The 120,688-nt window shown below is 33.6% G+C and overlaps 12 protein-coding genes and 1 long non-coding RNA gene across 15 annotated transcripts; 8 read left to right on the forward strand and 5 right to left on the reverse strand.

Annotated features, from left to right (window-relative positions):
* Positions 1–1,842: 1,842 nt before the first annotated feature.
* Positions 1,843–2,579, reverse strand: LOC100253112 (ethylene-responsive transcription factor 2). Its single transcript, XM_002271458.2, has one exon. The coding sequence runs from the start codon at positions 2,536–2,538 to the stop codon at positions 1,921–1,923; it is 618 nt and encodes a 205-aa protein (XP_002271494.1). The 5' UTR covers positions 2,539–2,579; the 3' UTR covers positions 1,843–1,920.
* Positions 2,580–6,515: 3,936 nt separating this feature from the next.
* LOC100247982 (ethylene-responsive transcription factor 2) lies at positions 6,516–7,264 on the reverse strand. Its single transcript, XM_002271485.3, has one exon. The coding sequence runs from the start codon at positions 7,223–7,225 to the stop codon at positions 6,602–6,604; it is 624 nt and encodes a 207-aa protein (XP_002271521.1). The 5' UTR covers positions 7,226–7,264; the 3' UTR covers positions 6,516–6,601.
* A 4,925-nt stretch (positions 7,265–12,189) lies between these two features.
* LOC100242681 (probable inactive receptor kinase At1g48480) lies at positions 12,190–13,400 on the forward strand. The gene is made up of 3 exons (XM_010663160.1): positions 12,190–12,777; positions 12,844–12,978; positions 13,293–13,400. Exons 1-3 carry the CDS (start codon positions 12,190–12,192, stop codon positions 13,398–13,400), a joined length of 831 nt encoding a protein of 276 aa, XP_010661462.1.
* A 5,548-nt stretch (positions 13,401–18,948) lies between these two features.
* LOC100259767 (ethylene-responsive transcription factor 2) lies at positions 18,949–19,898 on the reverse strand. The gene has a single exon (XM_002271578.4). It carries the CDS (start codon positions 19,793–19,795, stop codon positions 19,151–19,153), a length of 645 nt encoding a protein of 214 aa, XP_002271614.1. The 5' UTR covers positions 19,796–19,898; the 3' UTR covers positions 18,949–19,150.
* Positions 19,899–23,813: 3,915 nt separating this feature from the next.
* On the forward strand, positions 23,814–26,867 carry LOC100256529 (uncharacterized). The gene is made up of 4 exons (XM_002273874.5): positions 23,814–24,075; positions 24,540–24,662; positions 24,806–25,096; positions 26,198–26,867. The coding sequence occupies exons 2-4, from the start codon at positions 24,555–24,557 to the stop codon at positions 26,765–26,767; spliced, it is 969 nt and encodes a 322-aa protein (XP_002273910.2). The 5' UTR covers positions 23,814–24,075; positions 24,540–24,554; the 3' UTR covers positions 26,768–26,867.
* A 12,065-nt stretch (positions 26,868–38,932) lies between these two features.
* Positions 38,933–56,976, forward strand: LOC100251385 (ranBP2-type zinc finger protein At1g67325). Of its 2 annotated transcripts, none has more exons than XM_002273937.5 (7): positions 38,933–39,083; positions 39,343–39,388; positions 47,872–47,984; positions 53,356–53,548; positions 55,640–55,753; positions 56,426–56,538; positions 56,623–56,976. In XM_002273937.5, the coding sequence occupies exons 1-7, from the start codon at positions 39,069–39,071 to the stop codon at positions 56,755–56,757; spliced, it is 729 nt and encodes a 242-aa protein (XP_002273973.1). In that variant the 5' UTR covers positions 38,933–39,068; the 3' UTR covers positions 56,758–56,976. The 2 variants fall into 2 exon arrangements, with proteins under 2 accessions (XP_002273973.1, XP_059599131.1); XM_059743148.1 differs by having other exon boundaries at positions 38,952–39,083; positions 47,887–47,984.
* A 2,024-nt stretch (positions 56,977–59,000) lies between these two features.
* On the forward strand, positions 59,001–68,236 carry LOC100246249 (plasma membrane ATPase 1). Its single transcript, XM_003633847.4, has 22 exons — positions 59,001–59,313; positions 59,643–59,738; positions 59,881–60,000; positions 60,141–60,239; positions 61,610–61,747; positions 61,899–62,033; positions 62,708–62,887; positions 63,065–63,271; positions 63,404–63,523; positions 63,849–63,968; positions 64,247–64,369; positions 64,470–64,574; positions 64,661–64,805; positions 65,583–65,747; positions 65,827–66,065; positions 66,165–66,197; positions 66,281–66,362; positions 66,464–66,624; positions 66,836–67,048; positions 67,295–67,477; positions 67,603–67,784; positions 67,991–68,236. Exons 2-22 carry the CDS (start codon positions 59,682–59,684, stop codon positions 68,088–68,090), a joined length of 2,907 nt encoding a protein of 968 aa, XP_003633895.1. The 5' UTR covers positions 59,001–59,313; positions 59,643–59,681; the 3' UTR covers positions 68,091–68,236.
* Positions 68,237–95,507: 27,271 nt separating this feature from the next.
* LOC104881834 (protein FAR1-RELATED SEQUENCE 5-like) lies at positions 95,508–96,366 on the forward strand. Its single transcript, XM_010663159.1, has 2 exons — positions 95,508–95,537; positions 95,623–96,366. The coding sequence occupies exons 1-2, from the start codon at positions 95,508–95,510 to the stop codon at positions 96,364–96,366; spliced, it is 774 nt and encodes a 257-aa protein (XP_010661461.1).
* Positions 96,367–96,427: 61 nt separating this feature from the next.
* Positions 96,428–98,261, forward strand: LOC104881833 (protein FAR1-RELATED SEQUENCE 5-like). Its single transcript, XM_010663158.1, has 3 exons — positions 96,428–97,840; positions 98,123–98,191; positions 98,256–98,261. Exons 1-3 carry the CDS (start codon positions 96,428–96,430, stop codon positions 98,259–98,261), a joined length of 1,488 nt encoding a protein of 495 aa, XP_010661460.1.
* Positions 98,262–101,443: 3,182 nt separating this feature from the next.
* Positions 101,444–103,580, reverse strand: LOC109124012 (serine/threonine-protein phosphatase 7 long form homolog). The gene is made up of 6 exons (XM_059743166.1): positions 103,442–103,580; positions 103,293–103,350; positions 103,096–103,215; positions 102,393–102,998; positions 102,149–102,294; positions 101,444–102,055 (listed from the first exon to the last, which is right to left on the reverse strand). The coding sequence occupies exons 2-6, from the start codon at positions 103,332–103,334 to the stop codon at positions 102,040–102,042; spliced, it is 930 nt and encodes a 309-aa protein (XP_059599149.1). The 5' UTR covers positions 103,335–103,350; positions 103,442–103,580; the 3' UTR covers positions 101,444–102,039.
* Positions 103,581–105,064: 1,484 nt separating this feature from the next.
* LOC100256428 (pentatricopeptide repeat-containing protein At2g44880) lies at positions 105,065–107,475 on the forward strand. 2 transcript variants are annotated; one of them, XM_010663091.3, is made up of 2 exons: positions 105,065–105,545; positions 105,633–107,475. In XM_010663091.3, the coding sequence occupies exons 1-2, from the start codon at positions 105,248–105,250 to the stop codon at positions 107,087–107,089; spliced, it is 1,755 nt and encodes a 584-aa protein (XP_010661393.1). In that variant the 5' UTR covers positions 105,065–105,247; the 3' UTR covers positions 107,090–107,475. The 2 variants fall into 2 exon arrangements, with proteins under 2 accessions (XP_010661393.1, XP_019081012.1); XM_019225467.2 differs by having other exon boundaries at positions 105,066–107,475.
* Positions 107,476–112,024: 4,549 nt separating this feature from the next.
* Positions 112,025–113,538, reverse strand: LOC104881809 (uncharacterized). Its single transcript, XR_787738.3, has 2 exons — positions 113,430–113,538; positions 112,025–113,252 (listed from the first exon to the last, which is right to left on the reverse strand). It is a non-coding gene; the product is annotated as an uncharacterized LOC104881809 (long non-coding RNA).
* LOC100251276 (uncharacterized) lies at positions 112,551–114,024 on the forward strand. Its single transcript, XM_010663086.3, has 4 exons — positions 112,551–112,637; positions 112,735–112,843; positions 113,175–113,235; positions 113,329–114,024. Exons 1-4 carry the CDS (start codon positions 112,565–112,567, stop codon positions 113,671–113,673), a joined length of 588 nt encoding a protein of 195 aa, XP_010661388.1. The 5' UTR covers positions 112,551–112,564; the 3' UTR covers positions 113,674–114,024.
* The last annotated feature ends 6,664 nt before the right edge of the window (positions 114,025–120,688 follow it).

The following is a 120,688-nucleotide window of genomic DNA, read 5'->3' on the forward strand; positions in this document are numbered from 1 at the left end:
TTTTGATATTGTATTTATAAATGATTCTATAGGGGTTTGTTTATTAAGTATTATTATTCCTGAATCTTGATTATCAGATGTTTCAGCAAAATCTTGTTTATATTATATTATATTTTTTATTTGTTCATTTTCTTATTTTAATTAATCTATTTGCTTTTTTATTTTTTGTATTTCTTCTTTCAAGTCTTCAATAGTTATAGGTTTTTGAATATTTTTGAATCTATTAAAAATTTCATCCATTGAGTTTTATGTAGGTTTAATTGATTAGAGAAAATATTTGACTCAAACTTTTCTTCAAAAAGAGGAATTTCTGAAACAAAGTTTGACATAGTTTTTAGTTGATTTTCTATTTGATTCAATTTTCCATCTAACTTTGAATTATTAAATTTTATATGATGACTATATGATGATGCAGATGATGATGCAAGTGAATCTTTTTATCTCATATGAAGAACTTTCTAAATTAAATGTAGAACAATTTGATGCAGATGCAGAACTAGTATTAGACCTAAGAGATCGAAGAATTAGTTCTATTTAATTTCCTTATAATATTACTCATTGTTACAAAAAATAATCACAAACTATTATATGAATATTATATAATTAACTTATTTTCTATGAAATTATTGTATATTTATATATAATGCAAAAGTTTTTAAAATATTTTTAATTTTTTAATTATTAATTATAATACTCTAAAAAATTTATTAAAAACATTTTAAATTTTTTTTCTTAATTTTACGAACAAGTAAATTTTTTTGTACTTGGGTACTAAATTTTCATTTGTTATAATATTTAATTATTAGTGAAGATGTTTTAAAATAGTTATAAAAAAATGTTAAATTTAGAAAATAGTTGCACAATAAATAAAAAATTAGAAATTGAAAATAGTATAAAAGTAAAAATAATATGACAAAGATTCACAAAAATACCTTCATCATATTATTTTTGTGTTTATACTATTTTTAATTTTAATCTTTTTATCATATAACTATTTTCTTAATTTACTATTTCTTTCATAATCATTTCAAAAATGATCACTATAATTACATAAAAAAATTAATATTAAAATATAACATATTTTACATATAATTTGTTATAAAAAATTATATTTTCTTTTATATATATATATATATATATATATATATATATATATATATATATAACAACATATTTTAAAAATTTTAATCCAAACAAAAATTAATAAAAATCTAAAATAGATTTAAATATAAAATAAAAACCATGGTTTTAAGGCTTTCTAATCATAAATTTTTTTCTCCTATTCAATGTGATATCTTCCTTTATCTGAAGTTGGATCACAATCACCCCTCATTCGAGCATCACAGGTCGATATGTTACTTCAAATTTAATTTATTTATTTTAATTCTATATAAAATTAATTAATTTAAAAAGTTATAATTTTCTAATTAAGTGTTTGTTTGAATATATTTTTTATTTTTATTTTTTAAAATTAAAAATATTTGTAACTTGCATTTAAAATATAGTAACTCTTACTTAAGATTTATGGATTTATCTTATGTTCTTAAAATTATTTTTGGAAAATTTTAAATTTAAGATAGTAAGATTTTATTAATATTTCAATTTTTAAATAATTTTTTAAAATTCATTATCTTTTAAAGATGAACATTTAAAGGTTGTTATATTTTATCAATTGGACTGCAATTTAAATATGAAAAACAATTTCAAAATTCAATTTAACGTCTCTCTAAAAATGACAACTTTTTTACTGTAGATATGAACACGAACGTTAACATCAAACAAACATAATTAAATCTTGATATTAAAAAATTCTTAAAAAAAGAAAACTCACAACACCTTCGTTTTATTTTATATTTAATTTTACAGAAAAAAAAAAAAAAAAAAAAGGAAGCGTGACTCCGTTAGCTGATCTTCTTCGTACTACGAGTTCACCCATAGTTGATGCAATTGGAACACATCTTCTACATTTTCTGTAGCCGCCTCCATTTCAGCCGTCGATTCCACGTCGCCCTTTGTACGCTTGAGGGCTGCTGCCGCCGCGGCCGACAATGACGGCTGCGGAGAGCGGCGCTTGGTGGTGATTCTCACCGGCTCTGGATCGCCAGACCCAATCCGCAGAGGAAAATTGAGGATCGCGCGAGAGCCGCGTATCCGGAAGGCGGCTCGGTCGTAAGCCAGCGCAGCGTCCTCCGCAGTCTCGTAGGTCCCCAGCCACACTCTGGCGCCGTTCTTCGCCGGATCCCTTATCTCCGCCGCGTATTTCCCCCACGGCCTACGCCGTACTCCTCTGTACCTCCTCAACTTCTCCGGCCCCGCGGCCTCCTGGGGCTCTGCCTTCGCCTCCCCTACGACTCCACTGGCGGCAGCAGCATCCAATACCGGCTGATTCTCCCTGTTTTCAGTGAAGGTGGGAGTAGTGGCGGAATACGCCGGAGCATTGGCAGAGAATGGGTGAGGAAGGACGGAATCCTCAAGAAGATAACTGCGAACGGATTCAAGAAAAGCGACATCAGAGTCGAAAGTGGTGTGGCCGTACATTTTCTTCTTCCTAACAAATTAATCACAGGAGAGCTTGGAAAAATTTGAATGGGAGTGAAAGTCGATGGGATGGAAGGAGGGCTTTCATGGTTTATATAGGAGAAAGAGAGAAAGAGAGAGAATCTACTGGTTCATGCATTCTTCTCTAACTTCTACGTACCTTCACTCCCGTCATATCATCGCACACGTATGCAAACGTCACTAACTTTATCGCACGTGTCTTCAACATTTTTTTTGGTCGTTTTTCTTAGAAAGGCTGACGGCTCCCTTCGCCAACATGGTACTACTCGTTCAACGCTTGGTACTTCCTTTTAACATATTTTTAATTCTAGGTTTGAAAACGACAACCTCATTTTTTTCATTATGGTAATGGCGGTCAACTATCAACATTGATCAATCTGCAACGTTGAATTGGTCAATGATCACCATATATCATATTCCTCAAAAATTAATTTATGCATCTCCATTAGAGAGTACTACTTCTCTTTTTTATTTTTGTTTTTAATTTCATTTTTGATTCCTTTAGTAGTTGTTTTAAATGTCTTGAAGAGAGAAGTGATTTAATATCATATAGCTATTATTTTAAATAAAAATAAATGAATATGTAATTATTAGCATTTTAAAATATTTAGGAAAATTAAGTTTATAGTAGTGGATGACTATCAATTATCATGTATTATATGGTTGCAGAAAATATCTGATATATATATATATATATATATATAAAATATTATATAAAATATTTTTTAAATTTATGTATGATTATAATTGGATTTCTTATCAAATAAGAAAAGTCAATCGAAATATATCTATAAATATTCAAGGTTGACGAATGAAAAAAAATTTATGAGAAATGCTTCAAAGTAGTATACATGGTGGGCTATATATAATGGATAGAAATTTGACACATGATGAGGAGGGTGTAGGTGTAGGTGTAGGTGTGAGGAATTATGTTGAAACCTTGTATATCTTAAACCTTGTTAGCTTTTATGTATGATTTGTTTTAGTTTTTATGTTTTAGCCTTCACATTGACCAAATCCTTTATGAAGTTCATAAAAAAAAAGTCGGCATGTAAGGAATCTTGACCGGTTCAATAACTTTTTAGGAAACACTTAGAGATTGTTTAGTAACTATTTTTAAGAATAATTTTTTATTCTCTAGAAAAAAAGAAAAAAAAAACTACAACTTTTAACAACGAAAAATTGTTTTATGTTCTTAAAAATAGAAAATATGGTATTTTTAGATAACACATTTTAGTTGTTTTATGTTATTTTTACTTAATTTTTTAGAGTTGTTTTAAAAAATAATTATACAAATATGTAAAATAATTAAAAATAAAATACTATATATAAAAATTGATTTTAAAATATTAAAAATATTTTAGATTTCCAAAAATAATTTTGTACTACAAAATATTAAAGAATTATTTTCAAAAACTATTCTTAAAAATTGTTTTTTAAAACTATTTTTTAAGACAGTTAACAAACAAACCCTTATGTTTTATTTTTTTTATTTAATTATTTTTTATTTTACTTTTATTGTATACACGTCAAAACAAGAAAGTTGGGACTAAAATTGCACACTACATATTTGAAAACATTTTAAACAATTCTAAAAAAAAAAAATAGTTTTTTGTGCACCAATATTTAAAGTAGTTATCAATTGTTTTTCATAAAAAAAAATTTGTTTGAGAATTCAAATATGAAAAATAATTTTTTTAACTTATTTTCCATGAAATTATTATATGCTTGTATATAATATATAAGTATTTAAAATATTTTCAATTATTACTCAAGACACTATAAATAACAATTAAAAAACATATTGAATTTAATACAAAAAAAAAAAAAAACTTATTTTCTTAAAAAAAGTTAAAATTATTATTATTTTTAAATCCATCTAATAAATTTATTAAATTAAAAAACTATTTTCTGTTTACCAAACAAATATTACTTTTGGATGGTTGTTCCAATCAAGCTTAAAGAGAGTGATTTCATGAACTTTATTATACAAAATAAAATAAATTTTTTAATATATAAAATAATTTTTTTTTATATTTAATCATTTATATTAATTTTCTCTTGATCTTAATTTTTGAATTTAGGCAAAAATTTGTCGTTAATAATTTATATTATTTTTGTCTTAATTTTATTAAAAATTAAAATTTATGTATATTAAAATTGTGAACGAATCAACACAACCCTTAAAAAAAAGGGTACTATTCTTTTACGAAAAAAGTAACACTAGATGTATTAAAAGCACTACTAAAGAAGAGTATTATATCCTCCCATTATGATGATACTCTTAACACACTTCTGTATTACTTTTTTTATAAAAGAGTTGATGCCTTCTTTTCCAAGGTTGTATGGATGTGTGTGCAATTTTAATATACACAAATTTTAATGTTTAATAAAATTTTAAAAAAATTAATATAAATTATTAAATACACTTTTTTTTTATTATAAAAAAACATATTTTGTTTTATATATTCAAATGTTTAATAAAGAAAAATGTTATAACCACAACTAAGTTTTTATTTCTTTAATTAAAAATATTAAACATTTTAACTAAGAAAAAAGTTAAAATTAAGTTAGATCCATCAACAAAAAGCCAAAATCATAATATTGACTCTCATTTTCATAAATATATATATATATATATATATATATATATATATATATATATATATATATATATATATATAATAATGTAATAACATTTATAAAACAAATGAATATTTTTTAATAGGAATATAAAAAATCTTATATTTTAAATCTTTAAATTTGTTTATTACATATATTTTTTATATTAAATTTGTTTTTATTAATTATTTATTATATATTATCATTTTATGTTTAAAATGTTTATAAATAATTAAAATAAATGCATATGAAAAGATGAAATTATGAAAAAAAAAATTGAAATTTAAAAAAAAATCGACGAAGCCAACACATTAAAAAAAGCAAAAAGATGGCCCAAAAAAAGGAAAAAGGGAAAATTATTAATTATGTGGGATGGTCGGTTAACACATGTTAATTTTTTTTCTTTTTCAAAAAAAGGATAACCATGGTGGTTGGTGGTAGAAAGAGAGGAGGCTCGGAGGGTAATCTTGGCATATTTATGATTTTTAGTATTAAAAAACATGTTTTAAGAATTATTTTATACAAAATGCATGCACTTTAAAAATGGTAATAATAAAAATTTACAAAAATTTAATATTTTTTAAATAGTGCATGTTTATAACATTCTTTGTATAGATTTTAAATTAAATAGTCAAAGTCAAAAGATTCCCCTCCAATCAATATGTGAATAATCATATATTCCTTATTTTAACGCAATTACTTTTCTCTTTATTAAGGTTTAATTAAAAGTTAATTATTCCATTAGAAATATTAAATTTATTTTTTATTTAGAATAAATGAGAAAATTGGGAAATAGTTTATGAGAGTTTTAAAACTACCAAAAAATTACCATTATTAAAAAAAAAAAAAAAAGTTTTTTTTTTTAATTATCTCTCTGAGCGAAAATTCTCTCATTGAAAAATGAGAGAGAGATATTTTGGTTTCTCTCTCTTTGAAAACTAAGAAAACATATTTCTTTCTCTTTTTGGATAACAAAAGAGTAAAGATATAATTCTTCTAAAAAAACAAAAATGTTATCTTTTGAAATTATTCATAGTTTTCTTCGTGAAATAAAGGTTAAGATTTTTATGAGAAACGAATGATTTTTATATTTGTAATTTCGTTCATAACTTGAGATGATAAATTTGAGTAATGAGACAACTAATGGACATTTCAGAAGGTAATCGAAGATCTTATTATTCATTAGGAATAAATTCACATATATCCCGTCTCACTCAAAATAAAAGAATATTTGATAAAATTTGAAATGGAAATGGAAATAGACATAAAAGTGTATTTGATCAAATGGTAAAAAGAAAGAAAGTGAAATTAACTCACATTACATTTATTTTATTTTATTTTAAATTTTACCCATCACGAGTTAAAATAAATAAATATTTGAAAGTATGAGTCGGTTAGTTGCTTGATCATCTTCTTCATACTATGAGTTCACCCATAGTTGATGCAGTTGGAACACATCTACTACATTTTCTGTGGACGCATCCACTTCAGCCGTCCAATCCACGTCGCACTTTCTACGCTTGAGGGCTGCTGCTGCCGCCGCCGCCGCCGACAATGACGGCTGCAGAGAGCGGCGCCTGGGGGTGATTCTCACAGGCTCTGGCTCACCAGACCCAACCCGCAGAGGAAAATTGAGGAGCGCGCGAGAGCCGCGTATCCTGAAGGCGGCTCGGTCGTAAGCCAGCGCGGCGTCCTCCGCAGTCTCGTACGTCCCCAGCCACACTCTGGCGCCGTTCTTCGCCGGATCCCTTATCTCCGCCGCGTACTTCCCCCACGGCCTACGCCGCACTCCTCTGTACCTCCTCCACTCCTCCGGCGCCGCGGCCTCCTGGGGCTCTGCCTTCGCCTCCCCTACGACTCCACTGGCGGCAGCAGCGTCCAATACCGGCGGATTCTCCCAGTTTTCAGTGAAGGTGGGAGTAGTGGTGGAATACGCCGGAGCATTGGCAGAGAATGGGTAAGGAAGGTCGGAATCCTCGAGAAGATAACGGCGAACGGATTCAAGAAGAGCGAAATCAGAGTCGAAAGTGGTGTAGCCGTGCATTTTCTTCTTCCTAACAAATTAATTACAGGAGAGCTTGGATAATTTGAATGGGAGTGAAAGTTGATGGGATGGGAGGAGGGCTTTCATAGTTTATATATAGGAGAGACTCAGAGAGAGAGAGAGAATCTACTGGTTCATGTATTCTTCGCTTTTCTCCATTTTTTATTCTAAAAATTTTCTTGTGAGTTCTACGTACCTTCACTCCACTCAAATCATCACAATATCCAATGCACGTGTGAATAAATTTAGCACGTGTCTGTAATTTTAATTTTTAATTTTTAATTTTTAATTTTTAATTTTCATATAATTTTATATATTATCAATAGACATGGGCATGAGATAATGTCCTCGTACCCTGTGAGCTCCATATTTGAACACGTGATTTTTTTTTTTCCAAATTCTAGGTTTGAAAAGGACAAACTTATTTTAATATCCTAATGGGGGCAACGGTCAACTGTCAACATTGATCAATCTCCAACATTAGATTACTTCATGATCATCATAGATTATATTCCTCACAAATTAATTTATGCATCTACATCCAACTTAAATATTTAGGAAAATTAAATGCATAGTAGGTGGATGGATATCAATGATCATGTATTTATAGATGGTGGTAGAAAATATTTGGTAATTATTGGATGGCAAAAGAACATGAAATCTCAATTACGTAATTGAAATGAAATTAACATAAAAGAAACAAAACCTATATGGTTTCACATTGACAGACTCTATCTATGAACTTCATAAGAGATTAGCTCCTTAGGAATCTTTACCCATTTAATAATGTTTCGAGGAAACTATTTTTATTGAAAAAATTAGGTCTCAAAGAATGGGATTAAACTAGAATTGATCAAGTCTAAAATAAAAGAAATTTGAATTAGGACATTTATTAGATTTTTGTAAAGTGTGACGAACTGTCGTTAAAGTAGATCCGTTCTTTTTTAGTATTAAATTTAGTATAGTAGAGAATTGACATTCTACCTTTAAAATTTAATAGTTAAAAACCTTGCTTTAGGTGCACGCCTTCAATAAAGAATAATATAACTCGAACTTTAGAAATTCCTCTAGATGACATAAGGGTGCTTTTTGGGTATCAAACTCGGTATAATAAGGGACCAATGTTTTAGTTCTAGAATTTAATAATCAAAAATCTTGTTTTAGGTGTACACCTTCAACAAAGAATAATACAACTTAAACTTAAGAAATTCCTAGGGTAATTGGATGCAATAAAGGGTTACATTCAAAAGCCATAAAATTTTAAATTTCAAAAATATAAATGGGCTAATGAAACTAATGAATTTCATATGTTATAGAATGAAGGACGCATATTAAGATCCTCTCGAGTAACCGTTTTTAAAAGTAGTTTTCTATTTTTTAGAATAAAAAAAACTGAAAAAAAACTTTTGGTAATAAAAAACTGTTTTATGTTTTTTTTTATATATTATTATCAAAAAATAGAAAATAGGGTGTTTTCAAAAAATATCTTTTAATTATTTTCAGTTTTTTTTTAAAACTATTTTAAAGAATAATTATACAAACATATATAATAATTAAAAATAAAAATATGAACATAAAAATTATTTTTAAAATATATTTAAAAACATGTTTAAAATAATTTTAGGTTCCATTTTGTTCTACAAAACAATAGAAAACTATTTTCAAAAATAATTAGCAAACAAGACATAAGGGTTTTTTGCTTGACCTCCCACTAAAATTATACTTGGACCTTTAGGTATATGAGACTCCAACTCATCTCACCACAAATACACAGGGTAAGAAAGTGAGAGACAGCATATATACCCACTGAGAGGTGTTATCCCTTTCCAATGTGGGATTGCCACCTTACCTTTTTTTTTTTTTTTTCATTTTAAAACACATTTCACACACACTCTTCTCTTATTTTATTTTTATTTTTATTTATTTTTAAACATTTTTTCCTTATGCACTAAGGCAATCAAATAAAGAGCAAATTCCATAAAACATATTTGAAAAGAAAATCTTAATCAGTTTTCAAAAAACATTTTTTATGAATAATTATTAAAAAACAATTATCAATTGTTTTCATTAACAAAATTTTACTTAAAAATTCAAATATAAAAAATAGGTTTTTAATTTTTTTTTCTATCAAGTTGTTATATACTCATGTGCAATACAATTTTTTTTAAAATATTTTCAATATTTTAATTGTTACTTAAAACAATCTATAAAAAAATAATTAAAAAATCTAAAAAACAACCTATTTTTTAAAAAATAAAAGTTCAAAAAGAGGTTTTTTTAAAAAAAAAAATCAAAAGTCTACTTTGAGGTTTTTAGAAAATTATTTTCTATTTTGAAGAATAAATGCACTTTTGAATTGTTTTTTCATTTAAGCTCGGGTAGAGCAATGGAATTTGGAAAAGCCTTATATAAGTAAAAAAAAACGAAAATTTCAAGATATATCGTTTATATTTCGTGTGTGGAATCTGTCGGTGGGATGAACACGACACGAAACATGGAGCAGAAAAATCGAACGAGTGACTTTTCCAAACAAATGGGAAAAAAATCGCCAAAGAAAAATCAAATGAGTGAACGGGCGGCTTTTCCCAAAAAAATGGGCAAAAAATCGAACGATGAACGAGCGACTTTTCCAGAAAAAGGCAAATTCTCGGATAAATCGGAGATATATCGGTAAATTCCGATATTTCGGCGAAAATTCTGTCGAAACTTGCGTGACAAAGCCCATAAATTGGAGGTAAATCGGCAAAAGATAAAAAAAATCGACGACTTATCGGGGGAGAGATTTGACTTTAATCTAACGGCTTGTATTTGGACCGAGTGATCCAATGGCTAGACTTGCACCTATGTTTTTGTAAGTATAATCTAACAGTAAAAAAAACGATCAAGGGTCAAAATTCAATCTGGCGCTTGATCCCAAATCCACCACCTGGGATTGCATCCGTATTTTTGGAAAGGACTTTCTTATCCTCTTAATTATTTTTTTGGAAAAAGTGTGATTTGATTCACTGATATAAAAATATATAGAAAAAAGAATTTTAAATATTTAAATTAGTATTATCTTTCTCTATTTAAAAATAATTTAAAATACATACATTTTTTTAACAAGTCCAATTATTCCTAAAAATATCATTTTACTTGTCATATGATTCAAATAAATTGACAATTAGACTCCTTCATATAGATGTTTCATTTCTTTAAGATATTTTAATTTATTATTATTATTATTATTATTATTATTATTATTATTATTATTATATTTTATTATTTATGATTTTTTTTTTCTCTAGAAACATTATAAAGTAAGAATTTGAAGAAAAAAAAAGAGTTTATTCTAAAAATAAATTCATATCCTTGATAATAAATAAATCAATAATAAATTTGTGTTTGAAAAAATAAAGACTATGCTTAAATGAGAAAAACACCCAAGAGGGGGTGAATTGGGTGAATTGCTTTTAAGAGAGTTGGTAGCGCCTGAAGTCCTACAAGTGGTATCAGAGTGGAGGTCACAAGTTCAAACCCAAGGGTGTCGCTATGGGGAGATTATTGACAAATCGGAGGGTTGGTCGCGTCCATCAACTGGGTGAATGCGCTATAAGGTTAGGGTATATTAATAATTGTTTTAATATAATAATGAATAAAATTTGTTGGAAGAGTTTTTCAGATATCAAATGTTTTATAATATGATTGTACTTTGATATATAGTATAAAAATAAATAAATAAATAAATAAATATTTTATATTAAATAAATTAATCATAATTAAAATAATTATATAGTACTAAATTTATTATTTATTATTTATTATTTAATAAACAACCTTATAACTTTTTGAATTGGTAATTATGATTAAATAGGATTTGTTTGACAATATTTATTCTTAAAATTTTAGGAAATAAAAAAATATATATATTAATCCTATTTAAATAGGATTTTTTTGCACAATATTTTCTAAACTTTTAAGAAACTAAAATAAGAATCATACGAGGTGTTTATTTCTAAAGGGAAAAAAAGAATCTCAAATAATAACATAATGATAATAATAATAAAATATCTAAAAGGAATGAGAACATTTATATAAATGAGTCTAATTGTCATTTGATTTGAATGACATGACAAGTAATAAGGTATTTTTGGGAATAATTTAATGACATGTCATAGACCCCCTTGGGAGCAGGGTTTTTTTTTTTTTTATTTCTTACCACCCCGAGTTTGAGTTGTATGGGCGGCGGGGACAAAACTGGCAGCCAAAGAAGGTTGCTAATGAAGGAGCCGTTCTTGGGCAGCCAAAGAGAAAAAAAAAAAAAAAAACAGCCGCTTGAAAATGGGGGCAATTGAACAGAAGGTGGTGGGTGACAGAGGTGACGGGGAGATATTTTCATTGGCTTAGGGAGTAAGCTAGAGGTGAGAACTTGGAGAAAAAGCTAGTAGAACAGGGGGGGAAGAGATTTTTCTTTTGGGTTTTTGGAAAGGAATGAGGGTTTTGGATACGAAGGAATTCGAATCAAGGAGACACCCCAGGTACGTTCTCAAATGATGTATTTCCTCATTTTTGGATGATTTTTGGCTTGGTGTCTATGTTGTTTTTTTGGGTCATTCATGCATTTACGCTACTGGCTCTTACTCTGTTTCCTTGATTTGTTTTGAAAAACTGGTGAGGTTCTCTTTATCATATCCATTATGAGGCGTCTAGGATTGTTGTTTGCACTTTTGCTTTGGATTTGCTTGAGAATTTTTCCACCAGTATGAGCCTAGGAATCGATCCTGAGATGTGGATTCATTGGGATTCTATTTTCCATGTTTTTCATCTTCCTCCATTCTCTGCTTTACCTTCACTGTTTGCTTTTGCTCAAAGAGACACTCTAGTTTTCTAGTGAGTTTTTCACAAATGTTTTACATGGATTGAGATTTTTGGGAGGCCAAAAAGTGGGTAAGCTCTGTGCCAGAGGAGGTTCTCAAGGGATGCCAATGAAAAGAGTAGAGGACTTGAGAAGAGAAAGAGATAACAATGAGAGGAAAAGGTCTAGGGTCTCACAGAAAGAGAGAACAAGGGAGCTTTTTGGCATGTCGATTGCATTTCTTTTCGTTCAAGAAACTGTTGAGGGGGTGGTTGCGGCAGTGAAAAGGCTCAAAGATGTGTCTATATCCGAAAAGGAATTTAGGGAGAAGGTCGAAACTGCAGGACCAATAGATCATGAGAATTTGGTCCCACTCAGGGCTAATTACTATAGCAAGGATGAGAAGCTTATTATATATGGTTATATGCCAATTGGAAGCCTGTCTGCACTTCCACATGGGAATAGAGGGGTTAGTATGACTCTACCAATTTGGGAAGCTAGGTCTGGCATTGCCCTTGGAGCCACCCGAGGGATTGCTTATATCCACTCATGGGGTTCCGCAAGTCCCCATGGAGACATTAAGTCATCAAATATCCTTCTCACTAAATCCTGTGAAGGCCAAGTTTCTGACTTTGGCCTTGCTCATCTAGTTGGGCCCATTGCCATTCCTAACCGTGTTGTTGGCTACTGTGCACTAGAGGCGACAGATGCTCGTAAAGTCTCTAAAAAAAAAGTCGATGCCTACAACTTTGGTGTATGGCTTTTAGAACTGCTTACATGAAAGGCTCCCACACATGCCCTCTTAAATGAGGAAGGAGTGGACTTTCCAAGATGGGTCCAGTCTGTGGTTCAAGAAGAGTGGACAGCCGAGGTGTTTGACCTTGAGCTCCTTAGGTACCAGAACGTTGAGAAGGAGATGGTTCAACTCTTACAGCTCCTTGATTGTGCTGCTCACCTCTTCATACCTATTTTCTAATACCCGTCATCCCTCATGTTCACCACTCCTCATACCCACCACCACCAAACCCTTATTTCTCTCACAAACTCATGCACCATCATGCCTACTACCCGTATCCAATACCCATCCCACCACTTCCTTTCATCAATACCATAACCCGTTACCTTCCCGTCCTTCATACCCCTCCATACTCATCTTTATTTTTTTCATACCCACCAAACCTGTGCACTGTCCCCAGCACTACATTCTCTCTCATGGCATTTCCAACGTTAAAGAAGAACCACAGGTCCACACTTGCGCTGCAACAGTTCTACGCAAGCGACCCCTTCGCCATCGCCTTTGACGACTCCTTCCTTGTTCGCGCTCGTGATGATGTCATCTAAATCGTGGACTCCTCCAATACTTCGACCAAATGAAGCGAAGGGTCAGTCAGACCAAAACCTACGCGATATCGGGACTCTTCTAACACAACGCCTCCTGCAACGGTTTCCACCTAGCTGAATTCTGTGACGACTCGATGGTGCCAACCTGGTTCATGATATTGAGTGATTCGGAGACAGCTAAGAGGATTCTGGGCAGCTTGGTTTCTACCGACCGGCGGATGAAGGAGTCGGCATGTGAGTTTTTGTTCCATAGAGCAATGGGTTTTGCTCCATTCAGGGCATACTGGAGAAGTCTAAGGAGGATTTCAGCCACTCATTTGTTTAGTCCGAGGGGAATCAGTGTTTTTGGGGAGTTTCGGAGGATTATTGGGTTGAAAATGTTGGATGAGATTAGGGCTTCAATAGAGGAGGAAGGTGAGGTGAATGTGAAGAAAGTGTTGCATTTCGAGTCTTCGAACAATGTGATGATGAGTGTGTTTGGTGGACGCTACAGAACGGTTCGCAAATATATGGCTTTAATGTCTTTGGTAGCCTGAAAAGCCAAGTCCTATACCGAGTTTACAACCTGATAAGCAAATGCATTCCCTTGTAGTTATGCCATTGTCCTTAGCCGCACAGAATTTCCTTCCAAATGTTGTCCTATGTGTAGGGACCCCTCCTCCGATGACACGTGGCGCGCACCTCTACCCGGATCGACCCTGGCCGCCCCCCCAAGAGGACGCGTGGCGCCCACCTCTATCCAGGTCCCCTAGAGAGGAGCACACGGCACCCACAAGCATAATGCCCGGATGATAACATATCCTATCCGGATATATTGTCCGGATCATTGACCGAAGTAAGCGAGCCTTACTGAGTCATCCCCGACAGCCTGACACAGCCCATTGTCCGGATCATTGACCGAAGTAAGCAAGCCTTACTGAGTCATCCTCGACAGCTTGACACAGCCCACGTTCCGCCGCTTGCAGAGCGAAAGGACAGGAGCGATGGCAAGTCGCCACCACGATCTCTGACAGTCGTCTGTAGGGTGATGATGACCCTGTCACCACCTAGAGCCATCATGACGAGTCAAAAAGTCTTTCCACCATTAAAGAGGGAGGCCGAGCTTCTGACACTATATAAAAGGACCTTCACACAAGAAGGAAGGTAAGCTTGCTATCCTTGAAAAAGGCCGACAGATTAATCTCTGGAGTCATGGCTAACAAAACTATCGGAGGGTGTGTCCGGACATCCTGTCCGGATATCTTTTGCAAGGTCGACTGAGCCAGAACTCGATATTGGTTGAAGGCGCGCGTCCACTTGGTAGCTACGTGGATCCCTGGGACGCGAGGCATCAACACTATGTACCTGGAGCCCTACTCCGTTCATCATGCCCCTATTCCTTCTTATTCCTTGGAGCAACCTGGACCCGAGTTCCTATGTGGTTGGTGATAGGAATGCTTGTTTATGGATTCCATGGGCGAAGACGCAACTCACTACAGGATGTGATTTATGTACTAGCAATCGACGAGGATGAAACCTATGAAAGCTTTTCAAACTGCTCAAAAGGCTCGGGTGCGGTGATACCGACATTGTGTATCAACAATTCGGAATTTGCCTCATGTTCTGGGTGGTATTCTCAACTCGAATGCCACGTATATGATCATATGTGGCATGAAGGCACAACATCTTCATGTACAACAACGAAATTCAACAGTGTTGAGGACGACTAAGATTTTAAAGGTCCGTTCTAAGGTGAAATGCACCCATTATCCAGGTTTGCCAAATCATCCTAAACATCCTACTGCTAAGCGATAGATGACTGGTTTTGGTGGGCTTTTAGTTTTGAGGTTGATGGAGACTTAACTACCACCATCAAGTTTGTTGATGCATTGAAAATCCCTTGCTTTATGCCACCTCACACATCCTTGGGACCTACTCTTGCATGTCATGCATGGCCACCCTTGGTAGGCCATCTTTAGGACACATGTGACTCATCTTCTAAAGCTTCATGCATGCCTTTTAGAAAGAAGAAACCAATTTTCAAAAAAAGAAAAAATCTTGTTTCCAAATGGTTTTAATTCTTTAATTTTTCTCTCTTGATTTTAAATAAATCCAGTTTTGATAAATCAATTCCTACCACTTTCCATTGGGCATGCATTCTTTATTTTATTTATTTCTTTATTATTATTATTATTATTATCAAATAATTCTTTAAAATTCCGATTTCCAAATTTAATTCTCAATTTTTGAAATTCCAATTTTCCAATTTCTGGATTTAATTTCCAATTTCCAAAATTCCAATTTTCACATTTATTTATTTATTATCATTATTATCATTATTATTATTATTATCATCATCAAATAATTCTTCAAAATTCCGATTTCCAAATTTAATTCTCAATTTCTGAAATTCCAATTTTCCAATTTTCGAATTTAATTTCCAATTTTCAAAACTCCAATTTTCACATTTATTTATTTAATCATCATTATTTTCGTTATTATTTTATTTATTTTAAAAAATTCCATCTGCAAACGAATCTTCAAAATTTCGATTTCCAAATTTAATTTCCAATTTCCAAAATTCCAATTTTCGCATTTATTTATTTAATCATCATTATTTTTGTTATTATTATTTTATTTATTTATTTTAAAAAAAATTCCATCTTCAAATAACTTCCAAGATTCCAATTTCCATAATTTATTTTTCATAGCTCAAATTCTCAAATAATTTGCATAATTCTAATTTCTTTCAAATTTAATCGTCAAAATTCCAATTCTTAAATCTAATTTTTAAAACTCCAATTATCAAATAATTTGCTAATTTCTTTCAAAATTAATCCCCAAAATTCCAATTCTTAAATTTAATTCACAAGACTCAAATTTTCAAATAATTTTCGAGATTCAAATTTTTAAATAAATTTTAAAAATTCGGTTTTCTCTCGAATAATTTTAATTCCACTCTGGTTTTTAAATAATCTTATATTTTTCTTGATTTTACATAAGCAAGAATGATTTCTTCATAATTCTAAAACAATGGAATTTGTGAGATTGATTCATGCAAGATAAATTGGGTTTTGGTGGGACCCAACATATGTAATTTCCTCACTGATTGATTGATTGCTATGCTTGATTGGTTTGTCTCACTCTATGACATGCATGCGATTATTCTGTATTTGTGCATTAATCTTGTCTCTTATGATAACGCTCAACTTGTGATTAAGGTACGTCTCGAACCCAATTGTGTTTATTGATTTATTTATTATCATGCATGTCTCGCTTTCACACATTTGATCACTGTTCGATATCCATGTTTAATTAATCAATTGTCATACTCGTTTCATCTTATTAGTAGAGATTCGTTTTTAAGAACTTAGAGGGGTGTTACGGTCTTTACCGTACCTTTCCGATAAGTAACCTGACCCCCAAACTCAGATTTGGTTTTTCACAGACCACGCTTTTCCACGTCAGGAGTCACACTTAGGGTTTTTCTTTCTTATTTTGTTTTCCCTTTAAAAATAAAACAAAAATAAGTAGCAACTCCAAGTCATTTTTCTTAATAAATAAATAGTTTTCAAATAAAAAGTGAGTTCGTCATCGAGTGGGAGCGCATGAGTAAAAATGTAGGGTCCACATATGTATTTCAAATTATTTTTAAATAGATAAATATAATACTAATTTAAAATTTTTGAGATTTTTTTCCATATATTTTCATATTAGTGAATCAAATATTTTTTTTTATAATTTATCTTTTTTTTTAACTTTATATTACCCTTTTATTTTATATTATCCTTTTATTTTTAATTATTTTTCATATTTATCTCATTAATTCTATTTAAAAATTTTACTATTGCTTCACTTTTAAATTTTTTATATTTATTCTTTTAATTTTATTTAATTTTGAATGTTTTTATTTTAAAATATTAAAATATAAAGTTATTCGAAAATTGCTAAAATAAAAAAATAATGAAGTTTCAATATTTTATAAATTAAAATTAATTTGATAAGATAAATTATTAATATAATTTTTAATAATTTTAATTATTTAAATACATTAATGTCAATAGCAAAAGTTGTCATCACAAATTTATAATAAAATTTTAGAAATTAAATCTCAAATAAAATATTTTATATAAATCTTTAAAATGATTTAATTTTTTATTTAAAATATAATAAAACATGTTTTAATAGAAATAGTTTTAAATCTTTAGAATAAATGAATGTGAATATATTATTGAAATTTGAGATAATTTTTTCTAAATTTTTTTGATAAATTCTATTAGATTTTTAATATACATTTTTTTGGATAAAATTTAAATTTTTGAAATTAACAATCCAACTTAAAATTAAATTAGAACTTTAAAAATTGTTAATCACGACTCTTGATCTAATTATGAAATAGAATCCAATACAATGAATAATTTATTATAAATATATATTTATTATTATGTTGAAAAAAGAATGGATGGTAATAAAATCATATTTTAGAAAAATATTATCCATATCTTCCATCAATGAAATAGATTTTTATTTTTATATTAATATTCTTTTAGGCTTATTAATATCATTAATTTTGATATGCATATATTAATTTATTTAATAAAATAATTAGAGTATTTATATTTTTTTTGTCTATATATTTTTTAAATTTTGATTAATTTTGTCTCATTGATATTCTATGTCAAAATATGAATCCATATTTTCTAAGATATCTCGATATATCTATAAAATTGAGTTATTGGTATATCTATAAAAACTTATATTTTCATTTTTAATTAATACAATGTTGCAAAGTTTACTATTTTTATTACTTTAAAAAAATTAAAAAGCATAAATAAGTTTTTAAAATTACAATTCAAAAAACAACCTCAATGCTTAATCAAAGGGGGACAGATGGAGCCCAAAAGTGACTCCAGATCTATCACTTGCTTTCCATGTGTCACTTTTCCACAAATGTAAAACATAAAAAAAAAAAAAAAACAAAAAAAAATCCCATCATTTCAAGGTTCATGCAACAATTTTTTTTTTGAAGCTTGGGAAGGAGCAACTCCATAACTCTCGATTCGATACTATGTTTTGGATCGTGTTTTGTACATCTTATTTGGAAATCAATTAACATAATTTAAGAGTGGATTAAAGCTTTTATGACATTGGACTATCATTATTTAAATGACATTACAGTGGATTTGAAGTGACATTTTATTGAATTTGAAAGCGACATTATTACACGTGAAGAGTATTGCTTTTCAATTACTTTTTATATGATATGTGAAAGTAATAATATAAAATATAGAGAATATTTTTATTATATTCTCAAGAATGAGATGAGAAAACTTATTTTTATATTTTAATTTTTAAATAAAATTTTATTTTAAAAAACAATTTAAAATATTTTTAAATATGATTCTAAAAATTTATTTCAAATTATTTAATCCTTTTATAAAATAATAAAATAAATAAATGAATGCATTTTTATTTCTTTAAAAATTTAACTATTATTTTTCCTTTTCGTACATTCAATTTGAGTAACCGTAAATGCATTCATCAATATATAATTATTTCTAAAAACAAATTTAAGAGAATATAAAAAAGAAATTGAATTTAAAGATTTCTCTCTTTGGTACACATGAACTTTTACCATCAAACAAACATCATCATAAATCTTGATATTAATACACAAAAAAAAAAAAAAAAATGTCAATTTTTTTTTTTTAATTTAGATCTCAGGGGTTAAATGGTAATTAGAGAGATGAGCCGGTTAGCTGATCTTCATTTTATGATTTCACCCATCGTTGATTGGCTTGGAACATTTCTACTACGCTTGCTTCAGCCGCCTCCACTTTAGCCGTCGAATCCACTCCCTTTCCACGCTTCAGAGAGGGTGCCGCCACCGCCTCCGATAATGACCGCTGCGAAGAGCGGCGCTTGGCGGTGATTCTCACGGGCTCCGGCTCCCCAGACCCAATCCGAAGAGGAAAATTCAGGAGCGCGCGAGAGCCGCGCATCCTGTAAGCGGCTTGGTCGTAAGCCAGAGCGGCGTCCTCCGCCGTCTCATACGTCCCCAGCCACACTCTTGAGCCGTTCTTCGCCGGATCCCTGATCTCCGCCGCGTACTTCCCCCACGGCCTCCGCCTCACTCCCCTGTACCGCCTCCCCTCCTCCTCCTTCGCCACACCCCCTCTCGGCGCCTCCTCCTCAACCTCCGCCTTTACCTCCACAACTCCACTGGCGGCCGCAGAATCCACCACCGGAGAATTCCCCCAAATTTGAGAAGAAAATAATCCAGTGAAGGAAGGAGCAGAGCAATACCCAGGAACATTGCCGGAGATCGGCGCCAGGAGTTCGGAATCTTCGAGAAGATGGTTGCTAATGGATTCAAGAAAAGCCAGATCGGACTCCAACGTGGTGTATTCGTACATTTTCTAGTTTGTAATAGAAGGCGCCGGAAATTGGCTAGCTCTGATGAGATTGGCTTGGAGGATGTCTTTAATGGCTGGCTTATATAGGAGAGGGAGGATCAACCCGTTCATGCACTCCAGGTGACACACTAACTTTTGATTTTTTTAATTTCATTTAAAAAATATTTTTGGTACGTTCCAGGTACCTTACCTGCAATATGTTCAACCGCCAGTTGAAATCAATTCAGCACGTGCGTTTAATAGACAAAGGCTGACGGCTGTCTTGTCCTTTCCGCTTCTTAATTTATGTAAAATTAATATTATTTATAACAAAATAATTTTTCAAATTTTGCTTCATAAAAAAATAAAAGAAAATCTTTATAAAGCTTTTTATAAAGATATTGTTTTTTTAAATATATATATTTTTTCATGAATTTTTTAATACTGGGTTTGAAAAGAATAATCTGTTGGATTGGATTCGCCGATATGGCATTGAATATATTATACATGGTTGGCGGCTAGGGTCAAATGTCGGCGTTGGTCAACATGCAATTTTAAATGAATTAAGTTGATAAACCATGGATTCTCCGGTAATTAATTTATTCACAGCCGTAGATTATCCACATCCATTGGGATTATTTTTCCCTTTTTTTTTCCCTTTTTTTTCATTTCATTTCATTTATGTTCTCTTATTATCAATATTTTTAAAATCAAAATATAAATAAATAAATAAATAATAAAATTAAAAAATGAAATTGAATTTTGGATACTATATATATATGTATGAAAAAAAAATCCAATAAATAAAGACATAAATTTCATTTTGATTTTGAATTGGGTGGTTGACAAGTGGGGAGAGAAATGATGAAAGCAGTGGGTTTGTAGGGGCTCCATGCAGCATTGCAAATGGGATTTGATTTTGCCATGTAAAGGTGCTTTGTCTCCACGGTAGTCCCATTGGACAAAGTCTCCTACATTGTCTATGGTCTTCTCACATGTAGGGGTTATATCTATGTTTAGGGATGGTAACGGGATGAAGTTATATATGTGTTTTTCTCACATGTAGGGGTTATATCCATGTTTAGAGATGATAATAGGATGAAGTTATATATGCGTTTAGAGATGATAATGAGAATGGTTTTTGGAGATACAGAACAATCTTATTTTTTATTGATTTTGAATTTTAAACACGTTATTATATTTATGTCTAGCGGTGACAATAAGATCAGCTTTTCGGGATCACGCTCTTATATTTAATATAATAAATTTGATATGAAAAATGAATAAGTTAAAAGCAGGTTTGAAATGTTTATTTGGATATTACCATAGGCTATGTTTGGTTCCCATAAAATTTGAAGGAAAATGCAAGGGAAAGAAAATATAAAGAAAAAGTAGAAGGAAAGAAAAAGTGAAGGAAAATAAAAAAATAGATTAAAAGTTAATAAATTATTTTTTTTGTTACTTCAAACTCATTTTATTTATTTTAATTTATCAATATAAAGATTAAATAATTTAAAAATATATAAGTTTTTAATTAATTTTAATCATATTTGATTTTCTTTGATGTTTTTCATAGGAGAACCAAACATAAAAAAATCATTTTCCTTTGCATTTTTTTTCTTTCCTTAGTATTTTCCGGGAACCAAACATAACCTATATCTTTACCCTTTTTATTACAATTATATATATAAGCAAAATTAAGAATAATTTATTTTCTTTCTTTTTTTAACACATATAAAATAAAAAATAATAAAAATATCCATATTCTAAGAAATAATACATTAAAATTTTAAAAATATAAAATTTTAAAAGACTATTTCAATATCATCATGAAATATGTCATGACATCCATGAGAAGTTTCTAAATTTAGAAGGGATGACAAACATGTAGTAGAAGAGCCGTGTACGAGAATGAATGTGAATACATTATTAAATTTATACCCAGTTTTCAAAGAAAAATGAAAAGTATTAAATCATAAAAATAAAATTCAATGAGTTTGATCGAGGCTTTGACCCAGTAAGATTAGAAACCAACCCTTATTAAACAGTCATCCCCTCGAGAAATAAAATTCTATTTAATGTTAATCATGTGGGTTTGTGTAGTTATAAGAAGAATCCAATGGGATAAATATAATATTGGGAAAGTTGGAAGCTTCTACGTGTTGATGACAACAAAAGTAATTGAAATTTTCATTAAGTGGGTGGTTGTTGGAACAAAAGTATATATATACAATAAGGTGGTGGGCATCATGCTTTTTGATTAATTATTCCCTTTATTCATTAATGTGGATGTGTTTCACACCCATTTATGCTTTGTTTGGCTCTAAAGAATTTGATAAATGATAGATGGTAAAAAAAAAAAAAGAAAAAAAGAAAAAAGATAGGATATGTTTTGTAACTGTTTTCTGATGATCGTTTTTTGTTTTTTTAAAACAAAAAATTAAGAAAAAGACGTTTGACAATTAAAAATTGTTTTATGTGTTTTTAAGCAGAAAACGTGATGTTTTTAAAGAATATATTTTAGTTGTTTTTTATTATTTTTATTTATTTTATAAGGGTGATTTTAAAAAATAATTATATAAATATGTAAAATGATTAAAAATAAAAATTAAATATAAAAATTAATTTTAAAATATATTTAAAAATATTAAAACTAGGTTAAAAGCATTTGAGGTTTTAAACAAATTTTTATTTTACAAAATATTAAAGAATAGTTTTAAAAAACCGCTTTTTACAATTGTTTTTAAAAATAATTATCAAATAGGCCCTTAAAGTCGTATATTACTTTAAATTTATTTTATTTATTTTTTCACTTCTATATAGTATAAAAATAATTAAATTTTTAACTAATTTTAATTACATTTATTTTCTCCTTTTTCTCTTTAAATATTTTTCTTAACATTTTGTTTTCCTTTGCTATACTTACTTTCTTGAACCAAATATAGCTTCTTTTTTTCTCTTAAAACTAATATTAACTTATTTCCCTCATTTTCTTTCTTTTTTTGAATGATAACAATGCATTTTTTTTTAATTATAAAGATTTATTTAAAATATTTTATTATCTTGTAATGTTTTACGTGGGATTATCATTTTTTTTTTTTTTGAAATATGTATCATACAATTCATATTTAATGATTTAGTGCAAATCCAGGGTTGAGCCTGAAAAGGCCCCAAGAAATTGAACATGGTCTTCATCTAAAGAATAAATTTTTTTACTTTATATATTGTTAGTGTAGATTTTCTATTTTTATTTCAAAAAAGAGACAATAACAATAAATCATATATAAAATAGTGAAATTCCCATAAATTTATCTTTAAAAAATTAAGATATTAATTTTTTTTTTTTTTTTACTATCCCAATACTTAAAACATAAATAAATTCATGTTTTTTTTTTAATTAATAAGAGTTCCTACATTTTATATAAAAATTATTATTATTATTTTTACTTCAAAAATAAAAAATAAAAAATAGTAGGAGGTTTGTAGCCTTCAACACAAAATTAAAATTGAATATGGAGGAACATTACATGAAGATATAGGGTGGTGAGTGGTGTTTTGGATGGTTGGAAATTTCGTTATGACATTAAGAAGTGGTGGTAGTTGAAAAAGGACACAATGGTTGTCACCATCATGGCCATTTGACAATAATATTAGGAGTTGCCTTGCGGAGTACACAAAACATTGAATGTGGCTTAAGGCTTATCAAGGACAATCCACTTTCCATTAAAATAAATTATATTTAATTCAAAAGATAAGAATACCAACCCATCTTTGTAAAAGTGATAATCACATGTTTTTTTTTTTTTTTAAATTACCTTCACGTTTATTATTATTGTTTATGTAATTGTACATGCTTTGTGAAAAGTTTCCTATATTAGTCCGACATTAACAATTTGAACATATATGGGCTCATTTAGTATAACAGCCCAGGGTTTGCAGAGCCTGGCTTAAAAGGCCCAGCCCAGTCAATTCTGAAATGAGATGGGTAGGATTCTGTTAGGCCTTGAATTTAGGCCCCAGCCCATTAAGTTCTGAAAATGTCTCTCCTATGTGTGAAGTGCTAACAAATTTTGACGTTTGTTTCTCGAGAAAACTCACTTACGCAAGAGAAAATAGTTTTTTACTCTGATTTTTTTTTTTTGTTTTTTTTGAAATATTGACTTCTTTCCCATGAAGGAAACGTGAAAAATGAACTCAGCTGAGCCGAATATTTGTATTAGTTTCAATTTTGTGTTGTTTGATATTTACTTGCCCAATGTTTCTCGGGAACCAAACAGGGCATAACCGTTGATGATAATAAGGTGCGCATGAGCTGTTTGTAGAAATGTTAGGCTGAAGTTTGTACTTGGTTATGTGCAGCGAAGCTGAGGTTTTGTTTGGGTGGAAGAATTGGGTTTGGTCTGGTGTTCTAGTTCTGTGGAATTTGAAATGTTGCTTGATGTTATAATTCTGTTGTGGATTGGAGAAATGGATTCAATTTACCATATTCCAGTTCTGTGGAGTTTGAAACTTTTAGTTTGGAATTCTCTCTCTTCTTTTTTTGTTGGTGAATTAATTTGGACGTCTATGGTGTTTTTAATTCAATTCCGAACCGATTGTTATGCTACGGCTGCATTTGGTTCTGGGAAATTGGATTAATTTGGAATGCCAAATTTGTGGATTTTTTTTTAATTTCACTTTGGATTATTTTGTGGGATTATTAAAAATTGTAATAGCTTGATTTGGAAATTTGGCTAAGTTGTGCATTCTCAATCTCTGCTAACAGTTGATTAGTTGATTCATGGATCGTTGGAGTGGTGTTTTGAAGGTTCCACTGCACCCAAGCAGCAGGGTCCTCTACAGAGTTGCAGCATCTCTCTGCCTCTCACCCACTTCCAAAACCCTAATTGTAAATTCACTTTACATAACTTCATGCTCTATGCAATTCAGCTCTGCTTGAACCCCTGATTCTTTTGCAGTTTTCCCTCATCCCATGGTAGCTACAATGATAGTGATTATCATTTTTTAAATATCTATGTATGTATGATGCAGGTGCCTTCTGCAAATGCCATCTTCTTCAATGGAGATCGTGTCCAAGGAACTGGGAATTCAGTGATTGAGAGGTTGTCAAATATAGAGCAGATTGCTGAAATTCTGGTTTCCAAATTTGGTGGTTCTGTCAATGCTTGGGTTGTAGAGGCTTCCACTTTTAATGGCCCTTTTGCTGTTTATAAGGATTTTATCCCATCTGTGAATCAATGGGGAGATCCAAAATCATACAGTCCAAGTGGATTCCCGGCATCCACATCTACTGTTTCACTCTTGTCAAATTGCCTTGAAGAGGTGTGTTCTTCTCCTTGGATCAATGCATTTGAGTTATAAAAGCAATCTTAAACCCCCTTGTGCATGTCCAAATGAATGAATTTTTGAGCCACTTGGGCTTGACTGCTTCAATGTAAACCAAAATCAGGAAGATAGATATGTTCATGCCACTGCACCGGGCACTTTATGATTACATTTTTAAGTAATATTTTCAAATTTGCATAATATGAGATAAATAATGCTGGTACATCCAGGCCGTTTCTTGAAAAGCGGCTTACTGAATTGTTATTGTGAGGATCTATTTTTCCAAGAGTTTTATTTGATACTTGTAGAAAATGTTGCATGAGTATTTCTACGGGAGTTAGAAGTTGATTCACAATGGAAACTACTGCTTACCTTGCTTATAAAATAAATCTGAAGTTCATGAAGAAAAAGAGATGTATTTACACTAAACAATCAGAATAGTATATTCAAATATATTTGGAGGGCTTTAGCATCTAAACAGATTGTAATTTGCAAGTAAAAAACTATTCGTAGTAGAGGCTAAGATCATGAAGCAAGTTAGTTGGCCATCCATTTATCTGAATTCAACTAGAGCAAAAGCAAAGGATAAATTTAATTGTGATGCATAAGAATTCATGAAGTGCCGGTATCCAACAAGGATGCTTCATTCTTCATTTACAGGTCCTGCCATAGTGCTTCAAGTTCTTTGTGGGGCATCTGTCTATGTTGCTATATCTCATTGTAGTATAGGCAACTGCATCATATTTTAGCCTTTTAGATGTGTGTTTGTTATCGAGTTCGTTTCTGAATCAAATCCCATGCAAAATTTTCCTTTTTCTTATTTCATTCAAACTTTTGTGTGTATTTCCTTTCATCCCGATCCTCATTCCTCAATTCTACTCCATGCAACTTGAATGTGAAATATTCTGAAGTAGCACAAACTGTTTGCTACTTGTTACAATCAATTTGAGACTGAAGATTCTTGCCAAATTTGGTTATTGTAATTGCACTCCTAGCCGCTTTGTGAAGTATGTTTCCAACCATTTCTTGAAACTGCTAACTATTTGTGGTGTTGCGTAACTTCCTGAATTCTATGTATGTTGCTACTTGCTATGTCAGGCAAAGAAAGCTATTTCAGGAAGGCAGAAAGAACCATGCCCACTCGGGCTATCTGCATCTTGTTCCTATCAACCCAAAACATTCATCCTCGGATTCAGCAAGGGTGGTACTGTACTTAATCAGCTAGTTACTGAGCTTGGCTTCTCCAAAGTTGCATCTATTAGGAGTTCACCCCACATAAAAGAATCTGATGTCCAGGAAGAGTATCAAATACTACCCACTTCAATAGAAAGCCTCTTAAACAGCATAGCTGAGATCCATTATGTGGATGTTGGCTTGAACTCTGCTGGAGCATATATCACTGATCAAGATGTCATCTACAGAATATCAAAACGGGTTGCAGAAGGCGGTGGAGGAATTCGTTTTGTTGTCCATGGAACTCCCAGGCAATGGCGTGACAAGAGGCGAGTTTGGATTCGAAATGAAAAGGATAAATTGGTTCATCTGCTTGAATCAGAAGCTGAGCACAGTGAAGGGAAATTACGGGTATGTGAGAGATTTTATTTTGCTGATAGGCCTTCTAATCTACAAATGCATTTTGAAATAATAGAAAATCTTGATGTGAGTTGAATGCTGCAACTTTGCCTTTATAAAAATGTGTCATTTAGCTGTCTAAAACCCTTGTACATTGGATTCATGGGGATATAAATATTTCTTTTGATTTTGTTGATTTTGTTGACAAGAAGAGTTAGGTTAATTAGAGTGGGGTTATGTTGAGTTAGACCGTATTTGACAACTATTTTTTGAAATAATTTTAGAGTCTATAGGGCGAAGTTTTTAAAAACTGTTTTCTATTTTTAAAAATTCATAACATTGTTTGGTTATTGTTCTCTAGTTCTAGTTTTTAAAAACAAAGTAAAATAGAGAACACCTTTTAAAGAACAAATAGAACACCTTTTAGAGAACAAGTAAAAGTTGTTTTAAGTGGTTTTTAAAAATAATAAAAAGAAGTATACACTATATTATTTATCTTCTACATAGAATTATTATTTTTAATTTTTTTTTGTTAGAGAAATTAACTCCAAATTAAACAAGACTTAATACGTTGGATTTGTTAACAAGTCTATTAATTTTTAAAAATAATTAAAAACTTAAATAATAAACTCATTAATACTAGAAATTTATGAATATAATAAAATATCCTTTTTCTAATATATAATAAAATAGTATATTTTCTACGAAGAATATAATTTATGATTTTATTATAATATTAATATTTATGTTTTACTAAAAACTACACATTTTGTTAATTTATACGTAATTAAAAAATTATTTTCATTTTTAATAAGACTTCAATTAAATTTAATTATTTAATATTATATAAATTGAATTTAAAATATTTTTACAAAATCAAAACAATTAAAAAAACAATTTATTCGAACACGCCTTTTTATTTTTTATTTTTAAAATTCTTTTATAAAATAACTTACCAAATATCCTTAATTTTATAAAACATTTAAAAACTTTTTTGATTCTTAACTTAAAAAAAAAAAAAGCATGAGAAATCATAATCAAACAAAAAATTAAAAATTAAAGTACTTATTTGATATGTATTAAAAATGAATATTAAAATTATTTTTATCTTATAGAAATTTTTGTTTACAATAAAAAAATTGTTTCATAATTAAAAAAAAAATTATCTTTTGAATCATATATAATTGTAAATTTAATTTTTACTTTTTTTAATAACACTTAATTTGAATTTGATTTTATATTATTATAAATTAATTTTATAAAATTTTTATAAAATAAAAGTTATACATTGAATTTAAAAACAATATAAATTCTTTTATTCAAACAAGTTTCTTGTTTTTTGTTTTAATAAATTATTCTTTAAAGCATCTTGCCAAACACTTTAGTTTAAAAAAAAATTCTAAAAAACTATTCTTTATTCTCTATTTTAAAAACAAATTTTAAAAAACACCACCAAACGTTCCTTAGTTTTTTAACTAAAAAAACACGTTTAATAAAAGACCGAGTATGGTTTTTTAAGAATTTGTTATGAAAATAGATTGTTTTTAGAACAAATTTTAAGTATTTTTAGTCATTTTTATTTTTTATGTATATATATAGAATGTTAATAAGTAATAATTGACAATATAGAAAATACTTGAATACTTTTATATTGTATATAAGGATGAGAATAAGTCGAAAATTCTTCAACAAAATTTTATTCTAAAAACAATTCAGAATTTATTTTCAGAATTGTTCCCCAAAACCATTTCTTAAGAAGTGTCTTAAAAAACATTATTAAAGATGTGTATATATATATATATATATATATATATAAAACAACCTCATCTCTTATGAAGATGTGTGGACTTCGCATTTTGCTTCATGAGTTCCCACTTGATGGCACGATTTGCTTTTTATTTATTGAAAAATATGATTTTTAAAAAAGACTTGAAGTTACTACTTATTTTTGTTTTGTTTTTTTTAAAAGGAAAAATAAAATAAGAAAGAAAAACCTTAAGTGTGACTCTTAAAGGAAAAACAGGTCGATGAAAAATCAAAATCTGGTCCGAGGGTCAGGTTACTTATTGGAAATGTACAGTAAAAGATCGTAGCACTTCTCTAAATTCCTAAAAACGGGTCTCTACTAAATAAAGTAAGGTAAATGTGACACTTGACAAAAAAATCAATGAATACCAAGGAATAATTATACATTGGAAGTTAATCATGCATGAAGAATAAATAAACAAAGTAGGAGCAAGAACGTACCTTAGCAGTAAATAATAATGTGTTATCATGGAAACAAGGTTAATTCAAGTATAAAATTATCACATGCATATCAAAGAGTAAGATAAAGATCAAACAATATTCATTAAGCATAATAATTGACAATCAAAAGGAGAAAACTCATATGTAAGGTCCTCACCAAAACCCAATTGATTTTGCATGAATTAATCTCATAAATTCCATTGTTTTGGAATTATGAAAATTCATTCATATTTATTAAAAAAATCGAGAAAAACGAAAAATTATTTTAAAATCAAAGAAAATTTGTGAAAGTGTTTACTTGAAGGGAAATGTAGCAAGTTTATTAAAAATTTATTAAAAATTGGATTTTTGGTGACTCTAAACCCTAAGAAAGGAAGAAGAAAAGAAAATACTTAAAATTATTTGAAAATTGAAAATTGGAGTTTTGAAAAGTATTTGAAAATTGAAGTTTTGAAAAGTATTTGAAAATTGGAGTTTTGAAAATTAAATTTGAAAATTGAAGTTTTGAAAATTATTTGAAAATTGAAGTTTTGAAGATTAAATTTAATTGGAAAAAGAAACTGGAGTTTTGAAAATTGGAGTTTTGAAAAGTATTTGAAAATTGGAATTTTGAAAAGTATTTGAAATTTGAAGTTTTGAAAATTAAATTTGAAAATTATTTGAAAATTGGAGTTTTGAAAATTATTTGAAAATTGAAGTTTTGAAGATTAAATTTGGAAAAAAAAAACTTGAATTTTGAAAATTATTTGAATATTGGAGTTTTGAAGATTAAATTTAGAAAAAAAAACCTGGAGTTTTGAAAATTATTTGGAAATTGGAGTTTTAAAAATTAAATTTTAAAAATTGAAAATTTGAAAATTATTTGAAAATTAAAGTTTTGAAAACTAAACTTGAAAATTAGAGTTTTGAAAATTATTTGAAAATTGGAGTTTTGAATATTAAATTTTGAATATTAGAATTTTGAAAATTAGAATTTTGAATATTAGAATTTTGAAAATTATTTGAAAATTAAACTTGAAATTTGGAGTTTTGAAGATAAAATTTGGAAAAAACTGGAGTTTTGAAAATTATTTAGAAATTAAAAATTTGAAAATTATTTGAAAATTAAACTTGAAAATTGGAGTTTTGAAAATTAAATTTTGACATGTGAGGATGAAAGATCAAAGTGGATAACACGTGGCCTTTAGGTGGTGCATTGGAGGGTGGCCATGCAGGAGTGGGGCCCGAGGTGCAATTGGGACTGAAGCCAGGTGGTGTTTGAGGGCTCATATTGGGTGGAAAAAAAAATGGAGCTTGTTGAATGAGTTGACTGTGCATTTCTTCCAAGCTGATAGTTGCCACATACGAGAATGAAGTTATGCAACTTCATTTTCATGCACATAGGCTGGTGCAGTGGCAATTAAGAAGTGGTCTTAGATTAGTCTTGACCTAAGGACCAACAAGAATGGGTTATCCAAGCAATAGCCCCACACTACATTCTTATGTCTTTCAAATTTTCCAATCTAATCTCAAGTCTCTCAATTTCTGAGCATGGGAGTAGAATCCTTGCTAGTGTTGATAAGAAAGAAACCATCTGAGGTGACAGGACTGTAGGGTCATGGCATTGTGGGCATTGAGAGCTATTTTCAGTAGAACATGGAGGCAAGTTGCAACCCCCTTCCCACTCCATGAGGACTGTCACCATGATCCAACTTCATTCCCATAACATAGCCAGTTTTGATTCGAGCAAAACATGCTTCTTTCCGACAAGTTTTCCTTCCATCCTTATAAGTTCTTTCAATGCTATTAACCTACCTTATTATTCTCCATGAACAGAATTTCAAATAAGGTAAATGACCACCCGAGATTGTAAAGTGAAAATGTTAGGTATGATGGTTGCTGGAACAGAACACAAGTGTCATTGATCTACAAGCTTCTACACCTTCAGCTTTCAACTCGCTGTCATCACCAGAATTGAGATATTCCATTGATAGTCGGAGCTACACCACTTCATGAACAAGATTCAGGTGTAGCTTATTCCCCGTCCAAACCAATAATGATATTTGTCACGTGTAAGAGCCAATAAGGAGGACAATGCACTACATGCAAATTGTAGTAGAGCTGCCCGAGACCCATTCCATAACTAATACTAAATCTAGAATCTTCCAATGGTAGATATGGCTGTTGAACAAATGAGCTACTCTTGGGTAGCTTTGATAGTGAAGTACGTTTTGCATGGGATACAATTGAAAGACATGGTAATTCATCGGGTAGTGAATGAATGAGCCATTCTGACCAAGCAGGTTGAAGTTGAAGTTTCTGCTCTTTTTCTTAGGCATAAGAAAGTGGCCAAGCAAGCTGTCTAAAAGTGGGGCCCAGGGCTTAAGGGCAGGTGGTGGAGTAATTGGGGAATGGGTCCCAGCATATAGACCCATTTCTAGAGCTTTTGTTCACTATAAGGAAGGTTCCTTTCTATATTGCTCACTTTCTTATTGTTTGAGATATTTTTGAAATTTTGCCCACGAGCCATGAACCTTAACAACCACATATGACAAATAATCCAACCTAGCACGCTTTGGTTTTGCATCATCCACTTTAAATCCTGATGGCTTGATTAGGTGTTGACCCACAACTATTGTTGTACATGCTTTTGCAATGACTCCTCAATCAAATTCTTGAACTCATATTCATTCTCCTAGCACTAGCAAATGGAAGGTTTATACTCACAAACAACCATGAACCTTCACTAATCCTACAACTAACTTCTCCACCAAAATTAATAACTCGCATCAACCAAAATGGCAATCCCAAATTCTCACAATCTCACTCCTCTAGTCCCAAAAACTTGACCATTGATGATATCATCCCACTATCAACAAGAAACAGGGCAATAAACATAGAAAAACAAAAACATAAAAAACATAGTATAAACTTAGCTCTATTTTATGGATTGACAAATACAAAGAGCTAGGAGCAGGTGGAATCCATAGGAAACAAGAGCATGAATTTTATATATCAAGTTCAAGGAAGGAGCAATGCATCAGATATTTATGAGAGAAATCAAAGATACCAAAATAAAACCAAAACAGAGCATGCATGTAGAGAGTTAGATCCAACAAAGCAAACGAGTGAGCCTTAATGCCCACACCAATCAACAAATCAATGCTTAGAAAAGTAGTTGAAAATGAGACTGAAATAGTATGAAAATGAGAGACAAGAAACTCACAATAGTCATACCTGGAATGTTCCCCTCAAGCAAAGAGTTGCATGGCTTCCAACTCTACTTTCTTTTTCACGAATCTGTCCTATCTCTTATCTTCTGCCTCCCGTTATATCATCCAACTCACCCTTCTGTTCTTGCTTCCCGTCTAAGCCTCCACCAGCTCTACTGCCCCCTGTTCAAAGACGTCTCCATCCTAACCACCACCATGTTGAGGTAGCAATGTCTTTTGTTATGTGCCTTTTACAGCTTGCTCCCCTACAGAGGTCGTCCCCCACTCCTAAATTAAAAAAAAAAAAAATCTAGCTCACTCTCAGGTGGCCAGCAAGTGGTGATGGGCAAAGCAAAAAATAAAATCCCATAAAATGCAGTAAATAAAAGTAATTAAAAACACAAATGTCCTTTGGTACAAAAGAAGGGTCTACAAGATGTAAAGAAGGTTATTTGAATTAAGCCTAAACCCTTTTTTAAAAGAATGTTTGGAAATCCTTTTATATTATTATTATTTTTAAAATAATAATGTTTATTTTTTACATTTGAATATTGGAATAAGATATTAGAAATTTTTAAAAAGTGGAAAAAATATTTTTAAACAATGATTTTTCTTATTTTTTATTTTTACATTTAATATAAGAAGAAACAGTAATGGAAATGAATATTAAGAAAATGAGGGAAAAATTGTTAAAAAACAAAAATTTTCCCTTTGGGAAAATTTAACATAAGTGCATTCCCGAATGATTTAATTTATTTATCTTTAGTATTTTATTTTTATGGAGAATCAAACGAGAGAAATATTTTATAAGTATTTTCAATTTTTTTAAAAAAAATATCCATTTATTTTCTTTCTCTCAAATTTCCTTGGAGTTGACTTTGATACTTTGAAAACTTGACTAAAATCTAGAATATGATTATTTATTTATTTTGTTGAAAGGTAAAGTTGGAGTCAAAGTTATAGTTTTTAAAAGATGATATTGGTATCTTAATATTTTTGTTAAATATGAAATAATTTCTTTGATAAAATAAAAATTATTTCTAATAAAAATTATAATATTTTTTTATTTATAAATTATATTTATTTTAATATAATTAAAATTTTAAAAAAATTGAGTGAAGCGAGAATGAGAAATTCTTATATTGTTGTTGTTTCGCCTTACTTAAATTTTTTTTTGAATGGGGATAAGAATATATTTAAATAATTAGAATGAAATCGGGATGAGTGTAACTTATCACGAACTCACCCCAGTATCATTCCTAATAACATCGACTATTCATGTCATTGAGTTATACTAATATGATTTGAACTTGATGAGTACACATAAGACAACTTATCATACAGAAAAAAAATTATAATGGGGTGACACTAGCGTGTGTGTATAATTTTCAAAAAATATTTTAAAAAAATAAATATAAAAATGATACTTTTTATCACTAGTTCTATTTTAAATTGAACTTGTTATATGAAAATGTAAGTTTATTTTTTTTGTACTTGTCTTTTTCACTTTTTGCACTCTTAAAAATTTATATTGTGAACTCATCTTTTCACTTTTTTTTTAATTTTTATTTTTTTACATTGAACTTGTTTTTTCATAAAACAAGTTTTACTTGAAATTAAAAAATATGGTAGTTTTAAAATTATTTTTTATCCTACAATTTAAAAAATAAAAATAAATTATCCTACTCTTAGAGCAAGCCCCTATAGACTTGCATTCTAGAAGTTACCATAGCATTGGAAGCCATGCATCCCATTGCACATTTTTTTTACATGTCGTCCCCTCAACCATCAAAGCAATGATGGAGTTAAAATTTTTTGTTATGGGGCAAGTAGTAAAATTATGGATCATAATATACAATTCATTATAATTCAATAAATTAAGTAAAATATAGTTACAAAAAACACACACACACAAAATATAAAAAATATCATATTTATGAAAAATAAAAACAAAGGAAATTCTCAAAACAATTTAAAAGTAAAAAAAAAAAAATCACTAGAAAATTTTCAATCATCCTGAATTTTTTATTTCAATAAATTTAGTAATTTTATTAATATATTGTATATTTTTTCAAACAAATAAATGTAAATCAGAAAATGATAACTTTAATTTAAGAATTATACATGATATGTTAATAAAAGTATGAGATCATCACGGGAATATATGCGGCTTCATGGTTAGGGTTTTAATGTAGTCAAAATAAAATATAAGTTGTAGAGGTTAGGCTTAGGATAGTAGTTGCCCAAGGAAAAAATAAAGATAGAATAAAATATATTAAAGAGATTTTATAAAAGATTTCATTTATTTGTTTTTATCTTTATCTAAAATTTATACAATAATTATATATATATATATATATATATATATATATATATATATATATATATATATAATAATAATAATAATAATAATAATAATAATATTTAACTAGAGTAACTATAGTCATTTTTGTTTTAAATTAATGTGGGGCAACATGTCATGGTCTCTTCGATCTTTTAGCATTGGAGACATATCATTGACAACTATGGCAAGAGAGGAAGCCTTCTTCATGTGACACAAATTGACAACTTTATATGTTGTATTGTACTTGAACTATTTAGACCCAATTACTACTTGGAGATTGTTATACATGGCATATATTATTATATATTGTCCCTTTCTCCATATTTCTTTTTATTTTTCATATTTAATTTTATTGTTATTAATTTTCATTTCTTTTCTTGTTTTTCTTTTTTCAACTTCTATTTAGCCATTTTATGTACATGAAGTGCAAAAATTAGTGTAAAGGTTGCAATTGATTTTTCCGTAGGTTCATTTTAGAAGAGTGTCGCATATTGCATTAGCTCTTCTCCCTTTGGAGACATGTGACGTTATGATCTATTTTTTCCCCATTATATGCAAGTCAATGGACGTGTTTCATGAGGATGGTAGATTATATAAAAATTACACTTTGCTATATAAAATTTAAAATTAGTTTCGTTAATTAGCTATCATCTTTATTAAACATCGAATAATCAAAATTATTATACAAAATGTTGAGTTGTATAGGAGTCGATTCTCAATCAACATCCATAACATTACAACATATAATAGGAAATACCATGCCATGTTGATAAGCATATGATTGTTCTCTTCTTGTATCTATAAAACTATCGTCATGCATGAATATTGTCATATCCTTGTATAGTGAAGAAGCGATGGCATGGATTAAAGCATGTAGTTTGCACAAACCATCCACAAAAACATTTACCTCGCTTGTTGTCTCCATTCATTCTTTAACATTACATAATATTTCTTATGATCACTATACCACAAGTTTTCATAACTTTATGGATTAGGCAAAAGCTAAAGTCAATTTAATCTTTTGTGGTCCAAGCCCACACAACCCTTTGTCATATGTTATTGTTTGTTCAAGGGTTCTCCTAAGTATGTTTTGATAATAACAAAATATGGTTAAATGGACTAAAGCATTTAATCAAGTAAAGTTTTAAATTTTGTTGAGAAAATCAAAAGAAAACTCATAGTTTACCTAAAAAGGGTTGAAATAACACAAAGACATGAATCTTAGAAAACTTATAAAGTCTAAGAAATTGTGTAAGTTGAATCCTTTGGGTGTATTTAGGATTAAATCTATTTTCATGAATTCATTCATACTTAGTTTATTTATTTATTTATTTATTATTATTATTATTATTATTATTATTTTAAATGACCTTAAATGTTTACAATTAAATGAATATGACTTATACATCAAAACCATAAGCTAAATTCTTTCAAAATTCATTTACAAAAGTTTATAAATGAGTTTCTTAAGTGTTCAGAAGCTTTAAATTGAAAAAATGGGTTTTTTTGGTTGCTTTTATCCCAATTGGTCATGGTTCTCCCTGAATTGGTTCCACTAAATAGGTGCTCCCGATTGAGGATCAGTCAAGGCTCCATTTTTTTTTTCTTTTAAAACCTTGGTATTGTTAGTAAATAGTCAACCTTTCCCTATGGAGTACCGATTGAGTTCTAGTTGAGGGTCAATCGAAGCTCAAAAAAGACCAATAGTCACCTGCAATACATTTAATGCTCAACGATAACTCAACCAATCAAACCAAAATTTGATCGATTGAATAGAATAGGGTGCCTAAGGTTAGGTTTCTGTAAATTGAGAGCTCATATGCATTTATTGACAAGAGAACATCTGCATTAACTTACCTACTCATTTCTCACATTCAAAGCTATCTCAAACTCAAGTGTATTTACTTTTTTACTTGCAAATTTGTTTAGTACACCCAATTGAATTCATCCTAGTTTTCATTTGTATTAAGCCATATTTGTGCTAGGATGCAAATTGTTAAAGACCTATAATTGTTAAAAGGTTGAGCATTTTCAAGCTTCAAGTTAGTATTGAGCTAAAATGGAATTGTAGTGCCCATTAGAACTATTGAATCCAACCATACAAGTTTGAAGATTTGGTTTGAAGTCTTAGTGGAACCTTCACTTAGAAAGGAGATTGAGAAGAGTGGATATGGGCGGATTTGTTGAACTACTATAAAAAGAGTTTGCATCCTTCTTCCCTCTTCTATTTACTTATATTGTTTCAATGGTTGCTTAATTTGAATTATTTTTGAAAAAGTTCTAATAACCCAATTCACCTCCTGCCCCCCTGCCCCCCCGCCCTAGGGTGTTTTTCTTAATTAATTTAATCTTGTTTCACCGTTATCAATACATACTTATAATGGGGTTTAACTAATATTTGCTTCAATAAAATATATTGTCAATTTAGTAATATAAATTGTTAGCACTCTCTTCACCCATTTGCAACCCATTATTGTTTAATATAAAAATACTAGATAAATGTATTGTCATTTAAATCCAGTATATCATATTATCAATTCAACATTGTAAATCATGACTTAAAATTTAAACATTATAGAATACTATTAGTTTGAGGGGCATTCATAGAAATCCTTTTTCTTGATAGGGGGTACTATAGTGAGGATAATTTTTTTTGGGATTCCTTATAAGTTATAATTGATTCTACCATTAAAGCTGCAAAGATTTCATAGTCAAAGTTGCAAAGGTTTCAAAATTAAGGGTGAAGTTAAAGCTAATGAAACTTATTAGATTCCAAAGAGGACCGATCTAACTCCACTTCTCTAGGACACTTAGGTGGTGTTTGTTTTTTTGGCTTTTTACTGAAAACCATTTAGTTTTAGAATTTAGGTTGTTTGTTTTTTTACTTTTTCATGACTTATTATAAACTTTTTACTAAATAGAAAAAGCCAAAATATGTGGCTTTTTCTAAATAGAAAAAATAACACAATAGTTTTTTTTACTTTTTAATACTTAATAGAAATAAAATACTACAAAAACAAACAACCTAATATTTAATACTATTAAGTATTAAAGTTCTATTTAGAATTAAGTAAAAAAACAAACACCACCTTACCCTCTTTGGATGTACATACGAAGGTTCCAAACTTAAAGTAGATTTTGAAAAGCACTAACTCCACTTCCAAAGGACACATATCCTCCTGGGATATACATGCATGTATGTATATGCAATTTTAGTTACTTTATCATTGTCCTTGATTGGTATTATAGTCTTAGAAAAGTTTTCGAATATACACAATACAATGCAAATTGTAGTATCACTTTCATAATATAAATGTGTTGGTATTGTTTGAACTTGTTTGTAGCCTATTCTAATATATTATAACAATGTTACTAAATATATTGTCACTTTAACACTATTAATGTGGCATATTACAATGCATGATTTTTTTTTTATGAAAATATGACAAATTGTATTGTAATTCATATGATAAATAATAAATTATAATGTGTACATGATAATAGACTAATAGACAAATAAATTATAATTGTATTTGAAAAAAGAATAACACAATTCATAATAACATATATTCAACACTCCTTGATGTTCACTATAATATAGTACAACATGTAAGAAAAGTAGAACTAGTTGAAGTCAAACAAACATTTATTATTGTTAAGAATTACATTTATTTACAATATTCAAATTAATGTTTGGAAACTATTTTAATAAAATAAATATGTTGTCATTGTTGTTTCATTCATTACTTAATTTTCACTATACTATTACCATGTCTAACACATGACTTGATAATATAGTGTTGATAGGATAATGTATCGTTGATAGTCATACTTTCCAACATCATTTGCTACATAATGAGCGGCTGTCCTTTGTAGGGAATCTAGAAGAGACACACCCCAATACTACATGTAGATGAGCTAGTAGCAATTTTATCATTGCTTTCTTGAGTCGGTTTTGATACAAGGATAACAATCACATGTTCTTAAATCAAAGTTCAGTTAAGAGCCAATTAGAACTAAGTTTAACCTAGGCTTTGTGGTGTAGAATTTGGTCTTTGCTTTAAGAAAGAGAGGAATGACACTTGCTTTTTGCTTTGATTTTCTTCCATGAGCTCGTGAAAATAATTTGAGCTTATGAATAATGCTTAAACTTATTGAAGATTGTACAAAACTTTGGCTTCTTTACTTGTGTTCTTCCCCCATCTTGAAACAAAAATAGAAGAGAGCACTTTAAATGATACCTTTTATAAAATTTCAAAAAAAATTTAAATATTATCCCCAAGATTTGACCTCACATGGACTTCTAGGATAATTACTTGACCTAAAAAAAATCCAGAATCCAGCTCTGTTTTACTATCTTTTACCAATTCAAAATTTTGAACAAATTTTTATTAAAGATTTAATTTATTTAAGGATGTGAGTCAGGGCCCAATTCCAGGCCCATTTATTGATGGGCTTTGTTAGAGAGGAGCCCAAGTCAATTACTTTAGAAACATTTCCTTAGTGTAGTTTCTCTTCCCTTCAACCCTTGGACCAGAGTCAAGAAAAACCCTCTGTTTCTCCCCCTGAACCCTAACTCTCTCTCTCTCTCTCTCTCTCTCTCTCAACCCTCTTAATGTCGTCTGCCAAGGTTGGTAATCTCTTTCTCGTTTTGTCACTATATATAAAAAGAATTTGGAAATCCATTTCTTGAGAGTTGTAGGTGTTTATTGGGTTTTTATATATGCAATTTGATGTGTATTTTCAGCACAAACTTCTGTAAATGCTTTTGTTCTACATGTTTTTCGTGTTCTGATTACTTCTTGATCGTCATATTTGTATTTATTTATTTTTTACTATTTATGATGATTTAATTGTGTTGAAATTGCGTCGATTTTATTCCTAAATAGGTCAAGAATAATGGGTCGTTCGGATCAAAAAGATCGAGAAACGATGGTATGTTCATTTTCATGGTTTCAATTTCTGGCAGTATGATGACTTTTTTTTTTTTTTTTTTTAAATAATTTTTTTATTATTATTTAGTATTGTTGATACGATAAGGGGGAGTTTGGTTGCTGGGAAAAATGAGGGACATGAAAAGAGAATGAACATTTTGGGTCCTGTGTTCTCTCTCTTTGTTGGCTTGTTTGTTCTTTTTTTTTGCGTTTTTGCTGGAATATGTGGCTCAGCTAAGCCAAATTGTTGTATTGGGGTTGATTGAGTAGGTGTCTCTGATTTCTCTGATTTAAAATAACGAATACTTTAAGTTTCAAAATTTGATTTCTATTCTTTTCACGCTTTTTCTTAGCAACTGATGCCTTCAACTTAATGTCATCCTCCCTAGCCTTTTAACCGTGATAGAATTTCGTAGACGTTTCTTAGTTTCTAGTCCCAGGGTTCCTTTTGGATCTTGGTAAGTTTGAGGAAAGTACCAGGACAAGAAAAGAGAGGGGAGAAATGGAAGGAAAATAAAAGATAGGTTGGAACTCAATTAATTTTTCTTACATGTTTCTCCTAATTTATTTCTCTCTTTTCCTCTTTTATAAAAAGGATGAAGAATTTCAAAATATATAAAATTTTAAATAATTTTCATTATATTTAATTTCCTTTGTACTTTCCACGATAAACTAAATAAGAGAATTTGGATTCCTTCCTGCTATTTTTTCCTTTCCTTACTACACATGATCCAAACTAATGAAAATATTAATAGGCATTACTTCATATTTTATCTTTCATATTAGTTAACAGTCACACTAGACATCCATACTTTGCTGATTGAACTTGTTGGCTTGACATATTTATACTAGATGAATTGCATATCATTTGTTAATGGATATATTCTTCAATTGGATAAATGGAACTCTTTGAACATTGCATTTCACATTGTTCTTACTATCGCTTTTACCTTATGATAACATAATTCTTGAAAATAATTAAACAAATATTACCTTACAAAAATGGAATGGGTTTTATCCACACAAATTTCTATCTCTTGCATGGAATTCTATCATACTAACATTGGAGTGCAATTTTTAGAGTTTCTGAAGTAGAATTTGCTACTAATTTAGATGTTCATGTTCCAAGGTGAAAGGACCTAGGAACAAAGTGAACCAAGGAACAAAGTGGAGAGCCTATACTAACATTGGAGTGCAATTTTTAGAGTTTCTGAAGTGGAATTTGCTACTAATTTAGATGTTCATGTTCCAAGGTGAAAGGACCTAGGAACAAAGTGGACCAAGGAACAAAGAGCATGCTTTAAAAGAGCACCAAAGAGTGGGGGGTGCCCTCTGTATACAGGCAGTGTGCACAAAATATTACAGGCTTTACAACATAAAAGCCAAAAGACATACAAGAATAGCCTACAAAAAGCCAAGCTATCCATGAGGAAGAGCATCTAAGAAATCCATTATTGGAAGGCTCTCCATTGCCAATGAAGCATGAGACCACTCCAATTGTGATTTAATGAAGAACTTCTTCAACCTTTAATATGAGAACTCTTCTTCATTGAAATTCCTTATGTTACGCTCTTTCCACATACATAAAAACAAAGGGGTGCCATATGCCAAACAATTCTTCCCTTATTATCCAACCTTGTAAACTTTCACTTGAGGAGGAGATTTCTCATTGAAGTTGGAAACAGTCATTTTAGTCCAAAGACTGCAAAGAGAAATGTCCATAGCACTTTTGTCTCGTCACAATGAATCAAGATATGATTAATTGATTCTTCATTGTCTTTACAAAGGCTACATTTGTTGACTATTGTCCACCCATTCTTCATTAAAATATCCACAGTTAAGATCTTCCTCCAAACAACTTTTTGTGCAAAAAAAAAAAAAAAAAAAAAAAAAAAAAAAAAAGCATGTTTTTAAGAGAGCTCGTGATTCCCAAATCTTTTTGGGTGGGAATACTATATTACTCTCAGAACATGAGGAGTTGCAATACAACTTGTCACTAAAATTGCCCTCGTCTCTCTAAAGTAAACTGCTCTCTCCTTTTTGCACTTTCATAAGGTAAATAAGATCTAACAATTGGATCACCTCCTCCAACTCCCCATCTTGGAAGGGCTTTCTAAATTGAACTAACCAATGGCCTCCACCTCCTATCCCCTCCCATAAATCTGCGACTATAGCATTCTTGGAAGAAGCTATTCTAATAGGGAGAACATCTTTTAGCCAAATCTCCCCTATCCATTTGTCCCACCAAAGCTTTTTGGGTCCACCTTTTTTATTTGGATAGCTAAGCTAAGACTGAAATCTTCTCATCCTTTTTAAATGTCTTTCCATAAGTTCATACCAAAGGACTCCCTCACCCCTTGGGTAATCTACCCCCCTCGAATTCCCTGAATTTTTCATGGATAATCTTACTTCACAAACTCTTTGACTCAAAAGCAAACCTCTACAACCATTTGCCTAGTAAGGCTTGATTTAGGACCTCCAACTTCGTATTTCTTATGCTTGCACGCATTGGACTAACTCACTTGGTGAATCTTTCTTCTTTGAATTTTATCTAATCTGATCCTCAGTTTTCTAGGAATCGTAAAGAGGGACATAAAATAGATAGTGGGGCTTGATACAATATTCTTTATAAGGACTAGTTTTGCTTCTTTAGGTAGATACTGTTTTTCCCAAGATGCCAATTTCCTTTTGAATCTCTTTTCAATTGCATTCCATACAACACAAGATTTATGAGACGCCCTAAAAAGTAAACCAAGATAAGAAGTAGGGAACTTTCCTACCTTGCAGCTAAAAATAGAAGCCACTCTATCCACTTCCTCCACCTCCACTGCAATAATTTCACTTTTTTTGCATGTTTATTTTTCAGACCTGACACAATCTCAAAGCAAGTTACAATCATTTTCAGTATCTCAATTGATCTGAATTAACATCACATAAGAGAAGTGTTCGCAAACAATAAGTGCAAGACTACGAACAATGCAATCCTTCAAATAAAATTTCTCGAATAGATGCATCACTTCCCCTCTTATTATAGGCCAAAAAAACTTTAAGAAACCATCCGGCCTTAGTGCTTTATCTCCCCCCAACTCTGAAAGTGCTAATAGCACATCCTCCTTCGAAAAAGGGCCCTCTAAACTTTCTCCATCCTTTCTCTATTCCATGTTTCTATGCATTTGAAAAGCTTCACTACTATAAAGTAAGAGAAAATGACATCCTTGAGCTCCTCCTTGTTTCCAACTGGATACCATTGATTTTAAGACTATTGATGAAGTTGCTATTCCACTTTGCATTAGCCACGAGATGAAAAAATCTTTCCTTTAGCTAAAGAGCCCTTGATTTTTGCCTCTAAGAGGCTTCTTTTAAGATGGGTAAGTGACTAATACACATCTTTGGCTAACTTTTGGTTTCTTCTGTCCTCGTTTGAGAGAGGTCTTACTCTTTTTGTCCTATTCCCAATAGCTTATCATCTTCAAAGCAACCTTCTTAACTAAAACATTACCGAACACCTCCTTATTCCACCTTTAACCATATATTTTTGAGTGTAAATGGGACTTTGCCCTTCCTCTCTCCTCCACATTCTAGAAAAAGTAGAAGAGTGGTTAGACACTGACCTTGGCAATAGATGCAATACAATGCTTGAGAAATGCACCTCTCAGTCTCTAAAAAAAAGAAAGTAGCTTGATCGTGCTTTGAGGGAGCCTCCTTACTCTCCACACCAAGTGAAATTGCCACCACCTAGAGGTAGGTTTGCTAATTGAAACTCTTCAATAAAACTAGAGAACTCCCTCATAGTTGTTGACATTTGCCTGCAATTCCTTTTTTCAATTGGGAAATGTACCACATTAAAATCCCCACATAGACACCAAGCCTCATCCAAAAGCCCTTTGATTGGGGCTAGCTCCTCCCACATCTCCCTTCTCTCCTTTCCCTTTACTAGGCCATAAATCTTAGTGAACAACCAAAGGAATCCATCTTCACAGTTTCTAAAACGACAAGAAATAGAATAGAACCCCGCTTCCATATTCAGACAATCTAGGGCTCTTGTATCCCATGATAACAAAACCCCTTCTATTGTTCCCTTAACATCCATAGAAACGCAACCTAAATTCTTTCCCACACTCAAACTTCTCACAATCTCAATAAACATCTCCTTGATTTTTGTTTCCTGAAAATCAACCAAATCTAAGTTCTTTTTTCTGACCAAGGACTTGACCACCTTCCTTTTGTTTGGGTCATGCACTTCTTACATTCTAGGAAAAAATCCTTAGCTTCATTTGAAGACTAATGTTAAGGGCCAACCTTTCCCTCCATTATCTTCTTCTTTGCTCACATTGCCCTCATAATTAATAGAGCTAAATAATTTCTTCAGATTTTTATCTTTTTTGAAGCTGGACTCCCACCCACTTGCTTGCCTTAAGTGGACTAGAGGAACACTTCCTATTCTCAATATATATAAGAATTCTTATGTCTTCTTTAGACCCTTTCACCAATGCCCCCATATACTTACAAAACTAGATGTGTTCTTTATTCATCCACAAGGAATGCTTTATAACTAACTCTCTTGCATCACTAACCAATACCAACGACCTTGCATCTCTCGCCTCTCCAACTTGAGAGGCTAACAATGGAGGGTTGCTTGAGCTTTGCTCCCTTGGGAGCATTTTATTAAGCCTTCCTTTCAAAGGGGGGATTTAATGTGTTCTAGAAATACAATGGACTATCCATCCTTGAAATCATGAGTAAAGGGTCCCTCTCTCCTTCATGCACCATAGGATTTTCATTCTCGATCTCCCTCTTCTTACTAGCAAATCCCTTAGCCTCCTTTATCCAAGAATCGGAAATGGAGTCCCCCAACCCAAAATAAGACAGAGAAGAAGCCCTAGAACAACTTGCTTCAGCCCCCTCCTATGAACAGGAGAATTAGAGAATGAGTTTGTACTTGTTTTACCCCACTTTGATACCCTTTTAGGCTTCTCCATAGCCGAAGGAGCATACCTTTCCAACATTTCCTCATGGGGCTCCTCCAAACCACTCCTTTCACAGTCAAATCACTTCGGGAAAAAGCCCTAGCAAATAAGGATTGCAACTTTTTCTTGCTTTTCCCTTCACAAAAGCAAGAGGGATTAGATCATGCAAATGAGCTTCCTTAATTTGCTTTAATTGATTGATCTTGGGCCTTTTGGGCTTAAGACTTTTCTAGGCCCACAACCCACTTTTCTTTGAAATATGGAGACAACTCTCTCTTCTTTAAAACCAGCCCAATATGATTTAGGCCTCTCATTAGAGCTAGTCTATCTAAATTTAGAATATTCCCTTCTAACTCATCCTTGACCTTGTTTTCATCTGTCACAAATGATTCATTGTCTACTACCCCAAATCTACCCTTAGATTCCCCAAAATTTGGCCTAATAGATATTCACAGCTTGAAAATTTTCCTTTGATAGCCCCCCATGAAGCCTATTAGCAGCCCTAACAAAGTTAGGGGTGCAACTTGGGCATGTTATTTGGACCCAATTTGACCTTTGGATGTGACAATCATTTTTAATATTTAGGTTGGGTTTAAGTTAAGTTTTTTAATCCAAACTCAATTTGGGGTGGGTTTGAACCAAAGTTCAAATCACTCGAGCCTAACTTGAACTCAATTTAATATTTTTATATTTATATTATCCTTTATAATGATATTTATTTTATTTATTTTCTTTTTACATTTTTTAAGGAAAAATATCAAATTATAATTATTTTTTTCATTTTTCTAGAAAGATATATAAATTTATTTTTACTTTTTTATTTTTATCTTGAAATTTTGTCCCATTTACATAATAACTTTTAGAAAATTTTGTAGAAAAAAGGTTTTTAAAAAACATTGTAGATAGATTTTGAATCATACAAACCATCTAATTTGATTAACTCAAGCCTAATCCGATCAACCTGATCTTGATCTAAGTTTAGAAAAATAAGGTTGAATTGATTGTTTCTTAATTTGGATTAGATTGCGGTAAGCCATCAACCTAACCCAACCTACCGAAGTTGCAGCCCTAAACCAAGCCCTTAGAAGATGAGATGAGGCTGCCTTTTTGCTTATTTTTTGCACCATTTCTTCATGGAAGCATGATGGGTCCAATCACTCAGCACAGTCTTGTGCGACTGTCAACACCACGCATCCAAATCCCCCCTTCCTCTATCACCCTCATCTATGCATTCCAAGGCACGTGAATTTGCCATCATTTCTTCTTCTTGCATGGGGCTTCCTTTGTTTTCCTACAAGTCTTCTACTGGGGTTCTAACTACAGCAGCAACTTCTTGAGCCAAATAGTATACCGAATTTTCCCTCTATACCAGCATGACATGTTCACTAAGAAGTAATGGCAACAGGGGATCTCTTTCTAAACATGTCCACTAAGTTCATGTCTAAAGTAAGGGCTTGATGGAAACCCTTGGTTTAAGCTTATTATGGTTGGAAGTTCACTTGTTTGTTTTTTTATCTTTCCTATACTAACTAGTTAAACCCAAAACCTGATGTTTTCTTGATCCTGCGAGCATATCCAATTATTCCCATTTTTCTTTCTAAAATCTACTACTCTCTCTCTGATAAATGATAGCCTTCTCTCATGCCTCTTCTTGTGCTGTAAATACTGTAAATGCTGTGTAATTTTTTTATTACTCTGTAAACCTTCCCACCAATTGCTTAATTATGAAAAATAGCTTCCATGGTGGATCCTGCCATGAAAACATAGTTTTGTTACCCTTGTTCATGTCTTAGTATTTGCTCAAGTACTCTTTTAGAAAGTTTATCGGTATGATTCTTAGGTTTGACTCCACAACAGTTTGTGTAGCTCTATATATCACCACCTTTATTTGGTTTAGGTGTCCAAAAGCTTTCCCTCGATTTTACTTTATAATTTTACTTGTTCATTAGGTCTAAGAAAGCTAGGAACATGGCCCTATTAGTTCTTGTGAGCATATCCCTTGGTGAATTTAGATTCAACTGGAACTATGTCTCAGAGAAATTTATAATATTTGGTTGCCAACTGAAGCAACATTTGTTGATTTTTATGGAGTGTTCTGACGGATATCAACTTGTAGGATGTGGATATTTGATGTCCTTTGTTGAGTTTATGGTCTGCTTCTTATTCATGGATCTTATTATATCATTTGTTATTAAATTATACATGCCTTTCTTTGCTTATAAAATAAATAAATAAAATAAAATAGAACTATATTATCTGTGTTGCTTTGCTTGGAAATTACTTTAGTAACGGTATCATATTTGGGGAAAAGATGTTTGACCATCCAAGTCATATATTTTGTTGGTGGAAACCTTAATTAAGTTTATTTTATTTCTTTGTTGATAACATACATTTGATAAGTGATATAATGCGACTGGCATTTGACATAAATTGTGAATGGAGATACACTATTCTATGGTTTTTTCCCTTCTAGGTTTTTTTGCTAGGTTTTTTCCCTCCTTTGTTGCCTTGGGTTTGGCTTTCTTTGTATACTGCCTGTGTACATAGGGAGCGCCCCCTGTTTTGGCATGTTTTAATTTATTTATTTTTTCTCTTTGTCTATCAAAAAAAAAAAAAATTAAATTGTGAATGGAGATACACTAATCTATGGTAAAGTGTTCTGATTTATTTGTTTATTTTTATTTTTTGTATTTAAGAATTACATTAGTTTCAAAAAGGAAAGGAAAATTTAGTGAGGACTAACACGCATAATAGTGAATAAAAAAATTACAGAAAAATAGAATGACAAAAGCAAACTGGTGTGATTCAATATTTTCGGCAGTTGCAGCATTTTGGAAATGGTGCATGAAGTGTTGATTTGGCTTAATTGTCTAAAACTGTGGGTGGGTTTTTGAAAATAATATTCACTTGATTCTTCTCATCTATTTGACTCTGGTGGGTTACCTAGCATACTATTTTTGTGCTCAGTTTATAGGATGGCTCTTATACTTGCATGAAGTGTTAATTTGGCTCAATTATCTAAAATTATGGACGGGTTTTTGAGAACAATCTTCATGTGATTCTTCTCATCTGTTTGGCTCTGGTGGATACTAGCAGAACATTTTTGTGCTCACTTTATAGCTTAGTTGTTACACTTGCCATTTTATGCTTAATGGACATTGCATACCTGATATGTCAGAATCAAATTGCTGCTTGTTCCTGGGCCTAACCATGATATTTTTTGGTTGTGGCCGCGAATTCAGTTGTGATAATTTCCTTTTATATCATTTTTTTTTCCTAGTGGTTTATCTATTGTGAAATGGTTTTATCCTCTTTTGGCCGTTTTGACGGCAGGTGCATAGGTATTGTATACCTTGAGCCACTTCTTTGGTGTCTTTTTAATAGATCTTTAACTTTACCTATCAAAAAAAAAAAAAAAAAAAAACAAAAAATCTATTGTAAAATGGTTTTCTTCTGTTCATGCACTGTAGTCTGCATTTTTTTTTTTTTTTTTTGAGGAGATTTTTATTCATGCCAGCTTCACGGAATGAAGGAGATTGGACCTGTCCTAAATGTGGGAACATGAATTTTGGGTTTAGAACTGTCTGCAATCGTGGAAAATGTGGTGCTCCTCGACCTCCAGCTACTCCGGTATGTTTGTGGATGCTTTTTCTCCATTTTTTAAATTTAATTTCTTTTGTAATAATTATCTGTTTTGGTTAGGGGTTTGGTAGTGCATACACGAATGGTTAAAGAATAGCTGTACATGTCATGAATTTGAATTAAGACAATGTTTTGGATGTGAGTAGTCCTGGGCCTAGCTTGTTAAATGTATAGATTGTAGGTAAAAAAGGAAAAAAATGATCCCTAAACTTGTATGTTGTGTTAGTGAGAGTTCTTCTTCTCCATTTTTTTTTTTTTGGTGTTAACCTAAACAGATTTCAGAATTTGAGGTCTTATTGGGTATAAAGGAGCTGAATGTGTGGGTGGATTTGGGGATTTGTTAAAAGGTTGGAGCACATGGATAGGGTAGTTAAATGGAATGCCTGTGTTCTTTTGAAAGTTCATGGTTGTAATAATTTCTGCCTGCAGTACTGCACTAAGTTCCAGATTCAAAGAGAATGTACAGTAGAGGATCTTAGGTTGGGAAAATGGTCAAATGAAACAAGGAAAATTCTTATCAAACTGATGAAATAGAATGCATGTAAGATCATTGTTGAATAGGAACATCTCAAGAAAAAGAGAACCTAAAAGGTTCTCTGGAATTTGGATACATCCCTATTTTCAGTTTCTTTACTCTTTCTCCTCTTCCATCTTAGAAAACATGCTTACATGCAAAGATAAATTTACATCATGATTTTACCCAAATACAGAGAGCAAGAGAGAGAGAGTTGAGTCCTGCTTGATGGTTTAACCTTGTGAAAGGGATAAGCATCAAACTCAAGATTTCTCTCTCTCTCTGTTTACACATCTAATCCCAACCCACAAGACGATCTTTCTTCCCTTCCCCAATGCCTGACCACAAAAATTCTTTCTGCAATCTAGTAATCCTATTAGCCTATTTGTCTGGAGGCTTAAAGATAGAGAAAAAAATATGGGGTAATGTGACACACGCACACAAAATAATATCCAATTAAGACAGGTCAATTAAAAAAACCTTAAAATTCTGAAGGGGCAGGCAAATAGAAAAGTAGGCCTTAACTCACATTAATGCCTAGTGGGGCTCTTATCTAGATTTATCTTTCATCTTGAAATATGCCTAAACACTGACAAAATGGTCTTACGACTTAGTTATTCACTTGAACAGGCTCTTGAGAAGAAAATGCTGTCATCAACAAACTGTAGATGAGTCACCCTTGTTCTCCTTTTATCCACTAAGAATCCCTTAAGGATACCAAAGTGATATGTGCTCAACATTGATTTACTTAACACATTTGTCACAATGATAAAGAGAAATGGAGAAAGCAGATCACCTTGTCTTAAACCCCTTGTAGCCTTAACCCATCTTTTAGCACAACTGTTTATTAGTACTGCCTAGCTTACAGATGATAAACAGCCATGGATCCAAGATCTCCATCTCTGTCTAAAGCATTTTCTTTCTATAGTATGGTCTAGAAACTCCTAATCCACCTAATTATAAGCTTTTTCAAAATTCATCTTAAAGACAACCTCCTCTCCTTCGACGCCTTTTCTCATCAACAACTTCATTAGCTACTAATACTGCATCCAAAATTTGCCTACTGTCAAATGGCGGTTCAAAGGAACGCAACGGTTGAGGAAATGTGGGATCAAAATTCGGGTAACGGAAACTGGAATCTAAATTTTTTGAGGGACTTCAATGATTGGGAGTTGGGGTTGGTTGGGGATTTTCTTCAGATTTTGAGGGGCCACAAACCCTCTGGGGTAGAAGACTCAGTCCTGTGGAGTAAAGGAGGAAGGGCGCATTTCAGGGTAAAGGAAGCGTATAATTTGCTGGTGAGATCTGAGGATACAGGCTTTCCTTCTAGAAGCATTTGGGTGACAAGGGTGCCAACTAAAGTTTGTTTTTTTGCATGGGAGGTGACGTGGGGGAGGGTGTTGACTTTGGATAGACTTCAAAGAAGAGGGTTACAACTTCCAAATCGCTGCTTTCTATGTGGTTGTGAGGAAGAAAGTGTAAATCATATACTCATACACTGTACAGTGGTTAGAGTTTTATGGGATATAGTGTTTGGTTTAGTAGATGTGAAATGGGTTTTCCCAAAATCTGTAAAGGATGTTTTAGTTAGTTGGAGGGGTTCGTTTGTGGGAAAGAAAAGGAAAAAGATTTGGGAAGCCATTCCGTTGTGTATTTTTTGGACGGTGTGGAAGGAAAGGAATAGGATAACTTTTAGGGAGGGGGTGTTGAACGTTCAGAAGTTAAAGAGTATTTTTGTTTGTAATTTGTGGAGTTGGGTCAAACTGTATGTAGGTGAGGAGGCGTTCTCCCTTATAGGGTTTCTTGAGTGGATGGCTTCCACTTAATAGGAGATGTTTTTGTTTTGTTGTTTTTGAGGCTTAGTTGCCTTATATACCCCCTGTATACTTTGTGGCGTCTTGCCTTTTGAATGAATTTCCTTTACTTATCAAAAAAAAAAAAAAAAAAAAAAAAATTTGCCTACTGTCAACAAATGCTGCCTGTGAAGAATGGATGGTTTCATGCGACACCCCACGTAATTGCTATGACAATACTTTAGCTATGATCTTGTAAAGGCTAGTCACCAAACCAATAGGTCTGAATTGGTTTGACTTTTGTTAGGCACTAGAGCGATAAAAGTGACATTAGTAGTCTTATTTATGAATCCATTCTTGTGAAATTCAGCAAATCCTCATTTTTCTTGTGTCCTAGCACACGTATCAAAAAAAAAAATTGTGTCTTAGCACTCATGATACAAGGTAAAGTGAATTCATTTAGGCCTGAGGCCTTTTTTTCCTTATCCATGAGAATAACTGCTTCTTGTATTTCCTTTTCTGAAAAAGGATGCTAGCACTCTCCTTTCAGATGGGGACCACTCTAAACCATCTATTCTTCACAAGTCCTCATCTGATCTTGCTATAAAGTTTGCTAAATAATCTCAAGATCTCCTTTCTCCATTCTTGTCCACCAGAGATTTAGTGAACTACTTCTTCCTCCCATTAGCTATTATGTGGAAGAACTTGAAACTGCAGTCCCCCTCCTTAGCCCATTTTACTCTAAATATTTGCCTCCAATGAACCTCTTCCCTTAACAACAATTCTTCCAACTCCATTTTCTTGGGAGCTCTTAAGGATGCTAATTCATTAGTTAGAGGTCCTTCACTCTTAAGAGAATCTATCATGGCAATATCCCTCATTATTGAATCCTTCCTTTCTCTTATATTACAAAAGTAGCCTTATTTCATATTACAAATTTTGCTCTAATGCCTTGCACTTTTTTGCATGAACTTATGATCTTCCCACCTTGAAATGTGTAGCTCTCTCCACCATAAATTTATACTCTCATTGGACTTCGGATGCCTCACCCACATATTTTCAAACCTAGAAGGAGTTGGTCCTCACCTAAATGGATTAGTGTCTAGTACAATGGTGTAGTGACCTAATAGAGGATGAGGTACGGCTTCTTGAATATTATGAGGGAAAATAACATCCCAATCCGAGGAGAATAAGAATCTATCTAACCTCTTGCAAACAAGGGAATCTTGCAAATTTGACTAAGAGATGCATTCCTAAGAGAGGGATCAACTAGTTCACACTCCCTTATTATGTTATCAAATTCTCTCATACTTGTAGAAATCCTACTGCCTCCTGACTTTTTTGTGGCCTTCCTAATGATGACATAATTCCTCCCAAAACTCCTTAAGCATAGGATCATTTAGACCATAAACTAAAGACAGCCAAAAAATCACCCCTTAACTATTTGACAATAATTTAACCGAAAGAGAGAAGCTCCTTATCATTACCTCAATGCATGATAATGTCCTAGCATCTCAAATTATCGAAATACTGTTGAAAGCCCTATAGACAAGAGCTCCACCTACTCTCTTTTCTCTAGCCATCCAAATGCTATGCACCAAATTCCTATCACACTTCCTTTTTGTCTCTTGTAACATGACAATATCGAGTTGTTCTTGGCATAGTAGATCTTTTATCACCCATTTTTTTTGGACCCAAACCCCACATGTTCTAACTAATAATCTTGCTTTAACTCTCTACAAAGCATTAGGTTCTGGCCCTTTAGTCTCTTTTCAATGAATATTATTTGGAAAACTTGCATGCAGCCTCAAGTGAGTTTTTTTGGGTTGGAAGCAACATGGGGAAAAACTCTTACTTTGGACCAACTCCAAAAAAGAGGATGACCTTTAGCGAATAGATGCTATCGTTGTCAAATGCATGAAGAATTGATAGATCGCATCCTCCTCCATTGTGCCAAGACAAGGACTTTAAATGTGTGATTACCTAGCAATCTTGGTTTGTAATTGCCAAGAATTCATTTTTTCTTTTTCTGGTGTTGTTGATTTATTTTGTGGCTGTTGAACCCAAATTAGAAGTTGCTTAAGTTTTGTTTCTTCAAGAATCATTTGCCATTCCATATTTGTAAGTCATGAAATTTTCAATTATAGACTAAAAATTCATGGTATTGTCCTTTTTCTTTCTTTTATTTTGTAAGGAAAAAATCATACATATTAACAACATGCCTAAGCCAAGGGTGCACCAAGGTGCATAGGATGTATACAATAAGCACCAATAGGTGAACAAAAAGAAGAGAGCAAAACAAAAAACAAGCTTCCTCTCCTTACTTGGAGCTAAGTCAATCAATAAAACCTATCATGGTTAATGGATCAAATTTGTGCACTCTGACCCATTACAAAAAAGTACTCATGAAAATGGATTTAATTGCTTGGTTCTACTGTTCAATATTTTTGAAAGAACTCCTATTTCTTTACTATCATAGAGTCCAAAATAGGCACAAGGGGGTGGCCCTTCAAATCTTTTTTCTGTTTCTTTCCCACAAAAGATCTATGCCAACTGAGAAGGGTTCCTCTTACTGTACTGTGCAGCACCCAAATCACTCCAAATAGAGAAAAAATCAGAACATGGGAAAAAATATGCTGTGAATTTGAAATTCAGTAGTTAGAGATGGATTAACAAATCAGAATCATAAACCAAAAGGTTATACTGGAATTTCATGTAACCCCAAAACTTGGAGCACATTAATATATAGCAGTTCATCTAAGAAGAGCTCATACTCAAATGCACCATTGTTTTGGTGTATCTATTTAGCATAATGGCTGCATGAAAAGGTCTAAATCAGTAGAAGTGGTTATTTTTATTGGGCACAAGACTTCCTTCTGACCAAACTCTCCTGGTCTAGTTACAGTAGATTTGGTGCCAGAAATGGAAAAAAGAAAGAAAAAAATAGCACCCAATATCAGTTTGAAAATTCTCTGTCATCTTTCTTGTTATTTTGATCAATAGCTCATGTTGAATACAATTATTTATGTTTTTTGTAATTTTAATTTTGCAGTCTGCTCCTATTACTAGCCCTTATAATCACCCTCCTCCCTTTTATTTCGGAGGTGTTGGGGCTCCTCCTCCCATGCCTCTTGGAGGTCCCAGCAGATATGGCCCCCCAATACCAGTTCCTGGAATGCATTATGACTATTCACCTGGGAATGTTCATGGACCATATGGCCTTCTCACCACATTTCCCCCTGGAGGTACTCCATCTCTTTCTGTGTATGATCCTAAATTTTCTTTTTTCTTAGGGAAGAGTTGCAATTGTTAAAGTAGAGCAATGCTCTACAAGGAAGCAAAAGTTTAATGTTACCATGGAAGCATAAAGAAACTGTTGGAAATTAAAACAAATCTATTAAAAGCAAAGGCAAGTTCAAATGGGAACTAATGCATGCATTTGATGTTAATATACCAGTTCATATGGTGATATGGTCTGGTTTGCTTGCATGTTTAAAGGAAGCTTGTATTTGTGTGTATCATAACCACAGACTTGACAAATGTAAAGATTAGTTTGTTAGCATAAAAAATATAAAATTAATTGTTGTTGTTGTTGGTTTTCTTTTTCTTTTCCTTATTTTTATTTTTTTATATATAATAATTATTATTTTTTATTGCAATTACATGAAGGAAATTTAATATAATGCTCAAAGTCACTAAATTGTAAGCAAAAAGATAAAAAGAGTTCTTTGAAAGCAAAAAGATAAGAAGAATTCTTTCAAGACAATCAGATATGAGTGCTCAAAGCATATCAAATTAATGAAGTATAAAAGTGGAGATTAGAAAGAAATTTCTGGAGTTTACTTTTGGTGTTTCAAGAACATCAAATTATTGTAATAGAAGAGGGAGATTGGAGACAAAGCTTGGCTCCTTTGAATATTCAATTTTGATTATTCTTAAAGGTTGATTTAGTTTTCACTAGGGTGCTTATATAAAGGTTATGCAAAGACTTAGAAACATACAGATATGCTAAAAACTATTCCTAGTATAGTTATACATTGGGATTCGGGTTCTATTCATAAACTCACTAAGACTTCTGAAAGAATAGAATGGTAATATTAATAGATAAATGCAATAGCAGTATTCTTAACATCATTTTTTGTGTGTCACTTCAATTTCTTGGTGGAGAAAATTTGACCTTTAGTAGTTATTGAGGAAAGAGAAACAATTTAAGACAACCTACAGGAAACTTTGTAATTGAAACAATCTCTACCCATCCCCTGGCCCAGAAATTAGCACTACCATGTCTCCTCTCAGATAGTGTCCATCATCTTATACTCAAACTTCAAAAGAGTTTTTGGGTTTGAGATGATAGTCAACAGAAGTACATTAGTAGGGTTCAATATTGATCTCATATGATGGGAAGGGTGGCATCAGTTTTTTCTTTCTTCATTTTTTTTTTTTTTGTTTGTTTCCTAAGAGGTAGGATCACTTTGATTCAAGTATGTCTAGCTTACATCCCAACTTATTACCTTTCCATCTTCAAAATCCTGGTGGGAGCAACACATAGAATTGAGAATCTGAAGATACTATTTATAGTCATGGACCATGGCTTCTGAGGGGACCCTGAGCCATAAGTGAGATACCATTCTAGAAAGTTAAGATTCTAACTTTGTGTCAGGATCTACGGGGCAAGGAGCAGTCTTCAGTAGACAGTTTCTAAGGGGTGTAGGCCTCCCAAAAGGCAACAAAGGTGGATGCAATTTTATCCTAATCATCTGACTTTATAAAGAAAGATTACCATTTTAGGCTATAAGAGGTTGAGGGCAAGATCTTGAATCGACCATTGGTCTTACGATATATCTCAGTATAATTTTTGTTTATAAATTCTCCCTGTGATGAGTAATGCCTGGAAAGCTATGTATGATACCATGCAATTCATGTGACCATACAATATCTGAGTGATTAGATCTTTTATCCTAGTTGGAGGACTTCTAGCATTCCCCCCTGCTTAGCACCAGAGTATTTTATTCAAGAGAAAAAGGAGACCTGGCTCAGTAATCTCTCTGTAGTTTTCAAAAAAGTTTTTCCATTCTGTAGAAAGTGAGAAGTAAATAGAATATATGAATTGCCCCCTTCTCAATTGTTTTGTAGAATTAAAATAATTTGTTACATCCAAAGACAGATTACCTAAAAATGAGGGATGGAAGGGCCCTTAATATGAGGGGGCATATACATGATTCATGTATGTCAGTGGTATCATGGACAGGATTTGATGTTCAAAGCATGTTTTTGCCCATTTGTGTGTGTAGGACTATGCAATGTGCCTAAATGGTTTGATTGTTTTGTTGAAGCAGGCATGGGTTATGGTTCAGGTCCTGCTATCAGTGGATATGGATTTGGCTTTCAGGGACCCCCATGGGCTGGAGGAGGCATGCCAGATGGCACTGCCTCTCGAAAACGTCGTGGAGGTGATTGGATTTTCTCAGCTCAATTTTATTTAAATATGATCTGTTATTATGCGTATGCAATTCAATTTAAATACCAGTGCTTGGTAGGAGTTAGGATGGAGCATTTCGCTATTGATTACTGGTTTTGAATGTTATCCATCATTTTCATTATGGGGGTTATTTTTATGTTTAGTTTGTGCTAGTGCTTCTAGTTTTGCAAATGATGATTATTATTGAGAAATCCTTCAGTAATATGAAGTCAAATGCATTTATAATGGATATTGCTGTTAAGATAACATCTCTTATATCATTTATTTTTTCCTCCCGTTTGTAAATTACTTTTTTTTTTAAATTTATTTTATTTTTTTATACTTGTTCAAATTGGTATTTGTTTCGATAGCCGCCAAGGCTGCCATCTTTGATGATGCAATATTCCTTGCTAGAGTTAACTAAAATCTGGCAAATAACATGCTTAATAGTATAGTACATTTAGTGATATAAGTATTTGAGTTGCCTTTCTTTTAGTTTTCCTATTTTCATTCTTAATAGAGAATCCCACAATTCCCCACTGAAAATTCATTGTTACATTGAGCACTATCTGAAGGAGGATGTAATGTCATCCAAGTATTCCACATTCATCACTAGCGTTATAGGCTAATGGTCTCAATCAGGTGGCTGTTTATGTATTTGCAGGGCCAGATGGTTTATCTGAAGGGGATTGGGTTTGCCCCAAATGCGACAATGTTAACTTTGCTTTTAGAACCACTTGCAACATGAAGAAATGTGGAGCCGCTAGGCCTTCTTCTGTAAGTCCTTCCTCATCCATTATAATTTTGTCTTGCAAGCATTGCTGCAATGGTCTGATGTTCGCCTTGAATACTTTCTCGTAGGGACCAAGCCGGTCAGATTCTGGTGCCCCAGAAGGTAGCTGGACTTGTAGCAAATGTGAAAACCTCAACTACCCTTTCCGAACAGTTTGCAACCGCAAGGGTTGTGGAAATGAGAAACCAGCTTCTGATGAGTAAAAAACTTGGTCATTGTTGTATGAATGATTTCACCATAAATCCACTATTCTACCATGTAATAATGGAAGTTTTTGGATCATTCTATATTATTACTTAAAATACTAACAACCCTAAAGCCACCACCAATACCCAACACTTCCCCACACAAAAGTTGAGGACTTCTCAAATATAAATGGGTGTTTCTGGGGCTTTTGTATTCTCCCCCCCTCTTTTATGCTATTCATGAGTGCACAAGCTCAAAATGTAGCTTTTAAATGGCTTAAAACTGAGGACTTAAATCTTTTTCTTTTTAATCATCACACATTCCTTGTTTTCCTAGAGGGAGAAATTCTATACTGGAAAACGTAATGCTTTTAGGAGAATTGAATTGCCTCCTTGGCATGAAGCTGATTGTCTTTGTTCTTCATTTTCCCATTTCTTTATCAGTATTATTTTTTGTCATTGTCTGATATCAAGTAGAGTCAACTTCGAATTTAGAAGCTCTGGGTCTTATTAATGTCTAACACAATAATTGAACAGTAGCAGAAGAAGTAGAGACTAAAGCGTCTAAAAGAAGAATATCCAAAGAGAAACATCCAGCAAGGTTGCTCCATGGTGCCTTCCAAGATGGCCTTCTCCCTCAATAAGGAAAGGCGCCCAGAAGCTGCCATCCATCATTTGCCACCTCCACTTTGTCTTAATCGACAACTTGAAGGGCTTAAGTTCTTGCGTAACAATGCAAAGAGAATTAGTCAAAATGAACATCAAGGGAGTGTATGTAATCCCCATCTCTCCGGTCCGGCAGCAAGTTTTATAGTAGCGGGGGCTAATGACTTCAAAATAGATAATATTTGTTCAGTTGTGATGGATACAATTGGAGTTAATTCTTGTTGAAAGCATGGAACTTTAAAAATCTACCTATGAATTCTATGGAGGGTTTGAGTAAAAATAAAAAATAAAAAATAAAAATTCAGAAGGTACCTGTGCTGTGAGTTCATGAGTTCATACTCCTCCTGGCCCTAATATTTCCCATATGGACCTTAACATTGAAAATAACATAGAGAAGAGAAGACACCCCAACACTTAGACATTGAACTACATTGTGTTGTTGTACACTTAGTTGATATATGGTTTTGCCATTAATCTCTCTCTCTCTCTCTCTCTCTCTCCCTCTCTCTCTCTCTCTATATATATAGCTTTATTGGTGGTAACGCCCTAGGTTAACAAGGCTATATAGTTTTATGCAGATGGTGGCACGTTTTCCCTCCTAAGATTTAGTAATGGAACATTGGATTTCTAGTAAAACTAAGAAAATGTTGGAATCTCTTGGTATAGCTGTTGTTAGCTACCCTAATTTGGGATTTTGCATTGGAGTTTGAATGGATCGAAAACAGCAAGCTCCTCTTGTATTTTGTGATTGTATTTCACACTAGGAGAATATAGTCTAAATGGAATAAGGATGATCCACTAAAGTTCTATGTGCACCCCACATTGAATTTCTCTATGAGGCCTTAACCAACCAAATATGTATTTGCAATTTAACCGTACTTCTCTTGTGCATGTGATGGTTTGGATGTACAACTAAACCCTATCTCAGATACAGTCATTTTAGAAAACATTTATAATATAAAAAACGATATTAAAAAAAAAATTGATAAAATTTTAAAAATACTTCTAAAAAGTTGAAACTTCATGTAAAAATCACTTATATGTAATGGTTTTTTTTTTTTTTTTTAAATATGTGGTTTAAAAAATTTTAATATTAAGTTTCTTCATTCCATTCATATATTTTAGATATTTGTTTGGATGATCTTGTTAATTAACTTGGGAATTGAACCAAATTGGTTGGTTTTAATCAAATTAAAACCCATCAGATCCAATTTATTTATTAACTAAAATCAATCTTTAAAATAAAAAAATCCCGCCTAAGTTGACTCCTTGATTTTGTAGAATTAATAATTAATTTTTTCTTTCCATATCTTTCAATTATCAAAGATTAAGAGTTGAGGTATGGATGTCATTGTAGACAAAATTACGAAATGGCCTCCTCAATGACCCAAAACTTTAGGGACCCAAAAGGGGCATTTTGGTCATTGAAAGCACAGAAATAGTAAGACTCCGTTTGCCGTACCGAGGAATCGTGGTATCCAAAGGAAATCCAAATGGCGGCAAAACTAACTAACATTTGAAAGTCGTCGTTTAATGGGGCCTCGGTCTCTGGAGTTACAGGCTTTACAGCAATGGACAATGCTGGCCGGCGGAGCTGCAAATGCCACCCATTGTCTTCTTCCTTACAGACCTTTCACCTCCTTCAATAGTTACTCTTAGCCACCTGTACCCACTTGTACGTCTCTTCACCATTGGATTTCTTTCTTCTTCGTTATTCTCTCTCTATATATACATCTGCCTTGTTCTTTGTCCAGTTCATGTTGATGTTGATGTTGATTGGCTGTTTTTCTATTTAATGTCATTCTCCTGACACCCACCAAAGCGCCTTGATTTTGGAGTGTGGTGAAGGTCTGTAATGGTGTTTTGAGGGCATCTTTTCGGCTGAGGGATCGAGGGTTTTCCAATTTCGTAAGCTCCAAATCTGTGATTTTTTCTTCAGGGTTTGTGACTCGGTCATTGATTCCATGATTTTTTAATCTAATTACTATGTTCACTGCTCTGATATTCTTCCGTCTTTTCAAATTTTTTGTTTACACTATGTTCTTTGATCCACAATTAAGTAATGGCATAGTGTTTTCATTTTGATTTTTCTTGAACAAAAAGAGTGGGATAGTAGGCAGAGTTTCTTCCTTTTTCTGAATTAAGATTTACAAGAACTTGATCGTTTGAAAAGTTGTGAGATTAAGGAAGAATGATTTGATAAGAAGTGCTTAAACTAAGCTGATTTTCTGCCACAGTTTTTCTGGGTGGAGAGTGAAATCTAAAGGAAATTCAAGATGGATGAGAAGTCGATTGCCCTCGACGAGGCTATAAACAAGGAAGCTGTTGATCTGGTATGAACTTAGACCCATCATGCTTCTTGTTGATAGATTCAATTCTTCAAAACTAAGGGACAAAAACATTATTTTTTTCCTTCTTTTTTTCCTTTTTGAGATTCAATGGCTGTTTGGTAAAAGTGGAAGTTGATTGATACAGGAGAATATACCCCTTGAAGAAGTTTTTGAACATCTTAAATGTACTAGAGAGGGTCTCAGCCATGAAGCGTTTCAACAACGGTTGGATCTGTTTGGGTACAATAAACTTGAAGAAATAAAGGTCAGTGGGAAGGAAAAAAGAAGAATTAAAAGAAACCTTCAGACCATACATTTTCTCAAGATTCTTATGTTTTCCCTGCTATTTTGTACTTTTTTTTCCCCTTGGTTTGATTCATTGTTCTGCATTTCTTTCACGTACAGGAAAACAAAATACTGAAGTTTTTGGGATTTATGTGGAATCCTCTGTCATGGGTCATGGAAGCAGCAGCTGTAATGGCTATTGCTCTTGCACATGGAGGAGTAAGTCTCTGAATCATCTATTTGGTTCTGAAATGTTAAGGTTATGTTTGGTTCCCGGAAAATGCTAAGGAAAGAAAAAAAATGCAAAGAAAAATGATTTTTTTATGTTTGGTTATCCTATGAAAAATATAAAAGAAAATCAAATATAATTAAAACTAATTAAAAACTTATGTATTTTTAAATTATTTAATCTTTATATTGATGAGTTAAAATAAATAAAATGAGTTTGAAGTAACAAAAAAAATAATTTATCAACTTTTAATCTATTTTTTTATTTTCCTTTACTTTTTCTTTCCTTTTACTTTTTCTTTGTATTTTCTTTCCCTCGCATTTTCCCTCAAATTTTCCGGGAACCAAACATAGCCTAAGGAAAATAATTTTCTCCTGTTTCAATTATCTATGGAAAATAAGAAAGAAAATGAAATATAATTAAACTTAACTAAAAAAATGTATATATTTTTAAATTATTTAATCTTTATATAGAAAACAGAAGATATGAAATGAGTTTGAAGGAGCATATAATAATAACCCATTGACTTCAAATTTAGTTTTTATTTTTCTTGATATTTTCTTTTCTTCTTCTTTTTCTCTCTATTTTCTTTCTCTCAAATTTCTCAGGAACCAAACATAGCCTAATCTTTTGATTCTGTGCTTATAATAGTCCTGGTTGAAGTTGAGCTGAAACCCATGATTTTGGGGTTAAAACATTGAGAGTGTAAAAAAAAAAAAGGAAAAAAAATAACTTTTGGATCTTAAGGTTTTGAAATCTTACCTAGAGTTGAATGTTCTGAAGACTGGAATTTGATGACCACTATGGCCCAAATGTTACTTAGTCTTCCACCACAATGGCTCAAAACACAGTCTTGCACCAAAGGTAGTGTGGGCTAACTCCGGAAGTAGCCCATTGTTAATTAAATTATATGATTTGATGCATCCTTGTGCACTCTAGCATAACCTATTGTGTCCAAAAGTAATTTCCACTTGTGCGAATATAAATTGAGTTCGTGTGATGATCACTAGAATTCATAGAAAAAATATTGGATCGAAAATAATTGACTCATTGCTCTATTAAGAGAGTCAATTACATTCCAGTACCTATGATATTAATAAAAGTTAATTAATTAATCATGAATGATTTATTACTCAGGTTCAAGACTTGCTATTCATTACTTGCATAGAAAGATAAATAATCATATTATCAATGAATAATATAAAATCATTGTTCTATCAAGACTCTCCTTTTAAGGACTCAATCCTAGTAGAGAGTTGAAAGTAGTTGAAATTTGAGATTTTTCCACATGGATGAATTTTCCCTTTTGAATGCTTATTGAGATTAGGAGATAAATACTGATGAAAAATAATTTTTGCAGGGCAAGCCTACAGATTATCATGATTTTGTTGGGATCATCATCTTACTTATTGTCAATTCTACAATCAGTTTCGTAGAGGAAAACAATGCAGGAAATGCAGCAGCTGCTCTTATGGCTCGGTTGGCCCCAAAAGCAAAGGTTTTACTTTGGAGGAAACTCCTTCAATGCAACTTCACCTACTTCATTAGATTAGTTTCTAACATTTGATTTCAAATTCTCCTGCCTGCCCAAGAATACATTATATCTGGTGGCCCACTTTTCTTCAACTTTCTACAACTGTACTTACTAGGTCTTACGTGATGGGAAATGGAGTGAGGAAGATGCAGCAGTGTTGGTTCCTGGAGACATAATCAGTATCAAACTTGGGGACATCATTCCTGCAGATGCACGTCTTCTTGAAGGAGATCCCCTAAAGATTGATCAGGTATTTATTCCTTATACTTACAAGTAATCAACTTGTCATTGCATAAATTCTGTTGGGTGAGGACCAAAACTTGAAAATCATAAAGCAATTATAGGCACAATAGAGGATATGCAATTGAGCCAAATCATCTGTACAGTTCAGAACGGGTTGTTTCAAATGGTATTAAAGCTGATTCCACACTCTGGTGTGGGATTTTGTTTTGAACCGCAAGGGGTTTGTGTTTGTTTGGTCCTCCAATCCTGTGGGACATGATTGCATAGGGGGATTACAAGGCACGACTGTATGGAGAATGATTGTGATATCCCAGATCAGATAGGGGTATGGGCTCCTCTTAACTATGTAGACGAATTTTAAAGCCATAAGGACCCATTGGGGTTAGAGTGGATAATATCTACAAAGTTAGGAGTGGATCGTTACCCCTCAGCTATGACCTTTTGAACTAAAAGAGATAGCGTTGAGTCCAGTTTTGAACCTTATAAATGATTGTTTCAAATCATTGTTTACCATTAGTGATAGAGAATTAAATTATGGATGAATCCCAATGATTTAACGGCTAAAAATTGAATTGTTACATGAAAACCAGGATGGTCTGTTCACTGTGTAATGTCGGTATGATTATCAAGTATGTTAAAATTTTCTAGTCTGGATTTAACATGCTCCATTGTCTTTTGCAGTCTGCCCTAACTGGAGAATCGCTTCCTGTAACCAAGAATCCTGGTGATGGAGTCTACTCAGGTTCAACATGTAAGCAAGGTGAAATTGAAGCAGTAGTTATTGCAACTGGAGTTCATACTTTCTTTGGGAAGGCAGCCCACCTTGTGGAAACCACTACACATGTTGGCCATTTTCAAAAGGTTTATATCAGGAGTTCTTTTTAGTCCTAATTTCAAGCTCAAACAGATGAGAGTCTGAAACGCTCTTACAGGCTTTCTCAACTTCATTAATATAAACAATATTGAGTAGAGAAGTCATTGTTGTGTCTATATCTTGATAAGAATTAACTGTTAGATTGATTAATTTAATGGTATCAGGTTTTAACAGCAATCGGAAACTTCTGCATTTGCTCAATTGCTTTTGGGATGGCTATTGAAATCGTAGTGATATATGGGCTTCAGGAGAGGGAATATCGTGTTGGTATCGATAACCTGCTTGTTCTACTGATTGGTGGGATCCCAATTGCAATGCCAACTGTTCTTTCTGTTACAATGGCTATAGGTTCTCATCGGTTATCTCAGCAGGTTTGTGAATCCCAAACACATGAACAAAATATTTAGAAATATTTTTTAAATAGTCATCATCAAGGGATTACAAGTTCATAATGGTGATTTCTTACATCTTTTGTGAATAATTAACATCCATATCCTCTGCAGGGTGCTATAACGAAGCGAATGACTGCCATTGAGGAAATGGCTGGAATGGATGTGCTATGCAGTGACAAAACAGGCACCTTGACACTTAACAAACTCACTGTGGACAAGAATATGATCGAGGTTATACTTTTTTCATAGCTTTTAACCTGCAGTCAGTATAGAATCAAAACATAGCTACATCGGTTGAGTTGGCAGTGTTGTATCCAGTTTGCATTGTAAAATAGTATACACACTTCCTAAATCCACTGCAGTTGAATTTGGAAAAGAAAAATGAATGAACAAAAGAAAGAAAAAGAAAAACCTTACCATAGCTAAATGTGGGTGATGAATAGAAGACAGTGACAACTAGAAGAAATGCTAGTTGGAAAGACCTTGTTTGGATCAATTTATGAGTTATTTGTAAGTTACCTATCAAGATAAATTGATATCATCCATGGAATTTCAGGTTTTTGCCAAAGGGGTTGACAAGGATATGGTTGTACTCATGGCTGCAAGGGCATCAAGATTAGAAAACCAAGATGCCATTGATGCCGCAATTGTTTCAATGTTAGCAGACCCTAAAGAGGTAATGGATTTAAGTGTTATATATTTAGAACCAACATAGCTTCTGCTTTACTTCCCCTGTGATCAACTATGAGATACAAGAAAAAGCTTTCAGAATGTCTTACCAATGTGAATATCAACCATCTGCAAGAATTTCAGAAGTTATACCACATGACTTTCTACATTAAAGAATTTCTACTCACTCCTATATATCAGTTTTGTGACCCACTTAATGGAGTTGCTGTCAGATCAACATTTTCAGCTAATAATAATGTTACTTATTCCTGTTTCAATTGTAAGGCACGAGCTGGGATAACGGAAATTCACTTCCTCCCATTCAATCCAACCGATAAAAGGACGGCGCTTACATACATAGATGGTGCTGGTAAAATGCATAGAGTGAGCAAAGGTGCACCAGAGCAGGTAGGAAAGTGGTTTTTTTTTTTTTTTTGGGCTAAATGCAACCAGTTAGACACATATATATGCATCCATAGTTACAAGTTTTTGTGCACATATTCTCTAGATTCTCAATCTAGCTCATAACAAATCAGAAATTGAGAGGAAGGTACATTCAATAATTGACAAGTTTGCAGAACGTGGCCTTCGATCCCTAGGTGTTGCCCGCCAGGTGATTAGTTTTTACTGCTTTATTTACTATCTTGGATGAACATTTGCCTCCATGAATCTTTTACTAGCAGACTTTCTTTTCTCTAGGAAGTACCTGCTGGAAACAAAGAGAGTTCTGGTGCCCCATGGGAATTTGTTGGTCTCCTCCCTCTCTTTGATCCTCCTCGCCATGATAGTGCTGAAACAATAAGAAGAGCACTTGATCTTGGAGTTAGTGTCAAAATGATCACAGGTGCACATTGCTGCTGATTATGGTCTTAGTCTTAGTACTTCTCTTTCTTTCACTTGAAACTCCCAATGAATACTAAGACCTTGTTTGATAACTATTTTTGAAAACAATTTTGAAAAAATAGTTTTTAAGAACAATTTTTAAAAACTATTCTCTAATGTTTTGTAGACCAAAAGTCTGGTTGGGAACTTAAAATTGTTTTTAACCTGTTTTTAATATTTTTAAATATGTTTGAAAAATAAATTTTATGTCCATAGCTTTATTTTTAATCATTATATATATTTGTATAATTATTCTTTAAAACAGCTTTCAAAAAACAATTGAAAATAACTAAAAGAAATTCTCTGAAAACACTTTGTTTTCTGTTTTCTGATAATAGAAAATAATTTCTGATTGTCAAACGTGTTGCCAAACAGGGCCTAAATTTCCCTTTTTCTTTTTTCTGGTTTTGGCACCTTAATCACAAAGTTCATTCCAACATATCATCACACTAACGGTTGATCGGGTGGGAAGATGTGAATTTCAAGAACTTAGAGAGGTTAAATGCTATTGTAACTAAATTTTATTGCTGTTGATTTCTGGGAGTCAGCAGGGTAATCTAAGTTTTGTGTTTGCTTTCTCTTCTGAGATATGATGTTTCAAATATATATGAAGAAAAACTAACCTCTTCAATGCCTTTATGCCGATCAAAATGAGAATTCTATATAATTATTTTGGTGATTCTGTAAATGTTGTCTCACATATCCACATCAAATGTTAATATGATGAGATCCTTTGCAGGTGACCAACTGGCAATTGGTAAGGAAACAGGAAGACGACTTGGAATGGGCACAAACATGTATCCCTCTTCATCTTTGCTTGGTGAAAATAAGGATGAGGCAGTTTCAGCTCTACCAATTGATGACCTCATTGAGAAAGCTGATGGTTTTGCTGGGGTTTTTCCTGGTAAGCTGGCAGTTATGACAGTTGAGCAGTGTGAATTTGATTTTTAATCCAATTTCTGATTCCATTTTTGACTTTACAGAACATAAATATGAGATTGTAAAGAGATTACAAGCAAGAAATCACATCTGTGGAATGACTGGGGATGGAGTAAATGATGCACCTGCATTAAAGAAAGCTGATATAGGAATTGCTGTAGCAGATTCCACTGATGCTGCTCGTGGTGCTTCTGATATAGTTCTAACAGAGCCTGGTTTGAGTGTCATCATCAGTGCCGTCTTAACAAGCCGCGCAATCTTCCAGCGGATGAAAAACTACACGGTAATCCAACATTAGGAAAAAAAAAATCAGAGCATTAGTGGAAACCCTGAATAATGAGACAATAAATTCTGAATTTTTCTTCCATTTTTCTTTCTTCAGATATATGCTGTCTCTATTACCATACGTATTGTGGTAAGTTTCCCTCTAAACTGAGCATGTTTATGTGATCCATTCATCGTTCTCTTCTAATTGGCAACTGGGGTTTTATCTAACAGCTAGGTTTTATGTTGCTGACTTGCTTCTGGGAATTTGACTTCCCTCCTTTTATGGTTCTCGTCATTGCCATTCTTAATGATGGTTAGATTAACATAACTACTTTGTTTTTTTTTTTTTTTTCATCTTTGTATTTCTGTTACATGATATTCTTACTCTTGCCTTTTTCCTGATTTTGATTTCAGGTACCATAATGACAATATCCAAAGACAGGGTCAAGCCTTCTCCACTTCCTGATAGTTGGAAGCTCACTGAAATTTTTACAACTGGGGTTGTTCTTGGAGCTTACCTGGCCCTAATGACAGTTTTTTTCTTCTATGTAACCTATGAAACTAACTTCTTTACGGTAAATTCACTCCTTTTCTTCATTATCATTCACCCCATGTCTTCTTAGGATAATATGAGCCTACTGATTTTTGTGGTACACTTGCCTGATGGTTTGGGAGTCTGGGATCAATATGCATACCTCAGCTAATAAAGATGATCTAATGCAGAGATGAAAAAATCTTTGTGAATTGTTAGATGATTATTAATTTTTTTTTTTTCTGTTCTTGTAGAAACGTTTCGATGTACCTGACTTCAATCAGCACCACTTTAACATGACAAATGAAACCATAGCTATTGAGCTTAAAGAACAGTTGGCATCTGCTGTTTATCTTCAAGTCAGCACCATCAGCCAGGCCTTGATATTTGTCACTCGCTCTAGGAACTGGTCATTCACAGAACGACCTGGACTTCTGCTCGTAACAGCCTTTATTATTGCTCAACTGGTAATTGGATCAAGAATTCATGTCATTGTTCTATTTCAGAATATGGGATGTTTTAGATTTCATTAGAGGCTGAAATGACCCACCAAATAACATTGTGCCTTTTGATCTAAATCGGTGGAAATATGAACTGATTTGTGTTATGGCATACACGTTGTGCTCCCCTAAGAGCATTTACTTTCCAACCTAGAGTTAGAAAAGCTTTCTATTCCTTTTCCAGTGTTAACCAACAGTCGTTCATCCTTGCAGATTGCTACTGTGATATCTGCTACTGCAACCTGGAAATTTGCGGGAATTAGAAAGATTGGGTGGGGTTGGACTGCTATCATTTGGGTGTATAATATTCTGACTTACCTTTTGCTTGATCCAATCAAGTTTGCTGTCCGGTATGCCCTCAGCGGACGAGCCTGGGGTCTGGTGGTAAACCAAAGGGTAAGTGAAACTGCACACTCCCACAAAAAGGACGACTAGTTTCTGAATTGAAAGCATGTGAAATGGATTAGTATTTCTACAAGAAAGCAGAAAGATTTATGTGTGTGCATCATGTGTTTCAACAGACCGCATTCACAAACCAGAAGGACTTTGGCAAGGAAGCCCGTGAGGCTAAATGGGCTGCTGAGCAGCGAACGCTGCATGGCCTACAGTCTGCTGAGATGGCAAGCATGTTCTCGCAGCGCGGCACTTTTAGGGACATTAACCTTATGGCAGAAGAAGCAAGAAGGAGGGCTGAAATCTCAAGGTCAGTTCCCCTGATAAACTATACTACTATCTTACATGGAAACTGACTGAATACCATTCTTTAGGAGGGCGCTGCCTGGTTTGGCATAGGTTCTCTTTATTCATTCTTCCTTGGAGTTTTTGTCGTGAACATGATTTATTAGTATGATTGTCTTGTATGATTCATTTCAAAGTCCTATTCTTATTCATCCTTTTTTCACTCTGCAGGTTGAGAGAGCTTCGCACTCTGAAAGGAAGGGTTGAGTCCTTTGCCAAGCTGAGGGGTCTAGACATTGATTCCAACATCAATCCGCACTACACTGTCTAAGTGTTGCTGTGACTGCAATTCTCATTTCTTTTCCTTTCCATTTTCTCCTTGTTCATGGTTTTGTTAGTAACTTGAAGTCGAAAATGGTTGGATTTTGTATGACTTTGATCATCCACATGGCCCGTTTATTCAATAAATCATCAATAGCATGCCTTGATTTATATGAATGGCTACACTGCTGACTTCCTATTTCTGCTCATACCAACCTCTTCCCTCCTCTGTTATGTAATTTCTTAGCTTTAGTGCAAAAGTTTGAAGTTGGGATATAGTCTAAAAGACTAAAAATGTTGTTTTGGCATTTAGGGCACGTTTGGAACCTGGAATAGAGAATGAAAATAAGAATCAAAACTTCAATTTTATGGAAATTAAGACTACATTTGGTTACCGAAAAATACTAGGAGATCAAGAAAAACAAATACTAACTCATGTTTGGTTTCACAGATAAAAATTCAAAAGAAAATCAAATATAGTTAAAATTAGTGTTAAATTGACCTAGTTTTAAATTATTTAATATTTATATGATAGACAGAAATAAGCGAAATGAGTTTTAATAATAATATAAAAATGATTTGTTGATTTTAAACATATTTTTTAATTTTCCTTCACTTTTTTTCTATATATTTTTTTCTTTTGCATTTTTCTTCAAATTTTCTTGGAACCAAATACAACAAAGCATATCTAGAACCAGTAATCAAACTCGAATTGTCACGCCCCAAGACCCACTCTAAGGGCATGACGGTCATTTCACACCTCAAACCCGAAGGCTTAAAGTATAATCTGACCCAAATAATCATATTGTAACTGGATGTTACCAATTACCAAATACCTGTTCAGAGTAGCGGAACAAAATCTAAAATCCTCAAAATTCAATTTCCAAATAACTTCCAAATACCAAATGATCCAAATGAACATAACTAACAGTTAAACAAAATCCAACATAAAATCCTAAGTCAAATCCTAATGATGACCATTCCTCAGCCTAGCCATCACTCCTCACCCGAACTAAGAGTACCTGAAAAATTTTCAACAATTGGGAATGAGCTCACAGCCCAATAAAGAATATTAATGCAGTTCATGGATCAAATATTTTCATTTCAAATAGGAGATATCATTTTTTTTTTTCTCATCAAATATCAGAGTTTCAAAAATACCAATATATTCAAAATTCAACCAACCGATTTCATATCAAATTCAAACACTTTCACATAAGATTCAATCAAATCCATTCAATTTTCATTACTCTGGTTATCAAATATCAAATGCCCAGTTAGGTGGGACTTTTCAAATGGGTGGCTAGCCTCAAATTGTTCCTGGTGGACGAAACCAAACACTACTAGTACTAGTAACCTCTAACCAAACCCCTAGAGGCTGGGGTCCAAATCAATTACATTCCCACCATGAAATGTAAATGTCAACTATTATATCTCGTTGATAGGGCCGAATAGTCAACTATTATATCCCGTTGATAGGGCCGAATAGTCAACTATTATATCCCGTTGACAAGGGCCAAATAAACCAGAGTGATGTTTTTGTTCAAGTATTCAAATTTACACAACATAATATCTCCATATTTTGTGTCATAAATAAAACAAAATATTTCAACATAATATTTAGTGCAAAACAGTTTGATCCATGCATGGTAACAAAATATCATTTTCTTTTCCACAATTCAAAATAACATATAAAATAATTTAATTTTATAAATATTGCATTAACTTCCCTTACCTCAAATTATACAAAGACCTTGAAAGCTTGGGAGAAAAATAATTCTGGAAAAATCTAATCTTCTCCTAATATAACATAAGAGAAATAATTATTACTATTTATCTATAATTTAACTAATCTATTCCTTATTTAAATAAAATTAATAAATTCTCAATTTGTTTCTAATAACACATTACTAATTTAATTAAATTACAATTTTATTTAATTATAAAATTCTATATATATATATATATTGCTAAATCTCTCATTCTATTTATTACAAAAAGACCATTATTACTATTATCTTATTTATTAATCTAAAACTAAATATTATTATTTTTTTAAATTATCCAATTCAATAGCCACCCAATCATTACTCATCTCGGGTACACACTAAAAAACAAGTTTTTTTTTTTGCCTAATGATGATTCATTATATATATATATATAAAAGGCTCCATAGCACTGTCACGCCCCACTTGTTTTTTTTTTTTTTTTCCTTCCTTCTAGTGTGCACACACGTCTCTTGTTTTTTTTTTTTTTCTATTCTTTGTTCCAGTACTGTGCACACACGTTCTCTTCTTTTCTTATTTTTTTTCTCTTTTTATTAATTTTTTTCTAATCCCTTCCACCACAAATAACAATATATTTATTTACTTTTTTTTTTCTAATAAAAATCTTAAGATCTCCCTAATTCCAATAATAAATCAAAATCTTAAATTTTCACTATTTGATATTAAAACGAAATAAAAAAAAATAATCTAACCCTAATCTAGATTTGGGGTTTTCCAAAAAAAATAAAATCTAATATGCTTGAAATTAACTAATGAATCTAAAATAATAATCTAGGGGTTAGAAACTTACCTATAGAGGTTTGTTCTTCAAACCTTAAAATCTGACTTCAACTTCACGTTCTCTGGAAACTCTCTGCGAACAGGAATCGAAGAAGAGAATTTTCTATTTATACCTAGGGAATTAATCGTAAAATTACTCTTTTACCCCTCTTTTTTTTATTAAATTAATTAATTAACTAATTTAATTATTAATAACAATTTCCTAAATTACCCTTAAAAGAAAATGCTTGGGCGTTACACGAATACATGTTTCATAATTTTCTAACAATATTTTTTAAAAAAACTTGCTCCAAAATTGGAAAATAGAATATTTTTTGAGAGCATATTTTAATTATTTTTAGTTGTTTTATATTATTTTCTAAGATTATTTTAAAAAAATATTTCTATAAATATGAAAAAAAATTGAAGGTAAAATATTACATATAAAATTTATTTTTAAAAATATTTGAAAACATAGAAAATAGACTAATAACATTTTAAGTTTATTTTAGAGAATATTATAAAACTATTTTTTTGGAAAAAAATTATTCTCGAGAAAATGTTTTTTGAGAATTGTTTTGCAAATACATTCTTAAGTAGATCCTAAATCTCACTCTTTGTAATAGCTTGATTCCTCTCAATCATAATATTATCGATCTTGTGGGCCTCTAGAAAAGTTGAAAGTTTAAGACGATATCATATACCAGAGGAATGAGAGGTTTTGAATTCAAATGTTAATTTATCAATAATGTTAAGGGTCTTGCTACGGTACGAAAAGTGCGGGTACGAAAAGCACTTTTCGGTACCATACCCACTTTTTTGGGCTAATAGGGTAGAGACACATGGCATTTTTAATTAAAAAAAAAAAAAAACAAAACCTCTTCTTCAAGTCACCCAACCGGTTGCCATGGGAAATAATCCCATGCAACACATATTGTTACATTTATTACATTAACCAATTATAAATTTGTTTAATGTAATTATTTTGTTTAGGAAATTTTTTTTATGACACAGAAAAATAAAGAAAATTTTGAAAAAATAAATTACAGTTTATTTATTTTTGTACTATAAAGTGATTAAACCCCACATAAAAATTAAATTTAAAATAAATAAATAAAATTATAAAGAATTTGGTGATATAATTTAGAAATTAAGGAAAAGTAAATTTAATTTATTTTAACATCAAATAATTTGTTGAGAAAATTTTGAAAAAATAAATTACAGTTTATTTATTTTTGTACTATAAAGTGATTAAACCCCACATAAAAATTAAATTTAAAATAAATAAAAAAAATTATAAAGAATTTGGTGATATAATTTAGAAATTAAGGAAAAGAAAATTTAATTTATTTTAATATCAAATAATTTGTTGACAAAAATTTGACGAATATTTGAAGTGTGAAAAGCAATATAATTGGTTTATGAAGTTAAAAAAATAGGAAAACTAGAACTAAATTTTATAAAATATATATTAAATTAAAATTAAATTAGTTGTGTACTAATTATTAATTGAGAATATATGATTAAATTATTTCTTAGCTTTTCAAAAAAATTGGTTGAAATATTGAAAATACGAAAAAGGTATAATTACTAACAATATGGAAATCCAAACCCCTCACATATTTTTTCGGTAAATTTCCTCGCATTCTTCATACCCTTGAGAATTTTTTTAGTATTTTTGGATTTGAATTTTTCCGGATATCATTTGATCACCTACCAAGTGTAACGAACTAATTTAAACAACATCCAAGGCATATGATGTCCCAAAAAATTTTAAAAAGTCCAAAGAAGTGAAGATTTGGGAGGGTACGAACAATGTAAGGATTCCTCACATTCTTCGTACCATTGTGAATTTTTTAGTATTTTTGGATTTGGATTTTTCCGGAAATCATTTCACCACCTTCTATGTGTAATGAACCTATTTAAACAATATCCAAGTCATATGATGTCCCAAAAAATTTTAAAAAATCCAAATAAGTGGAGAATTGGGAGTGTACGAACAATGTGAGGATTCCTCACATTCTTCATACCCTTGTGAATTTTTTAATTTTTTTGGATTTGGATTTTTCCGGAAATCATTCCACCACCTCCTATGTGTAACGAACCTATTTAAACAATATTCAAGCCATATGATGTCCCAAAAAATTTTAAAAAGTCCAAAGAACTGGAGAATTAGGAGGGTACGAATAATGTGATAATTCCTCACATTCTTCGTATCCTTTTGAAATTTTTAGTATTTTTGGATTTGGATTTTTTCGGAAATCATTTCACCACCTTCCAAGCGTAACGAACCTATTTAAACAATATTCAAGCCATATGATGTCTCAAAAAATTTTACAAAATCCAAAGAAGTGGAGAATTGGGAGTGTACGAACAATGTGAGGATTCCTCACATTCTTCGTACCCTTGTGAATTTTTTAATATTTTTGAATTTGGATTTTTCCGGATATCATGTGATCACCAACCAAGTGTAAAAAACTAATTTAAACAACATACAAGCCATATGATGCCCCAAAAAATTTTAAAAAGTCCAAAGAAGTGGAGAATTGAGAGGGTACGAAGAATGTGAGGATTCCTCACATTCTTCGTACCATTGTGAATCTTTTAGTATTTTTGGATTTAGATTTTTCCGGATATCATGTGATCACCTACCAAGTGTAACAAACTAATTTAAAATACATCCAAGCCATATGATGCCCCAAAAAATTTTAAAAAGTCCAAAGAAGTGGAGAATTGGGAGGGTACGAAGAATGTGAGGATTCCTCATATTCTTCGTATCCTTGTGAATTTTTTAGTATTTTTGGATTTGGATTTTTCCGGAAATCATTTCACCACCTTCCAAGTGTAACGAACCTATTTAAACAAAATTCAAGTCATATGATGTGCCAAAAAATTTTAAAAAGTCCAAAGAAGTGGAGAATTGGGAGGGTACGAAGAATGTGAGGATTCCTCACATTCCTCGTACACTTGTGAATTTTTTAGTATTTTTGGATTTGGATTTTTCCGAATATCATTTGATCACCTTCTAAGTGTAACGAACCTATTTAAACAAAATCCAAGCCATATGGTGTCCCAAAAAATTTTAAAAAGTCCAAAGAAGTGGAGAATTGGGAGGGTACGAAAAATGTGAGGATTCCTTACATTCTTCGTACCCCTGTGAATTTTTTAGTATTTTTGGATTTGGATTTTTCCGGATATTATTTGACCACCTACCCAGTGTAACAAACTAATTTAAACAACATCCAAGCCATATGATGCCTCAAAAAATTTTAAAAAGTCCAAAGAAGTGGAGAATTGGGAGGGTACGAAGAATGTGAGGATTCCTCACATTCTTCATACCCCTGTGAATTTTTTAGTATTTTTGGATTTGGATTTTTCTGGATATTATTTGACCACCTACCAAGTGTAACAAACTAATTTAAACAACATCCAAGCCATATGATGCCCCAAAAAATTTTAAAAAGTCCAAAGAAGTGGAGAATTGGGAGGGTACGAAGAATGTGAGGATTCCTCACATTCTTCGTACCCTTGTGAATTTTTTAGTATTTTTCGATTTGGATTTTTCTAGATATCATTTGACCACCTTCTAAGTGTAACGATCCTATTTAAACAACATCCAAGCCATATGATACTTAAGAAATTTTACAAAGTCCAAAGAAGTGGAGAATTGGGAGGGTACGAAGAATGTGAGGATTCCTCACATTCTTCGAACCCTTGTGAATTTTTTTGTATTTTTTGATTTGGGTTTTCCGGATATCATTTGACCAACTTCTAAGTGTAATGAACCTATTTAAACAACATCTAAGCCATATGATGCCCCAAAAAATTTTAAAACGTCAAAACAAGTGGAGAATGAGGAGGGTACGAAGAATGTGAAGATTCCTCACATTCTTCATACTCTTCTGAATTTTTTAGTATTTTTTCATTTGGATTTTTCCGGATATCATTTGACCACCTTCTAAGTGTAACGAATCTATTTAAACAAAATCCAAGCCATATGATGTCCCAAAAAATTTTAAAAAGTCCAAAGAAGTGGATATTTGGGAGGGTACGAAGAATGTGAGGATTCCTCACATTCTTCGTACCCCTGTGAATTTTTTAGTATTTTTGGATTTGGATTTTTTCGGATATCATTTGACCACCTACCAAGTGTAACAAACTAATTTAAACAACATCCAAGCCATATGATGCCCCAAAAAAAATTTAAAAAGTCCAAATAAGTGGAGAATTGGGAAGGTACGAAGAATGTGAGGATTCTTCACATTCTTCGTACCCTTGAGAATTTTTTAGTATTTTTGGATTTGGATTTTTCCGGATATCATTTGACCACCTTCTAAGTCTAACGAACCTATTTAAACAACATCCAAGCCATATGATGCCCCAAAAAAATTTAAAAAGTCCAAAGTGGAGAATTGGGAGGGTACGAAGAATGTGAAGATTCCTCACATTCTTCATACCCTTGTGAATTTTTTAGTATTTTTGGTTTTGGATTTTTCCCGAAATCATTTCACCACCTTCCAAGTGTAGCGATCCTATTTAAACAACATCCAAGCCATATGATGCCCTAAAAAATTTTTAAAAGTCCAAAGAAGTGGTGATTTGGGAGGGTACGAAGAATGTGAGGATTCCTCACATTCTTCGTACCCTTGTGAATTTTTTAGTATTTTTGGATTTGGATTTTTCCGAATATCATTTGACTACCTTCTAAGTGTAACGATCCTATTTAAACAACATCCAAGCCATATGAAGCCCCAAAAAATTTTAAAAAGTCCAAAGAAGTGGAGAATTGGGAGGATACGAAGAATGTGAGGATTCCTCACATTCTTCGTACCCTTGTGAATTTTTTAGTATTTTTTGATTTGGTTTTTCCGGATATCATTTGACCACCTTCTAAGTGTAACGAACATATTTAAACAACATCTAAGCCATATGATGCCCCAAAAAATTTTAAAACGTCAAAACAAGTGAAGAATTGGGAGGGTACGAAGAATGTGAGGATTCCTCACATTCTTCGTTACCCTTGTGAATTTTTTAGTATTTTTTGATTTGGATTTTTCCGGATATCATTTGACCACCTTCTAAGTGTAACGAATCTATTTAAACAAAATCCAAGCCATATGATGTCCCAAAAAATTTTAAAAAGTCCAAAGAAGTGAAGATTTGGGAAGGTACGAAGAATGTGAGGAATCCTCACATTCTTCGTACCCCTGTGAATTTTTTAGTATTTTTGGATTTGGATTTTCCGGATATCATTTGACCACCTACCAAGTGTAATAAACTAATTTAAACAACATCCAAGCCATATGATGCCCCAAAAAATTTTAAAATGTCAAAAGAAGTGGAGAATTGGGAGGGTACGAAGAATGTGAGGATTCTTCACATTCTTCGTACCCTTGAGAATTTTTTAGTATTTTTGGATTTGGATTTTTCCGGATATCATTTGACTACTTTCTAAGTGTAACGATCCTATTTAAACAACATCCAAGCCATATATTGCCCCAAAAATTTTAAAAAGTCCAAAGAAGTGGAGAATTTGGAGGGTACGAAGAATGTGAGGATTCCTCACATTCTTCGTACCCTTGTGAATTTTTTAGTATTTTTGGATTTGAATTTTTCCGGATATCATTTGACCGCCTACCAAGTGTAACAAACTAAGTTAAACAACATCCAAGTCATATGATGCCCCAAAAAATTTTAAAAAGTCCAAAGAAGTGGAGAATTGAGAGGGTACGAAGAATGTGAGGATTCCTCACATTCTTCGTGACCTTGTGAATTTTTTAGTATTTTTGGATTTGGATTTTTCCGGATATCATTTGACCACCTTCTAAGTGTAACGATCCTATTTAAACAACATCCAAGACATATGATGCCGCAAGAAATTTTAAAAAGTCTCCTCACATTCTTCGTACCCTTGTGAATTATTTAATATTTTTTTTATTTGGATTTTTTCGGATATCATTTGACCACCTTCTAAGTGTAGCGAACCTATTTAAACAACATCTAAGCCATATGATGCCCCAAAAAATTTTAAAACGTCAAAACAAGTGGAGAATTGGGACGGTACGAAGAATGTGAGGGTTTCTCACATTCTTCGTACCCTTGTGAATTTTTTAGTATTTTTGGATTTGGATTTTTCCGGATATCATTTGACCACCTTCTAAGTGTAACGAACCTATTTAAACAACATCCAAGTCATATGATGCCCCATAAAATTTTAAAAGGTCCAAAGAAGTGGAGAATTGGGAGGGTACGAAGAATGTGAGGATTCCTCACATTCTTCGTACCCTTGTGAATTTTTTAGTATTTTTGGATTTGGATTTTTTCGGATATCATGTGATCACCTACCAAGTGTAACAAACTAATTTAAACAAGATCCAAGCCATATGATGCCCCAAAAAATTTTAAAAAGTCCAAAGAAGTGGAGAATTGGGAGGGTACGAAGAATGTGAGGATTCCTCACATTCTTCATACCATTGTGAATTTTTTAGTATTTTTGGATTTGGATTTTTCCGGATATGTTTTGATCACCTTCTAAGTGTAACGAACCTATTTAAACAACATCCAAGCCATATGATGCCCCAAAAAATTTTAAAAAGTCCAAACAAGTGGAGAATTGGGAGGGTACGAAGAATGTGAGGATTCCTCACATTCTTCGTACCCTTGCGAATTTTTTAGTATTTTTGGATTTGGATTTTTCCGGATATCATTTGACCACCTTCGAAGTGTACGAACCTATTTAAACAACATCCAAGCTATATGATGCCACAAAAAATTTTAAAAAGTCCAAAGAAGTGGAGAATTGAGAGTGTACGAACAATGTGAGGATTCCTCACATTCTTCGTACCCTTGTGAATTTTTTAGTATTTTTGGATTTGGATTTTTCCGGATATCATGTGATCACCTACCAAGTGTAAAAAACTAATTTAAACAAGATCCAAGCCATATGATGGCCGAAAAATTTTTTAAAAGTCCAAAGAAGTGGAGAATTGGGAGGGTACGAAGAATGTGAGGATTCCTCACATTCTTCGTACCCTTGTGAATTTTTTAGTATTTTTGGATTTGGATTTTTCCGGAAATCATTTCACCACCTCCCAAGTGTAACGAACCGACTTAAACAACATCCAATCCATATGATGTCGCAAAATTTTTTGAATTTGTCGAGTATAATTTATGCATGAATCCAACATTTTACCACCATACTTCATTAACTAATAAGTGGTCGACCGGTACTGTGCTACCGGTTTCCTATTGTCTCATCCGGTAGCCACTGCCAATTCTTATGTTGAAGCACCAAAAGTGGCAGTGTGTACCAGTCGTAAATATAATTTCAACCACTTCATATGGTGGTCGACCGGTACGCGAATATCTTTCACATGTCATTTATGTTATTGAATCGGTCATTCATACACTCAAATTGTATTACCCAATAATGACGTAGATTGGCCAATTATTCGTAGGGAATGAAACTGCGAGTTTTGAATAGAAGAGGAAACAAAATTAAAGAAAAAAAAAACATTTTTCTTACCACCAATGCGTTGCCTTTTCATATGTCCTAGCATAACCTTATTCATCAGTCATGAGATGATATCACCCCCACCTCATAATGTATAACACATTATTACTTTCACCCTTGCGCATTACTTAGCCTAGCGGATATAGGGCAATTGGAAAAAATAATGACACATAGGGGTGACAATGAGACCAAAGATTAAGCGGGTTTTTCGAACTTTATAGGGCAATATATTTTATCATTACAAATAAAAAATCACCAAAAAAAAAAAATATTACAAAGCACCTTTCAAATATATTAGTGTGACTACAAACATGTATGATGAAGCATCGATTGGTCTGAACCATTGTGTTTCAAGCAATTTAATACTCATCTTTTACGATCTCATCTTCTCATAAGAATTAGCACAGCTATAATATGCAATATGAATGTTTTCATTAAAATATTTGAGTCTACATATTCTCTTGCATCGATTTAACATACATATTCCTTTTTTACAAAGATACATAAATTTTTTTGGCCATTTTAATTATCATCCCAAACAATTTTTAAATTTAGTATAAATATGCAAAAAAAATGTATTTTACACAAAATATAAGTACATGTTGAATCTTATAGACCCAATTTGCTCAAGTCTAATACAAAGAACCCAAACTCAATCCAACCCTGGAAATTTGAACATCATTATTTTCTAAGATTAATTTTATTCACCTCACTTAAATTTAATATAAATATAATTAATTACTATTAATTTAATATTTTATCAAATATTTCCTCTTCCTTTTATCATTTATTAATTTCATTCCGCTCTCATTTTATTCAAAGTAAGTGAAATTTCTCATCTTGTCATGTTAGTCTCCTAAATAGAGTAAATATCATGGAATGCCATGAAATCGACATGATATTCCATATATACCAAGAATTATATCAATGAATTTTTAAATTATTATTTTGCACCCAATCAATGGAGGCCGCGTGGCTCATTTGATATGTCCAGTGTGTTTTAAACTTACGAGAAATAAAATCGAAATTCTACGGAGCTTGACTACTTATTCATCATAATGTACAAGGATGTCGTAATTACTAAATACATAAATGTTCGTGCATTACAAGATCAAAATTTGAAGACTTGAAATTGGATTAAGAGGTTTTAAATACTTATAATCATTGTGCTATTGTCTTTAACATTATTCCCATTGGATTATCCCTACCTGGTGTGCTACTGTTTTTGAACTTCCGTGTTAGGAGGACACAAATTTAACCTTAAGGCCTTCAATTTGACCTTTATTATTAACGCAGCTTCTCATAAAATATATAACCGCTTGCACGCAACTAAAGGTTGGTTTATATGGATGTTCGTTTACCACAATGATGTCCCTTCAAAGAAACAACAATTACATGTAGCAAAATACCAAATGGCCTATCAATACACGAATCTATTGAGGAATCCAAACAAATTACAACTTATACAAGGAAATGTTAACCGGTCGACTGGTTATCTTCTACCGGTTGCATAGTTATCTCAACTGGTAGCCACTGCCCCTTTGAGATTGCAGCAACCAAAATGGGCAGTGGCTATCGGTTGAGATAAGTATGAAACCGGTAGAAGATAACCGGTCGACCGGTTAATATACTTCATTTTGTTTTCATTTAGGTATGTGATATGGCGATTAGATCAAGACAAATGACTTCTCTTTGTTACTATTCCCAACATAGATCAAGACATAGGCTTACCCACAGACAAGCTCACATCAAACACCAATCGGATCTTGTGATCCTTAAAAAACCCAACCTTAACATGTATAGATCTCAAAAGAGTTGCATAATCACAAACCAAGCCCTTAACAACCAAGGTCTCCACGTTAACTTTTGCTTATGCCTCGTACCCTGATATGACTCTTCAGAATTTAATAACATTCCCCATGTTCCCTTCAGCTTAGGACATTACTTTTAGCTGTACATGACTGTCATTTTCTAAATTACGATAAGCATCTCTTGTTTTGCTTTGTTTTTTTTTTCCTTTCACTTGGGCACACCAGTACATGAAACGACACTGTTTCTTGTGTGACTTGTTGGGTTCCAAGGGAAGGCAATTTTGTCCTTGCCATGTAGTAAGTGTGGCTTTCCATGGTATTCAGAAGCTGTTGATATAGGTGCATAGTGCATCAAATAGTGCATAGAGCAGCCAATATAGGGTTACTAACATCAAGATAACATTATGTATATTCTGCCATGGAGAATCAGGGTACATAGGGATTACAAACTGTTCGTAGAAGTATACTCCTTGGAGATATATCAGAAATAAGGGAAATGAAATGCATTTGATGCAATTTTTAGTTAAATAACACATTTCAACATGGACATAAAGAACATGAATAAAAGAATAAATGATCGTTCGTACAGATCATAATAATTGCATTGGAAGTAACTAATGAATTATATAACCTTATGCTACCACCATATGCATCGATTTTTGTACCTTTGTTGGTTTTTGTTAGTTTCTTTCAATCCCACAAAGTCGTTCCAAAATTGACTTGTTTAAAAAATGTTGAACTTATGTTGAATCCTCATTTCAGGGGTTATTGAGATTTGATCATTTTTCTTCAATAGGCCATCAAGTATTTTTTGGATAATCGGAATTAGGAGGTGCAATTTAGGCAAGTTGTCATGACTTAAGCCAACCTTAATTTGGATAAGGTTCGACAATTATTTATAATCTTTGGGTAGAAATTTTTTTTTCCAAACTTAATTCAAGTGAAATACAAATAAAAATTCGAACAACCCAAACCTAATCTAAATCCAATTTAATATTTTTATAATATTTATAGTTTAAATTATTTCATTTAATATATTTATTTTATTTAATTTTGTAGATATTACAATAATAATATACAATTATAATTTTTTCCCCTTTTTTACAAAGATAATATCGGTGAACATGCGGTCGACCGTTTTATGTGCCGGTCGACCGGTTCGTCTGGCCTAAGAATTTAAAATGTCCCCCGCGCGCTTCATTTCTCCCATTTTTGCCTCCACAGCTTGCCGCCCCTTCATATCCTTGCTTCTCGAAGAGTTTTTGGCCAGATTTCCAACCGTTTGCAGGCTGAGGACTTGATTTTGGGACGAATTTGAGTTAGGTTTTTGGTTTGAAACCCAGGGTTTCACCTCTTCAGGCCGTCTCATCTCTTCACCGCGCGTGTCAGGGCTGTTCAGCTTCATCTCCAAGCGTCTACGGTTTCGGGTTTGTGGTTGCATCTTCCTCTCTGCTTTCATTCCCTATTTAAACTCCTTCTTCACCTCTTTCACTTCATTGATGGCACCATGGAGAGAGACGAGCACTTCCAGGGCTCAAGCAAGCGCCCTGTTGAGCCATCTCAGCCCGAGCAAACGGAGGCTCGCCGAAAGGCGAGGTTTGACACGACACTCTTCAGTTCGAATGAGGACTATCAGCGCTACAAGCAAAAATTTGCTCAGAGGAAAGTCATCCCAGGGAGAAGTGTCAATTTCTCCCAACTTCAGCACTTTGGCTTTGAGGGGTTGTTCGGACGGATGGGATGGCTGCCCGTAGTGACGATCTCTGAGCCCGTCTTCCCGACTCTGGTGTGGGCTTTCTATTCTCGGGCGACCTACGGGGTTGGAGGACCCGTATTATCCATTGTGAGAGGCGTTGAGATCCGTTTGAGTCCCGAGAGAATCAGCCGCATTCTAGACATCCCTTCGGTTGGACTCTGTGTTTATGAGGCCAAGGCGTGGCCCACTGTGCCGGGATTTGAGCCTAGAGAGGCTGTTCAGAGGTTGTGCGGACTTGCCGATCCTCAGGGGATGGGCAAACCATCGGCTCACAGCTTGATAGTGACTAGCCGAGTCCTTCACCATATGATTTGTTCGATTCTCTTGCCACGTGGAGGCCATCGAGACGAGGTCTCCTACCTCGAGGCTTTCATTGTTGACTCGATCCTCACTGGGAGACGGATTCATGTTGGCTACCTTATGATGATGCACATGATCTCCTGTGTTAATATTTATGTCAATGATATTAATAAGCCTAAAAGAATAGAGGACAAATTCAAACGAAGCCCCCATCTTAAACTCAATTCCACTAGGCTTGCTACAACTCGATCCTGCCAAGACCATACCAAGCTTCATAAACAGGAAATGTCAATCTACTTAAGAAAATTGTCAACAAGAGTCCACGTCTACTCCTTCAATTAATCCTCTATCACAACTCAGCTTTCCATGTAGTTGGAATCAATCGGAGCTAGAAGTTGTTGTAATGGACTTTATTACTTTTATAAGCATATTTGGTAATTTTGGGTCAAAATTCATATTGCGTCTCTTAATTTATAGTCTTCAAATCCTTCATTGAACACTTGCTTTTTTCAAATTGTTCGTATTTAAAGATGGTTAGAAGAGTTGGTAACTGCATTTGTGGCGATGGATGATACAAACATTGTTCAATATTATTTTAAATTTTTATCCTTTTATGAAAAATAAAATTAAAGCTTAAGAGTATAAAACATTGTGTTCTAAATATTTGAGTCGATTTATGGTCAATCAAATTAAAGGGTAACAATTTATGTTGAATCCAAATTTTAATCACATTTGTGAATTTTGATGATTTTTCAAATAAATTTTAGTTAGTAGATGAGTTTCAAAACCTTAATAGTTAAGCCCTCTTTCCAGAAGTGGTCAAGGCTGCTTTAAGATAGAAAAATGTCGGTTTTTTAGCTTCAAGTTTCTCTTACCATATCGGAAAGTGTTTGCTTTGTGAAAAATTGTTGCTTTTAAATTGAAAATCCATTTTTTAGTGAAAAATTTATATTCCAAATGAGTTCACCTAATTCTTCATCTTAGCTCTCATAGTGGTCTCATATTCAACTAATTGGGGTCAAACCCAAGATTCTTCTTATGTGAACTGAAGAAGAGGTTGAGATTAAAGCTTGGAGTGAATTTCAAGTGTTTTCCTGAAGAAATAAGGTGGTAGCTGAAGCTTGCATGTGCAGAAATAGGATCATCGGCCTTCCTCCCTCAATATGAAAAACCAGAAAAATACAAGATGAAAATTGTTCCTTGGAGGAGTAAAAATATGACCAACGTTGATTTTTCTGTGAGCATATAAACTTTAATAATAACAAACTGCTCTCAACCATATTTTAACCTTCTGTGACCATATAAACTTTAACAGGCAGTTCCCACAAACTTCTAGCTAGCAACAACCATCTGAACTGTTCCTTCCTTATCTACTGAAGCTGAGCCAAATTGTTTAAGCAACAAACCATCAAAATCCAGCTTTCAGAAGCTGAATACTCTTTAAAATACCATCAAATTATATATGTTATGGTCTCCTTATTTATCAACATGGATAAAAGTTCTGGTATCGAATACCTCAGTAAGAAAACTGAAAAAAAAAAAAATGCCATGGGGAGAAGCCTAGGCTTTAACAACATAATAGAGCAGGAAGGAAAAGATTTGAGAAAAGCTTGTATTAATGATGAACCGGTTGACCGGTTATATGCGACCGGTCAACCTGTGCACTCGACCGGTAAACACTGGTCATTTTTTGATGCACGTCCCAAAATGGCCAGTGGCTACCGGTTGCAAACCAAGTTGCGACCGATTGAGGCTGTTTCTCGACTGGTTGACACTGCCATTTTTTTTTTGCAAAACCAAAATGGGCACTTGCTACCGGTAGCAAAACAAACTACTACCGGTTGATGCATTGCCTCAACCGGTTGAAAATGCCCAAGTTTTATGGAAAAAAAATATAGTAGGCTGACGATATTCGTAGACATTGATTACTACCAAAAAGTGCTATTTTGTAGACCTAATAATAATGGTTTTAAGCACCTTTGAGTAGTAATCATATTCATTTAACCCAATTAATTCATTAAGGTCCTTAGTAATTGGTTTTAACCATTTTTGTGGCAAGTTTACATGTTTTTATCAGCTTATGAACCAATTCAAGCATGCCAATTGATGGAGGAGCTATTTGGGCGAGTTAAGCAAGGATTTTGGAGGATTACAGGCTTGAATTTCAAGTGGGAACACGAGCACAAGCAATGGAGAAGAGGAAAACAGAGTGAAGAAAACAGCTGCAGTCTTCTTTCACACTTTTGGAGCACTTCCCGAAGTCCATTTTCTACATTCTATATACCATTTGAAAGCTTAGGAAGTCAAGAATCCAACGCTTCAAACCGTGTATGATTTGGAGCTGAAATGAGGAAGATATGGCCTTCGGAAGGCAACTGCATCATGCCAAATGACCAATTTCGCAAGGTGAATTTCACATTGCGAAAATTTCGCAAGGAGATTTTCTTCATGGTGCGAAATTTTGCCATTTCGCAATGTGAATTTCACATTGCGAAAATTTCGCAAGGTGAATTAACTCATGATGCGAAAATATGGCACTTCGCATCATGAGTAATTCACATTGCGAAAATTTCGCAATGTGCCTTTTACATTGCGAAATTCCTTTGAATCCTCTGTTTCTCCACGCATGCACCACCGACTTCCCAAATATTTTTAGCTTGATATTTTCTCATGTAAATTCCTTTTGTAACCTTGTATTCAGCCGACATAAAGCTTTATCTTGTAATTTTGCTATATATAGAGGTGCACAACACCTCCAACAAAAAAAAGGGGATGTTTGGGGATCGATCCTCTGTACATTAACTTAGAGATATATAAAGCTTTGTTTTTCTCTCTTCTCCTGTTCTTCTCCATTTCTATTTTCTTAGTAGCCAAACAGCCTCTGAGGGCTTTTCCTCAGAGGATGATTGGCTAAAACTTTTAGTTTCTCAAAGTATGGATGTTATGTGATGGCTTGGATGCAATCCCATGGAAATTTCTCGCACCTAGAAGGTAAGGTAGTCGGTTTTTCATTAATGGTTCATTAATGCAAAGTTTGGTTTTTATTTCCTTTGGACAACTTCCAACGGCCAATACTTGATAAGCTTTTGGATTTCTATCCATTAGTTGTCTCCTACGAGCTATTGGAAGGTGAGGTTTTCAATTCCAAGTTTTGCATTAATCCGTTAGAACCAATTTCAATGGCCATTGAAAGGTGAGTTTATCACCTGGAATGACTTTGAGTTGCCAATATTTGGTAAGCTTTTGGCTTTAGACCATTAGTTATCTCTTACGAGCCATTCAAAGGAAGTCTAAGGTGAATAACCATTGATGAAATTCACTACCATCTGTTTTGCCATTTTAAAGGATTAAAACTTGATTTGCTAAATCCATACCGGTTCGGGAAGCAAGCATCACCATAGTTGCAACCCCAACGCGAGGAGCCTATCCTAAGATTTCCAATTTGCATAAGAGCCAGAGCATAGCTATCCTATCTTTGAGAAACTTGTTTTTACACCCTTTTATTTTAGTCTTTAATGTTAGCTTAGATTAGTTTAAATCTTTCTAAAACATTTTCATCTTCTTTTAAAGCTAACATCCATAAGAAAATCACTTATTTTCCTAATTTGAATATCACTTGTGTTTGCGAAAACCCTTCCCAGTGAACGATCCTAGAACCACTATGCTATAGTAGCTTGGCTACTTTAGTAATAGTATTTAAGGTATAAATTTTGTTGATACGCCTTTAAAGCTAAGCTACCATGAGTCGCATCAAATGGCGCCGTTGCCGGGGAAGGTGCCACAAGCACAGTGAAGTAACCATTAAGGGTAACTTGTGATCTTCATCACAAGTTTGGTGAGTTTTCTTATAATTTTTTTTTTTTAGTTTAGTTTTTATTTAGTTAAATTTTTTATTCTCTTTTCTTTTATTTTTGTTTTAATTTCAATTTGTGCATTCCTTGTTGGATTCGAGACCAAAAGGGAACCCTGGTACAAGTTGAAGAAAAGAGGCTTAGTTGAATATCATTTTTTTTTAGAAATGGAAATTCCACATGAAGATCAAAGCTCTCATTATGATCATGATAAGGACAAATTTGCATACCTATCCATGAGGGATCGGATTGAGTTAGGGAAAAGGCAAGTTAAACAAAGCCAATGGGGTAGTAAGTATGTCTTGAATGAAGACATGAGCATGAAGGCAAAGCTAGCATCTATGGCTAGAAGGATAGAAGAGTTTGAATTGAGGAATGTGCATACTGAAGCACAACCACAAGCCATGCCAACTTCATTTGAGTATATAAACCATCCCAACCTTGCAACCCAACCTCAACCTCAACCATCAATGAGTACATCTTCATTGGAGCAAGCCATTTTGAAGATAAGCAAAGTCATGGAGGACTTTGTAGGTGAGCAACAAAAGATCAACTCTCATCTTAATGAAAAGATTGATAATTTGGAGAGTTCAATAAATATAAGAATGGAGGGGGTTTATAATGATCTATCACTAAGGATAGAAAAAATTCAAGACTCCATTGAGAAGCTCACCAATCTCGACATAGCAAGGGGGAAAAGGAAGCTTCCTCCTCAACCCCACCATAACCTTCAAGGAACCAATGCAAAAAGATCAAGGAAAGTGTTGATGATCGACACTTTGGTGGGGGATTGCTATGACAACTTTATGGACCAACCTTCCATTGAAAATCATAAGGTTCAAGATGATAAAGGGTTACTTGAACCCTTTAAAGCATCCACTTCTCCAGGGAAGAGAAGAGAAACGAATTCCCTTAGACCAAATGGGAAGGATGCCAATTTTGTTTGGGATCCAGGGGGAATTCAGCATGAAGTGGGTGTGTGAGTGAGATGAGCTAAATAGTTCATCTTCTTTTTGGGGTACATGCTATCAGCTTCATTTAAATTCTATGCTTTCTTTAAATTTTTGCATGTTTTAGTTTGAATTCTTAGCTTGAATTTAGTTTTAATATGTTTTTAAGATGAGTTTTGAAGTGTTCATACAGGTACAATGCTTGCAAAAATCGAAATGGAGGTGAAACAGAGGAAACAGGGGAGCCAAAATGCATAAGCAAAGCTCTCAGTGGAATTTCGCACCATGAACACACTCAGTGCGAATTTTTCGCACAGTGACAGTGCATGGTGCGAAAAAGAATTTCTATACATTTTGGAAAACCAAGCCTCCCAGGATGCTATCTTCGCACCTCAATTACCAGTGCGAAAACTTTCGCACCTTGTTTATCTTGGTGCGAAATGATTTTCAAGCTAATTTCTAAAAACAAAGCTCTCGGGAAGGCCTTTTTCTTGAATTCCATGTTTTTTCCAAGTTTAAAAATTCATGAATGCATTTCCAAACCTTTTGTTTTCAAATCCCATCCATCCAAAACTTTTTAAAAATCAAATTTCAAAACCATTCCATGCATGGCCGTCCACTTTGATTTTCATTTTCCATCATTTAATTTTGTTTTTCATCATTTAAAAACTATCCAAACACCTTAGGAATCTTGTTTAGAGCCTAACCATACCTTTTAAAAAACCATTTTTGAATTTTTTCCCAAAACTTGGAAAACACACAGTCGGGCTTCAAAGGAGGTGAATAGTGACTGTGCCAATTTTGGCACTCACTGTGCACTCCTCCTTTGTTTTCCCCTGTTTTAGCCAAAAATCTCCAATTTTAACAACCCTGCAAGCTACATTCAAATGTCATTGAAACTTATATGAGTATACCATCATGGCATGGACCCTTTGAGCCTTGTCCTCAGCTGCTCAAAGTGGGGCCCACTCATCATTTTTGTAAATATTTAGTATAAATTCCTCTCTCATTCAATTTTTGAATTTTGAAACAGGTGGTTCAATCTTCTCAACTCCAAGTCCACATCACATGAGGTACCACTTCCTTCCTCCTTATTTTCGATTCAAACATTGAGGACAATGTTCATCTCGGTTGGGGGGAGAGATGAGGAAGTAAGTATTAGTTTAAATTTTTATCATACTTAGTTAAATTAGCTACTTTTTAAAATTTTTAAAATTTTTGCTTTAAACTCCATGGATATTAAGGATTAACTCTCAAAATTAAATGAGAGAAGTCGAGTTTCAACTTGATTACATGAGTCTTAGAGTTTGTATTATGCTCTTCTAAAAGTTGATGAATGGTTGAAACTCCCATTGCATGCAAACTTATCTCTTCCACCTTAAGCTATTCGCACACATACATTAGATTCCAATTATAAGATGTGAAACTATCTCACCCTCTAAGCTTGAGAAATCATAATTTGACACCTTTAACTTCTCTTTAATAGTGTTGGGACACCTCATAAAGACCAATGAGTCTTTGAAAAAAATAGAAAAAAAAAAAAAAAGAAAAAGAAAAAGAAAAAGAAAAAAAAATAGAATAAACTTCTTTGCTTGCCTTGAAACCTGAGCATGGTCCGAAGGGGTGGCGAAAGCCTTTAAAGCCTGGTGCCCTAAGCCTTTATTGGTTGGGAGTCATCGATCCTCTGCTTGTTACATGGGTGAATTGGTTAAGTTTAGTAAGTGAAAAGAATTGTGAATAAGAGGTGCGTTCCTAGCCTATCAAGAGATGGTTAATTTTGCTAAGCTTAAAGAAAGACTTAGGTTGGGGGGAGATGATAGTATCCATACTATACTCGGAAGCTAATCACATTAACACTTAGCTTTTAGTGGAAGAATTTGATTTGGATCTTTTGAGAGTGGAAATTCTTTTGATGCTTAAACTTGCATAATATCCATTCTTTGTACTCTATGATCAAGTGAATGCTTTGACAACTCTTATTATAGGTTGAGTTTCACATCTTTATTGATCCATGGATGTCCATCATGCCACTCAAGTCATTTTTTGGAGTGATTTGCATGATCCCTTTTATGTATATTATTATAGTTTACTTAGTTTTTATCTCCTCCATTGCTAAGGGACTAGCAATGAGTCGGTTGGGGGGTGTGATTACTACCAAAAAGTGCTATTTTGTAGACCTAATAATAATGGTTTTAAGCACCTTTGAGTAGTAATCATATTCATTTAACCCAATTAATTCATTAAGGTCCTTAGTAATTGGTTTTAACCATTTTTGTGGCAAGTTTACATGTTTTTATCAGCTTATGAACCAATTCAAGCATGCCAATTGATGGAGGAGCTATTTGGGCGAGTTAAGCAAGGATTTTGGAGGATTACAGGCTTGAATTTCAAGTGGGAACACGAGCACAAGCAATGGAGAAGAGGAAAACAGAGTGAAGAAAACAGCTGCAGTCTTCTTTCACACTTTTGGAGCACTTCCCGAAGTCCATTTTCTACATTCTATATACCATTTGAAAGCTTAGGAAGTCAAGAATCCAACGCTTCAAACCGTGTATGATTTGGAGCTGAAATGAGGAAGATATGGCCTTCGGAAGGCAACTGCATCATGCCAAATGACCAATTTCGCAAGGTGAATTTCACATTGCGAAAATTTCGCAAGGAGATTTTCTTCATGGTGCGAAATTTTGCCATTTCGCAATGTGAATTTCACATTGCGAAAATTTCGCAAGGTGAATTAACTCATGATGCGAAAATATGGCACTTCGCATCATGAGTAATTCACATTGCGAAAATTTCGCAATGTGCCTTTTACATTGCGAAATTCCTTTGAATCCTCTGTTTCTCCACGCATGCACCACCGACTTCCCAAATATTTTTAGCTTGATATTTTCTCATGTAAATTCCTTTTGTAACCTTGTATTCAGCCGACATAAAGCTTTATCTTGTAATTTTGCTATATATAGAGGTGCACAACACCTCCAACAAAAAAAAGGGGATGTTTGGGGATCGATCCTCTGTACATTAACTTAGAGATATATAAAGCTTTGTTTTTCTCTCTTCTCCTGTTCTTCTCCATTTCTATTTTCTTAGTAGCCAAACAGCCTCTGAGGGCTTTTCCTCAGAGGATGATTGGCTAAAACTTTTAGTTTCTCAAAGTATGGATGTTATGTGATGGCTTGGATGCAATCCCATGGAAATTTCTCGCACCTAGAAGGTAAGGTAGTCGGTTTTTCATTAATGGTTCATTAATGCAAAGTTTGGTTTTTATTTCCTTTGGACAACTTCCAACGGCCAATACTTGATAAGCTTTTGGATTTCTATCCATTAGTTGTCTCCTACGAGCTATTGGAAGGTGAGGTTTTCAATTCCAAGTTTTGCATTAATCCGTTAGAACCAATTTCAATGGCCATTGAAAGGTGAGTTTATCACCTGGAATGACTTTGAGTTGCCAATATTTGGTAAGCTTTTGGCTTTAGACCATTAGTTATCTCTTACGAGCCATTCAAAGGAAGTCTAAGGTGAATAACCATTGATGAAATTCACTACCATCTGTTTTGCCATTTTAAAGGATTAAAACTTGATTTGCTAAATCCATACCGGTTCGGGAAGCAAGCATCACCATAGTTGCAACCCCAACGCGAGGAGCCTATCCTAAGATTTCCAATTTGCATAAGAGCCAGAGCATAGCTATCCTATCTTTGAGAAACTTGTTTTTACACCCTTTTATTTTAGTCTTTAATGTTAGCTTAGATTAGTTTAAATCTTTCTAAAACATTTTCATCTTCTTTTAAAGCTAACATCCATAAGAAAATCACTTATTTTCCTAATTTGAATATCACTTGTGTTTGCGAAAACCCTTCCCAGTGAACGATCCTAGAACCACTATGCTATAGTAGCTTGGCTACTTTAGTAATAGTATTTAAGGTATAAATTTTGTTGATACGCCTTTAAAGCTAAGCTACCATGAGTCGCATCAGACATTATAGTAGATTAGACCAAGGGAGGAGAATACATATGTTTTACGAGGAACCAATACTCAATATAACCTTCATAACGCATGATTCTTCTATGCTTTTGATGGAAATAGTCATAACCTTCCTTTTGCCATCCGAAACCAGGGATTACAAACTCAATATTTAAAACAAAAAAATATTCATGGCACCCAAATGGGAACCTAAATTATGTGATGTCCACCAACAATTTTAAATCTACAGAAGAAGGTTTAAAGAGATGAAAATAACCTATATATGAAGAGCTATAAACAAAATAAGCTAGATATAATATATACATGTAGAAGAAAATACATCATCCATATACCATCATCAGCATTGAGCGAATACATTTACACCATTTATGTGAATGGTCGATCACTACATCCATAAGTAATACGAGAAGTCATAATTACAAAAGGTCATTTATATTAGCCAAATGTCCAAAAACAGAATGAAAGTTTAATAACTATAAAACTAGTACAAAATGTAGAAGGGGTCATATATGGTCTGGTCCATGAAGCGGGAAGTGGGATCGCAAGAAGACCATCATCTCATCATGCTGGCCTCGTATAACTTGCATACCCTCTTTGACTTCCTCGTGTAAACCATCAATGCGATTCTCCAAAGATGTCAAACGTCGGTCATTGGCTAATACAATCTTCTCCAAGCGGGTACCAAGGGAGCTAATCTGGGCATTGAGGTTATCTGATGCCTCAGAGTCGTCCGGTCCAATTAGTGAAGGATGATTTGTTAACGCCCTAGCTCTGACACCACCTGTTGACAGTATTCGTGTGACATTTGCTTTTGCAAAAGTTTTTCCCTGTACATCCTGATCTTCATATTCTTCATCCTCGGAGGACCCATTGTCTGAAGACACATCAACCTCTGAGGGGAGAACGGAAGACTTCCTTGCCCATGAACCATCTTTCTTCCGAACAAAATGCATGCGCCGAAGTGAAGCCCGATCATATGTATCAAATGATTTGAGTTTTTTCCCGTCTGTCTCATTGCGCAAATTGACGTTGAAGTATTTGACAATCTTTGTGATAAACATGCCATAGGGGAGAACTGAATCTTCGCTGATTGAACATGCTTTCATATGTTGGAAAATTATGTAACTAATATTAACCTTTCTTTCTGTGAGAATGCTGTCAACCAAAAAAGCCTCCAAGAAAGATATATCATCTCGGTGCCCTCCTTTAGGGATGAAAATGTACGATATCATGTGATGTAGGATACGACTCAACACAGTCAACAAATGGGAAGTTGGTCTACTAGATCTCGGGTAACCACATAGCCTCTGTATAGCTTCTGCAGGTTTGAAACCTTCCACCCTTGGCCACTTCTTAGCTTCATACAAACAAACCCCTTCATTTGGAATCTCTAAAATCTGACAAAGTCCAGCAACATAAAAAACGATCTGTACACCGTTAATTGTGGTAGTAATGGGTCCTTCATCTTCGAATGTCATATTGGAATAGAAACATTTGACAACCTTGGGATAAACGAACTCTTTGACAGAGACAATAAGAAGCCAACCCATTCTCACGAAAAGCACATCGAAATGGAAATAACTAAGCTTTGCAAAATCAATGTTCCTACCTGGGATTACGGTCCGATTCGCAAAGTGAAGATGAAATCGTTGGGCTAGGTCAGGGATTGCGAACGTAGCTCGATCAAAGGTGGCCTTCTTATGAACGTTCGGACTTGCTTCGACGGCCAGTCGTTTTCCTTTGTTGGTGGTGCGTTTTGCTCCATCGGAGGTGTTCTGGTTGCTGTCGCTGGCTTGTTGTCGGTCAGAGGTCTTTTTGTTGGTCTCGCGCATCCTTGATACCGCCGTTCTCTTCCCTTTCCTACCGGTGGAGGATGCTTCGATCGGTGCTCGTTTTGGAGCCATGAATATTCCGATGGCCTTCAGGTATTGCGTGAGGATGAAGAAGACTGAAGTGGAAGACGGACGGGTTCAGGTCTTGCGCAAGGATGAAGAAGAATGGAGTAGAAGACAAAGGGGTTGAGGGTTACAAGTGGTTTGAACATCGATCGACCTTCCTAGTATATGGAAAGACATCCAGTTTATGAAGTAATTAAATTTTAATTAACTTAATGTCTTACATTATATTTGCTACACTTTTAATGTAATAGTTTCCATATGAACTCATTAAACCTATAATGGATTAAATGAATAAATATTTTGATGTACCTTAAATAAATTAATTGAAGTTAATTTCACAAAATTTATATTAAGGAAAATAAAATATGACAACTTAAGTTAATTAAATCATATAAATTAACTAACCTTTCTGGTATGTACGATATAGTATAATGAACTCACTAAGATATAGTCACACCTATTAGATTAAAATTGTAATTAACTAACATATACTACCAGAGGGGCATTAAAATTAATTATGGTTGTATGACAAATTGTTCGAATAAGTACGATATACCATGATGAGTGAAATAAATTAATGAATCTGAATTTATTTAAAATTTCCATAAGTAGAATATCATAACATATCTCATTTTACGTAATTAAGTCTAATTAACCTACCTTTCTCATATCTAGGATATATTATGAAGCATTAATTAAAAATAAATTACGTTAATTCATGAAAAAATATAGTATAATGAACTCACTAAGATATAGTCACACCTATTACATTAAAATTGTAATTAACTAACATATACTACCATAGGGCCATTAAAATTAATTATGGTTGTATGACAAATTGTTCGAATAAGTACGATATAGCATGGTGACTGTAATAAATTAATGAATCTGAATGTATTTAAAATTTCCATTAGTAGAATATCATAACATATCTCATTTTACGTAATTAAGTCTAATTAACTAACCTTTCTCATATCTAGGATATATTAGGAAGCATTAATTAAAAATAAATCACGTTAATTGATGAAAAATATAGTAAGTAGGAAACGGTATGAAAACATAGTTACAATAAATAGGGTAAACAACAGTAAGAAATGTCAATATTATCAATTAAGTTCATATCTTCCCTTTATATTTTGTTAAGTTATAGATATATCCATTGCAAATGGGTGTAAAAAATATCCACATTAGATTGAGTTTCCCACCTGCTATAAATGTTATATTTAATGGCACCTAAAAAACTGATGCAAATATCCAAACTATCAACCACCAAGTGTACCATTGTGGTGGTAGGTTTTGAACATGTGGCAACCTATTAAAAAATGTAATAACTCCATCAACCAACCACATACATCTGTTAGTATATATTTGGAAGGGAACATATTGTAAGGAGCTTGGAGATTGAACGAGGTCTGCTATATGTTGGAGAACAGGTTACAAAAAACATCCAGAAGACAAATCTTCAGGTCAAGCTGCATCACACTTGGACTTGCCATTTTAACGGTATGATCTTTAACTCAATAAAGATTAGGTAAACAACTCCATAGTACAATTTTTAAGCTGAATGCCCTCATCTTTCAAATGGATGGGGAAATATTCCTAAAACCTAATAGTGATTTTTAAAGGGTATGTAATGATATTAAAGAGTTTGGATTTTGATTGTCTATAGCACATTGTTAGTAATATGCATCAGTGATCTGTTGAACAGTTGACATTAATTTATTTAATATAAGTGATTCATGTTGGCTTTAAAAATAACACTATCATCAAAATTATAGGGTAATACATATTCAATTGACTTAAAAGGAGAGAATCAACCTTAAGAAATGTGTATTATTGACTCCCAATATGGGGTAAGTTTGGAATAAGTTTGGTGGCGTAACCAAAAGCTTCCATGCTTTTAGATAGAGATAGAATTATATAAAAGTGATTTTCCATGTTTTTAAAGAATGTGCATGAGAGGTATTAAATATTGTGACTGCCAAACTCCTTGAAGATGGCAACTAAGATTAATGATGGAATTTTTGTTAACATAGTATGCCTAAATAGGGCAACATTCTAACGTTCTGATAAGAAATGAAGGCCTTAATGAAATGAACAACGAAAACAAACAATTAGCTACTCTGTTAACATATTATAACAGTGAACATGTAGTCGTCAACCGGTTAAATAAGACCGATTGATATATTTTCTCAACTGGTAGACACTGCCAAATTTTGTAAGCAGCACCAAAATGCATCCGGTTAATTTGTAGGTCAACCACTTTCTTCCACATTATAATAGCTTAGAGCAAGGGAAAAGAATAGATTCGGTTTACGAGGAACCAAACAATTGTACCGATTGTTTTTTTATGCTCATCAAGACCAACAACACCATCCCCTACCACAAAAAAGTTGGACAATTTGAAAAATTGTTCTTGCACAAGGACCTCCAAAAGCACTACAACCTTAGCCTCAACAGCAGAACCATGTCTAGGAAGTTGCATTTAACTATTCCTTCATTTGGTTGTCTAAGGTCAATTTAAATTATGGTGCGTTTCTGTATAGATGTCAGACGCCGATCATTGTCTAACGCCATCTTTTTAGGGTATTGGTGTCACATTTGCATTTTCACAAGTTATTTCCTCAACATAATGATTTTTAAGTGATATTTAATGATTTTAAAAAGTTTTGCTTATGATTGTGTATAGCAGACAAGTATCAATTTTGCAACATATGACCTTTTAAATTGAAAATCATGGGGAAATTATCACGTGTGCAGTCTACACCGGTTATATAATTTCTCAAATTCTCAATTTTTATCCAAAAATGAGAATAGATGACGTTGTCGAATTCGGTTTATCTTCAAGTATGCAATCAATTGATACAAAAGTGATACGATAATTCTTTAAAGTATTATTGGGGCACTTTTTTACGTTATTTATGTAATGTAGATGATGCAATCGGTGAAGGAGAAAACAATCAAGCGGGAGTTTGAAGTGAAGGAGGAGGACGTCGTCAATGATGATGCATATATCGGTGGCACTTGCCACCTGGGTGGAAACGGTTTGAAAGAGAAGGTGTTGAAGGGTATTTCAAATGAAGAAGTCTACAAATTGCAATTCGATTGCATAGATGAGGCTGAAACATTTTACAACATGTTAGCAAAAGTAACTGGATTTAATATTCGAAAGGATGATTTGAAGCGAGACAAGAATGGAGATATAATATCTCGAAAGTGGGTGTGTTCTAGAGAAGGACAGCGAGCGACAAAGTTTATTGAAAATGACAAGCGACAGCGTGAGCCACGATCATTGAGTAGAGTTGGATGTGAAGCCACATTTTGTGTAGGCTTGAACAGGAAAGATGGAAAGTGGATTGTAAAGGAATTTATAGGAGGTCATAATCATAATTTGGTCGATGCTATCAACACACAATTCCTTCGGTCTCATCGAACAATAAGTAATCCAGATAAGGCACAAGTTGATGTTTTGCGTAAAGTAGGTGTTAAAACCACACAAATTATGGACTATATGGTCAAACAATCAGGGAGACATGAGCACGTCGGTTTCACACAAAAATATATATACAATCACGTTGATGCAATGCGTAGAAGTGAAATTAAAGACGATGATGCAGAAGCGGCATTGGCTTATTTGTGTGGAAAGGCAGAAATGGATTCTTCATTTTTTTTATAAATTCAACATTGATTAAGAAAGTCGACTAGCAAATTTGTTTTGGGCTGATTCAACTGCTCGAATGGATTATGCGTGTTTTGGAGATGTCCTAGCATTTGACACAACCTATAGAACAAATGCCTATAAAAAGCCTCTAGTAGTGTTGGTCGGTGTTAATCATCACCACCAAACTGTTGTATTTGGTTGTGCGTTATTGATAGATGAAAGTGTTGGAACATATGAATGGGTGTTGGAGACATTTCTTGATGCCATGATGAATAAGAAACCCATATCTGTTGTAACCGATGGGGATAAAGCTATGCGTAAGACAATTAAAAAAGTATTACCCGATTCGTGTCATCGATTGTGTTCATGGCATTTGCAACGAAATGCATTCACGAATGTGCATATTAAGGACTTCTCAAGCATATTTGCAAGGTGCATGTTCATGCGTGGGAATGAAGAAGAATTTGAAAAGGTTTGGCATGAAATGGTTGCAAATTTGGGACTTAATGAGAATCGTTGGGTGATCGAGATATATGGGAAACGTAAAAGATGGGCAGAGGCGTATTTACGTGGAAATTTCTTTGGAGGGATGAGAACCACACAAAGGTGTGAGAGTATGAATGCATATCTAAATAGATTCTTAAAAATTCGCTTGCGACTGTATGAGTTTGTACAACAATTTGATAGAGCCATACTGAGAATACGGCAAAACGAGGCAAAGGTAGAGTTTGAGTCGAACAATTCTTCACCCGTGCTTTCAACCAAACTATCCATACTTGAAAATCATGCTGCGACGGTATACAAAGAATCTTTCCTTAAATTTCGCGATGAGATGAAAAATGTAGAGTTATTCTTTGTGGTAGGTCTTGTAAGTGATCATTCAATGTGGGCATACACATTATCTAAGTTTAGACACCTGAACTTAAATTGGGAAGTACAATTTTGCCTGGATATTGTAACATTAAAATGCTCATGCATGATGTTTGAGTCAATTGGCATCCCATGTTGCCACATGGTGGTGGTTATGAAGGTGGAGCATTTAGAAGAGATTCCTCAGTCATGTATTATGAAGAGGTGGACAAAGTTAGCAAAGGTGTATACAAGATCAGTACTAGTGAATGAGACGGATAACGACATGGATCGGTTTGTACAATATGGTTCATTGAGTTCGATGTGCAACAAGCTCTCCTACTTTCTGTCAGATACGTCATCTTCATTTATAGAGGCAAAAAATGAAATACAAAATTTGACGGCGAGAATGGAGGAACTCTATAACTATAATTTGAAAGGGAAGAAAATAGCAGCAGATGGAGCGACAGGTACTAACCAAGTTCGTGATCCAAATATTGTGAAGACTAAAGGGAATCCAGGCAAAGTGGCAATGGATGTTCAAAAGGGAAGACGATGCAGTCGTTGTAAAAGAGTGGGTCACACAATTCAAAAGTGTCCAGAAGCTATAATCCCTCAAAATGCTCAGCCGGGTTATATGGTATGTCATATTCAATAAAAAATGCCTCTAAGATTAATTTTTGTAGTTGTACTTACATAAATGACTAACATAATTGTTTTGATGGCATTATGAGTACATAGGAGGAAACTAATTTGTCTTCCCAATGTGACATTCAAATAGAAATGATGCCTTCAACAAATTCATCAGTTGACATTTTTGCAACCATACATATATGTACAATAGGCTTGTTATATAATTTCCAAACATTGATAACATCTAATTCAATAATAATTGACAACACTTAATTATTGAAAAATGCAGGTAATGTTAGGGGAGCATTTGTCGAATGACCAATCTGACATGTACATAGATTGTGGTGAACTTAATAAGGTAAGATCGAGAATAAAGAAACACTTTTGACATGAATTTCAACTATGCATTATTTAATGATTAGGTTTAATTAATTGGAATGGAAGTGGATAGCTGAAAAAAAAAATGGAATGTGCATGTGCAGATCTAGCAGGATTTCAGCAACATGAACAAAATATGTCAACAACATGTGAAGGTGGGGATCCAAACAAATATCCAAATGAAAAGGATATGCAACCTTTTTTTTATTCCTTAACGGAGTAAGGGATGGTAGGTATTAAATCAGTCTTTATATTAGTTGACGTTATCACTTCCACTAATGTGTACTTTTAACTTAACTATTTAATGAAAAGTTTGAATTTTGATCAAGAGTCAAGTTGCTTGATAGAATGCAATATCCTCTACATTTATAATTTAATTGATAACAAGTGATAAAATGATTGGTAAATGGAGAAACCGATTCATTTATATCATGTCGAAAAAAACAGTTAATTATGCGGATTTAATTAAATTCAATTATGGTTAAAGTTTGACAATTAGGTGGTTATGAGTTAACTATAGGAAAGTAATCAATATGATGTAATTCATATGAAATAGGTAAATTTAGTGATTTTACTCAAAATGGGTAAATCGTAGTTAGGTAATTTGTAATGCAAGTTTCCATCAATTTCAAACCTTTTAATTGAACTTAATGGTACCTTGTCGAATGTTTACGTAGTGAAAAGTTATTGGTACAACTCATACCCTTTTTGTGGACGGTAGTCGTACTCCTAAATTGCACAATAGCATTGCAGGAGCCAACCGATTGCAACTGGTTAAAAATACCCGCAATCGGGTGAGCAAATTCCTTAACCGGTTGATACCCATCTTCACCCAGTTGCCACTGGTTAAAAAACCATCAACCGATTGAGAAAATTCCTCAACCAGTTTGCTATATTTGTCAACCGGTTCCCACTGGTCAAATCATTCGTCAACCGGTTGAGACAATTTCTTCATTGATCAACCGTTTTTCACAACTCAAAAAATTGCTCACTCCCTTTAGAAAAATCTTCAATCACTCAATTGAACACCGACACCGAGTGATTCTGCATCCAAAATTGTTTGAGGTGGTTGGGACAAATCCTCAACAAGTTCACAGTGCATCCATAGGGTCATTATCCATATGAGGAATGTTCTCAACCGGTACGAATAATGCGTATGCCTATGAAAAGTGGACTTAGCTAAATCGTCGGACTGGTTCTTACCGGCTGAACGTCATTCGTCAATCGGTCTACTAATGTACTAACTATATATTGTTAGCATAGATAAATGAATATTTACAAATCTGATTAGGTTAAAGATCGTACAAAATCACACATGTCGAACATGAATGATACCAATATATTACAATTTCATTTTGCCTACCATATTGAAAGAAGAGTATTTGGATATTCAAATAAAATGGACTTAATCATTAATAATGTATGGTCATCGAATCTCACAACTTCCCAATAAACATGACGATATGTGGAGATGGAAATGATAAATATTAGAAAAATAACAAATATCATAATAATAATTTTTTCATTGCTCGTGTCGACGTCTTTGTACAAACAATAGCCACAATGGTTTGTTTTTCTCTATTTCCCTCGTGTAAAACTAAATCACATGCTATTTCTCGATGTATTTTAATAGAATTACAAAAGTCAGAGCTCGTCATCGAATCACCATTTTTGAATCTCTGCATATGTCTAATGACATGCACTCCATAGTCCCACCTAAGAAAAAGAAAAGAAAAGCAAAACAACTTATTGAATGGTTGTCTAATTATACCTTAGAAAAAGAATAGTAATGTGAGTTATGTATTCATACTAACCCATTCTCTTGGGTCGGAATCGAAGGAGCCCAATCAATGGAGAATTGGAAGACATCTTTCCCTATGTCATATAGTTTGAAGAACGTTTGACAAAATTCAACCTAATTTATTATGAAAGTGTTAATAAATATGGAAGAGAAAAAAAATAGAATAGAAGAAAAATATAAACATGAAAGCATACCACTGTTTTGACACTCTGAAACTGGAACTTGTCTCGATTCTTCTATCGTAATGAATCCAAAATTTGGATATGAGAGTTTTTGAAGTCAATGACGCACAGATACCAATGACCAGGGCATTCGTCATGCATTGGAATAAATAGCTGTAAAGTTAGAAAAACAATATATATGAGTTGGGCCACAAAAAATATAGTATATTATAGGTGAAAACAATATCTATTCTAAATTTCATATATGCAATTAAACATTAGAAATAACTACTAACCTTCTCGCAATCATCCAATTCGCTAATGTACTTACTCACGATGGATGTTTTTCTATCGAAAAAAGGATGAGGACTCCCGCACAAAATCATTTGCTAATAAGAAAACATAATACAAACATTAGTATATTGTACTTAATATGTAAGTAAACAACAAGAGAAATATGAGCTTATTGAAAATGTCGTGGGAAGATAACATCTTATACTTCGTATGCCTATGAATTGTCTTTCAAAATAATTTAGCTTTGAGGCTTCTAGATTTATTACCTGTTGTTGAACAATAACTTCAATAAATTTATTTAACTAATATAGCATGCATTTGATATAAATGAAGTAGGTACTTACAAAATCCATTAAATTTTGTCTAGGACGTAAGCACTCAAAATCTCCACGAACTCCATGTTCATGACCAAAGTCAACAAGAAGCTCACTAAAATAATAATATGTTCAAACAAACTTGGGTAAATTGGAAGCATATGAAGGCTAAAATTGTAACAACACATCTATGAATGTTCTAGATGCGACAAACCTTTTTGACAATGCTTTATTGAAAACATAATCAGCGACAAGAGATTGAAGTACATTGAATGATTGAGTATCCACCACGTCTTCACGAATGGACATGGGGATTAACTAATTCGAAAACAAGACATAATTATTAACTATATATGTTAAGTATCAAAAATAAGAACAATGATATTAAACTATTTGTATTATACCTCTGATGCTTCACGTTTTACCATCTTCCTTAATTTGTGTACAAACGGGGAGACCTTGAATTTACTTGGTTTCCTCTCCCTTGATGAACGTGTTTTCATGACATGATTAGGATAACCACATAGTGCTCGTAATGGTTCCTAATATGGAAAATGCCATTAATATATATCTATTTACTATGTAATGGTTAAGTAGTTGTAAAGAAAATAATTTTTTCTTTTATATGATACATACCTTTCCATAATCTCTTCTACTCCTTTTGATTGAAAGTGGTAAAATATTTTGATTTTTGTCTGGAATGATATGCACTTCAATTGATGTAGCACATGCATCTTCATTCTTTTCATTCAAGTCCTCAGTGCATAACTTCTCATTTGACAAAGTGTGAAGATAATGTTCATTCACATTCATATTGTTCGTATCTTCCAAACTTCTCTCGCATGAGAGCATGTCATTTTTCGTTTCTTCCTCGTGCATTCTCAAAGGTTTTCCGCTTGACCTAAGGAAGAGACCTTTCACTGTAGTATAATTCTCCTCAAATTTAGCCAAAATTTGATCACAACTACTACTACTTGCACCACAAGCCATATCAATTAGATGTGTCTTTAATTGTTTAAAGGTTTTATCCATCTCCATTAAGTTCCCACCATCAACCTAGTGATATATACGAACGTGATTAATAACATCATAATACAAAGGTTCAATGATAATATAGATAGTCACGATGAATATTGTAAAACACTTACTCGTTTAATAACATCTTTGTTTAGGTTGATTACAAATTTCTCATCGTCCTCATTCTCACTCGCCATTGTCGTTGCATTTCCATCAACGCAATCCCTTATCTCATTTTCTATCACCCATATTTTGAGCTACAATATATTCATCAAAATATAATACATATCAGATTTTAAATCACTAAAAACTTAAATCAATAGTAAACGACTTTCAAAACTATAACTTACATTCTCATTTGCATATCCACCAAGTTTTTCAATCTTCGTTTCCTGTCCAATACTTCATCATCTCCCCAAGCAATAATCCGAGGAGAAGGTCGAGTATATAGCGGTAGAAATTTCTCTTCAAACGATATATGCTCGTGGTAGAATAACTACGAGTATATTTGACATAGATATATAGTTAGTTCATAAATTATATTAAAACAAAATCGTATTTCACTATGATGTAAATTAATTACAAGGACATTACCATTAAAAACAATAAGCAACCGCAAACCCCACTTTGTTGTTTCTTCTTAAACTCTTCAATCCCGTGCACAAGATAGGACAACACAAATTCTGCCCAATTCATCTTCTTTATTGAATCGATGTCTTCCACAAGATGTAAGAAAGAACGATTCACAAAAAGCTTCATTGTTGGGCACAATAATGCACCCAACACAAATAATACAAAACGAACTTTAAAATCGTTTCCACCCTCTTTATCCTCCCTAATTTGATTTTCTAACATCACTAATGGCAATCGCCCTTTTTTATCACAATATTTTTTACATAAATCATTTTTATGGCCAACATCTTTGTTCATGCCAATCTTGAACCCTCTTGCCCTCAATCCCATAATAAATTCAACATCAATGGGGGATAATTTGATACAAGTATTATACAACTGTAACATATAAGTGTTCGGATTAAAACTATTTATCAACCAAAGACATAACCCATGATCAATTTTCCTACATCGAAGTTGCAAGAGGCTACCAAATCCTATTTCTTCTATGGCTACCTTTTGCTTTGGTTCTAATTTTTCAATCACTCTAATCACTCGCTCGGGGGAGCATCGAGTTTGAAGATATAACTGAAAAGATACACAAACATTAAACATGTTTACATTAATATAATTTCCAACAAATACATAAGTAAAGAAATTAAATATTCATTACAAAAAAAATTACCTTTGGAACCACACCCTTTTGAAGTGAATATTGTTTTGAACTTTCTTTGGACTTTGCCATGAAATTTTCTTTTTCTACTTTTGAAAGGGCATTCCACTTCTTGCCCAATTTTTTCCTCAACTACATTAATTGGTCACATAATTTAAATTCTAATTTTAAAATGTAATTATATTAGACATAACAATATTACTCCTTACATCATCATTTATCTTCACTCCTTTATCCTTCTCTTTCATCATGGCTAATTGATCGTTACTACAAAACAATTTCAAACAAATTTAACAATAACAACCACAAAAAATACATTAAAAAACATATTATTTTACATATTTCTATTTTCCCTTACTAGTAATGTATCCAAGCGCCGATAGGCCTCTTTGGATTTCTAACAACTTCAAGACCATCGCGTTCGCTCCTAAAAATTAAATCAAATCATTTAAGTCAATTTTTATAATATGATTTCGGATATAATAAATCAAACATACTTTCACCACCACATTATCTCAACATAAGGTTTTTTTCACATTTCAATAAATTTTATTTTTATATCTTACTACAATCAATCAAATGCCAATTAAAATACAAATACCATTACAACTACAACATCCTCCCTAAATATCTTTACATTTAAAATGATGACAAAATTAACATATAAATTTTTTTCAATGTTCAATAATCTAACCACACTCTTTTTCTATAATGTAATCAATCCATAAATCTAACAAAAAACATGAAATATAATGGACACAATATTGTAAAACACATAATTACTACTCACATTTTTTTCCCTTTATATAGAACTCGCCAAATAATTAGGATACAAGCGCCTTTTGAGTAACAAACAATTGTGTCCTTCTCAGCTTTCTTTTCCTTAGAATTACACGTCCTCTTCTTCTTCTTCCAGCTACGTCTTCAATTCGGGTTTTTAAACCATTAAATTTAGAACCTGAAAACACCCTCTTACACCTCTTAAACAAAATATAAAATATGAAGAAAACACAAGGGTTATGAAGATTCCACTAAAATTCTCCGTGTGAAAGAACCGAAATTCTCCGTGTGACAAAATGCAAGGGTAGGGGGGAGAGAAAGCAAAAATTCAGAAAATTTACATAAAATCTTCGAGAAGAAGAATCTAGCAGAAAAAATAGCTGACCTGGACATCAGGAGAAATGAAGTCTAAGACTCGGATCTTGGCACCGACCTCGCCCACAATCCTGAGCTCGCGGTCCTTGAGGGAGACTTCTTTGATGAGGTCAAGACGTCGGCTTGGAGGAGGTTGGCCCGGTTCACGGCGATGGTGGTCTCCACCCACCTGTGAAGACGTCTTTGATCCTGGTTGACGGTGAAGGTGGTCTCCACCTAGCTATGGAGACGTCTTTGATAAGGTCTGCGACGTCGGCCTCGAAGAGGTTGGCCCGATTGAAGCCGACCGTGGTCTTCACCCAACTGTGGAGAATCAGTGGAGAGAAAAACGGGAAAAGGGAGAGAAAACAAAGATGAGAGCGGGAAATGGGTGAGCTATGGAGGAAGTCGGCAAACAAAGATGAGGAAGTCGGCAAACAAAGATGAGAGCGGCAAATGGGTGAGCTGAGGAAGTCGGCTATGGAAGATGCGTGAGACAACCAGCTATGGAGGGACGAGAAATGGGTGAGCTGAGGAAGTCGGCTATGGAGGATGCGTGAGACAGCCAGCTATGGAGGGGCGGGAAATGGGTGAGCTGAGGAAGTCGGCAGCTATGGAGGATGCGTGAGACAGCCAGCTATGGAGGGGAAGAGAGCAAATTAAGGGGGAAAAAGGGGAAAAGGAGGAGAGAACGGGAGGGGGAGGTACCCGGTTGAAATTTTTTTTTTTCTTTTTCATTTGGATGGCTGAGATTTAATCATTTTCATCCAATGGATGAAAAAAAATGGAGGCATGGTACCGGAGGTATTGTAGAATTTTCCTAATGTTAATAGAAAGTTGAATATAAAATTGTATAACTAACAAAACCGTTATTCAAAAAACGGTGGTGGGAAAAAATTTGACAGACAGAGATCAGGGTTTTGTTGATGCAACTGTAGAGAGACTTTGCAGAGAGCAGACAACAACGGTATATTTAGAGAGAGGGAGAGAATGGCTGCGCTGTAGAGATGGAGAACTGCGATCTCAACCAATGAGAGGGAACCAACAACAATCGCTTTGGAGTCCAATAGAGAGAAAATGCCTTTCTCTTCTCCAACAATCCAAAACCAGAGCCAACCTCCTCCAAATCCACGCTTTCATGCTCCGTAACGCCCTCGAAACCAACCCCAATCTCTTCACTAAATTCATTGCAACTTGCTCTTCCATCGCCCTTCTGGCTCCTCTGTATGACCCGCTTGCCGGAATCGTCCACGCCCGTCGTATGTTTGATCATAGGCCCCACAGGGATGATGCCTTTCTTTGCAACTCCATGATCAAAGCGTATGTGGGTATGCGCCAATATTCTGAATCTTTCGCTCTTTATAGAGATCTTAGGAGGAATACGAGTTTTACGCCTGATAGTTTCACGTTTTCAGTGTTGGCAAAGTCCTGTGCACTGAATATGGCGATTTGGGAGGGTCAAGAGATTCATAGTCATGTTGTGGCAGTCGGGTTTTGCTTGGATTTGTATGCGGCGACAGCTTTGGTTGACATGTATGCGAAGTTTGGGAAGATGGATTGTGCAAGGAAGCTGTTTGATGAAATGATTGATAGAAGTCAAGTGTCTTGGACTGCTCTTATTGGTGGGTATGTGAGGTCTGGAGATATGGATAATGCAGGAAAGCTCTTTGATCAGATGATTGAGAAAGACTCAGCTGCATTCAATACAATGATTGATGCTTACGTCAAGTTGGGAGATATGTGCTCAGCCAGAAAATTATTTGATGAGATGCCAGAGAGGAGTGTAGTCTCTTGGACGATTATGATTTATGGGTACAGTAGCAATGGTAATCTTGATTCTGCTAGGTCGCTATTCGATGCCATGCCCGAGAAGAATCTGTTTTCTTGGAATGCAATGATCAGTGGATATCGCCAAAACAAACAGCCATATGAAGCGTTGAAACTGTTTCATGAAATGCAATCAACAACATCACTGGAACCAGATGAAGTTACTATAGTGAGTGTTCTTCCAGCAATAGCTGATTTGGGTGCTTTGGATTTGGGTGGTTGGGTCCATAGGTTTGTCCGGAGGAAGAAACTTGATAGAGCAACTAATGTTGGTACCGCTCTCATTGATATGTATGCCAAATGTGGTGAAATTGTGAAATCTAGGGGAGTTTTTGACAACATGCCTGAGAAAGAAACCGCTTCTTGGAATGCTTTGATTAATGCGTTTGCGATCAATGGGCGTGCCAAGGAAGCATTGGGGTTATTCATGGAGATGAATCATAAAGGTTTTATGCCGAATGAGATAACCATGATAGGCGTTTTATCAGCTTGTAATCACAGTGGGTTAGTGGAGGAAGGGAAGAGGTGGTTTAAAGCAATGGAAGAATTCGGGCTTACCCCAAAAATTGAACACTATGGTTGCATGGTAGACCTTTTGGGGAGGGCAGGATGTTTGCAGGAGGCTGAGAAGTTGATGGAGAGCATGCCTTACGAAGCGAATGGGATAATCTTGAGTTCTTTTCTATTTGCATGCGGCTACTCCAAGGATGTTGCAAGAGCCGAAAGAGTACTAAAAGAGGCAATTAAAATGGAGGCGTGGAACGATGGGAACTACATTATGTTGAGGAACTTGTACGCAAATGAGAAAAGATGGAAAGAAGCGGATGAAGTTAAGGGTTTGATGAGGAGGAATGGAGTGAAGAAAGAGGCTGGTTGCAGTGCAATTGAAGTTGATAGTAGGGTTTGGGAGTTTGTAGCAGGGGATAGAGTGCATCCAAAATGGGAGGCCATTCATTCTGTCTTAGGCCAGTTATGGGTGCACATGAAGGGAACAAGGTTGCATACTAAAACTATGAAGAGAGGGAGAGATGTGTTGAATTGTTGAAGTGTATGCAAGGCATAATATCATGCCCTGCACAAATGCAGAGGTTTAGGAAAAACCTAAGTCCGAACAATCTCATTAACTATAGGTGAAGGAAACATCAACAGACTTGGTAGCCGGAAACAGTGATTTAGCAGATTCTTCTATCTAACTCATGTGACTATAGGGTGATTTTCTCTCTCTATGAAGCAAGAAAGGTTGTATTCTCTTAGTTCTCCAATTGTAATGTATCTTTACTTAGTTTTTTCTCTTTCTATTTTTTTGTATCAAAATGTATTGGAAAATTTTGATATAAAAGGGATTTGTAACAAGTATTTTCAACCAAATTCAAGAAAGAATTGCATTTGGTTTTTTTATTTTGTGGGGAAATCAAACTGACTATTTGAATATGATTATTAAATCCTATAAAAGCACAGATTAACGACTTGTGAGACAATTTTCAAGGTTTTTGACCTCCTAAAACCAATTCTTTGGTCTATGGTTGCCTTCAAATACCTCAGAATCCTCTTGACAACCTTTCAATGAGTATCCAATGGTTTTTGCATATGTTGACACACTTTGTAAACATTGAACGCAATTTCAGGTTTGGTGATAGTGATGTATTGGAGAGCTTCTACAACATTTGTATCCTCTTACGTATTCTTTATAGGATCGCCCTTTTAAGAAGAAAGTTGGAGACCACCGATCATTGGCGTAGGTAGAGGATTAGCGTTAATGTCTATCTTCACTTTCTGAAGGAGGTCTTCGATTTATATCCTTTGAGACAAGTGGAACCCTTCTGCAACTTTCTTCACTTCAATACCATGGAAGTAGTTTAACTCTCCAAGATCTTTAAGAGAAAATGACTTGTTTAAATGAAAAATAAGTTGCTCTAACTCTTTATTGCTATTCCTAATCACGATAACATTGTCCACATAGACTAGGATAGAGACATATGAGCTAGTTGTGATCTTTAGAAAAAGAGGTTGATATGCTCTAGATGAGGTGAACCCAAGTGAATACAATCTTCTAATCTCTCAAACTAAGTTCTTAGAGCCTGCTTAAGGCCATAGAGAGCTTTATATAACTTACAACTAGACCTTGGCCCTGATCAAAACCTGGCAGTTGGTCCATGTACACTTCCTCTTGAAGACTTCCATTTAAAAACATGTTGTTAACATCTAATTGCCTCACTTACCATCCACAAGACAAAGCTATAGTTAAGACAACTTTAATAGATGAGCCTTCACAACAGGTGAGAATGTTTCTATGAAATCAATTCTAGGAGTTTGGAGATATCCTTTTGCAACAAGTCGTATTTGTATCTATTGATCGAACCATTTAGATTCTTTTTTAGCTTAAAAACCCATTTGCATCCCACTGATTTCATGTTTGGAGGTAAAGACACAAGGGCTTCATTTTCTTCGATCATTACTGCCTTCCACTTTCAATTTTGAAGAGCTTTTGCCATACAAGAAGGTTCCTGCATAGAAAGATCAATGACAAGACCTTAGGCTTAAAATTTCCATTTTTGAACCTTGTGACCGTAGTATGGGAATTCAGCCACACCAACAACATTAGTATTAAAAGAGAAGTGTGTTGTCCAACAAGTGTATGACTTGCTGCAAAACTATCTTCTAGTAGAAGAGTAGATAGATTTGAGTTGATGGGAACTATTGGTGGATGACCAGAAATGATAGGTCATGAACTGTATATAATTGGAATTTATGAAAGATATTACATAAATTGAAGATATTACAATTGGGGTATAAGATCCACATCTCCCTATCTCTTCTAGTCCACTAGCTGCAGACAAGATAGACCCGACCCATCAACTATCATACCTCAAACACTTGCCAATTTGCATGAAAACTTTGTAGTGATATCTTCCATCACAACATTACTAGTGGAAGCCATATACACAGAGCCACCTTTGAGCGAATTGGACTTGCCTTAGAAGCATTAATGATTCTGTCCCAGAGAGCAGAATTGGACTACTAAGGAGTGACATTGAGCAACTAGGGAGTGGATTGTGAAAGTATGAGAGCAAAATCATTAAGATTATGAAAATTTGATAAATGTAAGCGTCAATAATTTATATATATTTCAAATATCATGAATTCTTATGTTCTATTATTTAAAGCAATCGACATAAGGTACAAAGTTATAAGACTAAGGTACAAAGAGATGCGGAAACTGGATACAAACAAATGGAACTTTGGGTATAAAGTTCTAGGACTACTTGTAATTCCTTTCATTAGAGCAAAATTAAACAACTTAGGAGCACAATTAGGACATTAGGGAGGGGAATGAGAACATACGAGAGTAAAATCATAAACATTCGCATTTGTTAACTTGGAAGTTGGAACAACACATATATGTTGCAAAAAAATGATAAATTAATTATATAATTAACTTGAAGGTAAAAAAAATTACTAATACGTATTATTATTTATTTATTTTTTTCAAATAATGAGCCTAAAGTATAAAGAAATAAGACATGGTATAAGGAAATCAGACTATGGTACAAATAAATGAGATTATGGTACAAGCAAATGTGATGAAGATATAGAGAAATGAAACAAAGGTATAAATAAATAAGACATTAAATTTTTTATAAAAGATCGGCAATTAAGGGACAATTTATGATAGGTGAGAGAAATCAAATGATTGGTATTGGAAAGATAAAAAAAGTCATGATCCATTGTTGATTTTCAATCATTTCTTGATGGTTTTTATGATAAAATTGTTATTTATTATTATTGTTCCATATTTAGTATATTATTTTTATTTTTCAAAAAATTATGAAAAATTGCATATTTATCGCAATAGTTTTTCCAAGTGGAATTTTTATTTATTTTAGTATGTTATCAATTATTTATCCTTCTTATCTATAAGTTTTATAATATTTTATAAAATATAAGTATAACAAAAAAATTATTTTCATAACATAAAAATATCATAATTTTATTATTTTAAATAAATTATCATAAAAAAATGTCAATCGTTTTTTAATTTCAAATTCAAAAACTTCGAATAAATTATTCTATATAAAATGTTATTTAACCTTCTTTCTTTTTACATAATTTAGACTTTTAATCAAAACATATAATGATTGTATTATTAAACTTTGAAATTTTTAAATATAAATGAGTGGAAAATACTTTCAATACAAAATTAGACAAGAATAAAATACAAAGACACAAAATGAAAGTACAAAAAGATGTGATCAAGGTATAATGAAATGAAACCTTGGTTACATTGCTTTCGAAGTACCAATAATTATATCCTTGGGACTAAAATTGGACAATTAGAGCACGATATTAAGCAATTAGGGAATGAATTGTGAAGATATGAAAGGTAGTGGGATCACTAAAATTATGAAAAAATGATAATTGTACTTATCAATCATATATATTTATATATATATATATATATATATATATTTCAAACAAATATCATGGATTCTTTTGTTGCCTTATTGAAAGAATTTACATTATTTAATATATTTTTATTTAAGACAATCAACATTAGGTACATAAGACCAAAGTACAAAGATATGAGATTCGGATACAATCAAATAAAAGTTTGGGTACAAAGCCCTGAAACTACTTGTAATTTCTTTTTTTGAAGCGGAATTTGACAACTTGAGAGTACAATTGGAAGGATGAGGAGCACAATGGAGCTACATGATAAAAATTGTTAAACAAAAATTCACATTTATTAACTTGTAAGAACACATATATGACATAAAGATGATAAATTAATCCTATGATCAATTTTAAGGTAAAAAATTACTTAAATACACTTCACTTTTTAAAATAATGAGTCATTTGTTAGCTAAACACGTTCACCACGTCGTCCAGCACTTCATGATGTGGTCCAGCACTTTGACCACGTCCTCCACCATCCCTCTTCCGCTGCGGTTAAGGAGCACGTTCTAATAACTACTCATGCATGGTGGCAAGAGCAACGTGGTATGATGGAAGCCACGGTTATAAAGATATGAAAAGCGGTCTCGAACTCGTCTGCTACATTTTTTTATCTTCAGAAAAAACACCATCTAAAAAAGAGATATAGAGTTTGGAAATCTAGGTTTTTGAAACCGACTACAATGGCTGGAGGTAAGTAGATTATTCTTAGTCTTTTCAGTTTTGATTCATGTTGCAAATCCATTGAAATCAAATATAGCATGTAAAACTTCATTCACACCATTGAGTATAAAAAAATAAGACACGGTACAAAGAAATCATACCAAGGTACAAAGACATTGAATTAAAAAAAAAAATCAACAAAACATTGTAAATAATTCTGTGATTTATTGAAAAATAGAAAAAGATCATACCACTAGAAAGATCATAAAGTTCAACTTTTTGTGGCGATTTTTACACTTAAATTGAAGATGAATTTATTTATCTTTAATATAGTTCCATATTTTTTTTTCTTTTTAAAATTTTTCCCACATTTACACCTTAATTTTATATCTTCATGAATTATTTTTTATATAAATTTATTCTTCACAAATAAATTCATTTGTCCGGAAAAACAAATACATTTCAATTACATCTTTATAAAATATTTTTTTACATTTATTTATTGGCTTTATATTAAAGTAAAAATTGTTCCCTTTCTTAAATAGTTTATCTTTTTAAAATAATAATAAATTTTTCTATCTTCATAAAATATTTTTTCTATATTTATTTCTTGGTTTTAAATTAAAAAGAAATGTTCACTTTTTTAAATAGTTTTTCTTATTAAAATACTAATACATTTTTATGTTTTTATAAAATAAAAAAATAGAATGAAAACTCAATCACCCCACTTAAAGCTTACGTCTACTTTCAAATTTTGATATTTTGTAGAGGGAGATTTTTTATGCCTACCGAAAAACATAAGATATAAGCAAATAAAACCAATATATGGGATAATACTAATATAGTATAAGATAGAACCATAATATAAAATAATGGAACTTCGTATATGGTACAAATATATAAAATTTGGGTATCAAGTAATGAGATCTGAGTTACGCACATAATATTACTTGATTGGTGATGTCTTTTTCATAAGTATAAAAATGTTGCATTGAGACCCACATATGTTATAGTCTACAAATTTCAATCATCTCTTTCTCCCATTCTCATTTGTTATTTCCTTATCAATAAAATTTCAAATTAATGATAACCAAATCTATTTAATTGAAATCTTATGGGAGGTTGATTGAAATTTACCTTTTCCACCACTCTCATGTTCCAACCTAGGCTTTAGCATGTCCTTTCAGCTTGATCTATACATGGGCTCAATGGGTCTCTCTCTCTCTCTCTCTGTCTCTCTCTCTCTCTAACATGTTACAAGGCAAGAATTTTTTTCCCCTCAAATAATTCCTTGCTTCCACCAAGCCAAAGAGTCTAACAAGTCATTCCTTTATCTTTCACTATATATTATACAGACGCTCGCAGTTGAATAGAGTTCAACTGTGGTGTTGTGTTAATCCCAAAAATGGGGCTTGTCCAGAGTATCAGGCGTAGAGGTTCTCCAGTCGCTTTCATCCCTTTGCTTCTCATGGGAAAAGGTTCTCCATTGGCTTTCCTCAACATCTCTTATTTTCTTTATTTTCTCTTTCTATTTTTCTTCTTCATATTTTCCCCCTCAATTCTTTTTGCATGTAGAGTTGACGCCACAAAAATTAGCGAGCCGTGCAATTCAGATGTTTTACAGTGATCCTGCGGACTATGACAACCTGGAGGCCTTCCATTCAGAAATTCTCAGTATCTTCGAGTAAGTACCACTAATTCAACTACAACTGATAATATTAAAGGTTAAGAGAAGAGCTTTGTCATAAGCTTCCTAATAATCCAACTCTACAATCAGTCAAATGGTCTCCTTTTTAAGTGCTGTTTGGTTGCCCAGAAAGGGAGCGAGATCTATGATTATTCTGCAACATTTTCCAGGCAACCAAACAACCAACCATCATTTTAACACAAGCATTTCATGTAGGCATGTGTTAATACTGGGAGAGAGAGAGAGAGAGAGAGGGAGGGAGAGGAGAGGGGTAGTCATTCACCTCTATCAAACTGTCTAACTTGCCTGGTGAACCAATCTTCCTCAGAATTGCCAACTCTGCGTTCCCTGGTAGACATTTTGAAGCACCATCACGTGAGAAAGTAGAGGTCAGTTACCATTGTCTCTGCAGCATCATTTTCCACTTCAGAATAGCCTCCTAACCATACATGTTACTCCAAAAAAAAAAAAAAAAAAGCCAGAAGGCTTTTACAGAATGGAAAAGCTCTAGTGATGTGGAAAAGGAGAAAATATTCATGGAGTTGCTTAAGAACACAAAGCCTGGCGAGATAGATAACATTACCTTGATAGTAGGCCTGGCAACACCACCTTTCTCCATGGTGGCAAAGAGAGCAGGAGAGAATGTAACTCCCTTCAAAATGATCAAGAATGTCCCCGACGCCTTGTTTGTGCCCACAGTCACACTGCTGATGCTTTTCTCCGTTAAGCTGATCAGAAAGGCTACGGAAAAATATGGTGAAGAAGCAGAATACAAAGAAAAAAAGAGAGAGGAGAAACGAAAAGAAGAGAGAAGAAAAAGAAGATGAAGCAAAGGCCCATAAGTGATATCAAGATCGCTGTTTGTATTACCCCCATATGCATGAGGACTCTGTTCTTCATGATTATGCTTCTTATGCTTTAATAATTAAATTTATTTGTTCCTATATTGTATAATGTCTTAAATGCATCCACAATCAGCAGCAGTTAGCCCAAGACAGCATCTTCTCCCTACCAGCCATCCCCACCCTGCAAGTAAATTCCCTCTTACAAGTGATTCTTCTTATTCCTATTTTCGAGTCAACAATAAATTCTCTCTCAAATTCTTTTGAATCATTTACTTTGTTGTAACTTGTAACCACTATTTATTTGATCCTATATGAATCTTAAGATCTAAACAATAAATCTTGAGATCTAAACAAAACAAACATCTGAATGCACCAATTATACAAATTTTGTTTTTATATTAATTTTGGGAGTTGATGAACTAGGTTATTATTTATAGTCATAATTCACCGACACAGATTACGTCATATATTAACTTTGATTTGGCCTTTTATGCTCCCTATTCTTTCAGTTTTGATATCACTTGTTGGAATCAACGAGATTGAGTATTAATGATAATTTTGCTAAAATAATGTTTTATTGCATTCTATTTTTTTTTAAACATAATAACAAACCTATATTCATAATAAACTAACCATATTTGCACTATGTCTCCAATTCATATTAGATTAGGGTGGTATTTATTTTTTTGGTTGAATAGAAAAAATCAAAATATTTGACATTTTCTATTCAACTAAAAGTAACTTATATCAACCAATATAACTAAAATAAACTTGTTATTGATAATAAATTCAATTTAATTATGTTAGTTGATAATAACGAGTTACTTTTAACTAAATACAAAAAGTCAAACATTTTGGGTTTTTCTTTTCAACCAAAAAACAAACATAATCTATGAATGTTAATTAACATAAAAGACTTTAATAAATAACAATTCTTAATATTTTTCAAATTCATAAACTTTTTCTAATTTGATTTTAAATTAGATTATAATTTTAGCACAAGCATAATGTTTTTGACCTACACAAATGTAAGGGTGAAAAAAAAAAAGGGCCTGAGTGGATGGGCAAACATCAATAGATTTGGTAGCAGGAAATGGAGATTTAGCAAATTTTGGTATCTAATTCATGCAATTATAAGGTGATTTTCTTTATCCTATTGCATCCTAAAAATAAAAATAAAAATTCTTATGCAAGATGTAACCTATACATAAAAATAAGTATATATCTTGCGCATTTTAAAACAATTTTTAAAATTTAAGAAAATAAAAATTTTCAATTTCTCAAATTTCTAAAATTTTGAAAAGGTGTGGACCCCGCATTTCGATGGCTCGAATGCGTTTCCCACTCGATGACGAGCTCGATTTTATTCTTTGAAAAAATTGATTTTTATTGATTATTTGAAAATGACTTGGAGTCGCCACTTATTTTTGTTTTATTTTTAAAGGGTAAACAAAATAAGAAAGAAAAACCCTAAGTGTGACTCCTTATTTTGGAAAAGGCGGTCTGTGAAAACCGGATCGGGTTCGGGGGTCAGGTTACTTATCGGGAAGGTACGGTAAAGACCGTAGCACCCCTCTAAGTCCCTAAAGTCGGGTCTCTACTAATAGACGGAAGCTGACGTGGCAATCAATGAGGAAATCGATGAATACTCAAATCGATCATGCACAATATGAGAAGTAAAGCATGTATAAAGAATAGGCGAAATATGAATAGATGCGCACCTGGGCGGCAATCACGAATGCGCTATCATGAAACATGGTTAGTGAACAATGAACAGATATAATTAAGTGCATATCAAGGAATAGAGTAAACCAATCAAGTATGGCAAATCAATCAATCAATCAATCAATCAATCATGAAGTCAAATATGTGGGGCCCCCACCAAAGCCCGATTCATTTTTGCATAAATCAATTCCACAAACTCTATCACTTAGAATTATGGAATTTGATTTTAGCTTATTTTAAAACATTTTAAAACCATGAAAAATTTGAGAGTGGCTCATCAAAAAAAGAAAATGGCGGCCAAATTTTATTGAAAATAGGACTTTTGGAACTTAAAAATTCTAAGGAAGAAGAAAAGATTAGAGTTGGGGTTATTTAAAGACTAAAACCCAAAAATTTATTTGAAGAAAAGGGTTTTTAAAAGAAAATTATTTTTGAGAAGTCAAAGATGGGAAATGGCCCTTGGGTCAAAGGTGGCCATGCAGTGATACTGTACAACCTTGTCTAGGGCGGATGAATCCAGAGCAGGAAACTCCTTAACAGCAGCAAGTTCAAGCTTCACAGCATCACCATGGCTTAGTGCCTCAATGTGTGTCATTTTCAGTTCTTGATCAACTTTCTTGACTTCAATTTTCTGATTCTCATCAGTGGTACCACCAGTATCGCTTTGTGAAGCTTGTCCCACCTCAGCTTCTCCCTTGCAGTTCAAATCTCTTGACATACCACGAGCATATCCAACTTCCAGTTTTGTCTGCAGACGAATTCTTCTTCGTGCCGTTCCTTGTGGCCCACAGTTGTTGGCATCTGATTGAATTTGTGGTTGCCATGTCCTTCTCTTGATTACAGTTCCAGTAAGATCACTACTGCCAATTGCATTTGTATAACTGTTTGATTCTTCTAAGCTATTGAACAAATTATCTAACTGGTTGACAGTTGAACCAACAGAGAAAGCACCATCACCGAAGTTATTATGTGAGAAACCCATATTGCCACTGTACCCGACAGCACTGTTGCTAGTGGTAGTCTTGAAAGCACTGATATTTGTTTCCATCTCTTGTAATGCCTCTGTTTTAATGTTATCAACGATGCACGCTGAAGCATCAAACTCCACATCAAGCTGTGTTTGACTCATTGCATCTGACTCACGGCATGATCCATTTTCATCGAGGACTAACTCCAAAAATTCAATAACATTAGGATCCTGTTCATTTGATTCTCAAAATCCATAAGACATACCCGCCAGCACATGAGGATTAGGAATTGGTTTCATCAAGCATCTTTGCTTCTTCAGGCTGGCACTTTTCCAAACAGCCATGCGCATTTGCTTGGATCACAACTGTCGAACATTCCGGGCATTGAGCTATGTGCTTGCAAATATGACATGAGGGAAATTCCTCCACCATCCATACATGTACTAACAGCAAACAGTAGCATCCTCGGTACCCATACATTGACACTTGGCTGCCAAAATCTGCAGGACAGTCTGAATATGAAGCATGTTGTCTCCTTATGAGCTTTTCAGTCTCATTGCCACTTGGTGTTTGCTCTGGAGTTGCTTCGGGCTTATATTGATAGAAGTGACAAGGAGAATCTGAGAATACTCATAAAAAAGGTGACACAACATTTAGTCATTCAGGACCTCTTTCTCTGTATTGGAGAACTTCGACTCCATTAACGAACTGCCATTGATCAGGACCTTAAGAGGTGAACCTCCCATGCAACCACCACCAATAGCACGTCTGATGCAACACCATAGCTGCTGTGTCTTAGATTCGCATAGACAACATCAGCTTTGCTGTCTTCTATTAGGTCTTAAGACAGGTTTGAAGAGACACTCGCTGAAACAAAGCCTTCCCCATCTCGGGGTTTAACATTGGGGGATATGGAGGTGGGTTGCTAGAGCCAAACCCAGAAACTAATGGTGGAGGTCTTGGGATCTGTGTTCCCATTGTACTCTCATGACGGGAAGGCATCCAAGCAAAGATCCCCTGTCCACTTGCATGGAGCTTCCAGCAGGATTACTGAACTCTGTCCTTAGATGTGAGCCTCCAATCTGATTAAAAGATTGCAATAGCAGCTGACTTGGAAGTGGTGGCTGTGCCTGTGCAAAGGAAGGCTCAATGCTAGCATTAGGTTGGGTACCTGAATGAAACACAGGCTGTTCACTGCATGGAAATATATATACATCTGCACCCTGGCACTCTCTGGAACTCCTTAACATCCTCAGTGTTTCAGCCATGCATTCTTTTGAACATGGGTGAGTGGGATAGTGTGAGGAAGTGGTATGGCGATGAGGGTATTGGGGGTATGAAGGTTAGGAAAAGGGCATGAAGGATAAGAGGTGTTGAAGGATGCAGGCATAGGGTTAAGGGTATGGGTGATGAAGTACGAAAACTGGAAAAGTAATGGGATGAAGGTGACCAAGTGAAAGACTTCCATGCATATGGGAAATGATAGAGATAAGATGAGGGTGAATCAGATGGATGGTGGGGTATTTGCATGATGGGAACAAAATATGGGTATGGTGGAATGAATATGATGACAATGGGTATGAAAAATTGGAGAGAGGAAAGGTAGTGAGATGGACTGGGTAAGTTTGTGTAGGGTCCAGAATGCACAACTTGAAGCGTGTAAAATTGGGCAGTTCTTGGCTACAGTTATGAGTGCCGCATTGGTCCTCTGCTGGTTGAAGTATAGCAAGGAGGACATAAGAACCAAATCTGCCAGAATATGTCTTATTCAATTCTCACTGCTATAGAAGAATTTTCAAGGTCAAACACCATGGCCGAAGTGGGGACCCTCTGATATAGCATTATGAATATACTCAGCAGCTTTTGGTCCATTTTCCACATCAAAACTTATATCAAAAGCAATACTGCCCCTGGTCTTTCCTTGATGTTGCTGGCACACCATATTTAGCACTAATCCTCTTTGCTTCTGAACACTTGTCACGACATCCATAACTACTCCAGTGTTGCTCATGTTGCCAGAAGTAATGATTAGCTCACTATTCCTAGAGTTGTTTATTTCATCAAATTTGAGCTTATCCATTGTGCCAATAGAAAACTCATTCCCATTATTTTCAACGCCCCATATTTGTTCTTTATAAGATGGAGTAAGAGCACCACTTTCAGAACCTTTTTCCTGCAAGGGTTTTGTGCAAGCAATAAACCCAATTGGTGTTATTTTTAAAACATGTTTGATCCTTCCACGATGAAACAAAAGAACAGCTTCCAGAACTTGTTCCCCACTCAACACAAGTCACAGCATCCTCATTAGGCTGAGGGTAATTGCTACCAAAGCCAAATATTAATTCATTATTTCTCAGAGTTGTCTGCTTCAACTCTAGGCCCGCCAGTGCCATTTCTAACACAGTTTCTGTCTCAATATCATTGTGGGGAATTCCGTTATCCTTCGGACTAGTGCAATCATATTTCAGGGATTGTGAGAAGCCAGTATCTAATTTTGGGTCTTTGTTGGATGGATCTATGGTAATCCCTGTATCTGAATTCCTTGGATCGAGATAAACCACTTGATGAACAGCATCCAAAACACCTTCACTTGTATTTTCATCATTATCACTGCGAGAGAACTCAGGTTTTGATGGAACAGACTCCCCTTCAAGCGAGCAGGAGGTTTTGGATAATAAGGAGAGGATTGAAGTGCCCAAAGAGGCCTTGCATGTGACTGTTCTTGGCGAAAATGAAGCTGCTGTTCTGAAGGGGGATGCATTCTCATGCTTCACCTGTGATATGAGCTCCAATAAATCATTTGACCGTCCTCTATATGCATTCTGACCAATCTGTGCTTGAATGATCTGTTCTAAAGATGGATCCAGTTGCCTTGAAGCAATTCATGGAGAAGGCTTTTCCTCAACAAAACCTGATCAAGCATGTTGTCGCCCCTAAGGTCCATCTTTGACTGCCCGAAACCCGGATCAGGCATGTGATGATGCCACAACTATTCAAGAAGCAATTGTTGAATATGAGACTGTTGTAGCTGCTGCTGCTGCAATTTCATTTGGTGGTGATGAAGGTGCTATAGACGAAACCGATGTCATTGATGAAGCTCAAACTCTCGCTGCTGTTGTAACTTAAGCTCCAAAAGATGTTCCATATCTTATGCTGGATGATGGACTGACTGTTGGAGAACAGGGTTCTTGCTCTGACTAAAAGAAAAACCAGGAAATTACTCCACACCTGACCCAATGACATGAGGTGTGGGATGAGGAGATGGACGGTTCTGTGGTTGAAGTTGTTCCTTTTGCAACTCTTGTGATATCAGGTGCTCTGCCAAGTCATAGCTACTGAATTCTTGCTCCTTACGAGATCAATGTCAGGCATCTATGACACCTCATGTGGGAGCCTCTGATCTCAGACATTAACAGACCAAAGAGATACAACTTATCATCATTATCCATAGGCACGCCAGTTTCTGCATATTCACTTGCAAAAGATTGGGCGGCTGCTCAAATCAGGAAATGAGCCATGAACGTTAGCAGAGAGCTTCCTTCCAGCTGTTCTCATCATCAAGTTACCATGATTTTCACTGATGAACACCTCCCCTAGCTCAAGCTGCAGAGTCAGTCCTGGATTCTCCTCCTCTCTCGCAGCCCATGCATTGAACAAGTCTCAAGAACAAAAGGCAACCACCACAGAGAAGAAGCAATAGAAACAGAGCATAAAAAAAACTAAAACATCCTCAAATGAGGCGTCACTTCACAGATCATCAGTGAGCCTTCTGGTTAGGTGAGATAAACACAACAAATACAACTATGGGCATGATTCTCGGGATATTTCACAGTAGAAGCAAGGTATATTAAGATTAACAACATCAAGCATGGGTTCAAGATTATATATCAACAAGCAACAAGTGGCCTTCATCATCCACCCCAAGCAAACCAACAAATATCCAGATATCAACAAGAAATGCAGAGAGATAGCAAAGATCCAAAATAAAACAATATACCTGCTACATTCATACCTGAGAGTGAACCCTTTTCCAGTGAGGCTCTGTTCAGCTCTAAGCGCCTTAAGTCCTCCTCCAATGCCGATGAAATTAGCAAGCTTACATCCCTGTAACTCTCTCACCAGCATCAAAAGCCCCCCTACCCTGCAGCCGGCCTCACCTCTAAAAAAAATATCTCCCCCCTGCAACCGTATCCTCCCTGCAGCTGCCTTCTGCCCCTCAACAACCTGCAGCTTTTGCAGATCCTCCTTGCCAGGTGTCAATCTCTGATTGGCTTTCAAAAACACTGTTCTGATTCCATGGTAGC

Source organism: Vitis vinifera, chromosome 15 (genome assembly GCF_030704535.1).
Source record: "Vitis vinifera cultivar Pinot Noir 40024 chromosome 15, ASM3070453v1".
NCBI classification, from domain to species: Eukaryota; Viridiplantae; Streptophyta; class Magnoliopsida; order Vitales; family Vitaceae; genus Vitis; species Vitis vinifera.

Excerpts from the sequence above, each read along its gene's own strand:
- LOC100253112 (XM_002271458.2), bottom strand. The coding sequence starts at position 2,538 with ATGTACGGCCACACCACTTTCGACTCTGATGTCGCTTTTCTTGAATCC.
- LOC100247982 (XM_002271485.3), bottom strand. The coding sequence starts at position 7,225 with ATGCACGGCTACACCACTTTCGACTCTGATTTCGCTCTTCTTGAATCC.
- LOC100242681 (XM_010663160.1), top strand. The coding sequence starts at position 12,190 with ATGAAAAGAGTAGAGGACTTGAGAAGAGAAAGAGATAACAATGAGAGG. Across the intron at positions 12,778-12,843 it reads AGGCGACAGATGCTCGTAAA|GCTCCCACACATGCCCTCTT; the intron begins GTCTCTAAAAAA and ends CTTACATGAAAG. Across the intron at positions 12,979-13,292 it reads AGAACGTTGAGAAGGAGATG|AAGAACCACAGGTCCACACT; the intron begins GTTCAACTCTTA and ends CCAACGTTAAAG.
- LOC100259767 (XM_002271578.4), bottom strand. The coding sequence starts at position 19,795 with ATGTACGAATACACCACGTTGGAGTCCGATCTGGCTTTTCTTGAATCC.
- LOC100256529 (XM_002273874.5), top strand. The coding sequence starts at position 24,555 with ATGGATCGTTGGAGTGGTGTTTTGAAGGTTCCACTGCACCCAAGCAGC. Across the intron at positions 24,663-24,805 it reads CCACTTCCAAAACCCTAATT|GTGCCTTCTGCAAATGCCAT; the intron begins GTAAATTCACTT and ends TGTATGATGCAG. Across the intron at positions 25,097-26,197 it reads TGTCAAATTGCCTTGAAGAG|GCAAAGAAAGCTATTTCAGG; the intron begins GTGTGTTCTTCT and ends TTGCTATGTCAG.
- LOC100251385 (XM_002273937.5), top strand. Across the intron at positions 39,389-47,871 it reads AAAAAGATCGAGAAACGATG|CTTCACGGAATGAAGGAGAT; the intron begins GTATGTTCATTT and ends TATTCATGCCAG. Across the intron at positions 55,754-56,425 it reads CTCTCGAAAACGTCGTGGAG|GGCCAGATGGTTTATCTGAA; the intron begins GTGATTGGATTT and ends ATGTATTTGCAG.
- LOC100246249 (XM_003633847.4), top strand. The coding sequence starts at position 59,682 with ATGGATGAGAAGTCGATTGCCCTCGACGAGGCTATAAACAAGGAAGCT. Across the intron at positions 61,748-61,898 it reads GGTTGGCCCCAAAAGCAAAG|GTCTTACGTGATGGGAAATG; the intron begins GTTTTACTTTGG and ends TGTACTTACTAG. Across the intron at positions 65,748-65,826 it reads TTTTGCTGGGGTTTTTCCTG|AACATAAATATGAGATTGTA; the intron begins GTAAGCTGGCAG and ends TTGACTTTACAG.
- LOC104881834 (XM_010663159.1), top strand. The coding sequence starts at position 95,508 with ATGACGTTGTCGAATTCGGTTTATCTTCAA. Across the intron at positions 95,538-95,622 it reads CGAATTCGGTTTATCTTCAA|ATGATGCAATCGGTGAAGGA; the intron begins GTATGCAATCAA and ends TATGTAATGTAG.
- LOC104881833 (XM_010663158.1), top strand. The coding sequence starts at position 96,428 with ATGGATTATGCGTGTTTTGGAGATGTCCTAGCATTTGACACAACCTAT. Across the intron at positions 97,841-98,122 it reads ATGCTCAGCCGGGTTATATG|GTAATGTTAGGGGAGCATTT; the intron begins GTATGTCATATT and ends TGAAAAATGCAG.
- LOC109124012 (XM_059743166.1), bottom strand. The coding sequence starts at position 103,334 with ATGATGAAAGAGAAGGATAAAGGAGTGAAGATAAATGATGAT. Across the intron at positions 102,999-103,095 it reads AAAAGGGTGTGGTTCCAAAG|TTATATCTTCAAACTCGATG; the intron begins GTAATTTTTTTT and ends GTATCTTTTCAG. Across the intron at positions 102,295-102,392 it reads GTTGCTTATTGTTTTTAATG|TTATTCTACCACGAGCATAT; the intron begins GTAATGTCCTTG and ends ATATACTCGTAG.
- LOC100256428 (XM_019225467.2), top strand. The coding sequence starts at position 105,248 with ATGAGAGGGAACCAACAACAATCGCTTTGGAGTCCAATAGAGAGAAAA.
- LOC100251276 (XM_010663086.3), top strand. The coding sequence starts at position 112,565 with ATGGGGCTTGTCCAGAGTATCAGGCGTAGAGGTTCTCCAGTCGCTTTC. Across the intron at positions 112,638-112,734 it reads TTTGCTTCTCATGGGAAAAG|AGTTGACGCCACAAAAATTA; the intron begins GTTCTCCATTGG and ends TTTTGCATGTAG. Across the intron at positions 113,236-113,328 it reads CATCACGTGAGAAAGTAGAG|AAGGCTTTTACAGAATGGAA; the intron begins GTCAGTTACCAT and ends AAAAAAAGCCAG.